A 144,179-nucleotide genomic window follows, 5' to 3' on the forward strand; every position below is an offset into this window, starting at 1 on the left:
GCAAACTCCGCGAGGGTCCCCTAGTTCCTACTGGCTCTACTTCATAAACTGGTATTTCAGGATCTACCCTTCGCTTCACCATATACGGAACCGCCTCCCATCGCCCATCCAACTTTCCAGATGGCCTCTTGGCCCTGACTAACACTCGGTCACCCGGAGTGAACTCACCTCTCTGCACTGGTCTTGAGTTTGGATGCACCACTTGCCTCAGGCGTTCTCCCACAACCCTGTGCACAGCTCTTAACCGATGGTGGTGTTCTTGTACCCATGCGGTAGTATTCCTCGGGGGTGGCCCCATCAGGTCGGGCATGTGGAGATCCTCAATCTCCTGGCCTGCTCTCCCGAACATCAGCATATGTGGAGAGTAACCCGTGGTGTTGTGTACCCTGTTGTTATAAGCCCACATTAGCTCGGGCAAATACTCTGGCCAACGAGCCCTTTGGCTATCCTCCAAAGTTCGCAGCATCTGGATCAAGGTGCGGTTGAACTGTTCGCACGCCCCATTCCCTTGGGGGTGGTATGGGGTCGTGCGGGAACGTTCAATCCCATAGAGCTGATACAACTCGCCCATCAGAGTACCCTGGAAACAAGCCCCTTGATCAGAATGAATTCTCTGTGGACACCCAAACACCTGTATAAAATGTTTACAAACTGCTTTTGCGTCCGATTCTGCCGTTGGATCTCTGGTGGCTATGGCCACCGCATATTTAGTGAAATGGTCTGTCATGACTAAACAGTAGGAATGTCCTGAGGTAGAGTACCCAATTTGCACATAGTCAATCATCAAAATCTCTAGGGGGGCAGATGTACTGATAGTTTGTATAGGAGCCCGTTCCTCGGGACCCTTACTCAGTCCACAGGGCCGACACTTGAGACAGGCCTCAGTCACCATGTCTCCCAAGTCAGGGCAATACACTAATCGCTGGAGCCATTTGTATGTCTTATCGCTCCCTAAATGGGCACCCCTGTCATGGGCCTCCCGGCTGCTGCCGGCCCCAGCAACATGGGAATTACAATCTGTTGTTGGTACTGCAACTCTGACTGTAGGTATATGGTCCTGCACAGGACCCCTGGACAACGCTCAATTTATCCCACTGTCTTAGCAGCCTTTGACCCTCTGGAGTTAAGCTGGCTCGCTCTTCAGGCCGAGGCCATATTTTGCTCTGGACCCACTGCTTCACTTTCTTTAGGTCCGGGCAGCTGTTTTGGACTCTCTCCCAATCTGCTAACGTCTTTCCCAACACCATCGACATTCCCGAAACCACCCCACTTGAATTTGTTATGTTCTGGAAAGTGGGCGCCCTGCCAAGATCCGGGATTTCGATGTCCTCTAGCTCCTCATCACCACTCTGGGTCGGCAATCCTACGGGAACTCGGGAAAGCGCATCCGCGTTGCCATTTTCTCTCCCCGACCGGAACCAGATACGATATTGGTACTTGGAGAGGTGAGCCATCCATCTCTGTTCAAGAGCCCCCAGCTTGGCGTTCTCCAAGTGCACTAACGGGTTATTGTCCGTCATCACAGTCACTTCGGCACCCGTCAGGTACTCCGCAAACTTTTCGGTCATGGCCCACACCAGTGCCAAAAGTTCCAACTTAAAAGAGCTATAGTTGTCGGGATTGCTCTCCGACTCCCTTAAAGACCGGCTGCTATAAAGCCTCTTGTTGCCGTGACCCCCACTCAATGGGGCGATTCTTGGGCCCTCCGGCCAAGCCTCTCAGCAGCTCATTTAGCGGACTAGCCAGGTGAGCAAACTTGGGTATGAACCTTCGGTAATACCCGGCCAACCTCAGAAAAGCCTGCACCTCCCGTAGGATCTTTGGTCGGGGACACTGTTGGACGGCCTCCACCTTACTGGTAGTCGGCTGCACCCCCTCTGGGGTAACCACATGCCCAAGGTACTCTACCTGCTGCTTGAACAGTTGGCACTTTTGGGGCTTGACTTTAAGCCCATGGTCTTGCAGCCGTTCTAGGACCTGTCCCAGCTTCTGAAGATGGTCTTCAAAGGAGGTCCCAAACACTACCACATCGTCCAAGTAGATCAATACCGACTCAAAGCTGAGGTTGCCCAGACAATGCTCCATCAACCGTTGAAATGTCCCCGGGGCATTAGTCAGGCCGCACGGCATCCTGTTAGCCTTCATCCTACCCATGGGACTTTATGAGTTTGTTTTCGCCTTGTCCTTTTCGGCCACGAGCACTTGCCAATACCCGCTGGCCAGGTCGAGAGTTGAAAAGAACTTGGCATGACCTAGAGAGGACAGCAACTCTTCAATGCGCAGAAGAGTGTAGGCATCCCGAATGGTCTGTGCATTTAGCTTTCGGTAGTCTACACAGAACCGAAGACCCCCGTCTTTCTTCCACACTAGGACCACTGGGGCAGCCCAAGGGCTCTGACTCTCCTGTATCACCCGGATTTCCAACATGCTGGCCACCATCTCTTTCACTTCCTGGTAAATCTTGGGTGGGATCTGTCTGTACCGCTCCCTGATTGGCGTGGCATTGCCAGTAGGGATTTCGTGTTTGATACCAGAAGCACACCTGAAGTCCTCATCATGCCTCGAGAATGCCTCCTGGAATTCCCACAGAGTCTCCTCCAGAAGCCTCTGTTGCCCCGGAGTCAGGGCCCGGAGATCCACCCCCATCAGGGCCATAATCACTTGACTGTTCCACTCCGACGTCGGGACCTCTTTTTGCTTGACCTCTACTGCAAAGGTCCAGGCTGACCTTCTATCTGGCTATAGTGTGAAGCCTCTCCGCCGAAGGATGTCCCCCTCAGACACATAAACTTCGGCCAACAGGGTATTTCCAGGAACAGTCAACTCACTGTCCGAAACATTGATGCAGCGTACTGGCACACATCCATCCTTAACAGTGGCAAGAGCCCGAGCTACCAGGGGACGGGCTGACCTTTCCCCTTGGGGGGCGGGCTCGATTAATACCTCCAGCCCATTCAGCTTCCTCCCAGCTCCTACCGGCAGCATCAAGATTTGTTCCCGTCGTAGGGGGATCTTCATCGGGGCCCTCAGTGGTACCTTCATGCGCCCAATAGTCTTATCAGACATGGTGCTCTTTTGCAGACTGTAGCTCCTCACCATATGCTGCAAAACCTTCTGAGTCGGACGATGTGAGGTGGCCCGCTGCCAGTATTTAGGCCCTTCCTTGGCATAAAGATGTTGTTCTAGGTCTCTCAGCATGTTCATTCCCAGCGTTACATCTAACCCTTTCCTCGAGGGGTGATCCACCAGTACGACCCCCTTCCAGCCAATATCCTGCCCAAATAGGCGGACCCGCATCCAGACTATGCCTCATACATCCATCTCCTCGCTATTTGCAGCCGTTAATCTGATGACACTCTCATCTTCCGACTCTATCATGTAGCCAAAGTGTCTCTCAAAGAACTCCAGAGGCATCAGGGTGCACTCCGACCCAGTATCAACTAGGCAGCGTACTTTCTTGCCTTCCATCTCTGCTTCCATAACAGGGCTGTTAGCATACAGATCGCGATCATCGCGTACAGGACTTAGACCTTGATGAACCGCCGCAGTTCGCCCTGTTACTGCGGCGGTCGGGAGTTTAACGGCAGCTCGGGCTCCACCTGCATCGGGCACTCTCTGGCGATATGGCCATACTGTCGGCAGTACCAGCAGAGGGGTCCCCGTGATCTCCGAACACTAGAAGGACCTCTTTTGGTGGGCCCACGCACCTGGCTTATCCTTGATGGAGCCAGGTGGGGTGGTGGGACCATTTTTGGAGCCTGAGGTGACCCCGCTTTCATCTGGGACACTTCTACTCGGAGTTCTCTCAACTCTGTCCGCAGGGCCTGGACTATATCCTTCAAGGACTCCGAGTCTTCCGGACCCGATCAACCTCTGGTCACTCCGGTGCTACTTACTGCTTTCACAGCCACAGGCATGGGCTCCTCTTCCCTCCCTACTGCAGCCAGGTAAACCTGGTAGAACGTCAGTTTAGGCGTTGCCCAGGCTATCTCTTGCATCTTGTCCTGCAAGAACTTATTGGATAACCCTATTATGAACTGGTCGCATAATAGCCGGTCCACCCCCCGGAAGGCTCCCATAGCCTCTGGGGCCCGCTGCTGCACTTCATTCAATATCTCCTGTAGGGCGTTAGAATATTGCATCAAAGTCTCGTCCTCTCATTGTGACCGATTGAAGCACTGGCTTCGCAATTGTGCTACCTTGGTGCGTCCCCCTTGAGCTCCTTCCAGCAGGGACAATATTTTGTCCAAGGTGTCCCTCTCTGACTCGGGCCGCACCATTACAGTCCGTCTTATGTCACCCTCTAAGGCCCCCAATGCTATTTCCGCACACAGCTCAGGGGTCAGGTTGCACATTTTAACCACGCTTCACACCCTTTCGGCCCAGTCCTGCAACGTCATGTTTTTCCCGTTGAGTTTGGGCAGTTGCTGCATTAATGCCCCAACTGACAGGCGCGGGCTGTAATAGCAGTGCTGGGGCACCCTGAGCTGAACTCTGGGCCCGGCGCCACTGGATTAATTTCCAGCGCGTGCCCATCCATAACCGTCGCTGTATCCTGCTGACTACGCCAAGTTGTAAGCCATGTACCGGGGTGGGCTCCCCAGGATACAGTGAAGTCACAGACAAGGAAAACGTCTCTGACACCAGTTCAGGTGCAAACCGAATTTTACTAAAGCACTGTGTCCCATGTGACCACAAACAATAGGTAACCCAGCAAAACTCACATACACTCAGCCAGGTGGCTGAGGCCCTTGTGCTGTACAGCGCTGTACTCCCCAAAGGGCGCTACTATAATAGACTATGCTTTTACGTAACGGGCAGGCCTAAATAAACCGGCCCCTTGTTACCTATTAATACCGCTACTAAGGAACAAAGGAAAGGGAGAGTGATCTGAGTACCGGAGGTGCCGCACAACAGCTTACAAACTTACCCACACTGACTATTCCCCCCAAACCCAATACAATATGGAACATGCATAAAGAACAGCGGCCATATAGCCAGGTGAATGTTCTCCAGAAGGTTCTTACTGACGGCTGGATGTGGCCTGCCAGCTACTATGCCGATCCCGCTGAAGTGTGGCCTGACACGGTCCATAACCCTACCTAATCTAACTACAGGCCAAAACGCAGTCCCAAGTAACTTGGCGCCAAAATTTGGTGTCTTGCGTGCACGTAGACCGGTCTGCTGTATGATCAGCCAAAAACTCTAGACGGATGAGGGGCTCCTCCAGAAAAGTGTGCGGTACCGTAGAGAGCCGTTACTTTCTCAGCGGCTTCCAATATTGTCCACACAATATCCAGTCTCGCTTCGGTTGTTCAGCAACATCCCCGGCAGCAAGTCTTCTCCCATCCAGCGGCCATCTGGTCAAAATCTGAATCTGCTGCAGCTCCGGTCCCTTCAGGATACAAACTTCTTTCCTCTTTCGTAGCTCCACTCAGATGGCTTCCTCGACCAACTGTCCCCTCACAGTGTACGCACGCTTTTTAATTTTCTCTCCTCCCGTGCGCACGCTGTAACCAGGCAACGGGTGCTCCAATCACAGGCTACCATGGTCCTGTCACCTCACAGCTTGACCAAAATCTTTTCTGCAGAACAGCGACCTCTTGTGGACAAATAATAAAACACACAGTAGTGGACTATTTACAGTAACAAGAACAATGTACACATATCGGAGGCTGTCTCACCTTCTCACAACTCCCTCCCCCCACATATGGATTGAAGGTAAAACGTCTTGGTTTGAAGATCACAGAAGAGACCAATAGGACAATAGCAATAATCTCATAAAGCTATGAGCCACATATAAGGATTGTGTTTGGGGATAAACCTCCGCTATCAGGAAGACAGAGTAGAAACATGGCATAATAATAGGGAGACATAAAAAATGTGTTGCCTATGAAATTATTTTTATTACTAGACATGTTTCCCATTGTAGGATGATGTACAGCACAACTTATAACCGCAGCGGTTCCAGGAGCGGCGCTACTGTAAGGAGGAGGTAGGCTTAGCTGACACAGTGCTGATTGGCTATGAAGTCATGGAGCCAGAATGCAGCTTGGGATGTACGGGCATGCGAGGGTTGAGTGGTAATGACAGGCAAACGTCATTACTGAGTGCTCCCGGCCCTATAGCCTAGTTTTAGGTGGCAGAGCAAATTTTCTGCATTACATAGTTGGGTGTGAAAGCAGTATATCATAGGTATATATGTCATCACGTTCCACTGGCACAGCCCCATCCATAATTTGTCTTATCCCACAGCACTGCAATTACCACCTCCCCAGTCCAGTGGTTCATCAGCTCACTCATATACTCCAACAGTACAATTTCCACAATCACAGTTCCATACAGCCAACCTGACAATTCCACCTTCCCATTCAACTCCACAATCCTTCTCTTCTGCTCCTTCTTCTCCTCACTTTCTTCTTTCCTCTGTCAAGACATGACAGTAATATTTTTTTAATCTTTACATGGTTTCCATAGTATTCAATTGAATGCTAAAATGGTGCAGATTTTGTTACAGAATCAGTACTGAAAATATGCCAAATAAATGAAGCCTCAGGAACCTTTCACACAAGACAAAATTGTATGCAGGATGCAGCACAGATGTGGATTTGTCAAAATTAGAGATGAGCGAACGTACTCGTCCGAGCTTGATATTCGTGCGAATATTAGGGTGTTCGGGATGCTCGTTACTCGTAACGAGTACCACGCGGTGTTCCGGTTACTTTCAGTTTCCTCTCTGAGACGTTAGCGCGCTTTTCTGGCCAATTGAAAGACAGGGAAGGCATTACAACTTCCCCCTGTGACGTTCAAGCCCTATACCACCCCCCTGCTGTGAGTGGCTGGGGCGATCAGATGTCACCCGAGTATATAAATCGGCCCCTCCCGCGGCTCGCCACAGATGCCTTGTGACTTAGCTGAGGGAAAGTGCTGCTGCTGGTGCTGCTGTACGGAGAGCGTTAGGAGTCAGTGTAGGCTTCAAGAACCCCAACGGACCTTCTCAGGGCCACATCTACTAGTGTGCAGTACTGTGTTAGCACAGTATATTTTTTTTTTTTTGTCCAAAATTGGATCTGCAGAGCATTGCGGCCTGCAATAGGGACAGAAGTGGGGGTTAGGCAGGGAGAGTGTTAGGAGTTAGTGTAGGCTTCAAGAACCCCAACGGTCCTTTCTAGGGCCACTTCTATCCGTGTGCAGTACTGTCCAGGCTGCTGTTAGCAGTGTTGCATTTTTTTTTTTTTTCTCAAAACCGGCTGTGCAGAGCATTGCACCCGGCATTAATACTACAGGGATAGAATTGTGTAGGCAGGGCCAGAAGACATGTATTATTCATTGAATACACGCAGTGGGGTCTTCCCTAAGCTAAAAAGGAAAAAAATTATATTTGGCCTGCCTGTGTCAGTCCTAAGGTCTCCGTGTACGTGTGTGCTGCGTGTACAACGTACAAAAATCAGATGCAACCAGCTACGCTTTACTGCAGCCTAGCGCCATTGTCTTTCCTGACTGGCAAATACCTGCTCTGCTAGAGTTAATAACTCTGCTACACTATAGTTGTGTGACACTTTTTGAGGGCCACACCACAGATATTAAACTTCTTGTTCATTGAATACACGCAGTGGGGTCTTCCCTAAGCTAAAAAGGAAAAAAATTATATTTGGCCTGCCTGTGTCAGTCCTAAGGTCTCCGTGTACGTGTGTGCTGCGTGGACAACGTACAAAAATCAGACGCAACCAGCTACGGTTGAGTGCAGCCTTGCGCCAATTTCTTTCCTGCCTGGGAAATCAAATCACTGGTAATACAGCATGCTGAGGGGTAGGGGTAGGCCTAGAGGATGTGGACGCGGCCGAGGACGCGGAGGGCCAAGTGAGGGTGTGGGCACAGGCCGAGCCAGTGCGGTGGCCAGGGGTAGAGGCAGGGCCAGACCGAATAATCCACCAACTGTTTCCCAAAGCGCCCCCTCGCGCTATGCCACCCTGCAGAGGTCAAGGTGCTCTACGGTGTGGCAGTTTTTCACAGAGACGCCTGACGACCGACGAACAGTGGTGTGCAACCTTTGTCGCGCCAAGATCAGCTGGGGAGGCACCACCAACAGCATGCGCAGGCATATGATGGCCAAGCACCCCACAAGGTGGGACGATGCCCGTTCACCGCCTCCGGTTTGCACCACTGCCTCTCCCCCTGTGCCCCAACCTGCCACTGAGATCCAACCCCCCTCTGAGGACACAGGCACTACCGTCTCCTGGCCTGCACCCACACCCTCACCACCGCTGTCCTCGGCCCCATCCAGCAATGTCTCTCAGCGCAGCGTCCAGACGTCGCTAGTGCCACAGTTTGAGCGCAAGCGCAACTACGCCGCCATGCACCCGCACGCTCAAGCGTTAAACGTGCACATTGCAAAATTGATCAGCCTAGAGATGCTGCCGTATAGGCTTGTGGAAACGGAGGCTTTCAAAAGCATGATGGCGGTGGCTGCCCCGCGCTACTCGGTTCCCAGTCGCCACTACTTTTCCCGATGTGCCGTCCCAGCCCTGCACGACCACGTCTCCCGCAACATTGTACGCGCCCTCACCAACGCGGTTACTGCCAAGGTCCACTTAACAACGGACACGTGGACAAGCACAGGCGGGCAGGGCCACTATATCTCCCTGACGGTACATTGGGTGAATTTAGTGGAGGCTGGGACAGAGTCAGAGCCTGGGACCGCTCACGTCCTACCCACCCCCAGAATTGCGGGCCACAGCTCGGTGGTGGTATCTGCGGCGGTGTATGCTTCCTCCACTAAAGCACCTTCCTCCTCCTCCTCCTCCAACGCAACCTCTGTCTCGCAATCAAGATGTGTCAGCAGCACGTCGCCAGCAGTCGGTGTCATGCGGCGTGGCAGCACAGCGGTGGGCAAGCGTCAGCAGGCCGTGCTGAAACTACTCAGCTTAGGAGAGAAGAGGCACACGGCCCACGAACTGCTGCAGGGTCTGACAGAGCAGAACGACCACTGGCTTGCGCCGCTGAGCCTCCAACCGGGCATGGTCGTGTGTGACAACGGCCGTAAGCTGGTGGCGGCTCTGCAGCTCGGCAGCCTCACGCACGTGCCATGCCTGGCCCATGTCTTTAATTTGGTGGTTCAGCGCTTTCTGAAAAGCTACCCCCACTTGTCATACCTGCTCGGAAAGGTGCGCCAGCTCTGCGCACATTTCCGCAAATCCCACACGCACGCTGCCACCCTGCGGACACTGCAACATAGGTTTAATCTGCCAGTGCACCGACTGCTGTGCGACGTGCCCACACAGTGGAACTCTACGCTCCACATGTTGGCCAGGCTCTATGAGCAGCGTAGAGCTATAGTGGAATACCAACTCCAACTTGCACGGCGCAGTGGGAGTCAGCCTCCTCAATTATTTACAGAAGAGTGGCCCTGGTTGGCAGCCATCTGCCAGGTCCTTGGAAAATTTGAGGAGTCTACCCAGGTGGTGAGCGGCAATGCTGCAATCATTAGCGTCACCATTCCTCTGCTATGCATCTTGAGAAGTTCCCTGCAAAGCATAAAGGCAGACGCTTTGCGCTCGGAAACAGAGCCGGGGGAAGACAGTATGTCGCTGGATAGTCAGAGCACCCGCCTGTCTATATCTCAGCGCGTTGAGGAGGAGGAGGAGAAGCATGAGGAGGATGAGGAGGAGGGGGAAGAGACAGCTTGGCCCACTGGTGAGGGTACACATGCTGCTGGGCTGTCATCCTTTCAGCGTGTATGGCCTGAGGAGAAGGAAGAGGAGGAGGAGGAAGAGGAGGAGGAGGAGGAGGATCCTGAAAGTGATCTTCCTAGTGAAGACAGCCATGTGTTGCGTACAGGTACCCTGGCACACATGGCTAACTTCATGTTAGGATGCCTTTCTCGTGACCCTCGCGTTACACGCATTCTAGCCACTACGGATTACTGGGTGTACACACTGCTCGACCCACGCTATAAGGAGAACCTTCCCACTCTCATTCCCGAAGAGGAAAGGGGTTCGAGAGTGTTGCTATACCACAGGGCGCTGGTGGACAAACTGATGGTAAACTTCCCATCCGACAGCGCTAGTGGCAGAAGGCGCAGTTCCGAGGGCCAGGTAGCAGGGGAGGCGCAGAGATCAGGCAGCATGTACAGCGCAGGCAGGGGAACATTCTCCAATGCCTTTGCCAGCTTTATGGCTCCCCAGCAAGACTGTGTCACCGCTCCCCAGTCAAGGCTGAGTCGGCGGGAGCACTGTAAAAGGATGGTGAGGGAGTACGTAGCCGATCGCACGACCATCCTTGGTGACGCCTCTGCCCCCTACAACTACTGGGTGTCGAAGCTGGACACGTGGCCTGAACTCGCGCTGTATGCCCTGGAGGTGCTTGCTTGTCCTGCGGCTAGCGTCTTGTCAGAGAGTGTGTTTAGTGTGGCTGGGGGAATCATCACGGATAAGCGTACCCACCTGTCAAACGACAGTGCCGACAGGCTTACACTCATCAAGATGAACAAAGCCTGGATTTCTCCAGACTTCTCTTCTCCACCAGCGGACAGCAGCGATACGTAAGCAATACGTAGGCTGCACCCGCGGATGGAAGCTACGTTCTCTCTCACCATCCAAAACGGGGACATTTCTGCTTCATCAATCTGTGTCTAATATTCCTCCTCCTCCTCCTGCTCCTCCTCCTGAAACCTCACGTAATCACGCTGAACGGGCAATTTTTCTTAGGGCCACAAGGCTCACTCATAATTTTTCTAAACAATTTTTATATGTTTCAATGCTCTTAAAAGCGTTGAAACTTTAACTTGAACCAATTTTTCGTTACACTGGGCTGCCTCCAGGCCTAGTTACCACTTAAGCCACATTAACCAAAGTGATTAATGGGTTTCACCTGCCATCTTGGTTGGGCATGGCCAATTTTTTGGATGTACATTAGTACTGTTGATACAGCAATTTTTGTGGGCCCTCGCCTACAGTGTAATCAAATGAATTTTTAGCCCACCTGCATTACAGCTGACGTTACATCCGCTGTGTTGGGCAATGCAATGGGATATTTTTGTGTATCGCCGGTGGGTTCCAGGGAGCCACCCATGCTGTAGGTGCACACAGAGTTTAACCTACATCTGTCCACTTGTAAAGAACCCCAGTCTGACTGGGGCATGCAGTGTGGGCCGAAGCCCACCTGCATTAAGCACGACATTACTACCTCAGCTGTGTTGGGCAATGCAATGGGATATTTCTATGTACCGCCGGTGGCTTCCTGGCACCCACCCATGCTGTGGGTCCACAGGGAATTATAAATGCATCTGTTTCCACTTGTAAAGAACCCCAGTCTGACTGGGGCATGCAGTGTGGGCCGAAGCCCACCTGTATTAAGCACGACATTACTACCTCAGCTGTGTTGGGCAATGCAATGGGATATTTCTATGTACCGCCGGTGGCTTCTTGGCACCCACCCATGCTGTGGGTCCACAGAGAATTATAAATGCATCTGTTTCCACTTGTAAAGAACCCCAGTCTGACTGGGGCATGCAGTGTGGGCCGAAGCCCACCTGCATTAAGCACGACATTACTACCTCAGCTGTGTTGGGCAATGCAATGGGATATTTTTATGTACCGCCGGTGGGTTCCAGGGAGCCACCCATGCTGTGGGTCCACAGGGACTTCACAATAGGGAGTTGTACCTGCCTGTGTCTATGAATTAAAAACCGCGGTCTGACTGGGGCATGCAGACACCTTGACAGAATGAATAGTGTGTGGCACATAGGTTCCCCATTGCTATGCCCACGTGTGCAGCTCCTGATGGCGGTGGCACAGGATTCTATTTCTCACTGCTTCTGTACAGCATTCTTGGCTATTGCCCTGCCCCTTTTAAAGAGGGTCGCTGCCTAGCCGTGCCAACCCTCTGCAGTGTGTGCCTGCGGTTCCTCGTCATGGCAGACGCACTTCTAAATAGACATGAGGGTGGTGTGGCATGAGGGCAGCTGAAGGCTGCGCAGGGACACTTTGGTGTGCGCTGTGGGGGGGAGGGGGGGGGGTTGGGCAGCATGTAACCCAGGAGAAGTGGCAGTGGAGTGTCATGCAGGCAGTGATTGTGCTTTGTTGGAGGTAGTGTGGTGCTTAGCTAAGGTATGCCATGCTAATGAGGGCTTTTCAGAAGTAAAAGTTTTTGGGAGGGGGGGGGGGCCCACTCTTGCCGCTATTGTGGCTTAATAGTGGGACCTGTGAACTTGAGATGCAGCCCAACATGTAGCCCCTCGCCTGCCCTATCCGTTGCTGTGTCGTTCCCATCACTTTCTTGAATTGCCCAGATTTGCACACAAGGAAACCTTAGCGAGCATCGGCGAAATACAAAAATGCTCGGGTCGCCCATTGACTTCAATGGGGTTCGTTACTCGAAACGAACCCTCGAGCATCGCGAAAAGTTCGTCCCGAGTAACGAGCACCCGAGCATTTTCGTGCTCGCTCATCTCTAGTCAAAATCTTTACATACTCATCCCAACAATTTTTCTCTTTTACCTCCTCTTTAAGGGGCCCTCAAAGCAAACGTAGACTTCTTCTTTCACTTTATCATCTAAATGAATACTGTCCTCTTTTTCCAGCTGAACCACTACCGCCATGCTGGATTGCCTCGCCTCCCTCAACAAAGAAGAACCCAACTCAAGCTGTCCTTCTGAAATGCTGCAAGGTGCTGCAGATACTGGAATTGGGCTTCCTGATACTCCCTTCCCACATTCACAATGTGCAGATAATTCCCTTGCACTCTCTACAAATTCCCACAAACCATCTTTCTCTAAACCCCCTACCTCTATTCCTACGATCCCCAAACAAAACTTGACCTAATTTGCTCCCTATCAAAGAATTGTGAACAAAACCTGGAGTCATACTCCTTAGACTGCACAGGAGCTGTGATCCCACCAGCTGAAGATCCAGAAAAGATTCTCCAATGGCCCTATTCATGATGCCTGATCCTGCTTTAATTTTGCTATCCAGGAAGGCAGAACCTCCCTGCACCCTTCTGGGCGGTTTTATGGAGGAAGCCGATAGCACATCATTGGCCTGCTGTGGAGGATCATCCAAGAGAGGCCAACCGACTGCTGGGAACAGGCCACAACACTACCAAATTTAAAAGTGTGATTCCACACTGTTGACCGCTGCACTCTCATGCCTGGCAGGCTCCCTGAATGAAACACTGCCAGTAGAATTTAATGGGGCTGGCACACAAAAAAAAAGACGTACAAGATACACATTGCTAACTTATGTAGAAAAAAATAAATTGGGGCTGTTTCAGTTATTTTTGAACGTGAAAAACAAGTGACATGAAAAAGGAGAAAACGGACAGAGACCACATATGGATATCAATTTATCCCGTGGGTTGTCAGAACACAATTCATCTCTTCAGATGATGGGATGAAACTGCGTCGGGCGCCTTTACACACCGGAATATTCTGCAAACATTGCTGGCAGTATGAAGCCATTTTCAAATCTGCATCACTATCCACATGTTGAACCTGCGGATTTCTCTGCCCGGTGGAGTATTCCACAGCGTATTGTGTGTGAAAGCACCCTCAAAATCCACGTTACATGCGGACCCTGAATATCATTTTAATATCATTGGAAGAGATGGAATCCATGATGGAAACCGGCAGCATAGATTGGCAAACTGCAGATCTAAAATTTACACCGCAAGTCAATTTACAATGCAGATATTTTTTTCAATAGTGTGCGGAGATTTCCTAAAACCTGATCCATAAGTTTATACTGTAAAATGCTGTTAATTAAACAAAAATATTACAAACCATAAAAACCTAAAATTATAAAAGCATTAAAAATAAACCTGTAAAAGCTGTGGGCCAACACACAGAAGGGGCTCCGTGTCTCCTGCCCTGGGGGGCATCATACAGGAGAATCCTCTGCATTTTGCATTTCAATGTTTTGTAAAAGATGAAGGTAATAGCAACATTTTTAAGGACTTTCATGACAATCCTACATAAAGACGTATGGTAGTATTATTATGTAAGGTGCTAGCGGTGGGTGCATTCACTGAGATGCTCTTCAGTACTTGAAGCATCAGGGTGGGGTGAGGTGCTAAAGGAATACAAGCCTCCTATGCTGTGAGAGTGGAGCCTCCTGTGGTGACCGATCTGGGGGACAATACAGTCTTTACATATGACTGACCCCAATAATATCCCAGAATGACTGTCAACAAGCAGCAATCAGAGACAACAATCCCAGCTGGAGAGCGAACCTCCTCACATTACACTGTATTCATGTATAGCTGTAGGGCATCTGACACATTAGAGACTGAGGTGGAACTGCGGAGAAATAAGTGGTTATTCTCACATTTTGTATCTGTATTTGAATCACATATGGTGCAATTTTTTTAATGTGTTTGTCAGTATTTATCTTCAAACAAAAATAAAATAAATGAAATAAGTCCGGTCTGCAGAACCTACAGAGTCACAATCAGTAAAACACTTCTCAATCTCTTGTAGATACAAAAGTATAATACAATGATGGGATCTGGCGTATTATACATGAGTACCAGAACCTGCAGCGACTCATCACTGTATAATAAGTAGGCGCACCGGGACTTTTCTTCCATTGTAAATATGTATTAAAATTCATGTCTGATCCAATGATTTCCCTACCCCGAGCCATGGGCATTATTAACAAATTCGGACACTACTCGGGCCTGCACATTAATTGGTCAAAATCCGCCCTGATGCCAGTTACGGCGCAGAACCCCCTATGGCCCATGGACTTACTCCGGGACCTACAGCTCTCTAATAATTTTAAATACCTAGAAATCCAGATTACCGACACAACGAGCCAATCTCTGGATTTAAATATATTCCCCTAGTTGACCTCTACAGGTCTAAATTCAAAGTCTGGGATCTCTACCTCTATCGGTCGTAGGCCACATTAATCTAATTAAAATGTTCTACCTAAATGTCTCTACACCCAACAGAACATCTCCGTACCTGTCCCGATGAAGTTCTTCCGAACCATGAATTCTCTCATGACTTCCTTTATATGGGGAAGCTCCTGTCCCAAACTAAAAACTATCCACACTTCAGAGACCTAAAGATAGCGCCGGATCAGCACTCCCAGACCTACTTCTCTACTACGTGGCCAGCCAAGTGCTACACTTAAAATCTTGGTTGAGTGAGGACCCTTTACCTAACTCAGAAGCCCACCTGTCCCACGCCTTGAACATCCCCTGTCTTTGGCCGGTACCGGAGTTCCCTACCTCCGTGAAGGGCAAGACACTGTCCATCCATAGACTCACTATGCGAGTCTGGCACCAGGCTGGAGAGGCGAGCGGGTTCCTTGACGTTGCCGCGGATATGCCTCTATGGAGAAACCCGGGACTACAGGAACTACAGTCACTAGAAGGCCTTGAAATATAGGAACAATATGGGATTACCCGCCTAGGCGATCTGTATAATTCTAACATACTATTATCCTTTGAGCAGCTTCAGAGCCAGTACCAACTACTGCGAAACCACTTTTATAAATATTTGCAGATTCAACACTCTCTCCAGTCACAATTCCCACTGGCGAGCATCACTATATCTCACTATCCATTAATTGGGATACTAAAATCACAAGGCCCCCGGGGACTCATATCAACATTATACTCCCACTTAACAACCTCAAAAGCCGCACGGGAAATTCCCCCAGCCCTGGTTAGATGGAAGTCCCTTATTCCATCATTGACAGAAGAAACATTTCAAGAACTATTGGAATCTCCACTAATTGTTTTGCCCTCAGCAAACAACAAAATGACCCAATTGTATATAGTCCACCAATGCTACCTTACCCCGGCGAGACTGCATAGAATGGGCAGAATCCCATCCACTAGCTGCATCAGATGCACATGCACATATGCCGACTTCTGGCACATGATCTGGGATTGCCCATCGATTAGGTCATATTGGGGAGAGGTTATAGATTTGCTATCTGCGGTGCTGGACGTCCCGATTCCCGTCACCCCGGAAATTTGCCTCTTCGGTATACTAGATGCAGAGCAATGGCAACACTACGATAGAATCTTTTTACAGGTGGTCTTATTCTTAGCTAGAAGGGTTATTGCATTGAGGTGGATGGACCAAGGGGGCCCGACTCTGGCAATGTGGAGGAAAATTACCAACTTAACCATACCCTACAATAATCTAGTATATAACGCACGTAAATGCCCAGAGAAGTTCCAAAATGTGTGGGGCCATTGGTGCGACTCATTACTAACCCAATTCCACCACAGCCGCTCACCTTGGCCATATCCGCACTAAAAAGACACCGCTGAGAACCCGTGACTGCTAGCCAAAATGAAAGGGGACCCGATTCCTGCGCATGGTTACCCACTCAGGACGCCGCACTAAAGAGTGCCCTGATGGCTTTACCTCCTAATATATTCCACTCCTCCAATGGACACATTAACACGCAAGCTACATATATATATGTATATATATATATATATATGTATATAGCTACTCCCATGGCAGATATATGTGTCCCCCACTACACTCTGTGATGTTACTATCCTTTTTTACAAGCCACTACCATTTCGTACCATCTACCCATTCCCTCTCTCTTTCACCCTTATCTACAAATTGTACCTGACAATGTAATCATTGTGGCCTGTAAGGTCAACTGACCCTTAATATTCATGTATAACTCTGTACTGCAAAAGTTTCTATGGTTTTTGACATGTTGTTTACTTGTCAATAAAATGAGTTTTAAAAAAATGTATTAAAAATCTTACAAAAGTTTCTTCTTTTCTTACCGATATCTTTTAATTTAACCTTTTCATTAGAAAACAGATCCTGAGTTGAAGCTGCGAATATCTCCGGCTTTGTTCACGAGAACTACGGCTCTATAGCTAAACCAAGTAGGTGACAAGGATGCATCAAACATCTCATTGACTTATGGGGTATTCCGGTGATTCAAAGAGAAAGTTATATGCTTCATAAGGCGCTAACGTCATTCTGCAGTATAATGTTATCACTTGTTTATAGCTTTAAAGGGGTTGTGCCAAGTTCACATGACAGGGACAGTTTTACGATTAGTGGGGGTCTGATCAATGGGACCACCACTGATTTCAAGAATGGGGGTTCCAAAGGTCCCCATGTGAATGCAGCAGGGGTGATGCAAGCACAATGTGACTTAATTCATTTCAATCAGAGTATAAAAGAAAAATAGGCAGCAGAGTCCAGATCTTCAGGTGCAATAAAGACTTGACAAAGACCATCTATGTAACGGTCGAAACGTCGCTGTATTTCATTATGATGTGATGTTCTGATGGAAATATAAGTCTTTATTGCACCTGAAGATCTGGACTCTGCTGCCTATTTTTCTTTTCTACTCTGTTTGAATCTATGGGATTAGGATTCAATCCCAGTTAGGCGTGCAGGACACTACATGTGGAAGAAACCCCCCCTCCCCCTTATGGGTTATGGTGAGTGCTGCTGAAAATAATTTCCCTTTAATTCATTTCAATGGCAGTGCCAGAAATTGCCAAGCATTTGTTCTCAGCAATTATTGATTTGAATGGAATGGCAGTGCACATGTGCGACCTCTGCTCCACTCATGTGGGAACGTATGGGACCCCTGTTTTCAGGATCATAGGGGTCCCAGGGTCGTGGCCCGAAACGCCTATTTCTGGCCCTCCATAAATGTCATGCATGTCATGTCTTGTGTAGATGCACTGCGCAAAATGTCTAGTCTCTTGTTATGTGTATTGCACAGATGCAGCATATGAGAGGTTAATGTCTGAAAGTCACTGGGATATGTCTGGGAAAGTATCAATTTATGTCCTGACATGTGGTATGTTAGGGCCTATAAATGTGAGTGTCTGAGAGCGGGAAAGGGTCTTTCATCATCTTCAACAGTTAAGAGAGGAGTGGAGTGCCGGCCACATAGGGGTATCTTGAACCCTCATGTGGTGAAGTGCTGGAGAAAGAGGAGAGGTATCTTGAGCCTGCTATTCCAGGTACCACCTCAAAGAAGCAACTGAAGTGGAGAGTCCGCCGTGCAAAGTATCTTCAAGTCCTGAGTGTCTATGGAGTGATCCTACCCCCATCCTCCTCCAGAGTGGTCCCCTTCCAGGAGTAGTACCTTACAGATAGACTGTAGGACCGGTGTCATCCTGTGTCTCCTCCCTGACCTCACAGTGTCTGTTTTTCCTGCACTGGCGTGTGTAAAGTGTAACCTGACAAGGCTTAAGTAAAGGTTTCTAGTTACTGTCCATTCCCAGTGATTAAGGGAATTCAAATTTCAAGCATGTGTGTGAACTCTCTTCATTTATCTGCAAGGTACAAGCTACGGTGAGAAGGAACAGTGGCGTCACGCGTGACAACTCTTCAGTCCACCACATATAAACAGGTAACCGCTGTCCCAGCATTGCCTAGAAGAGGCCTAGCGGTACTAGGGCCGAAGTTGCGTGTGTCCCTCCGTGGAGGAGTCTGGTAGAGCCATCGTGACAAGTGCCGACTCTACACTCCCAGTTCCTCAGCGCAGGTTCTTGTGTCTAGGTGGCTGCTGGGATACTGCACGAGCAGCAGGACAACCAACAATCATAACGGTATCCCCTATCATCGGGATAGAAGATAATGGAATAAGTTGGCACAACCCCTTTAAGAGCCTACTGCAATATTCAATTATCAGGCATGAATTTCGCCAGAGCATTTATTTGCCTGCACAAATGTTTAAAAGCCAACATGTAAACAAGCTCTATTTTACACGAGCCTGAAGATGCTCACTGGTTGTCTGCACATCTCCCCATGTGGACTGGGAGATGTATAGCCGATCAATGGTGGCTCTGTGAGGATGAACAATCATATTATTATTCGTTCCCATAAAGTCGATCATCTATCATGTGTGAATGGCAGTGAATGAGCGCCAATCATCGTGTCAATTTTCAACCCATGTAAATGGGCCCTAAAGGGGTTATGCATCCTCCGTTAGAGGATCCCCTGTTCACATTAGGACATATAGGGGTCACCCTGCTGAAGATCGCCCCCCTACCCCCCATGACTAGTGCGGAGAGGTATCCTGTAACACTCTCTCCATTTTGGATAGACCATGTGCCGCTCTTGTAATTAATGTGAATGGCTGTCCTGAACTACTACATTTCTGCTGCAGTGGAAACATCTCACTGGCTGCGGCCTCCATGACAAGCTATATGCAGGGGAGTCAAGAGTGAGACCCTGGAAAATCAGCTGTTCGCTCCGGGCCCAGAATTATGATAAGGGTTGTGGAAGTTGGCACAACTCCTTCAAGGGTTTGTCAGTGTTCCAGAGATATCTGTTTTCGGTCGCTGTCTGACTCCACTCATGCAGGCTAAAGACAATAAAGGTCAAAATCTGTCATCACTGATGACAAAAATCAGTACTCCATGGCCGGCGTACTCATACAGTACAATGAGGGAACTATATCAATGAGTCATCTACAAGACAATACAATAAATCCCCCAAGCTCAAGTGTCCATAGGGGGGATGGGGTTCAACCTTTTAAGACCCCCTGTATAAGCCACAGTGGAGAGGCCTCTGTAGGACTCAGCTTAAGGCCTCATGTCCATGGGCAGGTTGGATTCCGCATGCGGGAGCCCTCAGCGGAATCCCACCCTGCCCATGGCAGAGTACACTGCATACCTGTGCGGGCAGGCGGCAGCGTCCACGCAGACCTCTCCTCTGCCAGGATATCTGTACTGCGGATGCTCCGCATGGCTCGCCATTAGACATGTGTAGCACAGATAATTTTTTAAAAATATCCTGCTTCCCGCGGGGCCGTGGCCTGCCCGCAGCTGTCACTGTGGGATCACACGACTTTATTGACTTCAATGGAAGAGGTCCGGCCAAAAAGGTACGCAAAACAGATCTGCATGCTTTAACTCCAGTGTGGACGCCCATGTTTCCCTATGGGTGGCTTGATTTGCTGATCATCTGCACGGGTGACCTGCACAGATTCCGCAAATCAGATCCAGCCGTGGACATTGGGCCTAACACCATATGCATTTACTCATTGGACGCCCCTTTAATTATTATGGTATTTAGTAGTTTACAGAATTTTGCTTTAAATGGATATTTAATGCGAAAAACTGGAAATTTAAAAAAAATGAAAAGTCCCTTCTACACTCATAAAATATAAACTCTTAAACCAATGGAATGAAATGTCTTGTTACAGATTGTTAATCTAAGCCCCAAATGATGTATGCGGATGATGACTGCCCATGCAACATGCTTTAGGGTATACACACCTCATATACATACTGTATACATAACAGAAAGATGGATCACACCCAAGGACTGAAACCAAAGTGTAAACTCAATGGTATTGTCTTTATGGATAGAGGTTTTTCTATAACAATAATGATGGGTGGTAGTGGGGGGGGGGGGGGGGGTACCTACAATGGGTTCCTTCTGGTTTGGAGGCATTTACATAACAATGCTGGAGGTGGGGTGATAGGACTTATAAAGGTCCCATTCATTGGGGCCCAGTATCACATCAGATACAGCATTGGGAGCAGTGAAGACCACAGTAGACTCTACCTCTTCACTTTTCATCCTTTGTGAACACAAGAGCGAGACATGTCCTACCAATACCATCCTTTGGATCCAACCTACGTGCCGGCAACTGACCTGCCCAGCATGGAGCGAATGCTGCAGATGGACTCCAACAGGGAAAGTAGTTCAGGGGAAGGGAGAAGTCTTGTGTGTGAGCAAGACCTCATGGATAATTCTAAGAAGATAGAGAAGACCCCTGCGAAGAAAAAGAATTACCAGCGATACGCCAAGCCTCCATATTCCTACCTGGCCATGATTGCCCTGGTTATACAAGATTCTCCAGAAAAGAAACTCAAGCTGTCCCAGGTAAGAGAGCTTAATGTCCTGGAAACACAGGGGACTGATTGGCAAGTAGGAACTGACCAACAGCTGCAGCCATTATCGAGATACAAAGTACTAGAAACTTCTTGTTAAGCCCTTAAGGACGCGGCCTAGATTGGTACTTTAACATGCAATGATGTTTTTGAATTTTCATCTCCACTTTTCAAATGTTTTTAACTTTATTTTTTTTGCCAATATGGCCATATGAGGGATCGCTCTTTGCGTGGCAAGCTGTAGTTTTTATTGGTACAATTTTGGGATACATATGTATAACGTTGCTTTTTGGGGGGCAGGGTGAAAGAACACATCAATTCTGCCATTATATTTTTCACCATGCTGTATAAATAACATGATGATTTTTTTTCTGGTGGTCGGTACGATTACCGCAATACTAGAATTATATATATTTTTAGGTTTTTACATAATAAGAAGCCTTTTTTGGAAAATAATTTGTTTTTGGCGTCCCTGCATTCAAAGACCCAGAACTTCTTTATTTTTGCATAGACAATGCTGTTTAAGGGCTTTTTTTTGTGTGAAGTCAACTACAGATTTTTGGGAGGCAAAATGAACAAGAAAAACAATTAGGCTTTTTTTAAATAGGCATTCGCCTTGCGGGATAAAAAGTGTGTTCAATTTATTGTACAGATGCCTCGATGCCAAACACTTGCTTTTCATTTTTTTAAACCAACAAAGGAAGAAATGCACCTAAGTGTTTATGTGGATTTTTTTTTATGTTCCTGTAGGCGACTTTAACCTGTGATCCTATAATCATCAGATAATACACTGCAGTACTTCTGTACTATTGTGTATTATCTCTATTTATTTACATTAGAAGCCATGGCAATCTTTCGGCCCTTCGCAATTGGATGTTGGAGGGCCAATGACATCATAGAGGAAGGCCCCTTCATTAAATCCATACATGCTGAGATCAATACTAATCCTTCTGATCCACACGGTTGCAGCAGGACCCTGTCTGCCAATTCCCCCTGGCTCCAGCTGTAGATGCGGTTGGCTCAGCTAATAAACCCATGCTATCCATATGCTGTACATGTACGCCATGGGGTGGGAAGGGTTTATACAATCTAGGCTCTTCCTACCCAATGGTAAGCAGGGGGTGGGGGCACAATTTACTAAGAGACTCCAACACTGAATGTTTTTGTTTTTTTTCTAGATTCTTCAGGAGATCAGCAACATATTCCCCTTCTTCAAGGGAGATTACCAGGGATGGAAAGACTCCATCAGACACAACTTGTCTTCTAACGAATGCTTCACAAAGGTAAGGGACCCAATAATGGACTGCGGTGGTAGAATTTACTGGAGTGATATACCTCTTATAAGTGTTGGTAACTTTTCCATATATAGTCGGGAGATTTCTTAACCCCTTAGTGACAAAACCATCACAATTTGTCTTTTTAATAGCATCTTTTTGGTTACATATAATTTGCTATATAACTTTTATTAAATTGTTTTTTATGGGGATTGGGGTAAAAAAAGAAAATCTGCCATTTGTTTTTTGGATTCAATTTTTACTGCGTTCGGTGAGCAAAATAAATAATACAATAACATTTTCTGAGTCGCACGATTCCCGCGATACCAAGTTTATGCAATGTTTATGTTTTACATGTTTATCACTCCATTCAAAGATCCCTAACATGTTTTCCAATGGTGCTGCGAGGGATTTTTTTTTTTGCTGGAGTTGTACTTTCTAATAGTACCATTTGTTGTTCCATTCAACATTTGTTTTTTTGTTAAGTAAGATTGTCAAAATCAGCTATTTTACCATGTTTTTTGTTGTTTTTTTCATGGTGTGCACTCTGCGGTTTAAATATTTTTTTTCTCCTAGTCATTACAATCGCAGCAATACCACGACATATTTTTTTTTAAGGAGGAAAAAAGTTGTGATGTATTTCAATGTATTATTTATTATACATATATATATATAATATATACACACACACACATATATAATTTTGTTTCACTGATTTTTGTCCCACTAGGGATGAAATATCACCATATTTTATCAATTATTTAATATACTACTATACTTCAGTATAGCAGTGCATTAGAATGCCTATTAAGTCAGCCTGTAGCTGTAGCTCATGGGCTATTCTAGCACGTAGACCCGGAGGCTATATCCAAGCCTTTTGGGGCACAAAGCACATCATTGGGACCTCGCAATCACATCATGGGGGTCCGTTGGGTGACAGAGGAGCTCCCTACCTCTCTCCGCCTTTAACATGCCGCGGTCACACTGATTGCAGCATAGATTGAAGCTCCTTAGTGGCCGACGACAAAAAACATATGGGAAGACATTAAGGGGTTAATATCATAAGATGCATTATATTGTGAGACAGAAAAAAATGTGGAAATTGTACAATTTATCAAAAAGGCACATGTAGTATATTCAGTTTGGCAGAACTTACAAGTCAGATTTGACACATTGTTAATTATAATTGGTGTATTTTATGAGTGGCTCTTAACCACACCCCTTTTTGGGGACTACTCCCCAAACTTTCTCTTATCACTTATACACAGGATAGATGATAAAAGTCTGATAACTGGGGCTCACCAATCCTGAGAACAGGGGTCCCGTGTCCCCCACTCCTCCTCATTGCACACCTGCAATCCAGAGCCAACTGAATGGAGTGGCGGTCTCGCATGCGTAGTGACGCTCTATTCATCTTCAATAGGATTGCCAGATATAGCCAAGGGCTTGAACTCGGCTGTTTCTATCAGCCCTATTGAAATGAGTGGAGCGGTGCCATGCATGTGCGACCACCTCTCCATTCGATCTCCACGTCACTGCAGGTGGGGTCCGTAAGCCCACAGTGACACGCAGACGGGGGACACAAAACCCCCACTGATCAGACTTTTATCACTGATCTACAGGATGGGTGATAAAGGTCAAAAAGGCTTTACTAAACCTCCCCCTTACACATAATGTTTATTAGTATGTGATCTGACCTGACTTCATCTCTAGAAATGTTTATTAAACCCACAGCTTACATCTTCACAAAAGAAAACGCTTAGGCTGGGTTCACACTGGGGGGTTTGCCGCTGAAATTCCAACTGGAATTTAGCCGCGGCAAATCCGTCTGTGGCCGCTAATCCCGGGGTTAGCCAACCATGTGGACGAGATTTCTAAGAAATCTCGTCCACATGAGACGGCGAATCCACTGCAGCAAAGCCGGCAGAAGCCAACGTTGTGGCGCGGATTCGCCGGCCGCAGCATGTCCGTTTTTCTTTTCACCCGACTGCGGCAGCGCTCTCCCCAATGGGAGGGACGTCCGCAATGGAAAAGCATGTGGCCAGACCCCTCCAAAGCCCGCGGCTAAGTGTCGCGGGTTTTCAAGAAGCGCTTTCCTGATGGAAATCTTGCGGTTTTTCGCTGCGGCCAAACCACAAGTTTTCCGCCGGTATTCTGGTGTGTGAGAACCCAGCCTTATAGTTACAAACGTGACCCCAGCTAGTAATTCTGATAAACTGCTAATTGGGCTCTTTTTTATTCAAGATTTTAGAATATTTATTGGCATGTTACCTTTTTATATAATAGTCCATAAGCGCACAAAATATACATCCTGCAGCAGCTCCCCCCATACACCCACACTTCCCTTACGGATTTATAGGACCCCTTCCCCTTACACACTGTTATTGCATCTCTTCACCATCACCACGTATCACCCTATTTATACTTCCCCCATAACAATGTATATTCTATGACCTGTAGACATGAGTATGGGGCGGCCATCATTCTTGAGCTGCATTTAACAGCGTTTAGAGCATTTAGAGAGATGCTTTACGGCGGCATCAAGGGCCATTCACACAATAGACAGGAGTTAACCCATTGACTTCCATGGGAGACTGTTCTAGACATGCTCTGTGACCTGTGCAGAGGTTATTTTGCAGGGAGAGTGGACTGATAGTCACCTGTTCACCTATTGTGAATGGTGGATCCTGTGTTATCTACATATAGGTGTTACTGTTCAGTGTAATCCTGCCTGTGATGTTAGGAATTAGTCTGGCATGACTTGTTTGTTACAAATCCGTGCTGGCTTTGGTTAATTACTCCATTCTCATTCAAACACTTGCTGTTTAATAATTTATTCAAAGATCTTTCCCAGTATAGAAGTCAGGCTCAAAGGCCTGTAGTTTCCTGGGTCCACATTCTTCCCTTTTCTGGGACTTCTCCTGTTCACCAGTAATTTTCACAGATTACGGTGAGTGGTTGAAGAATTACATCTGCTGCTTCCTTCAGTATTCTAGGATGTAATTCATCTGAACCTGAAGAATTGAATTTATATAAGTTACTGCAGCTAAGTGTTCCCTCACCATCTCTCTGCTTATAGATAGCCTGCATTCTTTTATTCCCCCAGTAGCATCGGGAAGATCAGCGGATGTTATATTTACTTTTTTGAAAGAAAAAAGATACAAAATATGAATTTAAAGTTCGGCCTACTTAACATCATTCTTAACCGATTCACCATTTTCGTCCTGTAAACATCCTATAGCATCTTTGACTTTTCTTTTGCTTTTGATATACCCCGAAATCCTTTCTTATTGCTTTTGAGTTCTCTTGAAGGCCTCAATTCATTGTTAGCTTTAACTTTTTTGACACTTGCCCTACAGTTTCTGAAGACCCTATTATATTTTTCTTTAGATATTCCCCCCCTCTTTCCATTTGATAAACATTTTTCTTCCTTTTTCGAATGTGAAAGTTTAGTGTTCATCCATCCTGGTCTCTTTAAATGCTTCCCATTCTTCCTTCTTTTAGGAATTGTTAACGATTGTGCTTTGAGAATCTGATTTCACAATATTTCACAACCTACATGGACATTTCTGTCCTTAAGAACATCCAGCCATTGGATTCTTCCTACCCTCGTTCTGAGTTCATTGAAATCTGCCTTTCTGAAATCCAACCTTGAGGTCTGAGTTTTTTCAGGTCTTCCTCCCCTTTTTATGCAAAATTCAAGGATAGTATGATCACTGCCTCCTAAGGTCCCAGCCACCTTTACTTCCTCAACCATTTCCTCCCTGTTGGTAAGAATTAGGTCCAAGATAGCAGATCCACTTGTTTTCTCTTCTACCTTTAAGAAGATGAAGTTGTCAGCAAGAGCGGATAAGAATTTGTTGGGTCCATGACTTTTACCTGAGAGAGATTCCCAACAAATGTCTGGATTGGTAAAATCTCCCATAAACACTATGTTGTGCTTTTTTGAGATTTTGGCCATCTGATACCGACAAAGTTCATCAGTATCATCTGCTTGTCCAGATAACCTATATTAAATGCCCACAATGGTGTCCTTTCTGTTGTTCTCTCCTTGTAATCTTACCCAAACAGTTTCTACAGAACTCCCATGCTCTGAAGCTTGAATCTCCATAGAGATGAATGTTTTCCTAATATACAATTCAATACCTTTTATTAGTTCTGTTTCTTATAAATAAGTTGTATCCTTCAAGCCTTGTATTTCAATCATGTGTATCATTCCATCAAGTTTCTGTGGTGCCTATGACACCACAGAAATTTTCCTTGTTTCCCATGTTCTGGGCATTTGTGTAGAAACATGTTAGTTTGTGATCAGTGTCTCTTGCTCCTCTACTTGCCTTGAGAATTCTTTGTGTTTGTTCTTTCTTTCCACTTTTAATATTAATGTTCTCAGTTGTATTCCTTAGCTGTATATTTTTGCCTGGCCTTACACTTTCCTTCCAAAATTGTTCTATTTTAAAGCTCTCCTGATGAGTGTAGCAAGGCGCCTACCAAATATATGCTTTCCTGCCTTTGTAAGGTGTAATTTGTTTCTAGCAAGAAGTCATATAGGTAATTCAATCTGTGGTCTAGAAATCCAAATTGTGCACACAAAAACCTGCAGGAGCGGGTGAAATACACAGCATAAGTGATCTTCGATCATGTAAATGCGCTTATTCCCAAGTGAACAAACCCTCAAAAATTAGCAATTTCTCAAATTTTAATCCCGATTTTCAAGACCTAGAATATTTTTTGTTTTTCCATCAATACAGCTGTATCAGGACTTCTTTTTGAGGGATGAGTTGTGTTATTAATAATAGTATAACTGAGAATCTGTTACCAACTTTAGCACTATGAGCTAAGCTTATAGGCTGAGAGTAGATGACCCACTGAACCAGTGGAAGTAAGTGATATACTTACCTCCCCCATTGTTCCTCAATGGCTTGAGAAAGGACATTGCAATGGCCGAAAGGTCGCGTGTTTTACTGATGAAATAAAGAAAACCTGTTTTTTACTGCACCTGGACTTTTGCTGCTGTCACTATCTAACATTGGGACGTATTCAAAAGAAGATAGGAGTCCATCTTCTGCCTGTGGCTGTGCAGCTCTTGAGAAAACCTCCCCTTTTTGAAGGGATGTTTTCATTTTGTGCTGTTGGATATATATAACTATTATTCCTCAGCGTGAGGACTGAAAGTCGGGTAAGTAATCCACCGGCTGTAATTTTATAATGGGTGGACTACTTAGCACACCTCTTAATGCATTAACTGTGGCTTTCAATGTTGAAATCGGAGGAACTAAGTGTGTGTGTGTGTGTGGGGGGGGGGGGGGGGGGGGGGTAAGTATAACACTTACATCCCAGGTTTAGCAGGTCACCTACTTTCAGACCCTAAGCTTACAGGGTTAAAAGTGGTTGGGGAAGTCTGTTTAATGAACCATATAATGTACTGAGAAATTTTTCAACATTTTTCAATGGGGTAAAAAAGAAAAAGCTCACAATTCTGCAATTGCTTTTTGGGTTCTTTTTATGATGCTCATAGTGCAGCAAAAACAATGTTAACTTTATTCTGTGGGTCCGTACTAATGGGGCAATACCCAATTGACTATTTTAGTTTTTTTGCCTTTTATGTTCATGTAGGGGACTTGTACCTGCAATCCTATTATCACTCAGATAAGTCACTGTCCAATAGGAGACAGCTCATTAAATAAATTTATGTCAGCAGCACAAGATGCCACCAGGCCACATGTACTAAAGACAGATGTATTCATCTAAGACGGAGATCAACCAGCCTGCAATAAGTGATGTCATCATTAATAAAACTCCTGTAATTCACCTTTGGTGTAAACCAGAATTGTCCAGTAAGCCATCAGCTGAATTATTTTTCATCTTTTTTTCAGGTCCTGAAAGATCCACACAGACCGCAGGCGAAGGGAAACTACTGGACGGTGGATGTCAGTAAGATTCCGGCTGATGTCATGAAGCTTCAGAACACGGCGGTCACCAGACAGAATATCTATCCACAAGACCTGGCCCCCTTTATTGTCCACAGACATCCCTTCCGCTCCACACGGTGCCAATATTCTGATCCACTGGCAGATGCCCCAGCAGCACAACAGGAAGCCGCTGCTGCAGCCAGCTCATCTGCCCTGGACCCCGCAGTGTCTTACCCAATGATCCTATGGAACCTGCCCACATCTTACACGAACTGCGTTGCCCCTAATGTCGTCGCCCCTCCTAGTGTCCATCCTCTTCTGCTTTACCCCAACTTTGCCCAATCTATGTCTCTGGGTAACTACATTCCGCCTCCTTGCCCTAATCCCCCTTACCAAAACCGGAGGGAGGCCAACCCCTCCAGCCTACAACAACTACCCCTCGCCCCAAGGCCTCCACCAGTGTCTGTTAATTTTCCCCCTAACAGATCAGTGTATGATATTCAAGGATACACCCCACAAACTCTGCCCATCCCACCGCCCCAGCCGGTATACAGGCAGCCGCTCACGCACAGTGCTAGCTATTCTGGATAACGGCATGTGAGTTACTAACAGTGGAGGCACAATCTTTGGGTTTGAGAGTTTCTGCCTTCTCCTTTCTTGCGTACATAGTGCTCAAATGAGCGGCATGTACTAGAAAGTGGAAGCGTTAACCAAACTATACAGCCCAGGGATTACGTAACCAACGGGTGCCCCCTGTTACAGCAGAGCTGCAGGGTACCCGCAGACCCTGATCAGCTCTGACAGAGACTATTGTCACTGTAGTGGAATGTTTTTCCCTGTAACTGGAGCTCCTATGGATTCTGCTCCTGTGGATAACCCCAGCTACAGTGGAAAAGTGTGAAATAAAAAATATAGACCATGTGAATGACCCCTGAAGGTCTTATGACATCCTGGAGGACATAAATGGTAAAAAAATATTCACAAAAATAAGTAAATAAAATACAGAATAATAATATATATATATATAAAATAATATTAATCTTTATTTATATAGCGCCAACATATTCCGCAGCACTAAAAAAAAGAAACTGACTCACTGCCGTTTGCTCCATGTAATCCAAAACTATACAAATGGTTATATCGTTAATATATGTCAAAACGTTCAAAACAAAAAGGAGGAACCCATTCCCATACTTTGTTAGCGTAAAAATACTAATGTAGAACATAAAAATAAATCATTTGTTAAGCTTTTTATCCCCCAAAAAACTAAATAAACTAAATAAACTATTTTTGCGTCCCGAAAAAATAAAAATGCTGCAAAAATAATTTTGGTTGCTAAAGAAGAAAAAAAAGGCCAATAAAACCACCACATGGGTAAAACTGTCCGGTCTTTTAGGGGTTAATCTTTGTTGTTTGTGTTAATTTTTTTTTAACTCTCAATAAAGTTTTTTTCTCTGTAAACGACTTGCCCCGGTTCTGTACTTGTGAATGAGCCCCTCAGAGGAGACTTCCAGCAAGGACTGAAGTAACTCTAAGGGCTCGTTCACACGGCGTAAATACGCTGCGCACCATGCAGAGAATAAACCCAGTGATGTCATCGCGGTTATTCACATCTGCTGATTTTCACTAAAATTTTGGTTGCAAGAAAAAAACAGCATGTCCTGATTTGCTGCATAATATGCGCCAAAAGAGCCCATTGTAATCAATGGGACTGCGAAAATACGCAGAAAACCTGAATATTTGTGCTTGGAATCTATGTCAGGCAGGTGACATTGCGGACGGGCTGCGGATACCGCGGGAAAAGAAAAATGTACTGCGCATTTCCGACTGTGAGCCGTGTGGACCATGCGCAGTACAGAAAAAGAAAGATGTCAGGTACGCGCAGACGCCGCTGCCGACAGGGTCGGATTCCGCTCCAGGCTCCCACATGCAGAATCTGACCGGCCCATGGACATGAGGGCTAAGGCCACTCTCACACACGGTAGTACGATTTTGATTGCAGCGCGTTACCGCAATTTTGATCGGCATTTACGAACAGGTCACTGCGTTTGACAGCGTTTTTTACCGCACCCTATCATTCTGTTGGGTAATGAGGTGCGTTAAAAAGAGCGAAAAATGCACCAAAATAAAGACCACAGCGCTCCAAAATCACAGCATTAGAGCACAGGTCTGCGAGGCCCCATTGAAATTAACGTGAGCGTTATTAAAATTAGCGCAGCGTTCAAAATGCCGTGCTAGTCGCGGTAAGAAAGAGAACCTTAAAATAACGTAAAATAAAATTAAAAGTATTCAAGTGCCTCGTTGCGTCCTCTAGGGCAGGGGTGTCAAACTCATTTTCACCGAGGGCCACATCAGGCTTATGGTGACCTTCAAAGAATAGAAGCCATTGATTTCACTGAGTTCATTCACATGATGTATATTGTCACATAGTCTGACCTATTTTGTTGCGTACTACACGCCGCAAAAGGCCATTGAAGTGAATGGGCCGAGCAAATAGATGGTGAATGCGCAGGAAACCGATGTATTCACTGCATATTTGCGCACCATCTCAGTGGGCCCATCTGCATTCTTTTTTGTGTGCCCAAATATGCAGGCATAGGGGATTTTCGATTGAGCAAATATGCAGCGTATTTGTGCGACCGAAATACGATTACGTCCGTGTGAACGAGCCCTAATAGTGACCCCTATAGTGGTTGCAGTAGAAATAGTGTCCCCTATAGTGGTCGCAGTAGTCATAGTGACTCTCATAGTGGCCCAGTAAAAATAGTGACCCCCATAGTGGGCCAATTAGTAATAGCGACCCCCACAGTGGCCAAATTAGTAATAGCAACCCCCATTGGCTCCAGTAGTAATAATGATGCCCACAGTTGCCCCAGTAGTAATAGCGACTCCCACAGTGGCCCCAGTAGTAACAGCGACTCCCACAGTGGCCCCAGTAGTAATAGCGACTCCCACAGTGGCCCCAGTAGTATTAGCAAGCCCCACAGTGCCCCCAGTCGTAACAGGGTACCCCACAGTGGCCCCAGTCATAATAGCGATCCCCACAGTAATAATATTAACCCCCTCAGTAGTAATAACCCCACAGTAATATTATCCCCCTCAGCAATATTAACCCCCCCATAGTAATATTATCCCTATTAGTAATATTAACCCCCCTTAGTAATATTATTATCCCCGTCAGTAATATTAACTCCATAGCAATATTAACCCCCTCAGTAATATAAACCCCATAGTAAAATTAACGCCCTTCAGTAATGTTAACGTTCCAAGTAATATTAACCCCCCTCAGTATTAACCCCCATAGCAACATTAAACCCCCTCAGTAATAATATTATCCCCGTCAGCAATATTAACCCCATAGCAATATTAATCCACAACAGTAATATTTACCCCCTTCAGGAATATTAACCACCCCTCTGGCTTCCTCCCTGAGTCCTCTCCCGCGGAACTGAGGAGCAGGGAACTCAGGGGAGGAGGATCCCGGCTGCACACTGACGTAAGAGCGTGCGCTGGGTTCAGCGCTAACAGCATGATTACCAGCGGAGAGCTGCGGCACCCCAGCTGGTAATTACTACAGTGATGAGCGGCCGTCGGCACGCCGTGGGCCACATAAAAAGAGGCAGCAGGTCGGATTCGGCCCGCAGGCCTTGTGTTTGACACCTGTGCTCTAGGGGATAAGGCCTCCAAACAGAAGATACAAAACATCTTTCATACGTAGTTTGCTGGATTCTCCGTCAGGTATTTTCCCCAGTGGGGTTGGTTGCTTAAGTGAGGCGTCTTTACTGTGATGTACGAAGTGGCAGGAAACACTGCGCTTTGTAAAGCCGTGAGAGATATTCAGGCGATGTTTATTCCCTCTAGTTCCTAATGCATTTGTTGTGCGTCCAACATATTTCAGGCCGCATGGACACTCAAGGAGGTAAATGATGTCGTTGGATCCACAGTTTAGCAGGTCTTTTATGTTATGATTTCTATTCTCCCTTTCAGTAAATATTTCCTTCCTGTTGTATCAAATAATCCGGCAGCATCTACAGTTTTGTCTGCCACATTTGAAGACGCCACGAATGTGCAAAACTCCAGAGGGGTGACGCTGGGCACCTGGCTAACATGAAGAGCTGGGAGGGTTAAGTGCTGACGTGTCATGGTGGCACTTACCAGGCTCTGTTCCCGGAGGCATAACATGCTACCAAGGCCTATGTAGATTGCCAGTCAGGCATCGACACTCCTTTGGCTGGGAGTGCCAATAAAGGGGATGAGGGGGGTTGTAGTTGATATCACTCGTGACGCCACCGTTCCGACACACTGTTATTCTATGCAGTGGAGTAATAAACATGAAGACTTGTGTATAGTACCTCGGGTCCCTTGGAACGGTTAGGACCCGGTATACCGTTTACTTGAATACTTAAACTTGAAAAACAAATAATACGGGTACAATTCACTTTCAGCTGAAACAGCCTACAGCTCAGAGGTAGGGAGGATACACAGTATAAATACGGCCCTACAGTCTATGTTATCTGTATGTCACCGGTCCTGGATTGGGAGCACTGCAGAGGAGGTAGGGGGCACTCCACATACACTCTGGCAAAACACATATTACTCAGGAAGGCTAACCCAATATACACTCGGCACAGCACCGGCACAGCAGATGCATGGGTATCTCAATCAAGTACCTCTGTGCGGTGATCCTAATGCCGGATGACCGCACAGGAAAACCTGTGGTGTGAACGGGTACCTGTTTTCAGAAACTGGGGGTTGCTCTCTCTCTGTTGCTGGGACTCAGTCCTTCACATCCACACTCCAAATGCTACGGGATGTCGTTCCTCCGCTTCCATCTTCACCTACATGGAATCTAAAGGTGCTTCCTTGTGGCTCTGTGTTAGAACTCTCTTGGTCCCAGAACAAGATTGCACTCACAGGCTGAAGATAGAACTCCCTTCCGCTCTCAAACACTCACATTTCTAACCTCACTTGAACCACATGACACAATAGAATAGATACATACAGCGGACGGAGCTATTCAGACGCTGCAGCTGTACAACACACATACAGAAAATGACAAAACAGGCTTGCAAAGTGTGACAGGCACTACAAATATGCCCCATTCTACATGGAGGTACCCCAAGAGTGAGTTGGAATCTTCTGTTTCGGTGGGCAAGAAGGCGCCAGTATATCTTTGAGCATTTTGGCTGGGTATGTTACTGTGGCTGGGTATGTTGTCAGCTTGCAAGATCCCCCAATGTTAGGATATTATTTATCAGCCTTTCCACAACTGAACATAAAATAGTCTCACAAAGCTCCTCAGCCATTTTCCCTTCCTTTGAGGCTACATTAGACATTGTGTATTGGTTGGTCTGTAACCTTCTGCCTGCATATTAACATTTTCCACACCTATTCAGCAATTTCAGCAACCTGATTGGCTGTTTGGTGAATCAGCCAACCCAAACAACCAATCAGGTTGCTGGAATTGTGAATCAGTCAACCCAAACAACCAATTGGGTTGCTGGAATTGCTGAATAGGGCAGAAGTGGTGTGGAAAATGTTAATATGCTCCTCCCCCACCAAATCCCCACACCACCTCTTTTAAATCTACTACGTCAGCGTCCTGGTGACACCTAGTGATGGGAGGACTGAACTGACAGTCAGGCAGGGATTGGTTATTGAAAATTTCGGTTTTTAAAGTTATGTCCTTCTTCTACATAAGAACTGATGTTACTGCGCCCTTCTTCCGCAGTCCCAAATCATTCGCTTGTCAAAAATTTGATTATGAGGCGCTGGGTCACCATGTAGGTGATTACCAGCCATGGCTTCCTAGCTTAGTAATCACTCTCCAGCGCTTCTGGGGGATGCACACACTGACGTCAATGTGCGCACTCATGATCCTCCTCCCTTGACCTCTCCACATTGGTTCCTCAAAAGGACAGGCACACAAACTAATGCCCTCCGCAGCAACAAGCGAAGGAGCTGCGGTGCTTTAAAGAGCAAGAGAAGGTAAGAATATTGGTTTCATGGGTAGCTCTATTACTACTGGGTCAATATTTGAGACACTATCACTATTGAGGCTAATGTGGGGGTCACTATTATTACTGATGCCACTGTGGGGATCACTATTACTAATGCGCACACAGTTGGGGGTCACTATTACTACTCAGCACACAGTGGGGGTCACTATTACTACTGAGGCCGCTGTGGGGGTCACTATTACTACTGAGGCCGCTGTGGGGTCACTATTACTACTGAGGCCGCTGTGGGGGTCACTATTACTACTGAGGCCGCTGTGGGGGTCACTATTACTACTGAGGCCACTGTGGGGGACACTATTACTACTGAAGCCGCTGTGGGGACACTATTACTACTGAGGCTGCTGTGGGGTGTCACTATTACTACTGAGGCCGCTCTGCACATGGCAGCAGGCAGCATACCTCAAGCCGACTTAGGGCATGTTTACATGTGGCAGAAATGCTACAGAATGTCCACAGCATTTCTTCATCCAAAAAAATAGTCAAAATCCGCACCATTGGTGCGAATATAGATTGGAAATCAGCCGCAAATCAGCCTGGTCAGAGGCAGCGCTGGTCAGATGAGAGCCAGAAGCGGGGGAGCGCTGACTGCGGGAGCCCAATGGAGGTGGTGAGGGGGAGCGGCGCATAGTATCAACTGGTAATTTCCAGTTTAAAAAAAGCACCAATAGTATGGATTTTGACTGTGTTTTTGATGCAGAAATGCTGCGTAATTGCATCCCTCTTTTTTTATACAGCCCTGTACTTTTTATAACGACGGAGGTGAAATCATACGGTGTGATCATCTCCGCCCCTGACCACACACCTTTGTCCAGCTTTGATCCTGGTAAAATCTGGTCACCTTAGGATAGGTGATAGACGTCAGATCAGTGAAGGTCTCATGACTGAGAGCCCCGCTGATCTTGAAAACTGGGGTGCAGTGCCCCCTCTTTGTCCTCATTGCAGACTCACTGCGCCCCCTCAATACTGTGGAGACTGAATGGAATGATGGTCTAGCATGCATGAAGCCACTGGAAATAGCTGAGTACAAGCGCTGCACTATCTCTAGCAGTCCCACTGAAGATGAATGGAGCCGCATCGCTCATGCGCAAAATTACAACTTTTTGTGCCAGTAGATAGAAAATTTGGCTAAAAGAGTTTATGATTTCCCCCCTTTAAACATTTCTTACAAATGTTTAAAAAAAACAAATGAAAGAGAGGAGGAAAATAATAATCTTTATTTATATAGCGCCGAAAACATTCCACAGCGCTTACAAAAACAGAGGATACAGAAAGACAAAAGTACAAAAACCACGCTTACATAGCAATCAGTTGATTGAGACAATAGGGGTGAGGGTCCTGCTCCAACAAGCTTACATCCTACAGATAATGGGGTGATACAGAAGGTAAAGGGCTGGAGATGTGCACGGTATGACGAGGTGGAGAGTGAGGGATGCTAGACAATGGTCAGACATTTAGCCGTATAGCGGCTGAATCTGTGTGACTGCAGGGCGTGGTTGATGGCAGCTAGCAGGGATTGCAGTCAGTCGGACAGGGTGCATGTTATCAGGGGGGTACAGAGGGGTTTTGTTTAGGGAATATGGTATAACTCCATGAAGAGGTGCGTTTTTCGAGCATGCCTGACGTTTTGTGAATCAGGAATTGCCCGAATAGTTTTGGGGTAGTGCGTTCCAGAGGACCGATGCTGCTCTAGAGAAGTCTTGGAAGTGCGAATGAGAATTTCGAATTAATGTGCACTCAGTCTGATTTAGTTAAAGCGGAGAGCCCGGGCTGGGTGATGGACTGAGATGAGGGAGGCAATGTAGGGCAGCGCAATGCTTTGGAGGGCTTTGTGGATGAAGGTAATGAGTTTAAATTGAATTGTTTTTAACGGGCAGCCAGTGCAGTGACCGGCACAGGGAAGAGGCGTCCAAGTAGTGGCTGGACAGGAAGATGAGCCTGGCTGCTGCATTCAGGATGGATTGGAGAGGGTAGAGTCTGGTGCAGGGGAGGCCGATCAGCAGCAAGTTGTAATAGTCTACCTCTTTTAATGCACCCCAAGACTTTATCTGCCTTTGCAGCAGCTGACTGGCATTGGTTACTCCAGTTTAGTCTAAAATCCACTAGTACCCCCAGGTCTTTTTCCATATCACTTTTCCCTAGCAGTACCCCATTTAGTGTATATGGGTGACATCCGTTTCTCCTACCCATGTGCATAACCTTACATTTATCAATATTGAACTTCATTTGCCATTTTTCAGCCCAAGCCTCCAGCTTATCTCGGTCCGTTTGTAGCCGCACATTGTCCTCCGTTGCATTAATTATATTGTATAATTTTGTGTCATCTTCAAATATTGATATTTTGCTGTGCAGCCCCTCTATCAGGTCGTTGATAAACATATTGAACAGAATGGGGCCTAATACTGAACCCTGTGGCACCCCACTAGTGACTGTGGCCCAGTCAGAGTATGAGCCATTTATTACCACCCTCTGCTTTCTATCATTGAGCCAATTCTTTACCCAATTACACACGGTTTCACCCAATCCGAGCGGTCTTATTTTGTATATTAGCCTATTATTAGGCACGGTGTCAAATGCTTTAAAGAAGTCCAGATATACAACATCGATAGACTCTCCCAGGTCCAGCTTAGAGCTTACTTCATCGTAGGAGCTGATCAGATTTGTCTGACATGATCGACCCTTAATGAATCTATGCTGGTGAGGAGTTATTCTGTTGTTCTCCTGGAGGTACTCGTCGATGGCGTCTCTCAGAAACCCATTGAAATTTTTTTCTGTTACTGAAGTGAGACTTACCGGCCTGTAGTTACCAGGCTCACTTTTGCTCCCCTTTTTGTAACTTGGAACCACGTTGGTAATGCGCCAATCCAATGGTACAACACCGGTCTTGATAGTGTCTAGAAATATTAGATATAGCGGCCTAGCTATCTCATCACTTAGTTCCCTTAGTATCCTTGGGTGTATTCCATCTGGGCCTGGCGATTTATCGATTTTAATCTTCTTTAATCAGTTCCGCACTTCCTCCTGCGTTAGGTATGAGATATTTTGGAGGGGTTCCTTTTATTCCCCTGCATTTCGTGTGGCATTTCCTTTTCGTTTGTGAATACGCTTCCTGTGCTCGGAGCTCCAATTCTCTTTGTTTGTTTCTCATGCTCTGTGCATTTATGTAGAAACATTGACACAAATGTCTCAGTTAGGCTGCCTTCATCCTAGCGAGAAAATCGTGCGAGATTTGTGCATTGCGAGATACGCAAATATGAACCCCATTCTTTCGAATGTGTTCATTCACATTAGCTATTTTTTCCTGCATGGCAATGGGAGAACTATGCGATCCTCTGCCGTGGCTGTGACAGCCGCAGCGGGGATTCCCTTCAACCCTGCATTAACGCAAGGCTGTTTTCACATAAAAACGCCTCACATCTACAGGGCTTTCACATGGTGGCAAGCGCGATGTTGGGCCGTGAATCATGGCGCAATATCGCCCTTGCCAGTGTGAAGGAGCCTTTACAGCAAATGTGGAGCGATATGCTGCATGATACCATACGGAAACTGTATGCCCACTCGTATCACATCTAGTATCCAAGCTAGAGGCAGCCCAACAGTATACTAGAGCCTCCATGCCTGCAGGTATCACATCTTGTATCAAAGTTAAAGGTGGTACAACAGAGTACTAGAGCCTCCATGCCTGTATCACATCTTGTATTCAAGCTAGAGGTGGTACAACAGGCTAGTAGAGCCTCCATGCCCCTCGTATCACATCTTGTATCCAAGCTAGAGGTGGTACAACAGGCTAGTAGAGCCTCCATGCCCCTCGTATCACATCTTGTATCCAAGCTAGAGGTGGTACAATAGGGTACTAGAGCCTCCATGCCTGTCCATATCACATCTTGTATTCAAGCTAGAGGTGGTACAACAGGCTAGTAGAGCCTCCATGCCCCTCGTATCACATCTTGTATCCAAGCTAGAGGTGGTACAACAGGGTACTAGAGCCTCCATGCCCCCCCCGTATCACATCTTGTATCCAAGCTAAATGCGGTACAACAGGGTACTGGAGCCTCCATGTCCCCCGTATCACATCTTGTATCCAAGCTAAATGCGGTACAACAGGCTAGTAGAGCCTCCATGCCCCTCGTATCACATCTTGTATCCAAGCTAAATGCGGTACAACAGGGTACTGGAGCCTCCATGTCCCCCGTATCACATCTTGTATCCAAGCTACATGCGGTACAACAGGGTACTAGAGCCTCCATGCCCCCCCATATAACATCTTGTATCCAAGCTAAATGCGGTACAACAGGGTACTGGAGCCTCCCTACAAGGGGTCAGCTCTCCACAATAAATGATGCTTTTGCTCTGATATTGTATTCACTTACTTATATCAATGTTACAATCACACAGAGAAAGTTTCATTCCATCCGACAACTTCTAGGGGACGGATAGTTTTTTGCCAATGTGCGTACAAAAAGGACCCAGTCCACTTAGCTCACCGGATCTCTTCTAGTCCTCTGCTGCTCTTTGCATTTCTCCATGTGTGAGGGGATATCGTCCATAGTAATGACACATCCTATGACTAATGGGCAAGAGCTGCATATAGATAAAAGTCTGCACAACCAACAAATAAATTACATGTGAAGGTGGGCAATGCTCCATGGCTGCAAGAAATACAGTAACAAGCAAGTGCTTCAGCGCCCGACACACTTAATATATGCAAACACATGCATAATGGGTTTTTGTACTAACCACATAAAAATGCAAGGTTATTAATGAGCAATTTGATCAAATCCATGTATGCCCATCTGCCACATCACGGCGAACCTTAATGCAAGGGTACCTAGCTCTATAGATGCCTCGATTTAGGCTAAAAAGCTTTCACATAAATGGGAAAGCTGGGTACCTGGCTTATATACTATCACTGAACCACCAGGGACAGATGGGAAAATGGAGTGCATGCATGGCAGGAGTGTAGGCAGCCACTCCAATACAAATGCATTGATCAAATCGTGCCCCTTGGATTTTTATGCAGTTAGTACAACGAACCATTATGCATTTGTTTGTAGATATTTAGTGTGTATGAGAGCTGAAGAACGTTTGGTAATAGGCAAGCGCTGACCGAACAATGGGACAAAGGGATGGGTGTAACAAGCTGTGAAGGGGTATTCCCAATTGGAACTTTTATGGCATATCAATGGAGTATGCCATAGAAGTCTAATTGGTGTGGGCCCCGCCTATGGAACTCACATTTATCTTGAGTAAGGATGAGCGAGTATACTCGCTAAGGCATTACTCGTTCGAGTAATGTGCCTTAGCCGAGTATCTCCCCGCTCGTCCATTAAGATTCGAGGACCGCCGCGGCTGACAGGTGAGTCGCGGCGGGGAGCAGGGGAGAGCGGGCGGGAGAGAGGGAGAGAGAGATCTCCCCTTCGTTTCTCCTCGCTCTCCCCCGCAGCTCCCCGCCCCACGGCGGCCCCCGAATCTTTAAGGACGAGCAGGGAGATACTCGGGTAAGGCACTACTCGCTCGAGTAGTGCCTTAGCGAGTATACTCGCTCATCCCTAATATTGAGTTTAGGCCCACACTACTCCCAACCCAAGTTAAAGGGGTTGTCCCGCTGCGAATTCAAAAATTATTTTTTTGTACATGCCCCCACATTGTTCCCCGTTTAAAACAATCCCTGTGTTAGTTTAAAAAAAAAAAAACGCTTACCTGCATCCCCGTTCGGGCAGCTTCTTCTTTTCTTATTTTAAAGATGGCCGCCGGTCCTTTCCCAAGGATGCACTGCGGTTTTCTCCCATGGTGCACCGCGGGTCTTCTCCCATGGTGCACCGTGGATTTTCTTCTCCTGTTCTGCGTTCCACTGCCGATACAGCCACCTCCTTGGCTGATCGGCAACACGTGATGGAGGCGGAGCTACGATGACGCAGAGAAGAGGGAGGAGCCAGCACGCAGCTCGTGAGCCTGGAGGGAGACAAAAAAAATATCCTGCGGTGCGCAAGCGCGACTGTTCGTGCGACTAAGAAGCAGCTTTAATCGGCGCCATGGAGACGGGGACGCCAGCAACGGAGGAGGTAAGTGTATAACTTCTGTATGGCCAATATTTAATGCACGATGTATATTACAAAGTGCATTAGTATGGCCATACAGAAAGTGCTTAACCCCACTTGCTGCCGCGAGACAACCCCTTTAATTAGGTGGTTGGGAATTACAGAAACAGCTGAGCAGGCAGCACTTCACTGTTTTTGAAACTACCATAGAACTCAATGGGATTTACAGAAACATTGTAACACAGCAAGATACTCCGATTCTGCGGCTCCTGCGCTATAGAAACAGCGCGACTTGCTACATTATTTACGCAACTCGGGTTGACTTCTATGGGAGTTATAAAAACAGCATAGCATAGCCAACTTGGCTGTTTCTATAAATCCAGACCAACCGTGGCCTTTTATATCCTGCTTGCTAGCGGATTCACTGCATGGCGCAGCCTACTCCATTGTTTCCATAAATCCGTATCATACCTGGGTTTTGACGCATCATTTGCTATAGGATTCACCCCTGTTTGGGCTTTAAAGACTATGTCCAACTTAGCAACCAACAGTTTTTCTTTAATCATTTCTCCAAACCATCAAATATCTTTTTTTAAAATTTCCTGCAGATCTGTGTGTCTCTATGGCAACAGACTACAACAAATCCTGTGTAGTCTGAGACTACTTCCACACCATGTCTGCAGCGTAGGTTAACTGTACATGCCGGCAAAGTTTGTTTTTTTTTGTCTGACATCAAAATCAAAAGTATATAAAATTATACATTTTTTCCATTTATATAGAAGTCAATAGAAAGAACGCGAGAACAAAATCAGTGATTCTCAGTTTTAATAATAAATCTCTACCATATGTTATCACATACAGCACTGAGCTCGGATCTTATCACAGATGGAATGTGGTTGTATCCCTTGCGGTAGGCAGATGATCCCCAGTCCTGTTCTAATCGTTCATACATCGGTCAGTCGTGAATCTCGGTGGGTCGGGCTCATGTAACGATTTACACAGTCTCCTGAGCCATGCGGTAATCATAGACACTTCCCCTCTCTGCAAAGCTGTGGCTTTGACTCTTTATAGGCATTGGTGTCTTATCACTCACATTGTGATCGCCATATCCTCCACCACCTGGAGTGTGAAGGGTAAATATGTCCTGGGGAGGAAAAGGAGAATTACTCATGGGTTTTGTTCACCATAATCAAAGCAATGTCCCAGGTGTGGTGAGGACAAAAGAACACATTTGGTGGAGCTGTTGCTACCGTGTTTCCCCTGAAAATAAGACCTACCCCAATAATAAGCCCCACTCGGATTTTCAAAGTTGGATGGGGGGCTTGAAATAAAAGCCCTCCCCTCAGAATAAGCCCCAGCTACGCTACATGAGGGGGAAAAAAAAGAAATGCTCAACTAGCAGGTGCCATCTGGGTCCCTCCCACTGGTCTCTGGAAGTTTCCGTGCAGTCCTCAGCGCCAACTGAGCATCATTTGCTAGTAACGGTTTTGTAGATTGCTCTGAATGATTCTTGAACGCTGCGGCTCAACCAATCAGACCTGCCACTCGATGAACCAATCACCGCATCGAATGGCTGTGATTGGTTCATTGAGCGCTTCAATCTGAGCAATTGCTTGCTAGAGTTGGGTTTTCAAAAATTTGCATAAGACAGGGTCTTATTTTCGGGGAAACGCGGGATCTCTCTAAGGTCTACAATAGGGCCAGAGAGTCAATATAGGACATGAGGGGTCTTGCCTTGTTCAACCTTGAGTCACATCAATGCAAAGCCACCAAATTTACCAATTCCAGACCAGAGGCATTCTGTGAAACTCCTAGGTCTCAATACAGATTCTGTGACATGGACCCCACCACCCATGTGCTATTTATACTACTGGTGTCTTCTTCTTGGACAAAGGGGCATTTAAACCCCATGAAGCACCAGGGGCCGGGGTGTGACTTCTACAGAAGAGGACTGAAGGCAGCTCATAAAATCTGGGCAATAGTGCAATGTAAATTCATACAGATTAGCCCGTTACTCTCTTACCCCAGGTTCTAATGATACTGATGTCTTTCCTCCCAGGTTAATGGTTTTCCCTTCAGTTCGATGCAAGAGGTTGAGCCCAGGAGCACCAGGAGAGCCATCTAGAATTAATGTGACAAATATTATAAGACAGATAAAAGGTACCGTAGTTGAAGGACTATTCCCATCTTAAAGGGTTACAGCAGGATCACAAGTTACCCTCTATCCACAGGAGAAGGGATAACTTACTGATCAGTAAGGGTCTTCCCGCTGAGACCCTCACCGATCGTCTTTGGATAGGGGATAACTTGTGATCCTGGTACAACCCTTCTAAGCATTTATGGCATTCCCACAAGAACCACCTATTAGGGGAACAAGTGCCCAGAGACCTTTTGTTCACCAATTCTCATTATTTTTCATTAAAGTCTATCAGAGCTAATGACCCCGTACACATTAGTGTTTAATTGTTTGAAACCGCAAATGGGGCCGGATGACACTCTGATGTAAATGGCGTTGGCTCAACTTTATGCGGAAAAAAATATGTCGGCACAAAAGCAGATCGGGACATAGAATTTTAATACTTGATCCTTTTATCCCATGGGAGATAAGCCGGCACCAGAGCTGTTTGGCTGTGACTTGCCTCTTTAAACATATAAGCATTCAGCTGACCAGAACATCCATGTGCATGAGGGAGCTGGGGACACAGTCTTCGGATGAACGATCATTTGGCCAACAGCTGTTGAAGATGTATGGAGGCCTTTAAGAAACGAGCTGAGCATTGGAGCATGGAGTATGAGCTGGGTAGTTCCTGTTCTCCAAATAGATTGGTGAGGATTCCCGAGATGGGACCTGGACATATCAGGTATGTAGGGTATATCATGCATATATGACATAAAGGCTTAAGATGGGTAAATACTAGAGATAAGCGAGCGTACTCGGAAAAGCACTACTCGCTCGAGTAATTTGTTTTATCCGAGTATCGCTGTGCTCGTCCCTGAAGATTCGGGTGCCGGCACGGAGCGGGGAGCTGCAGGGGAGAGCGGGGAGGAACGGAGGGGAGATCTTTCTCTCCCTCTCTCCCGCCCGCTCTCCCCTGCTCCCCGCTGCGACTCACCTGTCAGCCGCAGCGGCACCCGAATCTTCAGACCCGAGCACAGCGATACTCGGATAAAGCAAATTATTCGAGCGAGTAGTGCTTTTCCGAGTACGCTCGCTCATCTCTATTAAATACCCCTTTAACCCCTTCATGCCACAGGACATAAGTTGACATCCTGGGCACATGATACTAAACGAACCAGGTCACACACTTACTTCTGAGCTCGAGCCATCCCAAAGAATGAGTCGCACCATCCCACAGGCGCTGTGACTGATAGCCAGTCTCCTAGTGAAACAGCAGGAATAGGTGAGAACACCAATCCTCCCTGTTAACCACTCATATACCACGTTCAATGTAGATCGCGGCATGTAAAGGGTTCATAGAGGGAGCACACACCCACTGTGATGTCATCGGCCCTCCGCTATGTAACCACGAAGGGCTGATGGGTTGTCATGGCAATTGGATGCTTGACAATAGCATCTGGGCCTAGTGCAATGCATTAACATAGCTTTTCTGGTTCAAGTCTACTCTAGGGTCATAAAATAAAAATAGTAAAGAAAAAAAAAATACCTTAAAAAGTAACAAGAAAGCCCATTTTTTGTGAACTTTCCCCTCTTTGTATAAACAGAAAATCCCACATATTTGATATCATCGTATCTGTAACATCCTGTGCAATAAATTGAACACACTATTTATGCTGCACGGAAAAAATTGTAAAAGAAAAAAAAGTTAGTTTGTTAAATTTGCCTCTCCCAAAAAAATGCAATAAGAGTAATAAAAAAAAGGTATGTACCCCAATTTTATTGTACCTATAAAAACTACAGCTCATCAAGCAAAACACAAGCCTTGACAGAGCTCAGTTTGTGGAAAAATAAAAAATTGCGGGACTTTGAATGAAAAAAAAAACTTTTCCAAAAAAGAAACAAAAAAGGGGGGAGGCTTTTATAGTGCGAAAGTGGAAAAACCTAAAGTTTTTGTATTGTCGTTAATTGTACCAACTAGCAGAAAACATTTATCATGTCACTTATGTGGTATGATTAACGCTTAAAAAAATATATATATACACAATTGCAGTATTGAGGTGTTTTTTCTCCCTGGCCTCCAAAAAGAATTAAAAAATCTTGCAATACATTATATGTACCCAAAAGTAGCACCAATAAAAATTACAGCTTGCCGTGCAAAAAACAAGCCCTCATACGGCCGTGTCAACAGGAAGGTTTTGGCTTTTGAAAAATAGAGATGAAAAATCCCATAAAAATCATCATGCACTTAGGACCAAGATAGGCCAGTCACCAAGGGGTTAAGGTAATAGGGCAGGATGAAAAGGATCCTCCATAAGGTCACCTCGGATGCCGTATGGTTGGAACACCCTTCGTTCTGTGAGAACTGACAAAATGACAGGTTCTCTGAACAGCAGCTCCCGAATGACTCCATCTCCTCCACAAAACCTGCCCCGACCGCCGGAGCCCGGGCGTAACTGGAAGCGCTTCAGGACTACCGGGTACCTAGAGAAAGAGACATGAGGTCAAAGAGCTTGTAGGGGAAACATCGGGCACCAAGGTTTCAGTTATGTTCCAACTGCCTTGTGATGCATCCTCATGGGGATATGGAGTAAACTATTAAGAGTCTAAAGCAGTGTTTCCCAAACTCCAGTCCTCAGGAACCCCAACTGGTCATGTTTTCAGGATCTCCTATAGTAAGAACACTTATGGCAATGTCTGAGGCACCGACAATAATTACATCATCTAAGCAATACTGAGGAAATCCTAAAAACATGACCTGTGGGGGTCCCTGAGGACTGGAGTTTGGGAAACACTGGTCTAAAGGGATTGTCCTTTTCTAAATGTGTCTGTGGGGTGGAGCTTCTAGATGTGTTCACTGAAGGCTTCCACCAATCACTATCACCGTTACTCACCAGTGACTACACAGTCACATACCAGGCCAGTCAGTTGTGAAGATGTAGAAGGAGCTGCTAAATTATGTAAATTAGAAGTGGTGGAACATCAGATGAAATTCATGAGGTGCCATTGTGATTAACCCTTTAACCCCTTAACGACTGCCCCATCGGGAAACTACGTCCTCAGAAAGTGGGCCTTAATCCTAGAGGACGTAGTTTTATGCATCCTCTTTGGATTGATGCCCACTGGCCTGAGGACGTGACAGCTCCATGCTGTCGGTGCCCGCAGGTAGCCGACAGCATGGAGCTGTCATCCCAGGATGCGGGCAGTCCCCCCCGGCATTGCGATCGGCGCTAGCCAATGGCTAGCGCCGATCGCAAAAAAGTAAAGAAAACTGTCAAAAAAGTTAGTTCTTCAGCTGCCCTGCTGGATCGGCTCCACCAGGGCAGCTGAAATTACTTACCCGGCTTGTCGGCAGTGTCCCACGGAGATCTCGTCCTCCCGGACCCGCCGGCGGCCTTCTGCGCATGCGCGCCAGGCGATGACGTCACGCGCATGCGCAGAAGCCCGGGAGCCCCCGGCAAATTTAAAATCTCCTGGCTCCTGAAGGTAGCCGGGAGCCAGGAGGTGTTACCGGGGACCGCTGTGAGCGGTCCCCGGGCCCGCGATCGCCGCTATCGATTAGATAGCGGCGATCGCGAAAAAGTTGAAAAAGTAAAAAAAACGTAAGGTTTCACCTCCCCTCATGGATCTGATCCATGAGGGGAGGTGAAAATACTCACCCCCGGTCCTCTGCGATGTCCCGATGTCCCGGGACCTGAAATCCCGATCTGCGCATGCGCGCCCGATGATTGACATCGGGCGCGTGCACAGAGGGGCTCGAGCCCCGGGAAATTCAAAATCCCTCTGCTTTTGGCTGCCATGTGTAGCCAAGAGCAGAGGGATGTCACTGGGGACATGATCACTGTCATCCAATGGATGACAGTGATCATGTAAAGTAAAAAAAAAGTGCAAAAAGTTAAAAAATAAAAATAAAAAAGGGGTAAAAAGTAAAAAAAAAAAGTGCAAAAAGTTAAATAAAAAAAGTTTTAAAAAGTTGAAAAAACTTGCGTTTCATCTCCCCCCACGGATCATATCCGTGAGGGAGGATGAAATGACGTACCTAAGGCCCGCGGATTTATCCGCGGACCTTACCCCAGCTTCTGCGCACGCGCCCGTCGCCAATATGGCAGGTGCATGCGCAAAAGCCGTGGTAATTTAAAATCTCCCTGCTCCTGGCTACAAAACTTAGCCGAGAGCCTGGAGATTTCACGGGGGGCCGCGGTGAGTGGTTCCTGATCACGTGTTCGCCGTTATCCAATGGATAATGGTGATCACGTAAAAGTAAAAAAAAGGTGAAGGTTCATCTCCCCTCACTGATGCGATCGGTGAGAGGAGATGAAACTTTTTGCCGGAGGCCTCCGTATTTGCGCCCCGACACAATCTTCTTCCGTGAACTTTCCCGGATTCTGCGCATGCGACCGCCGGCAAAACATCGGACACATGCGCAGGAGTCGGGGAGCCCAGGAAATTTAAAATCTCCTTGCTCCCAGCGACCAACGGTCACCGAGAGCCTGGAGCAGTGACGGGTAGCCTCGTTGAGCGGTCCCCGGTCACGTGAAAAAAAGGTAGCGATCTACCTTAGGCCGGTCTCACATGACCGGATAGGAATTACGGATTCCGCATGCTTCTGATCCGCGGTAATACACAGATCAATCGCATTGGATTACCCAATTCCACTCACAGTGGGTCGGAATTGCGTAATCCACTCGCAGAAAAGAGAACGCAGCAGGTTCTATTTTACCGCGGATATCCACAACATAGAGGCCATTGTGCTCCATGGTCACGGATATACCCGCTGCCCATACGCAACTACCTTGTATACGGGCTGCAGATACCCGCGTCATCGCTAAGCGACGGTGCGGAAAATACAAACAAAAAAATATATATATACTGCGTATGACCGCCTGTGTGAGTAGGCAGTTATGCGCAGTACATTACGCGGCCGTACGCAGGGTCACAGCCGGGCTCACAGCTGGGATCCTCTGCGGGCCTCCGCAAGCAGATTCCACCTACAGCCATGTGAGCCCGGCGTTATTCAGACCGCTACCTGTAATACGCAATTTACAAGAAGCCCCGGGAACGCTCACCTTCCTGCAGTTCCAGGAGCAGCTTGTTGAGCGCCTTCTGTGTGAGACCGCCGCATCTCATTAAGCTTACGGAGACTCACGAAACGCTACTTTTTACACCCCATACCCGCTACTGAGGTCACAAAATACCCCTAAAAAGCATGAGAGGAGGGAGGATACCGGGTTTTATTGCCCCATGTACCCATCCCAACCAGCCTCCGTAATTACCCTTGTCTTTGGAAATATTACACAGTTCACATTATTACTTTTATCTAACATTTGGGTAACGCCGAAAAGGGCGGAGCGGTAGGGGTGTGTGTGTGTGTGTGGGGGGGGATATTTTTTTAAGGTGTCAATTTTTATTCCGTACAAGTGGGCAATGGGGCCTGGAATGTATTCAGTTGTGCCCTGCAATCCAACGGGTGTTCCCTCCATTATAGGCCTTGCCATGTTTCCTGTAAGTAGATTAGGGCCACAATGGGTATGTTTCTGAACACGGGACAAACGGGGGTATCCATTTTGGGGTGAAAGTCTTCATTCCTATGTACACTGTACAAAAAAACCTGTTTTTAAATTGACAAAATTGCCAGAAAAATGAAAATCGTAATTTTTTCCTTCCGCTTTGCTTAGATTTATTCAAATACTGTGGGGTCAAAATACGCAATACACCCCTAGATGAATTCATTAAGGGGTCTAGTTTTTAAAATGGGGTCATTTGTGGGGAGGTTTTATCGTTTTGGACGCTCAATGGCTCTATAAGTGGGCAATGGGGCCTGGAATTTATACCGTTGTACCCTGAAATCCAACGGGTGCTCCATCCATTATAGGCCTAGCCATGTGTCCTTTAAGTAGATTAGGGTTACAAGGGGTATGGTTCTGAACACGGGACAAACGGGGGTATCCATTTTGGGGTGAAAGTCTTCATTCCTATGTGTGCTGTACAAAAAAAACTGTTTTTAAATTGATACAACTGCCGAAATAATGAAAATTGTAATTTTTCTCCTACTGCTTTGCTTAGATTTATTCAAAAATTGTAGTGTAAAAATACACAGTACACCCCTAGATAAATTCGTTAGGGGGTCTAGTTTTCAAAATGGGGTCATTTGTGGGGGCTCTCTGTCGTTTTGGCCGCTCAAAGGCTCTACAAGTAGGCAATGGGGCCTAAATCACCTTCATGCTAAATTTCTGTTCTGAAAGCCACCGATTACTCCTTTCATTTTGGGCCCCGTTGTGCATCCAGAGAAAATATTAGGGCCACAATAGGTATGTTTCTGAACACGGGACAAACTGGGGTATCTATTTTGGGGTGCAAGTCTTCATTCATGTGTGTGCTGTACAAAAAAAGCTGTTTTTAAAATGACAGAATTGACAAAAAAACGAAAATCACAATTTTTTCCTTTTGCTTTTGCTTGAATTCATTCAAAAACTGTGGGGTCAAAATGGGCAGTACACCCCTAGATAAATTCGTTAAGGGGTCTAGTTTTCAAAATGGGGTCACTGGTGGGGGTTCTCTTTGGTTTTGGCCGCTCAAGAGCTCTACAAAAGTGCTATGGGGCCTAAAACGCCTTCAAGCAAAATTTATGTTCTGAAAGACACCGACTACTCCTTTCATTTTGGGTCCCGTTGTGCATCCAGACATAAGATTAGGGCCACAATGGGTATGTTTCTGAACACGGGAGAAACGGGGGTATCCATTTTGGTGTGTAAATCCTCATTTTCATGGGCTCTATAGGAAAAAAATATGTCTTTAAAATGACATATTTGCAAAAATATGAAATTTTATTTTTTCTCCTCTAAATTGAATTAATTCCTGAAAAAAACTGGTGGGGTCAAAATACTCATGACACCCCTCAGTGAATACATTAAGGGGTGTAGTTTTTAAAATGGGGTCATTTGAGGGGGTATCTATTATTCTGACACTTATGAGCCTTTGCAAACTTGGTTTGGTGCAGGAAAGCAAAGTGTTCCTCAAAATGCTGAAAAGTAATGTTAAATTTGTATGTCCTCTAAATGGTTAAAAAAAACACAAAAGTTTTTCAAGTGTGCATTCAGAATAAAGTAAACAGATGGAAATATATATCTTATCAAAAATTTGTACAGTATGTTTGGACATATTTGAGCTATTACGGTTGAAAATGTGAAAAAATGACAATTTTTTCAAAATTTTTCCAATATTGGTACTTTTAATAAATATACACAAATTATATCGGTCTCTTTTTACAACCTAAATGAAGTACAACATGTGGCGAAAAAACAATGTCAGAATCACTTGGATATGTAAAGCCTTTATGGAGTTATGCTACGTTGAACGACGCATGTCAGATTTCCAAAATTTGGCTCCGTCACTAAGGCGCAAACAGGCTTCGTCACTAAGGGGTTAAGGTTGATCAATGGAAGTTATGACTTTTATTACACTAATTGCCCTGAGCACAGGACCACTACACCACTGACAGCGGGCCAGAGGTTCAGCTAATTGACAGGGACCCCAAGTGGCAGACCCCTTCCCCTCTAATGATCAACTATTGATGACCTTATTGTGAGTATAGGTCATTGATAGTAAATACCCAAGATACCCTTGCGAAGTGTTAAGGCAGCAGAATGCAGACCTAAGTGCACACTCATAACCTGAGGGTTTCAGGTTCAATCGCCGCATGGGTCAGGTAGCCGGCTCAAGGTTGACTCAGTCTTCCATCTTTCTGAGGTCGGTAAAATGATTACTCAGCTTGGTGATGGGGTAATAAACAAAATTACCTGAAAGCGCTGTGGAATAAATTGGTGCTATACAAATAACAAGTCCTTCCCCACCCTTTAAACCCTGTGCTCCCGATTTCCACACATCCTCCATTTCCTCATTATTCCCATATCAGTACGGTATAATTTGTATTTCGGTCTCTGGAACCTTCTTTTTGGTCTGTCCTACACTCCCGTGTTATTCCACATACCGCTTCTCCAGAATCTCCGGGTCCGTAATGCGGGTGTTGGTCATGTGACTATGAATGCCACTTCTCCCATCCCAGTGTGGACCAGCCCCGGCACCACCAGCCACCGTCTCATAGTAGCCGACATTCTGGTTACCAAATGTGATGTTGTTCATACAACCCTGGAGAGAATTAAAAACCATGACAATGATGTCACCGAAAAGACATGCCGACAATGATGTCACCGTATAGACGTGCCGACAATGATGTCACCATATAGATGTGCCGACAATGATGTCACCGTATAGACATGCCGACAATGATGTCACCGTATAGACATGCCGACAATGATGTCACCATATAGATGTGCCGACAATGATGTCACCGTATAGACAAACTTATAGCGGTCATCCTTGGTATCAGTTCATATTGAGCAGATTAGATTTGTCAACAGTCACCCCTCCCCCACCTTGCGTTAAGTTGAGTTGAGTGGCTGCTCATTAGTCGGCACATGAACACTTCTGCTCCACTATATTGCAGTCTGGCTTGCTGTATGCTACCGGGGTATATGGCGATTAAGCCCTCCCAGCAGTACATATCTTGTATCTGGCTTCCTTTCTGTGAGTTGTCTTTGCGCATTTTTCTCACTTTTTTTGTGTATTTTTGCTACCAAAAACTGCTTACATTCACGTTTTTCAGCCGCACCGGCATGCTTTTATGTGCGCAAATACACTGCACATTCAAAAAAAGAATACAGACAGGCCCGTTTTAATGGTGTAGAAATACGCAGGTTTCCTGTGTATTTGCGCTTGCCCATTAACTTCAGTGGCCCATTGTGGTGCGTAATACACACTAAAATAGGTCACGCCTCCTATTTCTCACGGAATCGCACATTGCATGACAAAATACGCTCATATGAACAAACCCGTTGGGTTCCACTCACTGTATATTATGCTGCACAAATACGCCCGTGTGAACAAGCCCTTACTATACACGTACAACCGTGCCTCTGAAGGCAGCTGTAAGGCTGATGTGGCCCTCGATGAAAAGGAGTCTGACCCCCTCGTGTGAACGTACCCTTAGAGTCCTCACACGACTCAATGGGCTGCGGTGCCGGATCTTCATACACTGTGACACCTAACAGTTGATGCGTCATCAGAAGTCTCACCTGAGAAGCTGCACAAACTTGAAAGGCCTTAAAGATGACATCAACAATCCTCTGTGATGTCAGCACATTGCCTCCCACAACCGCCGCATCAGAAGAGGGGTCCAGAATAGATCCTTTAGGGATGATGACCCGGATGGGCACCAGGCAGCCCTGAAAAAATAAACAAAAGGCAAAACATAAAAGGGGTTTAATAGAACTAGAAAAATAATGTTACTTTACTGCACAAACAGTGCCACACCTAGCCACAGGTTGTATGTAGTACTACAGCTCAGTTACATTTACTTCATGAAGCATAGTTGCAATACCAGAGATAGCCTATGGACCAGTGTGTCGCTGTTTCTCGAAGAAAGCAGCCATGTTTTCCTAATTTAGTACAACCTCTTTAATAATCAGAATAAGTTACTGTTACATGTGGAGAGATTTGCCAACAGACCTGATTAAGGGGAATATCTTGGCCCACCATACAGCGAAGACAGTAAATGAGGGCAGAGAGGGTGATGGCTCGAGGGGCATTACAATTCCCATAGACTTCAAATCCGGAGTCCGTAAAATCAAACACAGCGCTGCCCTGCGACACAATGGAGAGCGGTTCATATTGTCATCCGTACAATTTCCGACTTCTTACAAAAATTCCAAAACATCTGCACCCTACAGGTGCACACAGGAATTACAATTTATTATTACATAGGTGATTTCTGGAGACCGACAGACTTGAGCGCAGCCTGAATTGTACAATAGCGTTCAGATGTGTTAAAAGCAGATTCAGTACATTAAAAAATTGGAAATCTGTTCAAAAAAGGAGTTAAAAAAAATTATAACCATTTTTATACCTTTTTCTCATCCCTGAACCTGCGATCTTCTAATCTCCCAGATAATACACTGCAGTACAGAAGCACTGCAGTGTATTATCTCTTAACTTTCACATTACAAGCCATGGCAGACCCCGAGTCCACTGTATATATCACATCCCACTTTCTGTTAACTTCAATCCTAGCAGTTAAAATCAACTTACAGCATGAAAGGGGTAATCTCTAGAGATGAGCGAGCGTACTCGCTAAGGCAAGCTACTCGAGTGAGTAGTGCCTTATGCGAGTACCTGCCCGCTTGTCTCTAAAGATTCGGGTGTCGACAGGGGAGAGCGGTGAGTTGCAAGAGTGACCGGGGGGGGGGGGGGGGGGGGAGCGAGTGAGAGAGAGGTCTCCCTCCCATTCCTCCCCGCTCTCCTCCGCCGGCACCCGAATTCTTTTGGGACGAGCGGGCAGGTACTCGCATAAGGCACTATTCGCTCGAGTAGTTTGCTTTAGCGAGTACGCTCGCTCATCTCTAGTTATCTCCTATCCTGGCTGTTGTAGTGTGACCCTTGCTGTCAGTCACAATGCGGGCTCAGCTCCTGAGAATATGCCATCTAGATGCCATAAACATACAGCATTTCACACTACTTGCTTCCCTCCCATGACATACATGAACGTCATGGGTCAGGAAAGATTGAAGCCCTATCATCAGAATAGATCATCAATAGCTAATCAGCTGGGATCTGCTACTTGAGACCCCCCTTGCCAATCAGCTGATCACCAGAGCCTCTGTTCTAATGTACAGAGCAGTTTTGCTGCTGGTAGCAGACAGCTCTTTGCGTTGTGCAGTGGCCTGGAGTGGTACTGCAGGCTGAGTCCTATTCAATTTAAATGGGAATAAAAAAAACAAAAAAAAACAAAACACTAAAACGCTGTATTTTTTTCTTTGTTTAAATTATTAGAAATATATCAAATTGAACAAATATTACGGAGGCTCTCTTAGTAAAAAAAAAAATAATTATTAAACAGCTAAAATAGAAAAGAAGACATACCCTGTGCCTCCCCTGCCTTCAGATCTATTCCATTTTATCAGCCTGAAGAAGAACCCGAGAGGTTCTAAAGCTCGCTGTAACATCATGTATTTGTGTTAGCCATTAAAAGGTATATCTACAAGATCACGTGGTTTCTCTTGCTGGGAACAATCACATTTTCCCCCTGCCTCACTGACATTAGATCAGTATTAATAGTGAATACTACACAAGGAAATGTAAATGAGACCCATAGTGACAAAAGTATTAACAAAAAAAAGCAAATTACAGCACATTAGAGTCTGTATTACCTCTTCCTTGTTGATCTTCACCTTAAGCTTGATAGGAGTCCCGTCATCCATATAATCCACGGACTCCACCTCCAGTGCGCCAGTCTGTAGATCCCACCGCTCAGCAAAGTCCCGCAACATGTCTCTCACCGCCACCTCCGCATTAGCCTGCGTGGAAAGACACACAACAAGGGGGACGATTTATAATACTCTGGATACCAGAATCATGATGCCAAACTTCAAATTTTCTGGCTTTTAGGCTACATATCCTTTTCAAAAACTGAACATGGAATAAATTTTATAGTAGTTATATTCTTGTACATAGCAGGCAGTATTATAGTAGTTATATTCTTGTACATAGGAGGCAGTATTATAGTAGTTATATTCTTGTACATAGAGGGCAGTATTATAGTAGTTATATTCTTGTACATAGGAGGCAGTATTATAGTAGTTATATTCTTGTACATAGGTGGCAGTATTATAGTAGTTATATTCTTGTACATAGAGGGCAGTATTATAGTAGTTATATTCTTGTACATAGGAGGCAGTATTATAGTAGTTATATTCTTGTACATAGAGGGCAGTATTATAGTAGTTATATTCTTGTACATAGAGGGCAGTATTATAGTAGTTATATTCTTGTACATAGGAGGCAGTATTATAGTAGTTATATTCTTGTACATAGGAGGCAGTATTATAGTAGTTATATTCTTGTACATAGGGGGCAGTATTATAGTAGTTATATTCTTGTACATAGAGGGCAGTATTATAGTAGTTATATTCTTGTACATAGAGGGCAGTATTATAGTAGTTATATTCTTGTACATAGAGGGCAGTATTATAGTAGTTATATTCTTGTACATAGGAGGCAGTATTATAGTAGTTATATTCTTGTACATAGGGGGCAGTATTATAGTAGTTATATTCTTGTACATAGAGGGCAGTATTATAGTAGTTATATTCTTGTACATAGAGGGCAGTATTATAGTAGTTATATTCTTGTACATAGGAGGCAGTATTATAGTAGTTAAATTCTTGTACATAGGGGCAGTATTATAGTAGTTATATTCTTGTACATAGAGGGCAGTATTATAGTAGTTATATTCTTGTACATAGAGGGCAGTATTATAGTAGTTATATTCTTGTACATAGGAGGCAGTATTATAGTAGTTATATTCTTGTACATAGGGGGCAGTATTATAGTAGTTATATTCTTGTACATAGAGGGCAGTATTATAGTAGTTATATTCTTGTACATAGAGGGCAGTATTATAGTAGTTATATTCTTGTACATAGGAGGCAGTATTATAGTAGTTAAATTCTTGTACATAGGGGGCAGTATTATAGTAGTTATATTCTTGTACATAGAGGGCAGTATTATAGTAGTTATATTCTTGTACATAGAGGGCAGTATTATAGTAGTTATATTCTTGTACATAGGAGGCAGTATTATAGTAGTTATATTCTTGTACATAGGGAGCAGTATTATAGTAGTTATATTCTTGTACACAGGATCAGTATTATAGTAGTTATATTCTTGTACCTAGGGGGCAGTATTATAGTAGTTATATTCTTGTACATAAGAGCAGTATTATAGTAGTTATATTCTTGTACATAGGGACAGTATTATAGTAGTTATATTCTTGTACATAGGAGCAGTATTATAGTAGTTATATTCTTGTACATAGGAGCAGTATTATAGTAGTTATATTCTTGTACATAGGAGCAGTATTATAGTAGTTATATTCTTGTACATAGGAGCAGTATTATAGTAGTTATATTCTTGTACCTAGGGGGCAGTATTATAGTAGTTATATTCTTGTACATAGGAGGCAGTATTATAGTAGTTATATTCTTGTACATAGGAGCAGTATTATAGTAGTTATATTCTTGTACATAGGAGCAGTATTATAGTAGTTATATTCTTGTACATAGGGGGCAGTATTATAGTAGTTATATTGTTATACATAGGGGGCAGTATTATAGTAGTTATATTCTTGTACATAGGGGGCAGTATTATAGTAGTTATATTCTTGTACATAGGAGGCAGTATTATAGTAGTTGTATTCTTGTACATAGGGGCAGTATTATAGTAGTTATATTCTTGTACATAAGAGCAGTATTATAGTAGTTATATTCTTGTAAATAGGGGCAGTATTATAGTAGTTATATTCTTGTACATAGGGGCAGTATTATAGTAGTTATATTCTTGTACATAAGAGCAGTATTATAGTAGTTATATTCTTGTACATAGAGGGTAGTATTATAGTAGTTATATTCTAGTACATAGGAGGCAGTATTATAGTAGTTATATGCTTGTACATAGGGGGCAGTATTATATTAGTTATATTCTTGTACATAGGAGCAGTATTATAGTAGTTATATTCTTGTACATAGGGGGCAGTATTATAGTAGTTATATTCTTGTACATAGGGGGCAGTATTATAGTAGTTATATTCTAGTACAAAGGATCAGTATTATAGTAGTTATATTCTTGTACCTAGGGGGCAGTATTATAGTAGTTATATTCTTGTACATAAGAGCAGTATTATAGTAGTTATATTCTTGTACATAGGAGGCAGTATTATAGTAGTTATATTATTGTACATAGGGGCAGTATAGTAGTTATTATTTTGTACATAGGAGGCAGTATTATAGTAGTTATATTCTTGTACATAGGAGGCAGTATTATAGTAGTTATATTCTTGTACATAGGAGGCAGTATTATAGTAGTTATATTCTTGTACATAGGAGGCAGTAGTATAGTAGTTATATTCTTGTACATAGGGGGCAGTATTATAGTAGTTATATACTTGTACATAGGAGGCACTATTATAGTAGTTATATTCTTGTACATAGGAGGCAGTATTATAGTTGTTATATTCTTGTACATAGGGGGCAGTGTTATAGTAGTTATATTCTTGTACATAGGGGCAGTATTATAGTAGTTATATTCTTGTACATAGGAGGCAGTATTATAGTAGTTATATTCTTGTACATAGGGGCAGTATTATAGTAGGGTCATTCCATGCCAAGTGGACCAGTGGTCCCCACTCGGCCATCTCCGATTTTGCTGAAAATTTATAAGGATGTACATGTATGTTTGAAACGAGGTTCTGTAAAGTTCTAGGGCCAGATATCAAATACCTGGGACACTGTTGCCCTTTCACTGGAGGTCCCAATGAGCGCGCGGCTTCAGCTACGAGGATTTTGCAAACTTAAGCCATACTTTGGTTAAATATATCTCAAAACCAAAAACCATTGGTAATTTGTGCTTTGACCAGTACACCAAACAGCTATATGGCTTTGCACTGCTGCAATATCACGGTCAAAGCATATGTATTTGTGAAGATATTCACACCCACATATGATGAAAAATGTTAAATGATCAAATCTGACCTATTTTTAAGGTCAAATATCTAAAAAAGGGTACCCCTCAAATCTATTTATTTTGATATCAGTCGAAAGAGCAAATTTTTCTCTACAAGGATCATCATTTTATTTTTTGGAGTCTTTCAGTTTAAGAAAAGAAAAATGCCACTGAACATGGCGTTTTTAAACATACGCAATGAATGATAAATGCACTATTCAAACCCTTGCGTTGGTCCATGGTGGTTATACCACTACCAATTCCCTAAGAATTGGTATTATAATCCTATTAAGAATTGTAATAATGCCAAATCTGAAATTTCAGTCGACGACCATGATGCATTAATAAATTTCATGCATCCTCATGGACCAGCTAGCTTCTTTCACTGGCCTGTGAGAAATGATACCTGCTGGATTCCTGAGCAGTCAATCATTGCAATACTGCCAGCACCAGCTGCAACAGCAATGGGACGACAATACAGCTTCTTGGAGCCAATTATGTTGCAAATTCAGCAACAGTTCCAGACCACTTAGACTGAACATTATGGCTTGGGAACCAACAAAAGAGACCCAATATTAGGCTTGGGATCCTAGGCTAAGACACCCACCCTCAGGCTTCGGAACCTGTGATAAAGAGACCGCCCGTGGCTGGCCTTGCACGGCTATCGGGCGTGGCCCCTAGGCGATGGGGCTGCCAATTCTCAAAAGATTTGGCATTATTACAATTCTTAATAGGATTATAATACCAATTCTTAGGGAATTGGTAGTGGTATAACCACCATGGACCAACGCAAGGGTTTGAATAGTGCATTTATCATTCATTGCGTATGTTTAAAAACGCCATGTTCAGTGGCATTTTTCTTTTCTTAAACTGAAAGACTCCAAAAAATAAAATGATGATCCTTGTAGAGAAAAATTTGCTCTTTCGACTGATATCAAAATAAATAGATTTGAGGGGTACCCTTTTTTAGATATTTGACCTTAAAAATAGGTCAGATTTGATCATTTAACATTTTTCATCATATGTGGGTGTGAATATCTTCACAAATACATATGCTTTGACCGTGATATTGCAGCAGTGCAAAGCCATGTAGCTGTTTGGTGTACAGAGCAAAGCACCGGTTACAAGTCGTTTTTGGTCTTGAGCTATACTTGGCCAAAGTTTGGTGTAAATGTCATGCGGCGTGATTTTCAAGCTACTTTGACACAAAATTGTGGCCGATATATTCTTTTGTGATAGCCGGTACTAATTTTTTTGTGTTCACCAGCAAAAGTTGAGCTAGTATGTCCAATTTCAGCATCATAGCCAGTATATTTCTATAATGCCTATGTGCCAAAGTTTGCAAAATCCTTGTAGCTGAAGCCGCGAGCTCAGTGGGACCTCCAGTGTAAAGGCGACAGTGCCACAGGTATTTAAGATCTGGAGCTAAAACTTCACAGAACCTCGTTTCAAACATATACATATATCTGAGTAAATTTTCAGCAAAATCGGAGACGGTCGAGTGGGGACGATTTTGAAAATTGGTCCAATTGATGTGGAATGACCCAGTAGTTATATTCTTGTACATAGGAGCAGTATTATAGTAGTTATATTCTTGTACTTAGGGGGCAGTATTATAGTAGTTATATTCTTGTACTTAGGGGGCAGTATTATAGTAGTTATATTCTTGTACATAAGAGGCAGTATTGTAGTGGTTATATTTTTGTACATATGGGGCAGTATTATAGTAGATATATTCGTGTACATAGGGGGCGGTATTGTAATAGTTATATTCTTGTAAATAGGGGGCAGTATTAAAGTAATTATATTTTTGTACACGTAAGACTTCGGTACTGACCTGGATATGTGCCATGTATGCCTGCACCACCTCCAGCCCATAGATGTCAATTAACTCATTTACCAATTGGATGCCCTTTTGATTGGCGGCCACCTGTGCTCGCAAGTCTGATAAATTGTCATGAAGATTACGGGTCCCACTGCTGCCAGGTATTAGTCCTGGAGCCATCAGAGCTTCAGTGACCGCTGTCAGAACACATTAGTGTAAGAAAGAGGAAATGCTTTAAATGGTACTAAATTAATATGGAATAACTGACAAATAAACCCTAAACAAACATCACCATTAATAACTAACTGATCTTTAGAAAATATAGCTATACTACTTCCATTACTGATGCGATACATCCAGTATTCTACTCCAGTACTGCACTCACTATTCTGCTGGTGGAGTCACTGTATACATACATTTTTTATCCTGTACTGATCCTACATTACATCCTATATTATACTCCAGAGCTACACTCACTATTCTGCTGGTGGAGTCACTGTATACATACATTTTTTATCCTGTACTGATCCTACATTACATCCTATATTATACTCCAGAGCTACACTCACTATTCTGCTGGTGGAGTCACTGTGTACATACATTACTGATCCTGTACTGATCCTGAGTTACATCCTGTATTATACTCCAGAGCTGCACTCACTATTCTGCTGGTGGAGTCACTGTGTACATACATTACTGATCCTGTACTGATCCTGAGTTACATCATGTATTATACCTTAGAGCTGCACTCACTATTCTGCTTGTGGAGTCACTGTGTACATACATTACTTATCCTGAGTTACATCCTGTATTATACCTTAGAGCTGCACTCACTATTCTGCTGGTGGAGTCACTGTGTACATACATTACTTATCCTGTACTGGTCCTGAGTTACATCCTGTATTATACTCCAGAGCTGCACTCACTATTCTGCTGATGGAGTCACTGTGTACATACATTACTTATTCTGTACTGGTCCTGAGTTACATCCTGTATTATACTCCAGAGCTGCACTCACTATTCTGCTGATGGAGTCACTGTGTACATACATTACTTATCGTGTACTGATGCCGAGTTACATCCTGTATTATACCTTAGAGCTGCACTCACTATTCTGCTGGTGGAGTCACTGTGTACATACATTACTTATCCTGTACTGATCCTGAGTTACATCCTGCATTATACTCCAGAGCTGCACTCACTATTCTGCTGATGGAGTCACTGTGTACATACATTACTTATCGTGTACTGATGCCGAGTTACATCCTGTATTATACCTTAGAGCTGCACTCACTATTCTGCTGGTGGAGTCACTGTGAACATGCATTACTTATCCTGTACTGATCCTGAGTTACATCCTGTATTATACTCCAGAGCTGCACTCACTATTCTACTGGTGGAGTCACTGTGTACATACATTACTTATCCTGTACTGATCCTGAGTTACATCCTGTATTATACCTTAGAGCTGCACTCACTATTCTGCTGGTGGAGTCACTGTGTACATACATTACTTATCCTGTACTGGTCCTGAGTTACATCCTGTATTATACTCCAGAGCTGCACTCACTATTCTGCTGGTGGAGTCACTGTGTACATACATTACTTATCCTGTACTGATCCTGAGTTACAGCATCTTTAATATTCCAGAGTACCTGACATGATATTTCCCACCATTCTCCGCTTGTTTAGTTCTGCATGGAGCCTGCTGCTCAGTATTATTAGCGCTCAGTAAAGCTGTTGGCGATGTGTCTGTCCAAATGCTTATTGACTGCTTCTAATATCAACCAGCAGAATAGAGAGTTTAGCTCTGGAGTATAATACAGATTGTAAGGCAGTGAGCGTATATGTGAAAGAAGTCATGAAAATAGCTGACATATAGATATAAAAGAGTATTTCTAGCAGCATGGGTGGAATACATGCTCTCCATCCTGGACAAGAGTTTCCGGACTGCGCCAGCTGCAGGAGGGGAACAAACTGCGGCTGGGAGCGCGGCAGGATGGTGGTGCCATACAGCTACAAGTGTGAGGCCTTGATGCTAAGCTTGAATCATAAAGGTACAGTAGGTTTTGCACACTTTCTAGCCGGCAAGTATTTCACATTTTCTCACCTTCTTCTTGGAATGTTCCTTCCTTCACAAGTTTGAAAGAGGTAAATACTGCTCCCTCTTCTTTCAAGGACTTGGAATGTGGTGGCATGGAGCCGGGGGTGACGCCTCCAATGTCCGCATGGTGCCCCCGGGATGCCACAAAGAAAACAGGGCGTGGAGCCTCTACCCGGAACACCTGCAGGACAGAGAGTTACAAGAATACAAATACAACCGCAATAAGGGTACACATAATGTCCTGCATGAGGGCTTATTCAGATGGGCATACGGTTGGGTTTGCACGCCCAGCCGATATACACTGCCCCACTCTGCAAGGGGAGGAGGCGGGACAGGAGCAGTGCACTGAGCTCCCTCCTGCTCTCCACTGTGTGCAATGGGAGGAGCGGAGCCAAGTCCCGCCCTCTCCCATTTTAAACAGTGGTGAGGGGCGGGAGCTCAGTGCACTGCTCCTGTCTCGCCTCCTCCCCTTGCAGAGTGGGGCAGCGTATGTCGGCCGGGCGTGAAAACCCAACCGATATACGCCTGTCTGAATAGGCACTAACTTTTATTAATTCTTTTTTAGGGTAATTGGGGGAAAAAAAGAAATTCTGTCATTTATTTTTTGGATTTCATTTTTAAGGCGTTCAGTCTCCAAAATAAATAATGTGCTGGTATTATACTCCGGGTCAGCAGAATTCCGGCGATACCAAGTTTACACTTTTTTTTTTACATCGTTTTGCTATTTTTGTATAGAAAAACAGTTGTTTTTTTTTTAAAGATCTGCTTTTGTGTCGCCGCATTCCAAGAGCCAGAGAATTTTTATTTTTCCATCGACGAAGCTCTAAGAGGGTTATAAACGTGTGAATGGACTTTGTCCTATTACTGGAGCAGCTGCTCCACGAAGGTCCCCTCATCACTGAACAGCACTGTCGCAGTGTTCAGTGATGATGGGACTCCCCGTGGGCTTGAAACAATTCCCTGCCACAGCTGTGGCAGAGGACCCGATGCTATCCAATTGCTTTCAATGGGGCTGGCGCTGCTGCCGCCCCATTGAAAGCAATAGGATTAAGGCAACCCCGTAGCGATAATTTTCGGGGGTAAGCTTGAAATATAAGCCCTACCACAAAAATCATCCCTAGCTAACTGTCTGACTTTTCTCCCTGGCCCCAGCCTTCTTCTGTATTCTGGTGGCCGGGATTGAAAATTCCCCGCCTTCCGAAAGCGCTGCCTCTGAGTGGCTGAGCACTATGGCCAATCAGAGGAGCGATGATACCTGGAGGGGGAAGAGAAGAGAGCGATGATACCTGGAGGGGGAAGAGAAGGGAGCGAAGATACCTGGAGGGGGAAGAGAAGAGAGCGATGATACCTGGAGGGGGAAGAGAAGGGAGCGAAGATACCTGGAGGGGGAAAAGAAGGGAGCGATGATACCTGGACGGGGAAGAGAAGGGAGCGATGATACCTGAAGGGAAAGAGAAGGGAGCGATAATACCTGGACGGGGAAGAGAAGGGAGCGATGATACCTGGGGTCTAGTATATAAACTCTTTTGTTGCCCAGGTTTCATATATTTTCTTACAGCAGCTGTGCGGTGAGAGGAATAGCGGCACACCTTTTTTCCCCAGGACACCATCTATCCTGCGGCTGGCCCTGCATGGACAATACCATATAACACATATACTATAGATTATGTGGAGATGTACCGGGGTGATAACGGTGAGATCTGGCAGGTGACTGCCCCCCGCACTTGGGTGGTTGCTCAGAATTACATCACCTTCTTTCAGATCATCTTGCAGGTTTTTAATCTAAAACCAAAACAAAAAAGTAGATAATGAATTAGACAAACTGTACAAACCTCTGGAATCGTCACACGCAGGGCGGTCTAAGAGAGGGTGGAGTGAAGACAAAAACAACTGTTCAGAGATGCAGAGCCTTATTTCCCATCCACGGCTGTAGGGGTGTTCTATCCGGATACCTTATAATGGCATCATTTTAGGGGGGCAGTAAGTGACCCATTGCTTTTGAGGATTGTTCATGCCGCCCCTCCTGCAGTATACAGGGCACTAGAACCTTACAGTAATACCAAATACACTTTGTATAGAGTTTTTATGTTGTGTGTTGTACTACTTTAGCTCTCTCGCTTCGTGTGTGAGGGATTATTCTTTTTCTCGGTACCATTTTGGGCACAAACTGCTTATTGATTAACCCCTTAAGGGCCGCCCCTTTTTTTTTCAGTGGTACTATTTAATAATGTACCTTATAATGTACTGAAAAATGTTTAAAATTTCTAAGTGGAGTGAAATGGAAAAAAAATGCAATTTCGTCATTTTTTTTGGGGGGGGGGGGGGGGGGTCAGATCTTGTTTTTACAGCATACACACCGCAGCAAAACCGACATGATAACTGTGTTCTATGGGTCGGTACGATTAAGATAACACATTTATGTAGGGGTTTTTTTTTGCTGTTCTACTTTTAAAATATAAAATATATTTAGAATAAAATAAAAAAGAATTTGCCGCCATCTCTGACAGACAGCTTTTTAAAATTTTTCTGTCAACATAGCTGTGTGAGGGCTGGATTTTTGAGAGATGCCCTGTAGTACATACCACTTTCTGATGGCTTTTTTACATTTTTTCTTGGAGACAGGATGACCAAAAAAAGGGCAATTCTGGTGTTCTTTGTCTTTTCTGACGGGGTTCACCGTGCAGGATAAATAATTTGCTACTTTGATAAATTGGACTTTTATGGATGCAGTGATACCAATTTTGTTTCTTAATTATAAATATGGGAAAAGTTTTTTGTTTTTTTTTTTAACTTTTCTTTTACTTTTCTAATTATAGAAGTTTATTTACTCATTTTACATATGCTTGATCGCTCCTTCAGTGTGATGTTATACCGTAGTATTAAATTATAATCTAATAGGCATTCTCCCAAGCCACGTGACAGGCATTCTACCAAGACATGGCAGCCTTGGGTGCCTTTGGAAGGCCCCACGTTACCATGGCAACCGAACACCACCTTGCGATCGCATCATGGGGGCCTGTTCAGAGCGAGGATCATCAGGGTTCCAAGCACTGGACGGGGAGCCACGGAAGGGGGTGCAACTTTTTTTTAAATCTCACATCATTTCGCGTTGGTAGGATTTTTTATTTGAGCCCTGAAAAACCCCTTTAAGGTATGAAGAAAAAGTATCGACCTGGTTGTTCGGGGTTTGTACGGAGGGGGATTGAGAGTGGAATCCCGCTCCATATAATCCAGGTGCCGGCTGTTTCTTACAGATGACACCCGCTAGCAACAGCTGTGAATGCTGATCATGGCTGGTAAGCCTTTGAATGCCGCTGTCAGAACTTTGTACACGTGACGACTCAGCCGATCACAGGCTTCAGCAGACACATTCAGCAGTTCATGGCGGAATCACCGCTGCAGTCTGAAAGGTGACGTGGACAAGGAAGGCACGTGGCTGCAGGCGGCTTCTTCCAGGAATGTCCCTCCAGCGCTGTATGTGGAGCCCCTGACGGATGACTTTTTTCTTTATTTTACACCATTCCATGGCATCTTATGAAGGGTAAAAACTGAAAATTCTGTAATTTTCAAAATTTCTTTTTCTTGTAGGATAAATAATGTGTTCATTATTTGATGGATCATTAACCCCATAAAGGATGCAAAAACTTTTTAGGATTTTCATTTCCATTTTTCATAGTTTTTTTTTTTCGTCATCATGGCCATATGAGGTTTGCCCTTTGCACGGTGATCTGTACTTTTTATTGGTACCAATTTGGAGGACATATAATGTATTGCATAACTTATTCCGTTCTTTTGGAGGGCTTTGCCATTTTTTTTTTCATTTTTACAGTGTTCACTATGAGGTGTAAATGACAACCTTTTTTATGCAGGTCAGTATGAAAATACCAAAATTATTTTTTATGGGGGGGCTTTTCAACTTATACACCATTAAAAAAAGTTCTTTTTTTTTAATAATTAGTTTTTTGGTATCGCTGCATCCAAAGACCCAGAGCATTTTTATTTTTCCATAGACTGAGCTGTCAGGGCTTGTTTGTTGCACAGCAAGCCATTTTGGGGTATATATGGCTTTTTAAAATCCCTTTTATTGCATTTTTGGGGGATGACATGAACAGTAGTAAAAAGTGTGTTCAATGATTTGTGCAGTTGTTACAGATGCAGCAATACCAAATGTTTTTTTTTTAAATTTTAATATAAAGGGAAAAGTGCACAAAAAAGTTTGAATATTTTTTTTTAACTTGAATTTTTTTTTTTTTTTAATGTCCCTTTATGGGACTTGAACCTGCAATCTTATGATTGCTCAAATAATATACTGCAATACTTCTGTACTGCAGTGTATTGTGTATTCCTTGCCAGTATTTGCTATGGCAGACCCAGGGGCCATTGTTAGGCTGAGATCTGATGATATTCTAGAAGTTAACTTCTGTTAACTCTGTACATGCTTTCATTAACATTGATGATTGCAAGAATCAGTGTGGTCTCTCTCAGTTACAGCCAGTAACCGCTGAAACCGCAGGTGCAACTCCTGACCCTGCACCAACTACATGTTGCAAACGCATGGCATTTCATGGTAACCCCTAAAGCCTGGGACCCTTTAATCACTTCTATAATACACTACAATTCTGTATTGCAAATGTAAACCCCATTAGAGAATTCCGAGTTAACAGAGGGGGCTCCTTATTTTCTTAGCCACAGTAGAGAGCGGTTATAAAGTGAGTCTCTCTCTCGCTCTGGACGACTGTTCTGTCCTATATAACACAGATAACCCATTGATATGAATGATACTCTACAGTACTTCTATTTGTCCTGTGAAGGAGCTGCAGAGAAATCAAACACTTACTGTAAGGTTTCCCCATAGATTACAACTGATTAATTGGGAAAGGGGGGAGGGGGTCGCAGCAGGGGGACACATTTTAATCAATTTATCATCAAGAGACCCTTCAAAACAAGTAAAGAATATTTGAAGTGAAGAACCTATTCAGAGAGTAAATCACCACCCTAAAGCCTTATTCTGGACATAGTATAAGACGACTCAGCTTCCAGAAGAAGACAACTACATTTGGAAGAGTTTAAAGAGAAGGATGACAATGGCCAACAAGTTGAATGGAGATGATGACATGTCATTAGTGAGGACCTAAACTGAAGTAGCTCTACATATATGGTCTCCAGAAGATAACATCCACCATGGCCTCACCTGAAATTGGACAGTTTCCTGCATGGCTCCCAAGTGCACTGGAATATGGGGGGCATTGGACACCAGACCCCCATCAGGACCAAAGAGAGCACAGGAGAAGTCCAGACGTTCCTTGATGTTGGTGGAGATGGCCGTTCTTTGAAGAATACGACCCATTTGTTCTGTACAGGAGAAGGAGGAGGAGAGGTGTCAATAGCTTTAGGAAGAATGCAGGTATCATAATCACATAAGAGAATGTAAGAATCTGACCGGCAATGCTCATGAAGCGGTGGGAAAAGATGGACAACTGGATGGTGTCAAGCTCAGGCCCAATGGACTTCTGTTTTCCACTCCCCACGGAGATTTGGATGTCGCCATACTCTGTGATAGAGGCTGTGCAGTCTGGCTCCACCAGCACAGTGCTGAAGATACAAATATATGTTTAAGACTATGGACAACTTGGTGGTCACATTTTTTTTTCACTTAAATGTATGTATTTTGGGCTAATAAGCATTCTGCAGTAGCGTTTGATTACACCGTTTGTCCTCTGCAGCTTGTACTTATCACTGTATATAGTTGCTGCAGTCTAAGTCTCTAAGGAGATCCAGAAGTAAAACTGGGAGTGACGCTTAGTTTTCAGTCCTTTTCTTTCCTCTCCGGCACATTCTTATAAGCTAATTTATGGCCACAACTAAGGATAAACTTTCTTGCGGTCATACATCAACTGCTGAGAAGATAAAGCAGAGGGGAACCAAGCTGTCAATCCAGCCCCAGGTCTCTTATTGAGTCTGCAGTGTCTAGATACAGTGATATGTAGAAACTGCAGAAGAGAAACACTGCAAAATGTTTAATTAAACTCTACTGCAAAAATGACCGTCATCCCAAATACCTGCATTTTAGTGACAATATCAACATTTTGTTTATTAATTAAAACCAGATAGAGGAACATATCACATTTTTCTAATCAGTTTTAATTTTCTGTTGTCTTTACATGACTATAAGGGCGGCTATCTTGCCTGAGATGCATTTAACAGCAGCTTAATGGGCCATTCGCACAATGGTCAGGAGGGGATCCATTAACTTGTATGGGAAGCTCTTCTAGAGATGCTCTGTGACTTGTACTGAGATTACTAGCTAGGAAGGATAGCTAACACTAGGGAAGAGAGAGAGAGAGTATTCAAAAAGCTTGAACAGTGAGCGACGACTAACAGAATGGTATTTAACAAGGAGAAATGCAGAGTCCTACATCCAGGCAAGAAAAATGAAAAAGCACATACAGAATGGGAGGAATTGGGCTAAGCAGCAGCACATGTGAAAAAGACTTGGGTATACTAATAGATCATAGACTGAACATGTGTCAACAATGTGATGCAGCAGCCAAAAAGGCAAACACAATTCTGGGATGTATTAAGAGAAGCATAGAGTCTAGATCACGTGAGGTCATTATCCCCCTCTACTCTTCCTTAGTCAGACCTTATCTGGAATACTGCGTCCAGTTCTGGGCACCCCACTTTAAAAAAAGATATCGACCAACTGGAGCGAGTTCAGAGAAGAGTTACCAAGATGGTGAGCGGTCTGCAAATCATGTCCTATGAGGAGCGGTTAAAGGATCTGGGAATGTTTAGCTTGCAGAAGAGAAGGCTGAGAGGAGGCCTAATAGCTGTCTACAAATATCTGAAGGGCTGTCACAGTGCAGAAAGATCAGCCTTATTCTCATCTGCACAAGGAAAGACTAGAAGCAATGGGATGAAACTGAAAGGGAGGAGACACAGATTAAATATTAGACAGTGAGGGGATCAATGAGTGGAACAGGTTACCAAAGAAGGTGGTGAGTTCTCCTTCAATGGAAGTGTTCAAACAGAGGCTGGACAAATATCTGTCTGCGATAATTTACTGATCCTGCACTGAGCAGGGGGTTGGATCCGATGACCCTTCCAACAACTCCACCATTCTATGATTCAGTGCAAACTCAGACTAGATGGTCTAAAAGCGCGCCAGTTTATCACAGTGGCCCAGCTGGATGATAAATCTGGTGCATCTTTTGCTAGTCTAGTCGTCTGAGTTTATTCCACCTATTAGCTGGTTTAGTTTGCACTTGTTTTTGGACCAAAAATTTGGGGCATGTTGTTACCCTTAGGCCATGACCCTCCCACAAAGCCACACCCTCTTTACAGAAACCACTAAAAAAGTATGTAAAAGGGTCTAAAACACATTGCCTTGCATGATGTGCACCACATTTACAGTTTTCTGGTTCATTATCTTAAAATGCACCAGATTCATCACAGTGACTCATGCTGGATGATAAATCTGGCGCATCTGTAGATCCTTCTGTCTAACTTTATACCACCTATCAGTTGTGCCAGTTTTTGTACCAATATTTTGCCTGAAGTCACAGGGATGCCCATTAGGCTATTTTTGTATTCTCCATACTCTGTTATAAGCAATGGGAAGAACAGCACAATCGATTATACAGTATATACTCATCACTGCTGAATTCTGGACCGCCCGCACCTGTTCTTATCGATGATGATGGCCGGGCCATTGATGCTGTGGTCACAAGACAAGTCCCCCAAGAGGTACACGTTGGTGTCCATGAAGCCTTCTTCAAAGTAGCATTTAGTGACCTTCAAGGGAGAGGAGATTAAAAAGTCAAATGTGATCTATGAGCTGTTGCAGTGGCATATTGGGGTTGAGAGGTTCTGTAGGTGTGGCATGTGTCCATCTGTAAGTCTACGGGGCGAGCGAGGCAAGAGTCTAGTAACGTGAGTGCGGTGTAAGCATGGCGTATGTGCAGCACGTATGCAGAGGTCGAATCGGGAAGGAGTCCAGCAGGTAGGGCGTGTTTGTAGCATGCGTCCAGTGGGCAATATTTGCGGCGGAACCATTAGTGGTGCCCATCATCCTCTGTAGCAATATACCATACATTGCATTGGCACAGAAGGGGGGGGGGGGGCATCTGGATGCACAAACAAGTACACGCACCTGTGGTATTCACTTACAGTCTCCACGCGAGCCGGACGTCCACCGGGCCTAATACAAGCCTCAAACCGGATGCCAGTGCTGCCCGTTCCTCGTACGCGAAGGTCATCCACTACAATATTCCGGGATGGGATAGTAAATCCAAACTCCTTCATATACCTGGTGAGAGTCACACTCAGCATCAAGACACCTCTGAATTAGATACATCACTTGGGGGTAAACTGATACTTTAATTAGTTCTGTACTACTCGCCCCTTCGTTCTTCAGGGCGTACAGTTACATCCTGGGCGGGGTTTGTATGGAGCGGGATGGGGAGCTATACCTGCTCCATACATGGCGGTTCTGTAACAATGCATGCTCCACTGCCGTCACCACCGGCACAGCGCTGATGTTTAACACATGAGACTAAGTACAGCTTTGGATGTGACTGGAGGATATTCTCTTGCTACGGAGAAGTACAAGACCAATAAAGTACCTCCAATAGAAATTTGTCAATTCCATATAGAGCAGAGAAGCTGTGAGTTTAATAAATGTGCTTCCAGATGTTACCTGGCAGTGAAGGCCTCCTTGAAGTCCCCCACACGGCAAGAGTTGGGGTTCCCTGGGTATCCCCTTGCAGAACACATTAACGCGCAGTCCGTTCGCTCATAACGGAGATGTAGGAAGGGCTCCGTGTCGATCTGAGACCTGTATAAAATAATACAAATATTCATTTCTGGGGTCTCGTTGCCCTCCTGTTACCGGTTCCAACTTTTATAGGTCCTACATAGGACTGGCTTGTTCTAATACAAGATTAGTCTACAGAGCCAACAATCTAAAGCGCCATTGTTCTTCTCTTCTGCCTCTATGTCTGGATGGAGCGCTGTCAGGAATAGATCAAACAATAACTAGTGTTGTGATGGCCCAGATTATAGCAGAATCAGAATAGTGACACGAGCTGCTTCACTGCTCTGGATCACCAAGGTTACAGACACTAACCCCTCCATTGACCTAGAATAGACCACCACAGTGACCTTAAACTGATCAGCTGCTCTAAACCACTAGGGAAGAAAGCACTTAAGCATTTCCACTAACCTAGACCAGCAAGGTTAGTGACATCACCTCCTCCAGACCACCAGGAATGTAGGCACTAATCTCTCCACCAGTTTACACCATGAGGAGTGTTGAAGCTGACTCCTCCATTGCCCTAGACCACCTGGAAAGTGAGCATTAACAACTGAACTACTAAACATGCACTTTCTGCTCTACTCACCTAGACTACCAGTGATAATGAAATTAAGTCTTCCATTACCCTAGACCACCTGAGAAGTAGGGATTAGCAATAGAACTACTCAAGGCCACCAGGGAAGCCGACACTTTTCTGAACACTAATCTAGACAATCATCGACAATTAAATTAATTCCTCTATTGCCCTAGACCAATAGGGAAGACCGCATTAAATAGACTGTCCCATCAAAGCATATGGAGGTAATAGAGAGGGATCCGTGCTCACTACTTCCCCTTTTATAATCAAGATTGGAGGTCTTGCCGATTAAATGTATTGAAGTCACATGAAATGTCGCCATGAATAGCACATGACTATGTGACCGCGGCCGCCATGTCAAAATCAGCTGCAGTGGCTCCAATGAGGTATAAGACAACCCTGGAAATCCAATGAAGTCTGAAATACTTTTATTTCTCTCATGAAAACTTGGATGCATCTAATGTTTAAAAAATAAACAAGCTGCAACAAACACCACATTCTGTACCACGGCAGATTTATCGTATGGCGCCAATCTCCTACCGGTGAAATCCTTGCCGCTGAAGGGCTTCGATGCACTGCATCTCCAAGGATGCTATTCTCTCCTCCAGGTGCGGGAAGGAATCCTTACTGTACACCATAGAACATGGCTCCTGAGCCTCGTGTACCACATCCGCCAGCGCCATCCCGAACGCGGAGAGGACCCCGCCATATCTAGGGGCAAACAATGTGTACAGCTCACTGCTAAATAACACACAGATCCTAGAGCAGGACGGATGAAGGAAACTTACTTGTGGATGAACACAGTCCTCATACCAAGAGAACGAGCAATAGCACAGGCATGCTGTCCGCCTGCACCCCCAAAACATGCCAACACGTGACGAGACGTGTCGTGACCTTTAGCCTGCAGACACAGAGAAGCATAGATATTATAAAGCCCCCAAAATGTTATCAAACACAAGATACCCAGCAGAACCCCATTATATAACGGGTGGAGTCACTCTGTACATACATTCTATTACTTACATAATGTAAATGGTGACTCCACCAGCAGAATAGCGAGTGCAGCTCTGAAGTATAATAAAGGATGTAGCTCAGGATCAGTACACGATAAGTAATGTATGTACACAGTGACTCCACCAGCAGAATAGTGAGTGCAGCTCTGGGGTATAATACAAGATGTAACTCAAGATCAGTACAGGATAAATAATGTATGTACACAGTGACCCCACCAGCAGAATAGTGAGTGCAGCTCTGGAGGATAATACAGGATGTAACTCAGGATCAGTACAGGATAAGTAATGTATGTACACAGTGACTCCACCAGCAGAATAGTGAGTGCAGCTCTGGAGCATAAGACAGGATGTAACTCAGGAGCAGTACAGGATAAGTAATGTATGTACACAGTGACTCCACCAGCAGAATAGTGAGTGCAGCTCTGGAGTATAATACAGGATGTAACTCAGGATCAGTACAGGATAAGTAATGTATGTACACAGTGACTCCACCAGCAGAATAGTGAGTGCAGCTCTGGAGTATAATACAGGATGTAACTCAGGATCTGTGCAGGATAAGTAATGTATGTACACAGTGACCCCATCAGCAGAATAGTGAGTGCAGCTCTGGGGTATAATACAGGATGTAATGTATTTATGAAATGTCTCTGCTGTTTCTTATATTCAATCAAACAAACTCATTTTCATAATGTAAAAAGATGAGTTGATCAAGTTGAGTATTACTTTCCTGTCGGTCATCACCTGAGTGAGTGATCTGATTGGACGACACATGGCTTCATTGGCCACTCGGATGAAACCCATAGCCACTCCCTCAACACTGAGTGAAGCTCCGCCCCCTGGTCGACCTTGCTGGAATTGGTTAATTTCCAAAGTGAGTTCCTTAAACATGCGTATTGTGTCTTCCTTTGAGAGAGGCTGGTCCTCAGACGGACCAAAGATGCGAGGAAAGTAATCTGGAAGGAGACGTCCTAGACAGAGATTGGCGTCCGTCACAGTCAGTGGTCCCCCTAGAGGAGAATGAATGTGTTAATCTAATCGTTCAGGAGGGGGAAGTGCAAGGTCTCGAGTGGTCCCAATTCTGGAAGAAAGTAGCCATGTTTTCCTCATCCTGTACAACGCCTTTAGGTTGTTTCATATGCAGCCTGTCTGTTAACACCATATTAATGCACATTACCTTTCCGGTAACAGGTGGGTCCAGGGTGGGCTCCTGCAGACTCCGGTCCAACTACAAACAATCCTGACCTGCAAAGACAGATTTTTTATTGTAATGATTTGTACATTACGGAAGGGATATTTGCAAAACAAGTTTTTGCAAAGCGCGCCAATTTACAAAAAAAAAAAAAAAAAAGAAGCTTGCTGCTACTTGGCTGCACTTTATCTCAGCAGCAACCACTATATACAGACATGGGACCCTTTTACACGGGATGGCCTGACGGGAGCAGGTGCCTGTAGGTCATCTGAGTGATAATCACTCATGTACTTTTACACAGGAATGATCATCGCTCAGTAAATGGAGGTGGAGCCGACTGCGGGTCGTTCCAGCCGCCCGCCTCCATTCACAATGAACAGGCAGTTGTGCATAAGTGAACAGCTCCCAGAAACAGGATGACGAACCAGAAACAAATGAATTCTCGTTGGTCGCTCAGTCGGAGCAGCATGTACACCGAGCGATAATCGTGTCGATTGCCGCTAGATGCAGGAGTCAGAACGATTTATGGGTTGTATAAAAGGTCCTTACTGATAGTATCGGTCATCAGTCAAGTACAACCATCCCCAGCCACCTACCTAAAGAAAAGCATGGAGCCCCCGCCAGCCGCCACCGTGTTCACATCCAGCTGTGGGGCTTGAATACTGATTCCAGCTGTGGTGGCTTCAAACACGTGTTCATACTCCCCTGCGTAGCGGCTGACATCTGTGGAGGTCCCTGTCCGAGAGAGAGAAGAAGCGGCACGGTCATGTACTAATCTATATACCCATTCTCTGTGTGCCCTATTAGAGCACATTAACATCATAAGGACCCGTCGCCATCTCCACTCTTTACAACCATGTGGGGTCCCCAGGCTGCATTAGATGGACACTATTAACATAAATCAGTATTAGTCCAGCACCAAAAATCCCAAAACCTAAACTTTATACAAAAAAGTGGACTTGTCATCATACCTTATATCATTCATTTCCACCAGTCAGCCATAAATATAAAAAAACCATGCTCAATACTGTATAGGTCCATTTCTCCCCCACCCAGCCCAAAAGACCTCTGGAGGTGTCCCGTGGTATCTGGAAGCAGATCCTGGAAGTTTCTCGGTGTGACCTCCATAGATCAAACTTGTTTTCACTGCACATCACACAGATGCTCAATCGGGTTAAGATTTAGGAATTTGGGGGCTGAATCAGTTTCTGCAGTGCGGCCAGGTGCATTACCCTGTATAGCCACTAGGGAATTCTGCTGCTGTAAAGGTGGGACTTGTCTGTACAATGTTAGGCAAGTGGTACATGTCACATCCACACAATGTCAATGTACCCAAGTACCTAAATCATTGCTCATCCCACTGCCTCTACCGGCTTGTCTTCTTCCCATAATGCATCCTGGTGCCATCTCTTTCGTAGGTAAGTGATGCAACTGGCCATCCACCTAGGCCACCTTCTGTGAGATCTGACTAGATGTGCATCCTTCACCCCCCACACATGAATGGGCTTTGGCGCCCATCCCCCTGTTGCTAGTTCACCTTCCTTGGAGCACTTCTGGTAAGTAGTAACCCAGTGATTCCCAACAGGAGGGTCGTGGCTCTCAGGCTTGGAATAAATCAGCCGCCATTGAGACTTCCTCTCTTCTCCAGCTCACCACTGATAGTAGATCAGGACGGGTGGAAGTTTCGCCCATGGCTGGCTTTGGTCCAGTAGAAGCAGAAGATGCCTGCTGTCCTCCAATGACAGTGGAGGACAGCTGCGGGAAGCACCGCCTACAAGACTCAGTCCTTACACAGAGCGGTGAGAGAGGCCGTGTGTTCCTATTCCTTGGACCGACCCCAGTAAGTGGCCATGACAGATGTTGTGTTTGGAGGTAACTAATTGTCTTTTGTTAAAAGAAATCAATTACCTCCGGTTTTGGAAATGAGACCACTTGTTGTTGGGAAGGGGTGGGGTGAAAAGGGGCAGGGAGGCTGCATTTTGGGAAAGGAAGGGGGTGGGGGTCAGTGAAGTTGCACATTGTTGTTTGGGAAGGGGGGAGAGGCAATGACACTACACATTATTTGGGCATCTGCAATTGACACTATGGGGAAATCTGAGGATGTGGCCCTTTATGGGTACCTAAGACAGCCAGGCACTATGGGAGCATACGGAAGATGATGTCGTTGTCTGTGGCAGCACTGTGGAGTATCGGAGGCCTTGAGGCCAGGGTCCTTCAAAGGCATCATGACACGCCATTACTACAGAAGCCACTAAGGGGTGCACTATTTACTACTAGGGTCACTGAGAGGGTGACATCACAGGGGGCACTATTGCAGCATCAGAGAAGTGGGCCATGGCCTAAAAGACAGTGGGGTAGAGTTTGAGCCTCGTCACTGTGGCTCCACAGTCTCCCACCCGGAGAGTAACCGGTGACACATCCCAGGGCTGAGGGAAGGTTAATAAACAGGAATGCACTTGGGGATTATCCGAGTCCTTTTAGTTACTCGTGACGCCACCGTTTCGTCTGCAGCGGGGAATTCCTAGATGGTGGAGGGTACCACACTCTCTTCTAATCTCTACCAGTCCACACTCACGGTCAGGTTCACACTGCCGAACTCTTGGGGGTAGTAGTCCCTGACAGTCAGTAGGCCATTCTCTCTGTCTCTGCCATTCTGCACCACACAGGTTGAAGATACCTGTGTGGATTCCCTGAAGACCTCTCCGCTGAAGGTCCAGAACAGAACATTCTAACAGACTCTCTCTCCCATATGTATAGTATGGTCACGTAACAGACAAAAAGATACATAACCCAGAAAGACAACTCCCATACCAGACAGTTAACCCATTCCGTGCTGCAGCTAAGCAATGCACACCATTCTTGCGAAACAGATGACACTGACAAGACAAATGCATGCATACAGTTATGGAGGGGCCCTGTTGTACTGGGCCACTACACTATCACTATAAGGACCACTGGAATAATGGAGGTAAAAATTATATGTTGTGATAAGGTACACACTTAGCCACGCCCCCTGACCACACCCACTTTTTTAGTAGGGGCCTCCTGCGGTAAAATTTTTTCCCTGTGGGTCTCCCAAGGCTGAAGAGTTTGGGAACCCTTGTACTATCCACTAAATACCGGTAGCACCCAACAAGACTGTCTGCTGTGGAGATGCTCTGACCCAGGTATGGTGACATCACAATTTGGCCTTTGATGTGATTGTTCTCAGTAAGAGAAACTAAGTGATCTTGTAGATATAATACCTTTTAATGGCTAACAAATGGCCCTTGTGACAGTCGATCAGATCCTCCCTCTTGTCCATTTTTCCTGCTTCCAATGTATCAACTTAAAGAACTAACATGTCACTTACTGCCTGATATATCCCACCCATGACAGGTACCATTGTCACCAGATAGGTGAAGTGAATAACTATCAGTGGTTTTAATGTAACAGCCAATTTCTATACTGTTCCGGACTTACACCCTGTATTATACTCCAGAGCTGCACTCACTATTCTGCTGGTGGAGTCACTGTGTACATACATTACTTATCCTGTACTGATCCTTAGTTACATCCTGTATTATATTTCAGAGCTGTATTCACTATCCTGCTGCAAATTATTGGAGATAGTCAATGACATTGTGAACATACACCAACTCCAACAGATGACCAGAGTTCCTGCAAGTTCATGGGGGACTAGATTGTCCTACATTAGATGACTATACAGAAACTAGTGTAAAGACTTTGCAGAATGCAAATTACAAGACTGTGTTCAGTGCAGACCCTGAACAAGCAGGGTCCATGGAAAAATGTAGATTACTGTACGTGTAAAGTGTAGAATCATGTTGAGGGGTAAACTTTTTTGATCCCCCATATAACACCCCCTCATCTTCTATCTCACCTCCCATATCGAAGCCAATAACAGGCTGAGGATTTTCGGGTTGATAGGTGGTGATGGCGTAACCTACCACTCCCCCTGCTGGTCCAGAAAGGATGGCACGAGATCCGCTAAAGCTGTGCATTGGAGTCAGTCCTCCATCTGAGCGCATAAAGAGAACCTGAAGGTCCTGCAAAAAAGTGATACCACATGTGATTCCAACATCACCCTCAACCAAGGAACAACATTGTACAGTCCAACAAAAAGGTGTTCCATGTCTCACCTTGAGTTGGTTTTGAAAGCCTTTGCGAAACCCATCCAGATACCTCTGTATACATGGGGTAAGATAGGCATCAGCACAGGCTGTGTACCCCCTTGGTACCATTCGGATCATTGGCATTACCTCCGAAGAGAGAGATACATGGGTAAAACCCAATGAACGTGCCAGTTCTCCTATCTGATGTTCATGTGATGACCACCTGGGGGGTGATATAAAGCAACAAAGAATGGGAACTGACATGGAGATCACAGAAAAGCATTACACTATAGCATATAACTATATATCCCACTCACGTATAGGAGTGCATGAGGACCACCGCCAGACTGCGGATACCCCTCGACAAGACATCTTGCAGCAGGATCCTCAGTTTCTCCAAGTCAATTGGCTCCCAGACTTCTAGAGTATCACCAGTGGAGCCTGAGAATAGCAGAACACAAACTAAGGCCTCTGATTTACTTGCGTCCGATTTGCGCCCAACAGCCTTGAACACCACATAGACACCTATCCATATGTTGTCCAATACACGGACTGCCCGGACATTGACTTGCATCTGCATGTCCTAATTCTCAACCACGATGCGAACAAGAATAAGACATGCAATGAGTTTTTTCATGATGACCATTGTTCCACGTTAAAAAATTCAGCAGTAGGCGTAGCCCCTTAGGCTATAATGGGTGCATGTGCGGACTGTGAATTAACTCAGACAGCACACGGGCCCAAATACGCTAGCGTGCCAGAGGGCTAAGATGTATCACCTCACGCTATGAAGTACCCACAATGAACAGACAGTCGCTGTAACTTATATTCTGCAGATTTGAGGCTTGCCCTCACCTTTGAAAGTCTTCCGAGAAGGATCTTTAGGAAGCTGACAGCCCTGCTGGTGCAGAACGACTCTTTCTTCCACCTCTATCACCTCTTCATACAGAACCTCCGGCATCCGAATTTCCTAGTATACAAAAGCAGAAATAGAGTTTAAGCAGTAGAATTTCTGTAACCCCTCACACACCAAGGCCAAGCTTCAATTGCTACTTCAGCACCCCTACAGCTATAGCCCATGGTGTATATAATATGGAGGCTTACTAGGTCAAAGATTTTGGGCCGGGCCTGGTTTCCAATATGCAGCAAATCCCTGAAGCCTTTAGTAATGAGTAGAGCAATTCTTTCTCCTTTTCTTTCCAGAAGAGCGTTGGTCGCCACCGTTGTCCCCATCCGTATCCATTCTATCTGTTTTGTGTCCAGAGGATGGTCCCGGGGGTAAGAACAACCAGTCTCCTAAGAGAGAAATAAAGAATCCGAATATGCAATGACCAAAGATGGATCTCCATGAACTGAATCGCTCTTTTGTACCTCATACCTCTTCTAGGATCCGCCGAATGCCCTCAGTGGGAGCATCCCTGTAGTTTGCGGGGTCCTCAGACAACAATTTCATCACACGAACGTTTCCTCCAGGGCATCTTGCAAAAACATCAGTGAAGGTACCGCCACGATCTATGGCAAACTGGAACTTCTGAAGATTGGCCATTATCTGTCAGGCAACTGTAGAGAAAGTGTAATGTGTTAACCACAACAGTAATGGAGTTGTCATTTATTTAAAAAAATGCTTCTATGTCTGGATATTACTCTTATATACTGGTTATGGCGCCCCCTGCTGTCTTTTTGACTCTCACGATGTACATATAATGTGTCCAGGGGTGGAAGAAAAACATACTCATCTTCTTGTACATGGGTGACTAAATTATAAGTCTAGTAGACAGTCACTCAAAGACTGACAGCCATTCTTGTGTCAGCATACATAGGACCACCCACTGGACTCCTAACCCCATGCTGTTCTTGTGACTCTCTTAACTCCTTAATGACGCGGCCCCTTTTTCTTTTTCGATTTTCGTTTTTTCCTCCCCCCTTTAAAAAAATCTTAACTCCTTTATTTATCCATCGACGTCGCTGTATGAGGGCTTGTTTTTTGGGGGACAAGTTGTATTTTTCAATGGTGCTATTTAAAGTACCATATAATGTACTGAAAAACTTTTAAAAAATTCTAAGTGGAGAAAAAATGAAAAAAAAACAAACAACATTTCACCATCTTTCGGTGCATCTTGTTTCTACGGCGCACAAACGGCAACAAAAGCAACATGATAACTTTATTCTATGCGTTAGTGCGATTACTACGATACCAAACTTATATAGGTTTTATTTTTACTATACTATTTTTTTTTTTTTCAATTATTTTCTGCGGTCATTTTGTGCGCGCAATAACTTTTTTATTTTTTCGTCGACGTAGTTGAGCAAGGGCTCATTTTTTTGCGTGATGTCCTGTAGTTTCGGATAGTACCAATTTGGAATACGTACGACTTTTTGATCGCTTTTTATTGCGTTTTTTCTGGGAGACAGGGTAACTAAAAACAATGCATTTCTGGCGTTATTTTTTTTCTTGGACGACGTTCACCGTGCGGGGTAAATAATGTGCTACTTTGATAGATCGGACTTTTACGAATGCGGCGATACCAAATATATATTTTAATTTTATGATTTAGATTTTTTTAATGATAGATATGGCAAAAGGGGGGTGATTTAAACTGTTATAACTTTTTTTTTTTACAATTAAAAAAAAGTTATTGTTTTTTTTTTTAACTTTACTTTAAAGTCCCCCTGGGGGACTACAAGCAGCGATGCTTTGATCACTCCTGCAGTATGGTATCATACTGCATTTTGACAGGCAGCCTATCAAGCCACCCCACGGGGATGGCTTGATAGGCAGTCTGCTAAGTCAGCCCTGGGGCCTTTCTAAAGGCCCCCGGCTGCCATGACACCTGCATGGCTCCCCCGATCTCACCGTGGGGGGCCATGCGGGACCCCTGAACATCGTTCGGGGGATTTAAATGTCCCTGCCAGAATTGACAGCGGCATTTAAATGGTTAATAGCAGCGATTGTCCGATAGTGGCTATTGCCCGCGGGTGTCAGCTGTACTAAACAGCTGACGCTCGCGCTGTATGCAGAGAGGTCGTTCCGCAACCTCTCTGCATACATACCCCGCCGCTCCATGACGTACCTATACGTCATGGAGTGGGAAGGGGTTAATGTCCATCTTAAGTGTCCACCGGGTGGTCCTACATGCTCAGTACCTGGATCCTCTTGTACATTGGTGGCTGAGTTATGAGTCTAGTGGACAGTCACTCAATAATTGACAGCCATTCTTAGGTTAGCATACTTAGTCCCACCTATTGGACTCCTTATCCCAGAATGAGTCTCCCTCTTTTAGGACTCTCTCAGAAAGTCCAACTAATGTGTCCAGGGATGATTTTTATCGATTGCGCCAATCTCGGTATACTGATACACAAGAAAACCCCACATGGTCAGCAGTGAAATCCTGGCTGCGGCTAGTCTAGTACTGATGACCGGGCCTCGTTGGAAGTCGCGGGGATAATTTCCATACAGGAGAGCGCCAACTGTGAGAGCGCTGGAGCTCTAAAAAAGGGTCCAATCAGTGTAGAAGATCTGATTAGTCCAAGACAACCCCAGCAGTCATGGCTCTTACAGAGGGACAGCAGGGAAACTAAGGACATGGTGAGAGTAAAGTAGTGAGGGATATCCCATAGAACAGCAGAGTGGATGTCTATTGGATTATGGGGAAGTTATGATGGGGCTGCTATTACATGTAGCGTTTCTCCGCTGCAAGATACAGGCAAAGCCACACTGATTGTGTCCGGCAAGTCGACTCAACAATTCAAACATTACTACTAGTCCAGGTATCAACCGCACTTGGCGAGACGCTGCGGTGTACTGGCACCCCAAGGCAAAGTCTACATCTAAATCCGAAAAAAACTGACGCGGCAGGAATCTTCTTAATCGGTAATCCATTTATTTCAGCTCTTGGACTTGAAAGAAATGAAGAGAAGATTTAATGGTTCAATGAAGACAGAAATATAAAGTCCAAACCAAGACAACAAACCCGAGGAGGTCCAAAGCCGTGTGAAGCTTATCCGTGAAGGTCACGCTGTATGGATACACGGCAATGTCATTATTAAGGCCATGTTCACACGGGGCGGAGCGCTGCCGAATCTCCTGTGAACAATCTGTGGCGATTTGAACTTCAAGGTAAAGGAATACATTCTAGAAGTTTTTCATCATCTACACAAAGCGGAAAATATCTGCTGCGCAATCTTGCTTGTGGAACGGATTTTAATCTTAATCTTATGGAGAAGCAGCGTAGAAGCGTCTTTCTCCGCACGTTTCCACAGCAGAAATGAACATAGAGGAAATATAAAAAGCCAAATCCCCAAGTGTTTCCGCGAGGGTTGGCTGCATTGTGGATTATAGTGTGAATCCGCATGTAAATTCACATTGTTCCTCCAATGATGCAGTTGAGTAAAGTAGACGGATGGAAATCAAAAAAATCCCACAAAAATCGGCCCCGAAAAAATGCAACATTACCGAGAAATGCCATGAAATCAGCAACTTTGTGTCTTGCGGATTTCAGGATGGTTTATTAAAACTCCTGCGGAGACTTTGCAGCAGATGCGTCCCGTGTGAACATTGGCTGAAGGGGTGGGATCACAGAGGGGGATGCAATGGTGTAAAATAAAGATAAAAAAACAAACAAAATTATACTCAACTCTTAAATGGCCCCAAATAATCCTCGTTTGGATAAAAGCAACTGCAGCGGCTGTGTGCCGTGTCCATACAGACTAACTAAGTGGTCACATGAACGACCACTGCAGGTATTTCTAGGACCAGGTGAGACTTTTGAAATGTGATCATACCTTGTATCTACATATTACATTGTTATATGCCCCCTTTTTAATTTTTTGTCACATTTTGGAAAACCCCTTTAACTCTCCCCCTGCCCAGGACATATCTGTTACGGTACACCGTTGTAGTCGCCATCTTGGCTCACCTGCTCCTGTTATCGTGGTTGGTTGCATCTACAATTGTCTCCTTCATATGGTAGACGCCGCGTTCTTCCCAGTCTGTAGCCGCCGCCTTTACGACGCATGTATCCGTCCCCCATACTTAAAAGGCCAGTCTATGTCTTGCTAATCTTTCTCCAAGCTATTCCCACACAGTCCTTACTGCCTTCACATGGGTGACAAACAAAAAAACGCTGGAGATGTGTGCGTTACGAGACACACAAATATGAACCTCTTTGGATAGGGTCATACACATGAGCGATGTTTTTCGGCAATGCTATACGGGAAATGCATTGCGGCATGTTCCATCTTCCTGCATGCTCTCGTATCACTCATTGATGGGGCCGGTGATAGCATCGTACCATGTGCAAAGTGCACAGGAGCGAGGTCTCCCAATGACAGCCGCGCTGGAGGTTCACTGCATCCCCGAAGTGATGCGATGCCGTTTTGTCATGAAAACGCCTCGTATCCATGGAGATTCTACATGGACGGCGAGCATGTTATGGGGGCAGGATTTAAAGCCCTAGATCATGCTCGCCCGTGTGAGTTAGCCTAAGGCTCCTCCACGCAAGCGATATAATATATCGCAGCAATGTTATTCTAGTCATTCTAGTGCTACATGCTGGAGGAAACAACCTGAGGCGAGTCAAGCTGGGTGAGCCAATTTTCCTGATAAAAGAAGACATTTCTTGATACACCAGGTTCTCCTAATTTACTGCTCTTTGCACCCAGTTTCATGTCCATAAGTTCTGATTTTCAGGTGGTCTTCTGCATTTTTTTGTTCTGCTTGTAATCCACTATCAGGGTGGAGCAAAGTAGAAAGCTTTCTGCCAGTACTTCACTGTCATGACTTTCTTACCTTTACGTCCCATGCTGCATTGCACTGCCTCTGGTCTAATCAGCAGGGAGGCAGTATCTGAATGCCTGCCCCTCTGCTCTCAGAACGATTCAGGTATTCTGGCCAAATGGTTAGTAAACCCACCATAATATATGTGCACACACAGGCACACACATAATGGAACAGCAGAACAGACATACTGTGGAGATTGTTATCACAGTGTCTGCAGATCTGTTAGCCTGCAGTTTCAGCGCATGGGATCCGCCCGTGGAGATAGCCCCTCCCTTTGTTGCTATGGAAATGTCCCTGTATCTTTCGGTACAGAGCTTCTGTAGTAACATCGACAGAGAGAGCATTGCAGAGAAGCTGGAAGGGAGACCCCTAGTGGCAGCCACTTCAAATGTGATTTACAGTGAGAGAGCCACAACATTTTTAATGGAAGTATATTACAGAAATGATGAGACCAACACAAGCTAGTAAATGAACTGTAGTGGGCTGAAAAATTAGTGCCCCTTTAAAAAGGTACAAATCATCCCTGCAGTGTTGGGTTGTGCCCATTATACACAAGCAGAGGAGTAATTAGGATGCAAACAAAAGTTTCTGTCCTCACTCTTCAGCAACCTGGAAAAAGCCCAGAGCAGCCTGTTGGCGCCCCCTAGCTTAACGCCCAGGACAGCTCATCCACTGCTACCCCCACCATACTCTAGGACTCCTACCGGCCCCTTCATTATCATCCTCTCTTCCGGTTATCAGTGTCATGAATGTGTTTATCTACCATCAATATCATTCTTGGCAGCAGTGATGTATGATGTGAAGTTCAGCGACCTGCAATCTCCTGCCCTCCGAGGTGTCAAGTAGAAGCTGCCAGCTGTTTGTATGAGATAACCACTATCAGCCACAGACGCCAATCACCGCCAGACACAGGACGTAGTCAGACTGGGACTCAAAGGCTGCAATCAGACGCATTGTATCAGTAAGACAGCCAGCAGCAGTGCCCCCTTATGCCCTTTTACACTACATGATTCTCCTTTCCTCGAACGAACAAGCTAGTGACGTCATCACCACCTTGTTCACACTTGTGCAGCCTGTTTAGACAGACAGATCTTCACTGAGAATCGTGGACTTTTAGATCAGTGTCTCACATTCCTATGTGAACCGAGTTTAAAATGCAACGAGAAGCCAACAATGATTTTCATGCCAGCTGAAAGCGAACGGCGAATGAGAAGCGAATGATCCTCGTTGGTCATTCAGACGTTCGTTCGCGTTTCAAATGAACGATTATTGTTCACTTTCGTTCTTTAGAACAAGACAGCAGCATATCGACACCAAGACCAAGCTCAGTGCATAAATGCAGAACCCGGCTCAACACATATGTACTGAGCTTGGTTCTGGTTCTGTATTTAAATACAGTACCAAAGTTAAGTGATTGTGTTATGTGGGCACTGATGGGCGCATCAGAACTTCAATCGAGGAGAGAGACACAGGAAGCGGATGATTCATGTAGAACCACAAGATGGCACCACATAGAGGCAGAAGGTCAGTTGGCCAAGTGGACCTAAGGAGCGTAAAATCACCTACATCTGACTGCTGCCCCCCTCCCCTACAACCTGGAGGTCTGTGCCCTGGTCGACTGCACCTGCCTGCTGTCTGTTTTTTTTCCTGTCTCCACTGATTGGAACAGGTGAGTTTTGTCTGAAAATAGTGCATGCGGTGTGATGCAACTTTTACAATAGGAAGTCCTACTGCTTCCCCTAAAATAAGCCCTAGCTGCATAACCCCTCCTCCCCCAAAAAACAAACAAACAAAAACCAACACACCACCTAAGGGCTCATGTCCAAGGGCTCATGTCCGCGCTGCGGATTTTAACTCTTCTCCCGCGCGTGGATCCGCATCCCATAGGGATGCATTGACCACCCGCGGGTAGATAAATACCCACGGATGGTCAATAAAAGTGATTTTAAAAAATGGAGCATGAAAAAATCTGGACCATGCTCCATTTTCGTGCGGGTCTCCCGCGGGGACGGCTCCCGTGGGCTTCTATTGAAGCCTATGGAGGCCGTCCGGATCCGCGGGAGACCTAAAATAGGAATTTAAAAGAATTTACCCATCCGGAGCAGATCGGGAAGGTCTTCTCTTCCTCACGGCCGGATCTTTCTTGCTTCGGCTCGGCGGATGTGCCCGATGCATGCGCGCGGCCCGTCGGCGACGTGACGGCGACGTGACGCCGGCGTGACGAGTTCATCCGCCGGCCGAAAAAGAAGATCCGGCCGTGAGGAAGAGAAGACCTTCCCGGTCTGCTCCGGATGGGTAAATTCTTTTAAATTCCTATTTTCAGCGCCCATGTCCGCAGGGCAGGAGGGACCCGCTGCAGATTCTCCATGTCGAATCCGTAGCGGGCCTGATTTTCCCCGTGGACATGAGGCCTAACAGCCGCTGTTCACTCCGCCACGTCTTCTCTGCAGCAGGGAATTTGAACCTCCAATCCAGGAAACAATTACAGAAGACTTCAAGCAAGTCTGCCGGAGCTTCAGGGGAAGATAAGCTGGCAGATAGCAGCACCTGAAAGGTCATGTATTCTATTTTTGTTTATGTAGCTAGTGTTTATTTTCGGGGTAGGGTTAATATTTCAAACCCCCTCCTAAAAATCGTTGCGCGACTTTGTAACGACACAGTGAGAAAACGCAGCAATATCGCACAGACCACCGAAGCAATATTGCTGCAATTTTCTCTTGGCAATATCGCATCGCCCGTGTAAAAGAGGCCTTGTGCGCGTAAAATAAACCCATTGACCGGGCAGCAGTGACCACATTTGTGCCAACGCTCGTGTGCAGGAGCTGACAACTTTATCTTTCAAAAGGTCGAAGAGAAAACAAGGGGATCTGCTATCTTGGACCTAATTCGTACCAACAGGGAGGAAATGGTTGAGGGAGTAAGGGTGGCTGGGACCTTAGGAGGCATTGATCATGCTAGCCTTGAATTCTGGATAAAAAGGGGAGGAAGACCTGAGAAAACTCAGACCTCAAGGTTGGATTTCAGAAAGGCAGATTTCAATGAACTCAGAAAGAGGGAAGGAAGAATCCAATGGCTGAATGTTCTTAAGGACTAGAGATGAGCGAGCCTACTCGGCCACGCCCCTTTTTCGCCCGAGCGCCGCGATTTTCGAGTACTTCCGTACTCGGGTGAAAAGATTCGGGGGGCGCTGTGGGTTAGTGGGGGATTGCAGCCGGGAGGAGAGGGAGAGAGAGAGAGGACTCCCCCCTGTTCCCCGCTGCTACCCCCCACTCCGCCACGCCTCCCCTCGCCCCCCGAATCTTTTCACCCGAGTAAGGAAGTACTCGAAAATCGCGGTGCTCGATCGAGTAATTACTCGAAACGAGTATACTCGCTTATCTCTATTAAGGACATAAATGTCCAAGAAGGTTGGGAAATATTGTGAAATAAGATTCTCAAAGCACAATCGTTAACAATCCCCAAAAGAAGGAAGAATGGGAAGCATTTAAAGAGACCAGGATGGATGAACACAGAACTTGTACACATGTTAAAAATAAGAAAAATATGTTTATCAAATGGAAAGTGGGGGGGATATCTAAAGAAGAATATAATGCGGTCTGCAGAAACTGTAGGGCAAGTGTCAGAAAGGCTAAAGCTGATAATGAATTAAGGCTTGCAACAGAGGCCAAAAGCAATAAAAAAGGATTTGGGGGGTTTGTAAAAAGCAAAAGAAAAGTCAAAGATGCTATTGGATGCTTACAAGATAAGCATGGTGAATTGGTTAAGAATGATGTTGAGAAGTCCAAACTTTTAAATTCCTATTTTGTATCTGCTTTCCCTCAGGAGAAGAGAAGGAGAACAGGAGAAATCCCAAAAGATTGGAAAAGGGCGAATGTTGTCCCCATCTTCAAAAAAGGGAAGAAGGTGGATTCAGGAGAGGAGGAGTCAGGCCTGTGAGCCTGACTTCTGTACCTGGAAAGATATTTGAACAAATTATTAAACAGCATGTATGCAGGTACTTGGATAAAAATGGAGTAATTAACCACAGCCAGCATAGGATAGTGACAAACAAGTCATGCCAGACTAATCTAATTTCCTTTTATGACAGAATCACCAACTGGGTTGATCAGGGAAATGCGGAGGATATAGTATATTTTGACTTTAGTAAAGCATTTGACAAAGTATCTCATACTATACTTATTGAAAAAAAGACCAAATATGGGATTGACAAGGCAACTGTTAGGGCGCCCACCCACTGGCGTTTTTTTTACCTGCGTTTTGCGTTTTTCCTGCACAGGCATAGAGATAACATGTGTTCCTGTCCACTGGCGTTTTTTTTGTGTTGCGTTTGCGTTTTTAACATAGGAACTGTCAGTTGCATATGTGTCCTTATTTTTCTCCTAAGGCACCCATGAATGTCAATGGAAATTAACGGAAAAGCCGCGAAAAACGCGCGGAAAAATCGCGGGAAACGCGGCGAAAACGCTGCGTTTTTTTCCCGCGGAAAACGCAAACGCCAGTGGGTGGGCGCCCTTAGGTGGAATCACAACTGGCTGAGTGATCATACTCAAAGAGTGGTCATAAATGGCTGCACATCCAAGTGGAAGAATGTATCAAGTGGGGACCACAAGGCTCTGTCCTAGGACCAGTGTTGGGAAACTGATCAAGTTTGCTGATGACACAAAGCTAGGAGGGATAGCTAACACTAGGGAAGACAGGAAGAGTATTCAAAAAGATCGAGAGGAATTTGAACATTGGGAAGCGACTAACAGAATGGTATTTAACAAGGAGAAATGCAAACTCCTACATCTGGGCAAAAAAAAAAATGAATAAGGCACATACAGAATGGGAGGAATTGAGCTAAGCAGCAGCACATCTAAAAAAGACTTGGGTATACTAATAGATCATAGACTGAACATGAGTCAACAATGTGATGCAGCAGCCAAAAAGGCAAACACAATTCTGGGATGTATTAAGGGAGCATAGAGTCTAGATCACGTGAGGACATCCCCCTCTACTCTTCCTTAGTCAGACCTCATCTGGAATACTGTGTCCAGTTCTGGGCACCCCAATTTAAAAAAGACAGATGCAAACTGGAACAAGATCAGAGAACAGTTACCAACATGGTGAGCGGTCTGCAAACTATGTCCTATGAGGAATGGTTAAAGTATCTGGGAATGTTTAGCTTGCAGAAGAGAAGGCTGAGAGGAGACTTAATAGCGGTCTACAAATATCTGAAGGGCTGTCACAGTGCAGAGGGATCAGCCCAATTCTCATCTGTACAAGGAAAGACTAGAAGCAATGGGATGAAACTGAAAGAGGAGACACAGATTAGATATTAGACAGCGAGGGGGATCAATGAGTGGAACAGGTTACCACGGGAGGTGGTAAGTTCTCTTTCAATGGAAGTGTTCAAACAAATGCTCGACATATACCAGTCTGGGATGATTTAGTGATCCTGCACTGAGCGGGGGGTTGGCCCCGATGACCCTGGAGGTCCCTTCCAACTCTACCATTCTATGATTCTAGCCTTTAGGCCTCCCTCACACATACGTTGCAGTAAGCGGTGCACCCGTAGGATACCTTCATAAGTAGCATAATCACTGCAGGATTTCTGCAGTAAATATGCTGGAAATCCACAGTTAACAAATCCACACCTCAATGGCACAGATTAGGCCGCGGCTTTTGTTGTAGATCTGCTGCTGCGGATTTTAACCTCTATATTTCAATGGTTAAACCTGCTGTATAAATAGGCGCGGCGTGGATTTAGAATCCGCAACGCTTAAAAAAAACGATGGAATTAATTGCAGAAACTTTCTGCTTTGTGTGCAGCAGATTTTAGAAACCTCCTCCATGAGGCTCGTACTGTAAATGCTGTAAAATTTCCGCAGCATCGACGCTGGGTGTGAGGTCGGCCTAAAGATTCACAGTTTTGTGAATCTGTGAATTGTAGGTTTTGGCGTTTGTTTGGATTTCGATACTGGTGGATGAAAGACGAATTCTTAGGGCCGTTTTTCACGGGACGACTAGTTGGGTGCAGATGCCCGACAGGTTGTCCCAGCAAGGATCAGTCCGGTGCTTTTACACAAGAATGATCTTTGTGCAGTAAATGGCGTCAGGGCGGGTCAGTCATCATTAAAGCCTGCCCGCCTCTGTTTACAATGAAACGGCAGTTGTTCATAGACGATACTGCCTGTTCACACAGGACCATCTGTCGTTTGGTGTTCTGCTTGCATAAACTGAACAAACGAGAAGCGAACAAATTCTCATTCATTGATTGGTTGGAGGGCCTTAGATTATCCTCCACTGGGACGGAAATGCAGCTCCTTCACAGGATAGAGGGGAAACAACGTTTTGCCTTTGAGCAATTTTTGATACTTTTTTGCGTTAGATATTTTTGTGTAAAATTTAGGGAAAAGTCCTTTTTTGCAAGAACTAATAAGAAACTGCTGCATAATTGCACATGTAGCTCAACTCTAGAGAAAAAAAAAATTACATCCAAGTGACCAATAAAAACAAGAAGTTTTGGCCGTCACATGATCATTTGTCAGATGCGGTTTATGGGAGCATATGGTGAAGGTCGATCAATCTCTTACCTCTATCTGACTCTACATCTGCATAACTTCCAACTCCCCTACCTGCTGCTCCAGGACTGGGCGCCGCTTCTCCAAGGCCGGCTGCTAAAATTCTTCTTGCTGCCGGCCAAATCAACTGTGGATAATCCAAGAATCCCTGCAGTAATAATACACAGCAGTGAGGAGGAGAGCTGACCTGGGGGACAGACGCCCCCTGCAAGCCAGGAATCTACTTGTCCAAGATGAAACTGCGGATCTATAGATCCAGATGGAAATCCCCACAGTGCACACACGTGTCTATGGATATACACAGCCCTGCAGATCCCTCACCTCTTCTGTCTCCTGGATGGAATGTCTTGTAGCTGCTTCCACCACCTGAGGGGTTAACATCATTCCTGCCTGTAGCATTATTCACACGCCTCCTAATCGGCCAATGAAAAACAGAGGGGTGGAGAGCAGCCGCCTGTGATTGGTGGGAGAGGATACAATCCCTCCCTGCAGACCAGGCAGTGAGATATATATGGTGCAGCCTCCTGCCAGCAGGATATAATGAGCTCGGATCTTTCACATAGTAGCAGGAAGGGAAAAGTTTAAGCTGACTTATTTTTAATAATGAAGCTTGAAAAGTGGGAACTTCTAATGTTTGTAAACAAAGACATATTTGATGGATTGCTGTGAAGTGCCTGGAGGTCAGAACCAATGGTACAAACATCCAGTTTGTATTGCCTTTTGGGTAGATGCTACAGGGCCCAAACCCTGTATAATAATAGTGATTCACGCCCTGATATCGCCCTTCTTAGGGCTCATTCCCGCAGCCGTATGCGCAAAGCACACATTGTACTGCTGTGAATGGCAGCGTATGTCATGGATGCTGCGCTGTCCTGTGATATGTTAATTTTTATTTTGCACTGTCTAACATATTGGATGTACAGCGTTTATTACACACCCGTAGAGAACAATATGTCTCTATCGCACATAATATGCGGTAACATCAAACCTGCCGAGTTGTTTTTTGCGCGTGTATTCCATGAATACACACAGGTATGAACGGATCAATGAAAACCAGTGTACTCATTGACTTCATTCACCATGTAATACACGGTGAAGATACATTAGTGTGAGCGAGCCTTTATTGGCGCTGGATGTTTTCTCCCACAATGTGTGTGCTATATGAGGGCTATTTGCACATTTCCGTCCAGCCGTTTTGTCCCGGGAGAAGCAAAACAGAAAGAAATGCCTTGAGACTGAAGAGCTTCCATTTCAATCCGTCTCTCCATTTCCCATCTCCGTGTCGTTTTTAAAAAATCTGGAACACGCGCGGACAGCTCAAAAAACGGATCCGGTTATTTTGCATTGTGGTTAATGGGAGAGTGAACGATCCGCTTTCAGCCATTTTTCCTCTCCGTTCTTGTATGGTTTTATTTCTGTGCCTGGACAGAGAGGCGCGAAAATAATGAGAGGGAGGGGAAGATAGACAAGCCAAGCAGCGCAAAAAAATGGTTTTGGCTGCGTCCCGCGTCCCCAACAGTCTGTCCACGTGGGACGAAATGCTGCAGAATATTTCTGCATGTAAGCCGACCTGCGGTGTGATCCTCAGCAGATGCAGCCGTCCTCATCGGGTCTTGTTCGCACAGGCAGATGAGATTGTCATCAGTGTAAAAATCACCACCGCATTCTGTTTTTTCCATGAGCCCATTGACTTTAACCCCTTAGTGACACGGCCTATTTTGGGCTTAAGAACATGATGATTTCTGGGGATATTTATCTCCACTTATCAAAAGCCATGACTTCTTTATTTTCCCATTGACCCGGCCGTAAGACGACTTGTCTTCTGCACTTTTCACTGGTACCATTTTTGGAGGACAGGGAGTAAAAAAATAAAACGCCTCTATTCTGCCACTGCTTTACAGTGTGAATCCTGCAGCTTGGGCCTCTTTCAGACGGGCCGATCTGCGCACGCAAAATACAGACTATTGATTTCAATGGGTTCATTTTCATAAACGCTTTTTGCGCGCACAGATTTTGCATGTGCAAAAAAAGTAGGGCCGGCTCTGTTTTCCTACGTTTTGTGCGGTGAAACTGCCATAGAAGTCTATGGAAGGGCCAAATTACGCAAGAGGAAGGGTATGCCACTGCGCAGAACGCAGGAAGAGAAGGCAGCTGGACCTCATTAGGTCTTAATAGTAAGGCTGGGACATCGAAAACCAATATATCGTAATATCGATCTATGGCTAATGCTCTGGCGATACTTTTCATGGATATTGTTCTGTCCGGTATATCGGTAACATCGATAGTTAAGGCGATATAATATCGATTTTTGTAAAGAAGCAGCGTGTCTTGTGGTCCGGTGACCAGATCTTCTTTCTTTACATTCCGCTCTTTCCTTTGTGTTGTACAGGATGTAGTTTTGCTTGCGGCACTAATGAACTTATAAACAAGTTCTAGAAACTTCTGTAAAGTGTCAGGTGACTCTTTGTCACCAATCAGGTTTGCTCCAGGCAAAACGACTCTCAGAAAAGTGGGGTCTTCGGCCCTCCTTCACATGTGTTTGTGCATTGTGTTAGATGTGGGCTCTGAACGCTTGCGTCTAATGCGATGGCTGTGGGCAATGCTTTCTAAATGAGAGCATCTCCACATGCAGATGGAGGACTGCGCTGAACCCATGAAGATCGCATCCAGAAAAGGAGACGCGACATGTCAGTGCCCATAGAAAAGATAGGAGACCCATCTAACGCAATTACAATTGTGTTAGGGGCACTGCGTTGGCGTTACCAGGCCCTGCATTGTTTACAAGTTGCCATGGAGACCGTTGGTCCCTCAGCGGCAACTTGAAAAAATGCCGGACACGCAGCCCTACAAACACACAGAGATCACGCTCACATCCCGTCAGCTCCAGCGTCCATCCTCTGGCCTCCTTGTAGCTGGCAGGACCTTGTATCAGTGTGTTTACCTCCAATCATCTTTCTGCACTCCGGGTCATGTGAAGGGAGAGCAGGCAGCAAATTAATATTTCTTGTCTCATTAGACAACGATTATTGGGGCCAATGATAAAAGACTGCTTTTCATAGACCTCATTATAATTCTATGTTTCATCTGTAATTGTTTATTCTCATTTGTACTTTAATATATTTTCCTGTTATTAAGGGTGCATTCCCACGAACTTATATCGGCTCGGTTTTCACGCCGAGCCGATATACGTTGCCCTCGTGTGCAGGGGGGGGGGGGGGGAGCAGGAACTGAGCTCCCGCCCCCTCTCTGCACTATTTGCAATGGGAAGAGGTGGGTGGGGCTAATTCTCGGAACTTAGCCCCGCCCGGGCCCGCCTCTCCCCATTGCAAATAGTGCAGAGGGGCGGAGAGGAGGCAGAGAGGGGGCGGGGGCGGGAGCTCAGTTCCTGCTCCTGGCTCTTCCATCCTCTCCCCCCCCCCCTGCAGATGAGGATGACGTATATCGGCTCGGCGTGAAAACCGAGCCGATATATGTTCGTCTGAATGCAGCCTAATAGTTAGAAGTTTATAAGAAATTCAACCGTTTAAAGTTTTAAAAGAAAACTATAATTTTTTTGTTGATTGTTGCTTTATTAACCCAACACTGTTTTATTTTTATATACCATTAAAAAAGGTGATATATGGAAATATCGATAGTTTTCCACCGATACTTTACAATAATCGATAGTTTGTTCAGCGATAGTCGATACTATCGACTATCGATATTTTTGTATCAATGTCCCAACCCTACTTAATAGGCAATCAATTGCAGGGAGAAGCGTCCCTGCATGCGCAAAAAGTACAGTAATAAGCGCTGACAAGTGCACAACACGCTGATTACGCGCCCTTCAAACATCGTTCATGCCCAAATATACTGCTCTGCAGCGAGCTTATTTGCGCTAAGGCTCGTCTGAAAGCGCCCTAAAATGACTTGATACGTTTTTTCATTGAGCCAATTACAATACCAAAGATCATTTTTTTAGGTTTTTCCACTTCTGTACAATAAAATCCATTTTTTGAATTACTTTTCCTTGCATCGTTGCATTTAAAGTCCCGTGACTTTATTTTCCGTGGGCGGAGCTCTGTGAGGGCTTGTTTTTTGTGTGACTAGCTGTAGTTTTTATTGGTACAAATGGCCTTTTTGATTACTTTGATCGTGGTTTTTTTGAAAAGCAAAAGTTAAGCACTTTGGGTCAATTTTTTTGTTTTAGTGTTTGCCATGCAGGATAAATAGTGTGCTCAGTACAGGTCAGTACAGACGTGGTGATACTAAAAGGGTTTTTTTCTTAAAAAAAAGTGGAAAACACATATTTTTTATGTTGCTGTAGGGGCTTGAACCCAAGATCATATGATATATTGCAATGGATTATTGTTATTCTGAGTGATCATATGCCATGGCAGGCCCGGAGATCAGGAAATGGCGACCCATCGGCCCTCTGTGTAACCTTTACATATCGAGGCATATAAGGGGGTTAACAGCAGGGGGATCAGTCTTCTCGGTCACAGCCGACTTCCCTAAGTACCCGCCGCCCAGAACATTAACCCCATAATGCTATATAACTTATGTTTAAGTAGATTTCACTGGGGAAGCATAGTCCAAATTGTTTATGAAACCTCTTCACTGTTTGAACTCTAAAATGACTTAACTAGAGATGAGCAAACCTACTCGGCCACGCCCCTTTTTCACTCGAGCACCGCGATTTTCGAGTACTTCCGTACTTGGGTGAAAAGATTCGGGGGGCGCCGTGGGTAAGTGGGGGAGAGAGAGAGCTCCCCCCTGTTCCCCGCTGATACCCCCGCTCTGCCACACCTCCCCCCGCCCCCCGAATCTTTTCACCCGAGTACAGAAGCACTCGAAAATCGGGGTGCTCAATCGAGTAATTACTCGAAACGAGTATATTCGCTCATCTTTACTTTTAACCCCTTCCCGCTCCAGGATGTACATTATGTCCTGGAGCGTCGGGGTATGTATGCAGAGAGGTCACGGGGCGACCTCTCTGCATACAGCGCGGGCGTCAGCTGTTCATCAGTACAGCTGACACCCATGGGCAATAGCTGCGATCAGCCGTTCGGACAATCGCAGCTATTAAGCCTTTAAAATGCCACTGTCAATTCTGACAGCGGCATTTACAGCCCCCAAACGCTATTCGGGGGTCCCGTACGGCCCCCCCCGCGCTGTGATCGGGGGAGTCGTGCAGGTGTCATGGCTGCCGGGGGCCTTCTGAAAGGCCCCAGGGCTGCCTTGAGAGACTGCCTATCAAGCCATCCCCGTGGGGGGGCTTGATAGGCTGCCTGTCAGAATACAGTATGACGTAATGCTATAGCAGTACACCATACTGCAGGAGCGATCAAAGTATCGCATATTTTAGTTACCCAGGGGGACTTAAAAGTAAAGTGAAAAAACGAGCAATAAAGTTTTTTTAATTGTAAAAAAAAAAAAAAGTAAAAAAAGTTTAAATCACCCCCCTTTTTGCCATATCTATAATTAAAAAGACTAAATAATAAAATAAAAATATATATTTGGTATCACTGTGTCCGTAAAAGTCCGATTTATCAGAATGGTCTGCCACCCTGTATCCACTATGTGAGGGAGTATACGCCAAGCATCCACCCCCCTCATTATCAGGAGGCAGTGTGAGTGGGTGTTTTTTATCGGTGCCCTCACAGGTGTTATTGGCTCCTCCATTTGGTAGTCAGCTACCTGCATGGTGAGAGGAGGATGCATCTATATGCACTCCTCACTCAATAAGTAACGGCCAGTTTCTGTGATTGTTTTTAATTCTTGATTTCCCCTTCTGTGATGCGATCTATCAAAGTAGCGCATTATTTTTCCTGCACGGTGAACGTCGTCCGAAAAAAAAAATAAAGAATGCCAGAAATGCACTTTCAGTCACCCTGTCTCCCAGAAAAAACGCAATCAAAAGCGATCAAAAAGTCTTATGTATTCCAGATTAGTACTAATGGAAACTACAGGACATTATGCAAAAAATGAGCCCTTACACAACTACGTCGACAGATAAAGTTATTGAAAATGAGCCCTCGCTCAACTACGTCGACAGATAAAGTTATTGAGCGCACAAGATTACGGCAGAAAATAATTGAAAAAAATTAAATGTCTATGAAAAAAAAAATAGTATAGTAAAAACAAACTATATAAGTTTGGTATCGTACCGACCCATAGAATACAGTTATCATGTCGCTTTTGTTGCAGTTTGTGCGCCGTAGAAACAAGACGCACTGAAAAATGGCGGAATGTAGTTTTTTTTTCCATTTTACTCCACTACATTAAATATTATGGGGTTGAGATCAGGGTCTTGTATATAACCCTATATGGTTTTTCTGGGACAATATGGAACATATGTCAGTCTACAGAATATATATAAATTTTACTCTGTAGTACCTATTTAAATCTGTGTCCTTTTACGTATGACACACTTTGGGGACATTGATTGCGTTGTTCTACATTTTCAAATATAGGTTTCTTCTCCCACATTGTTACATATATGGGTTGTGTCTGCAGACACTTAGTAACTGTGTAATCATGTGGATATATTACATATATATGTCCCTCCATGTTATGCACCAATATACATATGTGTTTTCCCTTTTTCGCTGCTTCTTTATATTGATATGGCTCAATCTTGGGGCACTTCCGGTTTTTCTTGCCCTTAGTGGCATAGTACTGGCATGACATACTTCCGGTTGGAGTTCCAGTCATATACAGTGGAACCACATCCTTTATATATATATATGGGTTGTGTCTGCAGACATTTAATAACTGTATAGTTATGTGGATATGTTACATATATATGTCCCTTTATGTTACACACCAAAATATATATATATCATGTGTTTTCTCTTTTTTGCTGTTTTCTATATTGATATGGCTTAATCTTGGGGCACTTCCGGTTTTTCTTGCCCTTAGTGGCATAGTACTGGCATGACATACTTCTGGTTGGAGTTCCAGTTATGCGCAGTGCTTCGGTAAGTTAAGTGATGGCCGGCACATGCGCTGCTCAAAACGCTATGATACTTCCGCCCATAGTTGATGTGGACACATGACGCACTTCCGGTTATGCGTGATTGAGCAGTATGAACGCCGCGAGGTCTGTGAGAGCCGTGATGGGCGCGCACCACCTTGGATACAGGTGAGTTACCTTACACAGTGATTTTATGGGGATGTATTTTACTATATATGGGGCACTACACTGCTGTTATATGAGCTTGACAAAGACAGCCCCATGGCTGTCGAATCGTCGCTCTGCTATTGTTCATGCTGGGCACTTCTCTATGAATAAATAATGGAAATTAAGTGATCTATCTTCTTCAATCATTTCCTGGAAGCCTGTGCTGTTATCCATAGAAGCCGTTCATCTTCTATTTCCTTGAGATCTTTGTGTGTCCAGGATCCGGGTGGCGTGCACGGCGAGTGTAATAGGTTCCTCCACACTTTGAAGCGGCCCGGCCGCTCGCTCTTCCGCTGCGGCCGGCGCTCCCATAGAGGAGAGCGCGGCGGCAGCGGAAAGAAAGAATAAACAGACATGCTGCATATTCTAAAGGTTCCTGCCTGACTTACCGCAGCGTATTGGCCACATGGCTGGCTAATTCCAAGATTAGCGGCCGCAGGCGGATTTGCCGTGGCAAAATTCTGCGCGGAATTTTCACGGCAAATCCGCCCTGTGTGAACCCAGCCTAAAGAAAGTGAAACAATTTGGCATTTGTTGTGCAGGTAGGAGGCGAGGGAGGCCACCGAGGAAAACTCAACTGAAAATGAAATTGAATTTCGGGGGACATGAACCTGGTGAGCCGTATGTGGTTATCTGCGGAGGGTCTAAATGTGGATTCTGCTACCATTGGGGTGTGGTCTACCCGACTTCAGGTCTCCTCCACCCAATTCTCCACTGGTTTGTCCCCTTATCTGCCATCGTGATTAGTTATTGCTGGGGGTTCCGGTAGCCTCCACGCCCCCGTACGCCTTCAGTGGAACTATATAAACACTCCCAAATTGTTGGAGTAATGCAATGCAGGTATTTTGTATAAACTATCAAACACAAATATTAACAGACATTAACATCAGAATAGGGCAGGGGGGGGGGGAGAAGTTAAAGGGGTTGTCTCACGAAAGCAAGTGGGTCTATGCACTTCTGTATGGCCATATTAATGCACTTTGTAATGTACATCGTGCATTAAATATGAGCCATACAGAAGTTACTCACTTACCTGCTCCGTTGCTAGCGTCCTCGTCTCCATGGTTCCGTCTAACTTCGGTGTCTTCTTGCTTTTTTAGACGCGCTTGCGCAGATGGATCTTCTCCCTTCGGCTGGTCTTGGAAGCATCGGCGTTTTGGCTCCGCCCCCTTGTACGCGTCATCGCGTAGCTCCGCCCCCGTCACGTGCCGATTCCAGCCAATCAGGAGGCTGGAAGCGGCACACGTCATGGGGCGGAGCTACGCGATGACGCGTACAAGGGGACGGAGCCAAAACACCGATGCTTCCAAGACCAGCCGAAGGGAGAAGATCCATCTGCGCAAGCGCGTCTAAAAAAGCAAGAAGACACTGAAGTTAGACGGAACCATGGCAACGGGGACGCTAGCAACGGAGCAGGTAAGTGAATAACTTCTGTATGGCTCATATTTAATGCACGATGTATATTACAAAGTGCATTAATATGGCCATACAGAAGTGCATAGACCCACTTGCTTTCGTGAGACAACCCCTTTAAACCTAGGAGGGGAGCTAGGAAAAGAGGGAAGAGAGAGAAGTGAAAAGAGAAATGGTAGGGGAAGATAAATAGGGGGGGGGATGCGGGAGAAGGGAGAGGAGTGGGGAGGGTGGGAAAGAGTGTGGTCTTCCTCCACCTTCTTACATCATTTGCATGTATGCGCGACTTGAAGTCAAGCTTATTGACAGTAGATGCCTGACGGTAGATGCTCGTTTCCGCCTCAGGTCCCCCAGTATATTTGCATTCATAATGAACCGTCGACCAGCCATGTGCGGAAGGATGGTGATCCCTTAAGGTCTATCCAGACGGTCCAGGTGTCACCTGTGGCCACTCGTGGTGCATCGGGCTCTAAGTCTGAAATCCTGAGTTCTTCTATATGTTTGATATATTCCATAGCCTCTACCCATATCGATCTCCAGATCTCTCCTATTTGTCTCCAGTGCTGTGAGATGATTAGGCGCATAGCCATGATGAAGTGTCTTAAGAGACCTTTTTGATTCGCAATATAGTGCCTGGCAGCATGGAGAGGGCGGCAATCTCAGGGGACAAGACAAGGGAAGACCTGCACATTTTATTATATAGCCCGGCGATGTCCCCCCAGAGCGAAGCGATTAGCGGGCATGACCACCATATGTGTAACATGGAACCCACCTCCAGACCTCCTCCGGTACGTCAGGGAAGATTCTATGGAGTCTCTCCGGGGTCCTGTACCACTGTGAGATAATCTTGTAGTTAAGTTCTTGGGCCTTAGTTGATATAGACATCTTGTGGGAAAGCTTATATGCTTTGCTCCAGAGCTCTTCGGAGAACTGCCTCCCAATCGCTTCCTCCCACCTTGTCTCCCACAGCAGGCTCGACTCCCTCTGCCTACCGTCGAGTAACAATCCATACAGCAGAGACATCACATGGGTCGGGAGGATGGGGGCCGTACAAATTTCCACAAATGAGGTTAGGTTCGAGTTTAGCTGCCTGGACTCCTCAAGCGAGCTCAAGTAATTCCTGATTTGTAAATATTGCATCCACGCACCTGGTTTAAGTCTATGGTTTCCAGCGATATCGTTCAGTGGGCGCATACCTCCTGACCCCCACACCCCTCGGGTTAGTGGTTTAGGATTGTCCGGAAGAATGGACAGTGTCTTTACTGTTAGTGTGGCCGGGATTTGGGGGTTTCCTGTGAGTGGTGTCAGGGGTTCGGGTACATTTGCTATCTTACTGTTTCTAGTAACTCGCCTCCACGCTCTTATTAGATGCAGCGCCAAGGGGAACACCCCCTGCCCTTTCCAATCTATTTTCCCTGGGATCCAAAAGGCTCCTTCTAGGTTCATGTTATTTTGATCTAACTCCAGGGCCACCCATGCTTTTTTATCTGGGTGGTGGAATATGTCTAATATACATTTCCCTATTGCTGCATTATGATATAGTTCGAGGTCCAGTAGGCTCACTCCCCCGGATGACCTAGAGCGAGTTAGGATCTTGTAGCTAATTCTAGGTTTAAGGTCCTTCCATACATATTTTGCTAACGCCTTTTGTAGTATGGTGAAGAAACTCCTGGGAATATCATATGGTGCAGTCTGGAAGACATACAAAATCCTGGGCAATATATTCATTTTAAGGGAGTTGATCCTCCCAAACCATGATAAGTGCAATTTAGACCAGCCTTCTAGTTCTGTCTCGAATAATGATAGTAACGGTCTATAGTTTAGATTAAAGATGTCTTGTGGATCAGCTGATATATATATATGCCCAGGTATTTTATTGCGTCACTCCTCCACGTATATGGAAGTGACCCGCTCATCTGGGTAGCCTCTGGGATTGACAAAGATACGTTTAGGATTTCTGATTTTGGGGGATTGATTTTAAAGTTGCTGAGGTTCCCATATCTGGCAAGTTCCATTTTAATCTCAGGGATCGAGGTACTAGGGCTTGTGACGTACAGTAGTAAGTCATCTGCGAAGATGGATAGTTTGTGCTCCCTGCCTCCCCCCGTCATCCCCTTAATATCTGGGTTCCTCATCAGAGCTTCCGCCAAGAGCTTCATCGCAAGTATGTATAAGAGAGGGGAAAGGGGACAGCCTTGCCTGATGCCATTCCGAATCTGGAGAGGTGCCGACAAGAGGCCGTTGACCCTGATTCATGCAGAGGGGGTGCTATAGAGAGACATTATCCAGGAAAGGACCCTTGAGCCTAGACCCCCCCCCCCCCCCAGTACCGACTCCAGAAAGGTCCATTTCACCCTATCAAAGGCCTTTTCTGCGTCTATCGTGGGAAGGAACAAAGGGGTACCGGAATTCTGAGCTTTGTTGATTAGGGAGATAGTTTTGATAGTATTGTCACTGGCTTCTCTACCAGGCACAAACCCGACTTGATCTGTATGTATAAGGGACGGGATGAGGGGGTTTAATCTGTTTGCCAAGGTTTTTGAAAAAAATTTTAGGTCGCTATTTATGAGAGAGCTGGGTCTATATAGCTTTTGCACGAGCGAGGGTCCTTCCCTGGTTTCAAGATTGCCACAATGTTAGCCTGCAGGGCCTGGGGGGGAATGGGCACCCCCGAGATACTGCATTGAATGCGGCCAACATCATTTCTGCCAACTAGTCCCCAAAGGGTTTATAGAATCTAGGTGTAAAGCCGTCAGGGCCAGGGCTTTTCCCTAATTTCAGATCTCGTATGACCTAGGATAATTCCTCAGGAGAGAGGTCCACCTCGAGAGATTCCGCCTCGGCTTGAGGTATGGTTGTGTGTATGTTTTGTTGTAAGCACTGAGCAATTTCTCCTTTTGAGGGGGCCCTTTCGAGTCTTCGGAACAGGGGATGTTGTAAAGATTGGAATAATAGGCCCTGAAAGCTTCCAAGATCTCGCTTGGCGCGTGGACCTCGTTCCCGGAGGAAGCCGAGATAGACATGACATTCGTCTGGGGGGTTCGGGGGCGTAAGGCCCTTGCAAGCCACCTCCCTCTCTTGTTGCCATACTCGTAATAGCCCGCCCTGAATCTATCCCTGATGTATAAGGTATTCTCGTCCAGTATGGCTAGAATTTTATGTCTAATGTCTATTATTTCTGTTAATAATATCTCTGACTTATGAGCCTTGTTGGCCGTCTCGCGTGTCTCTAGTTCCAGGAACAGCTGTTTGAGGTTGTTTGATCTTTCTTTTTTAAGTCTAGTTTTTAAATACGCCTCTCAAGGTACATTTTAAGGCCTCCCACTTAATTGGTGCTGGGGTCGTGTCGGTTGTATGAGCCTCTAGAAAGACCTCTATTGTCCTTGTTATGTCAGCCAGGCATGAGGGGTCTTTAAGAAGGTTGTCATTGAGTTTCCATTTAAAACTTCTGTAATCCTGTCTTGTGGGTTTAAGTTCTCCTAGTATAGGGCGTGATCTGACCATAAGAAATGTCCTATGGAACATTTGGGGGACCCATCTAGGAGCTTATGTGATACGAAGATGTAGTCAATTCTGCTGTATGTATTATATACCCGCGAGTGACAGCTGAAATCCTTGTCGGCCAGATGGAGGGATCTCCACAGGTCAACAAGGTGTAAACTCACCAGCATCTTCCTAAGTCTGCGGATAGCCGAGTGGGAGATCGAGGAACGCCCAGAGGAGGTGTCCAGGAGTGGATCCATGGGGATGTTGAAGTCGCCGCCGGCCACGATCATCGAATTCTCAGCAAATTCTGACAATCTCCGAAGAGCTCTGGAGCCGAAGGAAACCTGTCCCTGATTAGGAAAATAAAAGTTAGTGAGGGTGTATATGTTGTTTAACAGTTTTAGTTTTAAGAATATATATCTCCCCTCATCTTCTTTTTCTATTTCCAGAGCTTGAGGTTTTAATGATCTATGGAATGCTATGGAGACCCCTCCCACTTTACGGTCTGGGTGAGGGGCATGGTACCAATATGGGTAGTATCGGTTGTGGCAGCTCGGGGTATTTGTGGTTGGGAAATGAGTTTCCTGGAAGAAAATTATCATCACTCTCTTCTTATGGAAACTTTATAGGATTTGGTTTCTCTTACCAGGACTGTTTAGGCCTCTAGCGTTGTAGGAACTCACTGCTAATGACGCCATCTCGTGTAGTCGGGGGGGACATCGCCGGTGCCCACGGGTGGGTGACCCCTGGGTGTGGTGGAGGAAGACCGTGGGTGGTTAAAAGGTGGTGGTGGGGGGGGGGGGGAGAGAAAGAATAAGTGGGGGGGGGGAAAGTTAGACAAAACAACTGCAACATGTTGAGGCGAGGTCTTAGGCCAAGAAGGCCTTGCCCCCTGTGTTAATTCAAAGAGCAAGTAAGGCTACGGAAGTAGAGTAGTTTGAGTGCAGCAACTCGTGCTGCTGGCCTAGGTTGGGGGGGTCTGTACCAGGACATGGCCTACAGCGCCCCCAAACCCCGGTTTCTAGATCTGAACCCGTCAAAGGGTTTTGTTTCAATAAGGCATCCACGGACCACAGCGGTGATAATTCCGCCATTAGCAAATAGGCAGATGGTGTGAGAGGAAAGAACCTCTGGAAGAGGGAGACCCTTTCTCCTCTGGTCAATGTTTCCCTGAGGGGCCAACCAGTTGCCAGGCTTCTCTTGGAGGCAGCGGGTCCGGAGCCCCGACTTTTGGCCAGTCAGGTAATGCAATCAGAGGAAGTTCAAACTTGGCTAGGAACCTCGGAAGGTCCCCGAGGCCCCTGAAGATGGCGGTGTTACCTTCTCTTCCCGCTGTATGGGATGTTTTTCTCCTTAAGAGCGGTCAGCACTGGTCTCAGAGCTCTTCGTAATTGAAGTGTCCTTTTTGACAAGTCCTGGAGTACCAGAAGAGAGCTGTCTTTGTAGGTTAGCGGGCCAGTCTCCCTGATTTTTCGCAAGAGTTCCTCTTTTTCTTTGTAGAAATAAATCCTACATTAGACGTCCCGCGGTCTGGCCGGGTCTGTGCTTTTAGGGCCTAAGGCTCTGTGGATCCTGTCTATCTCAACAGGGTTGTCTTCTTGTCTGTTGAGTTTATCGCCGAAGCTTTTGATTGCCCACTGTTCCAAGCGGGCCGGTTCCACTTCCTCGCTTAGGCCGCGGATACTGATGTTATTCCTTCTGTTATGATTTTCCATATCGTCCAGATGAGTTAATATGCTAGCAATCTGCGAGGGGTGATCTAGCAGAATGCTATGATGTTCAGTGAGCTGCGACTGGAGTTCGGTATGTGCTTCTTCTGTGTCAGCGACTCTGTGGCCGATATGCTTTATTTCAGTTTGTAATGCTTCTATAGCTTGCATTTGTGAGCTTGTTGCTTTTGTCAGTAAGGCGTCTATTTCACTTCTAGTGGGAATGCTTTTAAGGTGGGCTTTCCAATCCCATGTATCAATGTCCTCCTCATCGTCCTCTTCTGCACCTGATGATGAGGTAGGGCTTGCATAATCATGAGAATTGTGTCCCCTCACGGGTTTTGTTGCGGTAGAGCTAGAGGTGTCTCTGGGGCTCCCATGTGAGATAGCTCTTGGGCCGTCACTGGGCTGGGGTTCGTGCGAGGTCTCCTCTCCGCGACGTACTCGTGGTGGGGATCGGGAGTGAGCCTCATCGTCTAAGTCCTGCATATCTTGTGGTGCTCATTCTTTCCCCTCCCCCATCTTTAGGCCCGTGCACTTGCCTCCCCGCTCTGTGTCGGCGCTTGTTGACTGCCGGAGAGCCCCCTGGAGCCTGGTTGACATCCCCGTCCCATTATCGGCCAAACTGCGGGCTGTTTTCTGCCCTGGGAGGGGTCTGGGGAGTTAGCTTTTGTGCTCCTAGCTGGAAGCTTTTTCTTTAAGATGGCGCCGGTAGCGGTTGACGGAGTCTGCTTTGGTTGTCTTCTCGCCGGTTTGGGCTGCCTTTGTGGTTGTGGAGCTGAATAGCTCCAGTCTCTGGGGTCTGCCAGGCTGCTGTGGGTGTCCTGGGGTGAGCTGAGCTGCCGAGCAGTCGTCCCAGTAGCTCCGGCGCCGAGTGGAGATGAGGCTCCTCCCCCTTTCCAGAGTGGCGGTGCCATCTGAGGCGCCTCCGGAGCTGCGGGCCGCCGCGGAATGTGGTCTATAAAGGCGTCCAGGGGCCCTGAATCATCTCCTGCGAGTGCCCCCGATCTCCAGGCTTCTTCAGACGCCCCATTTGAGGTGAGTGGTGTCCGTGGGTGTCCGTTAAAGTGGTGTTTGGCTGGGGTTTAGCTGGAGCCTTCAGCCTGTGCTTCCTATCTCCTGATATCCTAGGCCACGCCCCAGTGTTGCTCTTTTGGTGCTGCTGATTGACTATAATTCTCTATATAACATTATGGACACAACACAGCATGCACATTTGGATGGAGATGGTGGTTTTGAAACCCCCGATGTGGGAGTATCGGGGTGGCCCAGCACGTTCACATATACTTCTGCAGAGCCGGATAGCATTCTCTGCAGGACAACCACTGACGTAGCATTTCTGGATACTCCGGATATGCGATCTTTACAACGGAAACATGAACAGGCTCTGAAACGTCATATCTCACTACAATTGCATGCTGCAACTCTGAAAAGTTATTATGCGGCCAAACGCATTCCGAGGGGGTTAAGACCCCATGTACGCCCCACTTTAATGGCGGACAATAAGGAATTTTGTGCAAAATTTGTGGCGATATCGAATAAGTATACGTTCGACCTGATTCTGCTGAATCTAGAATTCCTACATAAGGAAATTATTTCTGCAGCTGAAACAGCTAAAAGGTTTGAACGAGAATTATCAGATGCATTGGGCGAACAGGAATGGTCTAGGAAGCAACAGACCGCATAGGGAAGGGGCTAGTGACTGGGGGGCGAGAGGGTATAGCAAGGGTTAATTGAAGAAGCGACCGGGGGAGGGGTTTTGAGTAGAGGAAGCAGAGAAAGGAAGGGAAGGAGTCGGCAGTCCACGAGGAGAAGAAGGGAGAAGACACATGGACCGAAGCTCAGAAAAACCCTGGATTTAAAACTGCAAGTCTCAAGATTCAAGACCTAACACCCTGCGGATCAGAAGACTAGTGACCCTGCAGTCCCAAGACGGAAGACCCTGCAGTCCCAGAACAGAAGACCCTGCAGTCCCAGAACAGAAGACCCTGCAGTCCCAGAACAGAAGACCCTGCAGTCCCAGAACAGAAGACCCTGCAGTCCCAGAACAGAAGACCCTGCAGTCCCAGAACAGAAGACCCTGCAGTCCCAGAACAGAAGACCCTGCAGTCCCAGAACAGAAGACCCTGCAGTCCCAGAACAGAAGACCCTGCAGTCCCAGAACAGAAGACCCTGCAGTCCCAGAACAGAAGACCCTGCAGTCCCAGAACAGAAGACCCTGCAGTCCCAGAACAGAAGACCCTGCAGTCCCAGAACAGAAGACCCTGCAGTCCCAGAACAGAAGACCCTGCAGTCCCAGAACAGAAGACCCTGCAGTCCCAGAACAGAAGACCCGGCAAGCCCCAAGATAGCAGACCCGGCAAGTCCCAAGACAGAAGACACTGCAAGTATCAAAGACCGAAGACCCAAGACAGAGGACACGGCAAGTTCGGCATGGAGCAACTGATGCAACAAATAAAGGACGCGGTGGCCAGCCAAGGACCGCAATGGCTGCTGCAGATGGCCGCCGAAGTGAGCGCCGCATCATCAGGAGAAGCCGGGGCCGAAAGAAACCTCCCGGAGCCGGTTCCTGCCCTGGAGCCCCGCGGAAGACCCATTAGAAGACGGCTCCCCCCTGCCAGGCTGAGCCCAAGTCCAGCCGCGAAGAAGGGGGGAAGAGGAGGGAGCCCGGCAAGCAAAAAAGTCGGCGGGAGCGGTTTGGCGCGGTCGCAGCGCAAGGGACGGAGGCGCAGTCGGGGCGCACGTGGGAGCGGCGCCGAAGCGCCGCAAGCAAGCGAGTCGGGACTTACTGGGATGCCGGCGATCGGTGGTGGTAAGTCCAGCGCGGGAGGGGGGTTCCCCGCGGCTGTCCGACAGGCGGCAGTGGGACAGCTGATGCAGCCCTTGAGCAGCGCTAGTGGAGGACGGAGGGATACGCGACCGGGATGTAGTCCCGGCGGAGAGGCACTATTTTTCTGCAGGAGCAGCGGGGGCTACGGGAGCGAGTCCCCTTACAGCCCGGACCGGAGGAGGTGTGGAAGTAGCGCGGGAAGTAGCAGCAGCAGCGTGGAGCAGGCCGCTCGCGGGCTTTCTCCCATAGCACAGCGGGATGCAGCATCCCAGGCAGCGGCGGCTGCCAGCAGGCGTCATATGGCACATGCAGCAGGAAGAGCATATAGAGGGTCTTATGGGGGGGGCCATGCGAGGGAAAATGCCTATCGCCCTACTGTACCTCGCATGGATGCTAGGGAGGAAGAGGCAGAGCTGGGAGCATACGTCAGGGGGGAGCGAGCGTTATCGGGGCACGGTGCAGCAGGCGGGAGAAGGGCGGGAAGAGATGCACAATCTAGCTCTTCGGCGCCATCTTCAGGCGATGAATGCGCCAGCTGCGGTAGAACCCCTCACGCGGGGCAGCGCAAGCGTACAGAAGCGGGTATGCACAGCAGCGGGCGTAGCAGCCAAGTGGTAGAGGCTTGGGCTCCGCGGTCCACCTTTCATGTGTTCCCGGCTTCTTCCGCAGATAGTAGGCGAGCCGGCCGTAGCGGCAGGCAAGGCGAAGCGATTGCAGCCTGCGGGGCTTCAGACGCACGGAGCCCAGAAAACCGTGGTGTCGCCCACAACAGGGCTCAGGTACAACACGCGGCTCAGAGTCCGATGGTTCACGGGATGAGACCACCCGCCCCCGTTTATCCCCTGGCCAGGCCGGAGGATGACAGAGCGGGTGAGTCAGCATGTGGTAAAGTCTGGGGCACTGCATCGCCCGGTGGTAATGATTTTATGGTAGCGCTAAAGGCGCTGGTGAAACAGTTTGATAAAAAAGGACTACCAGTGTCCTATGCTCATCCGGGGAGCCGAGGCTCGCCCGAGGTTGGTTTGTTGGCTCACGCACCCGGGTCTGCGCCTGCGGAGGCGAGCGGGACAAGCGAAGAGCTTGGTAAAGATGGTTTGAGGTTTGCGGATTCGCTATTTTGTGGCGTGGCCGCGCTGGGTATGGGCCTCGCGGAAGAAGTGTTGGAAAAGATAAGGAACGGTTGTTACGTGGATATCTGGTCGCTACTGTCTGTGGAGCATGTCGCGGTTGATAAGGAACGTTTTTCGGAACGGAGTGGTGAAAAAAACCTAAAATCGCGAAAACATTCAGCAATTGGTTACAAGCTATCCTGACTCTAGCGCATGTTGTTTGTCAGCAGTATCCGCAGAAAGGTCCGGAGCTACTGGTATACATCAATACCATACACAGCGCCTACAAGCTGCACGGAGGTTCGGCTTGGTGGCGTTACGATGAGGATTTTCGTAGACGAATTTCCGGGGTGAAGAATGTCAGTTGGGCTACGATGGCGACTGACGCCTGGATCCAGTTAATCCTGGCTCAGAAACCTCCCAAAACGTTTTTTCCAGGAACCACCACAGGAGCCAGCTCAGGACAGCAGGCTCCTGTGGTGCACAAGCCTTCAGGTTCCTGTTGGGCCTTCAATGAAGGCCACTGCCGGTTCCTTGCCTCATGCAAATTTCGGCATGAGTGTTCCTTTTGCGGAGGAGCGCATGCAGCTGTGCGCTGCTTTAGACGCCAGAAGACGTCGACTGTTCCAGGCGTGCCCGCGGCTGGGAGCAACCCCAGTGAGCGTCCGGTACCTGGATTGGTGGTTCGCCAGGTACCACAGGAAGCAGGAGGCAAGTCTGCTTAAAGCGGGTTTTACCTCTGGTTTTGTCATTCCCCACGTCCCGGTTTCGGCCCTTACGCTTAGTCGCAACTTAAAATCGGCCGGCGACAACAAGATTTTGGTGATGGATAAACTGCTAAAAGAAGTAGAATTGGGTCGCATGGCGGGTCCTTTCAGGGAGCCGCCGTTCGAGAATTTGCGGGTTTCTCCATTGGGTTTGGTCCCGAAAAGGGAATCTGGCAAGTTCCGGCTTATCCATCACCTGTCTTTCCCAACCGGCGATTCGGTCAACGACGGGATCTCGAAAGAACAGACTGCGGTGTCATATACGTCTTTCGACTGGGCGGTAGACCTGGTACGGCAGGCGGGTCCCGGAGCTCTGCTGGCAAAGGCGGATATTGAATCAGCCTTTCGGCTGCTTCCGGTGCACCCCGATTGTTTTCATCTGCTGGGTTGCCGTGTCGACGGGTTGTATTTTGTGGACATGTACCTGCCTATGGGCTGCTCTATCTCGTGCTACTATTTTGAGGTCTTTAGTTCCTTTCTGGAATGGATGTTGAGATTCGAGACGGGCATCTCATCGGCATTGCATTATTTAGACGATTTTCTGTTTGTCGGGCCGTCGGGGTCAGAAATATGCGGCTTTCTACTCTCGTCATTTCAGGCCCTGATGGAGAAGGCGGGGGTCCCGCTGTCGCGGGAAAAAACGGTCGGTCCTTCGTCGTGCCTCACCTTCTTGGGCATAGAGATAGACTAGCGAAATGCTCTTTCAGCTGCCGGAGGATAAAGTGGTTAGATTGCGGCAAGCGGTGGAGACGGTTGGCAGTTCGCGTAAAGCTACACTGTATCAGTTTCAAGTTTTGACGGGTTTGCTGAACTTCGCTTGTCGGGTCATTCCCATGGGCCGCCCGTTTGCTAGGCGTCTATCGCTGGCAACGACGGGGGTTAGAGAGAAACATCATTTCGTCAGAGTGACAAAAGGTATCCGGGCGGACCTACACGTGTGGCAGATTTTTCTCCAGACTTTCAACAGTCAGGTGATTTGCCAAGCGACGGAAGTGGCGAACGAGAAGTTGTCCCTTTTTTCAGATGCGTCGGGCGCTTGGGGTTTCGGAGTCATACTGGAGAACAGTTGGTGTAATGCTCCATGGCCGGCGGAGTGGGTGTCCAGACGGTGGGTGAAGAACATTGCGCTACTGGAAATTTTCCCCTTGATGGTGGCCATGGAGATATGGGGAGCGAGATTGGAAAACAGAAACATCTGTTTTTGGTCTGATAATCAGACGGTGGTCAGAGCTGTGAACAAGCAGTCTTCTTCATCTTTATTGGTCTTGGCGGTGCTTCGCCATTTGGTTTTAAGATGTTTGCAGTTTAACGTGAAATTGAAGGCAAGACACGTGCCAGGTATCCTTAATAGAACTGCTGACGCTCTCTCGTTTCCAGATGGAGAGCTTCAGGGAGCTGCACCCGACGGCGGACGTCGAGGGGGTACGTTGCCCGGCTTTCTTGTGGGAGATAGTAGAAGAGAGCTCCTAATGCTGATTCGCAACTCAGTGGCGGAATCAACATGGAAGCGGTATAATAATATTTGGAGAACATGGATAGCGGCAGCAGGGGGCCAATTGCTCGACGGAGAGCAGGCCAGAGTAGTGACGCTAGATATGTTAGCGGACCTGCGAAAACGGGGCGCGTCGGCGGACGCGGCGCGGAAGCATCTGACGGCTATAGCCTTTTTGCTCAAACTCCATGGCGCACGCGATGTAACCAAAGATTTCGTCTTTGGGCAGATAGTCGAGGGCTGGAAGAAGGAGAAGTCGTCTAGAGACGGCAGGCGGCCTATAACCTTTGAATTATTGGGAGCAATGCTGGAAGCGTTGGGCTTGGTCTGCAGTAACGACCAGGAGGTGGCGTTGTTTCGGGCAGCTTTTTCGCTGGCTTTTTTCGCGGCGCTGCGGCTGGGGGAGCTAGTATCCCCCAGCAGGACGAGACAGGGCGGGCTGCTTTTTGCGGACGTCTTCTTCGGTGAACAGGACGTGAAAATCTGCATCAGAAAGTCCAAAACGGACGTCTATGGCGCAGGCGAGTGGCTGCGTATAGCAGCTATAGGATCCGGATGGTGCCCAGTAGCCCTGCTTAGAGACTTTATGAAAACGCACAGAGGATCGGGTCCTCTGTTAGCGCATGCGTCAGGCTCTCCGTTAACGAAATTTCAGTTCGGGGCAGTCATGCGCGCATGCCTGGCTAAGCTAGGCTTCAAGCCAAGCGATTTCGGCACGCATTCTTTTAGAATTGGCGTAGCGACGTTAGCTTTTGCTTGCGGCCTAAAAGGGGAAGAGGTGAAGAGGGTGGGTCGGTGGAGGTCGGAGGCCTACAGGTCTTATGTCCGACCGGATCTGAGGGTACTGTAATAACTCCTGAGTAAATAATTTTGGTTTGGTGCGTTTGGTGCTTTCTTTGTTTTTCCTTTACAGAATCAGGCTGGACAGTTTGGTTGGTCGGCCATTCCTATATATATTGGGCCGAGAAAAGAGCGCGGGCAAGGCCCGTGGGTGCGAACCTGGGAGTACAAGAAGCACAAGTGTGATGGCACGGGGTTAGGGGTTTACAATGGGCCAGGCTGCTCCACGAAATCCTGTGTATCAGCAGATGGTCTCCGGAGAAGGTGATTTTAGTTATTCATGCCGGAGGGAATGATTGGAGGAGGATAATGGAGGATAATGAAGGATAATGAAGGAGGATATGGTTCGTTTTAAGAAGTTTTTTAAAAATGTTATACTAGTTTGGTCAGATATCGTTGCGAGAAGATTTTGGAAAGAAGCGAGGGACGCGGAAGCCATTGAGAGGGTGAGGAGAAGCATTAATTTTAAAATGTCGAAATTTGTTAGGTCGTTAGGTGGGGTAGCAGTGAGGCACTGGGAGTTGGAGAGGAGGGAGCCGGGGATGATGAGGTGCGACGGGGTGCACCTCAGTGATATCGGAATGGACACATTCCTTTCAGGACTTCAGGATGGGGTGGAGGCAGCTCTGTCGCTGGCATGTGGGGGGGCGGAGTGCAGCGTAAAGTTACGCTGCATCCTTCGTGGCGGTAGTTGAACTTTCCATGCCAGCTGGGGGAAGGAAGGCGTTTACAGGCCGTTCAGGGGCCTTCTCACGCCTGGTTACTATTCCTGGACTTTAACATGTTTACAAGAACGTTTTAGGCATGGGAAGATATAGGAGAGAAATTTAATAATGTTCGGTTTATAAAATTTAATAAAGCTGTGGCCTTCCCACAAAATTAATGCCAGCAAGCTATGTTGTGTCTTTATTATTATTATTATTGGTATTATTATGGTTATTATTATGGTTCGGAGCAAGTTAAGGTAAGGGGTAGTCCCCCCAGTCCCAATACAAAGCTAAGTGTGATTCCATTGTTAAGAGATACAAAGAGGACATGGAACTTAAGAAGAGAAAGTGGCAACGCGATCTAGATGATTACAAAATAGGGGCTGTTTATAACTGACAGGTTATAAAGAACCCAATGCGACCACGGTTTGATAATTCTACATTCATGAAACGAGAACAGTAGGGCTCTAGAAGGATGTGTAACCCTAGGCGAAGGGGTTTCGATTCAGGAACCACATATACCTCGGATTCTGCCGACGATTCCGGGGCATCCACTTCGATGGATACCCGATCTAACCATTCTTTTTTAGGGACACGCCCTCCGACTGCGGCCAACATACATCGTCCCCGAGAGGACAAAGGCGACGGGGCGGCCAGAAGCATAATCGGTCAGGAAAAAGGCGGTCAACGGATGACGACTCGAGCAAGAGCGCAACAGAGGAACATTCGTTGATAATTAATATCTCTTCTAAGGTATTGACGATGGAACAGTCTAACTTGTTCTCCAAAGGACTATCATTTTGTCCAATGCCTGATTTGAGTTGGTTTCAGGTGGACTTGGACTGCAAAAGACTTTTCCGTAATGTGCGTCTTAAAACGTATTTTTCCACAGTACAACAGCCTATTAGTGATGGTTTCACATCGAGGGAGGTTGGACTGCGCAACAGAAGTACTTTTGTCCGTCTTACTGTTGACCACAGTGTGGATGCCTTTGAAAGTATGATTCAGAAGGACATTGCGCAACTTCGAGTATCATAAATACAGACCACATAGTAATAACTTAACTAAGAGCGAGTGGTCTACTTTGAAGGCGATAAGTATAGATGACTCTATTGTCATCCGCCCGGCGGACAAAGGGGGTGCCCTGGTGATTATGGAGACCCCCAAGTATATGTCTGAAGGGATGCGCCAACTTAACGATACTGATACCTACGAGGTTCGACTTTCAACTGATCCAACTTTCTCGTTCCAGATGACGCCCTCTTGGATGGCGTCGTCGACAGGAAACTGTACGATTTCCTCTTGGTCAAACACCCCATTACACCGGTGTTATTCTTCCAAAAGGTACACGAGTGCCTCGTGGACCCGCCAGGACGTCCCATTGTATCGGGTCGAGGATCACTATTTAACAATTCCTCAAGGTTTCTTGATGCTATCCTCCGCAAACATGTATGTACCGCTAAATCATACATACGGGACACATCGGACTTCTTGTCTAAAATAAAGGATGTTCATGTTACCCCTAATGCAATTCTGGGCACATTCGACATCGTCTCGTTATACACCAATATCGAGCACGAACTAGGTACAGAGGCGGTGAAAAACGTTCTTATGCAAACAGATATGTCTAAGGGCTCCTTCCCACGAACGGATTTTCACTGCGGTGCACGCAGCGTTTATACTCTGCTGGCATCCGCAGTTCTAAAATTCCATTCATTTGTATACAGCAATGTACACCAGCGTATTTTAACCGCGTATTTCCGCGCCGGGTAATAAAACGCGACATGTTCTATTTCATGTCGGATCCGGTGCAGGAGATGGCAATAGATTTCAATGGATGCGTTTTTAAACGCATTCCACACGCAGCGCACAGCGTATGAGGACGGATTGTGGGCGTTCTATTTATTTTGCTGCCAGGACAACCAGGAAGTGGGAGTGGAGGAAGCACAGGGCGGCTTCTTGCTGCTGCAGACAAGGACAAAGAACAAAGCAGAGATGGCTGACATGGGCAGGCTAGTGGTCCTTATGGAAGATTACCCGGCCATCTGGGATACAAACTGCGAAGAATACAGCAACAGGATGTTGAGAGATCGCCAGTGGGCAGAGCTGGCGGTCCAAATTCATGGTGAGGTATGGAATTCTGCTGACGAAGCCAAGAAGACTAGTCTATGTGTGTATATTTGATTCACAACTTTGGTTTGTATAGAAAATAATTTCCAAATTGTGAATTGGTTTTTTTTTGTTTTTTTTTACAGTGGATGACATATAAAAAAAAAATGGCGTAGTGCCAGGGACCAATTTAAAAAGGAGTACCAAAATGTCCCGCGGAGCGGAAGTTCAGGGAAGAGAAAAAGGAAATATATACACTATGATAAGCTGCTTTACATCAGCCGGACTATGGGAACACGTCCGTAAGTAACAATTTTTGCCTTTTTTTTTTTTCAGAAGTTGTACATTTCTTTTTCTATGTGATTATACTGTATATTTTGGATCCGGTAACAGCTCTGCTATTCCAAAGACATGGGTGCAGCAGTGCTGACTGTGTCATGGCTTCGGAATAGCAGAGCTGTGTTTGCTTGGGGTTTTCCCTCCATAAAAAAGTTTGATCGGGCTTGTTGATAAATCTTTACTATTGCCTAAAATCTAGAGGCTTATCAGTTATGTCTATCCCTAACAACTAGCATAGAATCCAACCGGGGGCAAGGGTAGACAGTATACGTTGGGGGTTAAATGAGAGTCTAACATAAGATGAGCTTGGTAGGGCCATGTAACATATGTTCAGGGGTGTGCTGGAGAAACAAGGCAGGAGACGGCTGGGAAAGAAAAAAAATGGTCCAAAGTTAAATAACTGACAGTGTCTTTTCTTGGGACTAGCAGATACGTACTCACAATGGTCTACTGACATTTTTTTTTTCCTTTTGTTCCTTGCCTTTTATCTCCACCCCCAAAGATAATATGTTAAATAGCACTACTCAGCTTTTCTTATCTGGCCCTCTGTTATCCACCCACACAGACTGTCTCCAGGCTGTATTCTCTCTTGGGTCAGTGAGATAGACTTACCTGATAAGCGTAGCAAGGGTAGAACTGGTTTTTTATGGATATTGTTTGTGTCTCACACAGTGTCTCTGACAATTTGGAGGAACTAAGTGATGCGGACGATTTAACGGAAGCTGTACGTTCCCCACAAGCGCCCACAGACAATGAGCCTATTGCATCCACAAGTGCAGCAGCTGTAACAGTGCGGCGAACAGCGGTCACTGCAACGCCAGCTCCACCAAAGCGTCGCATTGCAACTTCTCAACAGGAAGCTACAACCCTGACTATACAACTGCAGCGGGAGGTCCTGGAATCTCTTCAACAGCTGCAGGCAGCCAGAGATAGCTGCGATGGTTTTGGGATGCTGGTCGCGTCTCATATGAGAGAGATCCCTGCAGATCAGTGGCAGGAAACACAGGGGTTCATTTTATACCTCATGCAGATGGCGACGCCACCAAATTCCCCCGCACAACTGCACGCTATAATAGATCAGCATAGACATGCGCAAATACAGCGTGCTGCCCACACCACTACACATGCCAAGTACAGTCTTGCAGCCTCATCTCCAGGGCCACTATATACAGAGTAGCCCCTACATGGAGGCTATTAATACGATGTACATTCAGCAAGCAACAGGGTACTCCCAACCGGCCACACAATCGACGCAGGCTTCCAGTTTTAGAACGCCACCAATGTCTGCACCCGATGTGGCCCCCAGGGATCCAAGCAATACCTCTCATGGCAATGTCGGATTGCATGATCGTCGTTATGAAAATCTTTAATAACTTTTAACTGATTTTTTACAGTTTTATGACCTTAACATTTTTTATTGGTTAAACATATATTAAACATATATAGTTATTTTGCTAAAAAAGCTTTTATTATGTTGTTCTGTTAATAAATTTTACATGTTATAACTCCATATTCTGTCTTTTTCTCACTGTACTCACACACCTTAAATTATCATAATAGATGACCGAGTATACTCGGTAAAGGCAATTGCCCGAGCGATCATTGCCTTTAGCGAGTACCTGCCCGCTGAAGATGAAACGTTCGGGTGCCGGCGGCGGGCAGGGAGCTGCAGGGGGGGGAACGGAACGGAGGGGAGATCTCTCTCTCCCTCTCTCCCCCCCGCTCCCTCCTGCTGACAGCCGCTACTCACCGCTCCCCCGCGCCGGCACCCAAACGTTTCATCTCGAGCGGGCAGGTACTCGCTAAAGGCAATGCTCGCTCGAGCAATTGCCTTTACCGAGTATACTCGCTCATCTCTAATTATCATTACACGCACTTGTCTTCTCCAGCAGCCTCAACCCGTTTCCAGAAACTCTTTCTGAATTGGTTACGAGAAGAGGGTGTTGCAGAACAGTAGCGGAAGATGGGTCAAATCCTCCCGCGCGCTTAGCTCTTCCCATTCCATACTCCCTCTTGGATTATAGGAAGGGTAGCGGAACAGGGAGTGATAACCGCTGCGCAAGTCCTGAAATGTGACCACTAGGGCTGAGCGAGTACCTGCCCGCTCGAGACAAAAGGTTCGTGTGCCGGCGGCGGCGGGCGGGGAGCTGCGAGGGACAGCGGGGAGGAATGGAGGGGAGATCTCTCTCTCCCTCGCTCCCCCATGCTGACTGCCGCTACTGACCGCTCTCCCGCGCCGGCACACGAACCTTTTGTCTCGAGAAGGCAGGTACTCGCTATGGGCAATGCTCGCCCGAGCAATTGCCCTTAGCGAGTATACTCGCTCATCTCTAGTGACCACCATCGTTCTCCAACACACCCAAAAAAACTGCAATAATATTAGTATGTGTCGTTCAGATTTTTGAACTTTGCTAATGAGGTATTAGTTTATAAGGCTGCCATACGTTGCTCACACAAATGCAAATCAGCAAAGTACGGCCGCATTATATAAGCCCGCAGCCCGCGTTAAGGGTCCTCATCTCCTGTGAGTCCCTAACTAAGAAAATTAAAAATAAACTACGTAACTAAAAAAAATTTGGCAGCCGGGGAAAAAAAATCAAAACACGGTTTGGAATGACCTGCCATACAGGCTTCAGGAATAGATTCCCGCTGCCACGGAACTTCTCCCTCGGGTATCATGAAGTAATCCGCGAAGCGGTCTCTAAGCATTAGTCCTGAAGCTGCAGGCCTATTCGCTTGGCTCCGATCAACACCTAGAACTGGTAAGGTTGTGGGCATTTGATCTTCCTCAAGCGTCCAACCCGCATCATTGATCCGGCAAAAATTGTGCAGAACCACAGCGGCTTTAACTACCGAGCACGCGCTTTCAGGTTCCAGCTGAATGGTGCCCAGGAAAACTCGCCATTTACTGGTGAGAATTCCGAAAGCACATTCGACGAAACGCCGAGCGCGTGTGAGTCAGTAATTAAAGACTCTCCGTCTGATGTCCAACCCTCTTCGGGGGTATGGCCAAAGCACATGGGTTGACAAGCCAAAAGCCTCATCCGCGACAATTACGAATGGTGCTGGTGGACCTGAAGAACCAGGTAGCAGCCGTGGCTCTGGCAGGGCCAGCTGGTTGGCAAAAAGCCGCTTGCCCATTCTGGAAGACTTGAAGACTCATGAGTCTGCAGAGCTTCCATAGGCCCCGATATCAACCATTACAAATCGGTAGTCGCTGTCGGCTAGTGCCAACAGGACCACCGAAAAAAAATGCTTGTAATTAAAATATCGGGACCCTGAGCATGGTGGCTTCTTGACACGGATGTGCTTACCATCCAGGGCCCCAACGCAGTTTGGGAACTGCGACGCAAGTTCAAAATGTGCAGCGATGTCGAGCCAGTCTTGCGTGGAGGGAGGCGACATCACGATGCGGCGTAGTCTTATCCACATATGTTCACAGGTCAAATGGACAATTTTACTAATGGTACTATATCCTAACTGGAACTCAAATTGCAGTGATGCAAAAGAGTTTCCGGTCGCAAGGAATCTGAAACAACAAAATTGGAAAAATACTGTGTGAGAACTCATAGTATTAAGGGACAAGAGGATAATACAATATGGTATAATTTAAAATGGTATACTGCAACAAAAAAAAAGACAGAGACGCGAAACATCGAAAAAAAAGAAATAGCAACACAGAACGCCTCTCCCAGAAAAGGGGAAAAAAAAGTGAAAAAGAAAATAGAAGGAAGGCAACCGCATTTGAATGAGATTGCACGCGAAAAACAACCAAAAAATTTATACTTCGCAAAACATAGTCAATAACAAAAGTTTCCTTACCGCAGGGTGACCAGGAGACGCTCCTCAGGTGAGATACAGCGTCGCATGTTAGTATTCCGGTAGGTAATTCCTGGGCGCAATATCTCAAGCAACTTATCAAAGGTTGCTACTGACATGCGGGTAAAAGCCAGGAACTTCTCCGGATGTGAACGTAAATCGTTGTAAAGGGTTCCGAACTGCCCTTTTTGTTGCCGCAGTTCTAAAATGGGGTGCACCCAGAAGCGACGTTTTTTTGGTGGGGCTCCTCCTCCTCAACTGCCGTTTGGCTTGCGAAAAAAGTTGCATGGAGCAGCCAGGACCACAACGCTGCCTCGTAAGGAAACATTCTATAGAGACTGCTTCTAGTATGTCCAGTGTCAGAGGGACAAAGACACTGAATACTGGACGCTGGGTATATATCTATGCAGGGCTGGACAACCTGCCAGGGTGTGGTTAGTGTTGCGTTTTTTTCCGCACGTTTTTTCCCGCGACACAACTGCGGAAATACGCGACGTACCGCTGCCAACCGCTGGTAATATTGTTTACTATCGCAGTGCTCCCGCTGCGGATTTCCGATCCGTTCGTGGGAAGGAGGCCTAACAGATGCCTACATTTTGTTATGTCCCTCCTTGACGAGGTTCTATTGAACAATTACGGTGGGTCTTACCGACAGAAAATGGCAACGGCCATGGAGAAATTTTCAAAGAGAAAAAGGTTTCTTTCCGCGCTCCTGCTGCAGATCTTCTTGTTTAGAACGAAACAAACTGTCGTGCAGACACAGTCTTCTTTTGTAATATTAAATTTATTCCACAACCAAAGAAAAGAAAAAATTGCATGCAAGAAAACGACTTGCAGCGGTGATTGTACAACGCGTTTCGGCGTTCTTAAACGCCTTTTTAAAGTATAACTATAGATTAAAACTACATCTTTTAAATAGCATGTCTTACCTTATGGAGGCGGGAGTTGCAGGTGCTCGGCGCGCGTCTCCGTTTCGTGTCGCTCGGGCGCAATATCTGGGCGTCATACCTGTGTAGCGGAGGAGGTGTTCCAGCGCAAATGTGCGCTGGTTCCAAACGCAAACTCCGTAGTGTAGACTTCATGGTGTAAGGGAAAGGAGCGCTAATTACGTAACTCCCCTGCTAGCGCTTTGCTGAAGCGAACTCCAGACTCGGCGTCTTAACTCTGTAATAAAGGAGGTGTTGCAGCTCCCGGTCTAGCGCTTTACTGAAGCAAGCTCCGACCTCCAGAGGCATCATGCAGTGTTGATTTCTGCAAGTTATCAATATAAATTAAATAGTATTATAAACTTACTATTAAAAACTTAGGTGGCTATAAACTTCATAATGGGATTCTAATACTCAAGTTCTCAAAATAAATACATGCATGTAGAATGTTATACATAATGTGCAGATAAATGGAAAATACACCTAAAATAGACCCAATATAGACACAGAAATTAGTCATAGGGACATCTATAAAATAATAATATGTTCACTATTTGTAATAAATACTAAAAACTACATATTTAATAAATAATATTTTAAAAATGATATCAAAATTTCTCTAAAACCTCATTAAGACCAAACGGAGTTAAAGTGTTCATTCTAAAAATCCAAACCATCTCTTGTGTTCTTAATTTTGCAAAAGAGAGAGTGTGAATTTGTTCCAATGGAGTGATTCTCATGTCTTTTGGATTTTTATTGTTTTTCTCCGAAAAATGGCGTGAAACACTATGTTTAGAATGACCTGTTGTTATGTTACACCTATGTTGGCTAACCCTTATATTTAAAGTATTCGGGGTGCGTCCTATATATTGCAGTCTGCATGGACATTCTATCAAGTATATGATGAATTTAGAACAATTTAAAAATTGGTTTATTTTGATATTTCTTTGTTCTTTCGGGCAATAGACTGATTTTCTTCCCTGTGTGATGTTACTGCAACACTTCCTTTTTTTCCTTCCACAACAGTATACTCCTGTCGCTAAAGGTTTATTAACCTTTTCCAATCCACTGTCTGACGTCTGAAGACATTATGATTTAAGGCTGTACAGCTCCGATGTTGGAAGACGCCCGTCGGGGTTCTCTTACTGTATATTGCCAGCCTCTCTGCTGTTGGAGCCTATCCAACGTGTCACCTCATGCAGTACTGGCTTTAGCCAGCAGATAGCGTCGTTGCATAATGGCAGAAAAAGAGTAAGCCCCCTAGGAAAACCAGGATACAAATTGGATTGGAAAGGGTTAATGACTTCCTTGTTTAGTTTTTTATGAGGATTAGATGGGGCTAATACATTCTGTATGGTTTTATTTCTACGATAAATTACCTTCGGTTTCTCTTGTATTTCTTCGTTTAAAATAGGGTCTTTCAATAAAATATTCCAATTATCTCTCATTATTTTTTTCAATCATAGTGGATTGAGAGTTCTATTTTGTTATAAATAAAACGTTTTTCTCAGAATCTCTCTTTTTGTTCTCCATCTCTTTTTTAGGGGGACTTTTGACTGAATAAGTAGGATCGTTGAGCGCTTTTGTATAAGCAGCTTCAATTAAATTGGTCGGATAACCTTTTTGTTTGAAACGTTCTTTTAAGACGTGATTGGGAGGAATACTTATTGATGAACAATTTCTGCGGATTCTTTTGAATTGTCCGTAAGGAATGTTTAACTTCCATTCCTTCTTATGGCAGCTAGAGAATTTGAGAAAGCTGTTACAATCAGTTTTTTTGAAATGGGTACAAGTTTCTATGTGACCCTTCTCTGAAGATATTACGAGGTCAAGAAATATTACCTCCGTTTTACTCAAATTATGTTCAAATTTCAGATTAAAGGGATTATTATTTATCACTAAAACAAATTTTTTAAGATCTTCCATTTCACCTTCCCAATGGAGACAAACGTAGCCCCGCCGTACGCCAATCTGTGCGTGGCAAATGTCGAGTCGTCGTCATTATATACCTCCCCACACTGGACCTCGGTCCAGATGTGGTGGAGGTACATAGACAACATTTTTTTCATCTGGACAAATACCGTCGACACACTAAAACTTTTCCAACAGGAACCTAATAGTATTCATAGGAAACTCAAATTTACTTTAACGCATTCGGGTGAACAAATTCAATTTCTGGATGTCCAGATTTTTGGGAACTAGTCAGGGGCTTTCTACTGATCTGTTTAAAAAACCTACAGATCGTAATAACGTACTACTCTACGAAAGTTGTCACCCTCCTAAAATGATCCGATCACTCCCGTGGAGTCAGCTTCTTAGGGTCCAGCGAATAGTGGACGAACAATTTATAGACGAACGTTTGTCCTAAATGTGTCATAGGTTTATAGAAAGGGGATACCTTAGCGGCCTTTTGACATCTAAACCTTGGAACGAAGAACAACTGATAAGAATACCTTTTGTCAGTACATATAGTCCCATCAGTGGTGCAATATCTCAGATTGTACGCAAACATTGGTCTTTACTAGGTGGATGTCATCCTGATATCCCCGAATTTAGATTTCCCCCTTTAATGGCCTATAGAAGGGGGCCAAATTTTCGTGATAAACTGGTCCACACTAACCATCAGCATCTGTTAGAGGCAAGGTGGGTAATTGCCCTTGCTTATCCTGCGCTAGCTGCAATAATTTAGTGAGGGGTGCTTCCTTCACTCACCCACATACGGGGGAATTATACAAAATCAAACATCAGTTCACCTGCCTATCTGATTATGTAATCTATGTAATTACCTGCCCATGCGGCTACATGTATGTAGGGGAGACCACTAATATGGTCAAAGACCGAATTAGCAAGCATAAAAGCACGGTTAGAACCAAAAAATTGGATGTTCTGGTAGCAAAACATTTTTGCGATGCCGGACTTACGATTTCACAACTTCGCTATAGGATCATTAATTGTGTACCATCTAATATCAGAGGTGGGGACAGAGAAAAGAAATTGAAATTCTTAGAACTCAAATGGATATTTGAGCTAGACACTTTACAACCAAAAGGTTTAAATCTCGAATATCATGCTCTCCCTTATCTGTGAATAGCTTGTATTGTTTCCTGCATTTAATCCCATCCTGTGTCCTCTTTTTTCTATATGTTTTTAACAGCTTTTTCTTTCTTGTTTTAGATATCCTCGGGGTTGCGCTCCCAACACGGCTTCCCGCTCTTATACCTCATGCGCCATATTCCTGGCCTTGGCCACTGAAAGTCTTTCGATTTCCCCCCCCCCCCTTCCTTTTTCCCCCCTTATTTGGAGAGGATGTTTTATTAAATAAATCTTGTACTTTTGATGCATTGATTTGGCTTTGGTAAATTGATTTTTTCATGCACTAACATATATACTATGGGGTTGAGATCAGGGTCTTGTATATAACCCTATATGCTTTTTCTGGGACAATAGGGAACATATGTCAGTCTACAGAAATATATATATATCAATTTTACTCTGTAGTACCTATTTATATCTGTGTCCTTTTAGGTATGACACACTTTGGGGACATTGTGTTGTTCTACATTTTCAAATATAGCTTTCTTTCCCCACATTGTTACATATATGGGTTGTGTCTGCAGACACTTAGTAACTGTGTAATCATGTGGATATATTACATATATATGTCCCTCCATGTTATGCACCAATATACATGTGTTTTCCCTTTTTCGCTGCTTCTTTATATTGATATGGCTCAATCTTGGGGCACTTTTTTGCACTTGGGGCACAGTTTTTCTTGCCCTTAGTGGCATAGTACTGGCATGACATACTTCCGGTTGGAGTTCCAGTCATATACAGTGGAACCACATCCTTTATATATATATATATATATATATATATATATATATATATATATATATGGGTTGTGTCTGCAGACATTTAATAACTGTATAATTATGTGGATATATTACATATATATGTCCCTTTATGTTACCCACCAATATATATATCATGTGTTTTCTCTTTTTTGCTGTTTTCTATATTGATATGGCTTAATCTTGGGGCAATTCCGGTTTTGTGGCATAGTACTGGCATGACATACTTCCGGTTGGAGTTCCAGTCATGCGCAGTGCTTCGGTAAGTTAAGTGATGGCCGGCACGCATATTTGTAGTTTACGCTTCGGTTATTCCTGCTGCCGATTCCAGCCAATGAGGTGGCTGGAATCGGCACCACGTGACTTCCCATCGTGCACGAGCAGTACAGTTCAGCAGCCGTGCACGATGAGAGCTGTGCCTGCGCCTCACGTGACCGATGACGTCACCTAGCCTTGAATTTGGCCGCGGATTCCGTAGGCAGTATTTAGTCTGGTGAAGATGCTTGAAGCTCAGGATTGGATGCCTTCCACAACCTGACTTTTGCCACCTCTAACAGAAGAATTTCGCTATTCGCTTCGCGGTCTCACATCACTTGGGGAGGTAAGCTATTTTAATTTGCATTTATGCATTTTCGCTTCCATCTGCTGCAGACACCTTCGACTTTGAATACGAGACCGACGTCTTGCAATTGCTGTTGGTTGGACTGCAATGTGTCCCGCCTTTTTGGCTCGTTTGAACAAGGGGGCACCCCCCCCCCCCCGTGTGTAAAAAAAATCAGCACTGCTGAGACAGTTTTCAATTTAAAATAACGCTTATGAAATGCAGCAGCAGCTCTGTGAAAGTCTGTGTTGCGGTATCTCTTTGCTTTGCATAGCAAATCAGTATTTACAGCATTCAGCTGTCTGCAGCATTCTTGGGACTCCTCATCTAAGTTGTCCTTAGTGAACTGAAGGCTGGTGGGGAGAGTACAAGCACTTGGACCTTCAATTGGATCCTCTTCCACGTGTTGGTCTAATTTTTTGGGACTGTTGAATTGGAATGATCCAAACCAACCGTCTGGAACATTTTTGTGACCACGTGCAACCCAGAGGAGCATTTTTTTGGTCTCTTCGTCTGATGGAAGACAGTTATGACCTACAATCTTTTCATGATAAGTGACGGCGTGCTGGTGCTTACATGGCGCACCATTGCTGCCAATGCTGCAGTCACACAGCCCTAACTGTAAATCAACAGTATAACAGACATCAGTTGTGGACTTAGCTGTATAAAAATGACTTTCAACTGCTTTTCGGACTATGAGATCCTTACACTCGTTGTCAGATATTTTATAGCGTGACTGTAAGAATTGTTCTGATCTTCCACTTATTATATGAATGATTTTCCTTTCATAGTACATTGCGACGTCACACACGAGGAACTGCAGCAGCTGAACAACGCTGAATGCTCTTTGACGTAAAAGAACTTTATCTTTCAGCACACGAATGGCTTCGGTAATGTTGTTCGTGTTGTTGCCACGACAGGGCAGGTCTTTTCGGAAGCATAATGCCCAATGCTCACGATGGCGGCACAGATTTTCTATATACAATTTCAGATCAGGGGAAAGCTCAGAGGTTATCAAATTCTGAAACAATTTTTCAAATTCCTCAGGTGAACCGCTGTACAGAAGTTGTCTGATTTTACAAAATATCTCCTGTCTTAAAATGCCATGCTTTGAGTCAAGTAACCAACGCCACACGGCTTGCAAAATATGGAAGATGCATAAACGTACGGTTGCGCTGGGAAATATATTTTTTTAAAGCATTCTGCTCAGCCTTGGAATCATCAGTTAGGAAAACAACTGGGCCAAGTTTTCCTCATCCACCAAAGGCAGTCAGTTAGAAGTAACTGGTAATCTTTTAGAGCTTGAATAAGCACTTCCTCGAACTCAGAGCTTGTTAACAACACTCCGAGGGGCAGGCCACCCACACAGCTGTCAGTCATGATTAAGAAGATTCTGCAATTGTATCGGTCTGCATTCCCGGACGAGTCCATGAAGCAAATACTCCCAGAACTCTTCAGTGTGTGAACCCTTTCCATGATAGGTGTGCACATAGCAATGCAGAAGTTGTCTGATAAAGTGCTGCAAGTAATCTTAATACCTTCTCTTTTTAACACTTCTACTCTTGAAACAATGGACTCCAAAATCTTTTCTTTGGTAAAATCACCATACTCTTCTTTAAATTGCTTGGTATACAAATATTGAACCCACCCTAATGAGGGACAGTGAGCAGCATCACATGCAACCCGATAGTAGTCTTCATCGTACTGCTCCACCAGGTCCCGTTTATGTAGTTCGAGAGCGTGTGATGGGCCATGACCAGCTTTGAACAACTCAATAAATTTTCCGCGTATTTCTGACCCAACATCTCTGAACGTGAGGCTCTCAGCTGATAGAACCCTGTGGTTGTGAACACCGGAAATTTTCACCACAGTGGGGTATTCTGGCATAAACTTATCAGCTGACCTGTAAAGAAGAAGAAGAAAAATAATTTATAATTAACCCGGCCATTTGCTTAATTCCAGGGGGGGGGGGGCGTAGCTATTGGCTAATAGTTTTCTAAAGATCTATACGCGAAATACTGTACCCGCTTTTGTTTACCACAACTTTAATAGTTACAGTCATCTTGTTAGGACAATCTGTATGTTTGCCCGAAGGTTTTTTAACGTTGTGATAACTGGGCATTGTGTTATGTTGGCACCTGTAAATTCTCTAGAAAAAGAAGAAAAGCAATTACTGTTTCCAAACCTACATAAAGCATTCAAATATTCCAATGTTTGCTGTATTTTCTGGGCAACTACACTAATTTTTTACACACCACTATCTTCTCCAAAGTCGGCTATTGTCGGAGATTTGGCAGCGGCAAATCAGCACTGCGGGACTTCACAATGCACGTCGACAGCCAGCCTAAGAAATGTCTCAGTGCTATGAACAGTGTCATACAGCCATCCTATTGCTTCTACCAATTGACTTATCTTATGACCAAATTATGCATTGAAACATATTTAATGTATTTATGTTTGTAAGAGCCACTCCTAACTGAACCCCCCCCCCAAAAAAAATTAGAAAACCAGTTTTTAAAAATAATACCCTAGTACCAGTTTACAGGTGGGGCCCCCTTGGCACTGTGGAGGGGAGAGCCACGGCAGTATGGAAATGGTGCCCGACCTGCATGCTCCTACTGACACAACATACACACATTACAGATAGACATAACATGCCAACATTCCATTACATGACATACCTACATAGAACATACATGAAACACTGATTATAAGCATCTGGCAAAATGCCTGGTTGATCCATCAATCGGACCTGGCCTCTGTGCGGTCCTTATTTCAACAGGGCCATGAATTCCCCTGTAGAGCGGCAGTACCAGCCCCGTTGCTATATGGGCCTCATGAAAACCAGGTTTGATTGACAGATGAAAGTGGTCCCCGGTTGTTTATAATCTGTGTTTGATGTATGTTCTTATGTATGTGATGTAATGGAATATCTGTATGTAATGTCTGCGTGTGTCAGTAGGAAGGTGTGTCACGGTCAGGCAGGCACACTTTACATGATGCTGCTGCCCGACCCGTGACACAGTGGAGTAGTCAGGATAACCAGGCAAAGACGGCACAATCTTCCTGACTAACGTGTATAAGACGCGGCAAGATTTTTGGGAGTAACATTGTTGTTAAACAGTGTCTTATGCACTGTGAAATACAGTAACCCACATACAGCAGCAAATGAATTCAAAAATTAAGTAAAAGAAGCAAGTTGTCATTCCATTATGTATCATCTCTCACCCCGCCAACAAAAATAAGCCCAAGAGACAGTTAGAGGCCTGGTAGAATTATAATATTTGTTGGGTTCTATGTCAGCATCCACATCCAGAAGAGGGGAAAAGACGACAACGTTTGCGTGACCTCATTTTTAATTTGTATTTTGCACTTGAATTACATTTTATGAATTGTAACCAGATCGGCTGCACACGGCGCCTATACACCTAGCCTCTGCACGCGGCGCCTCTACATCTAGCCTCTGCACGCGGCGCCTACACACATAGCCTCTGCACGCGGCGCCTACACACATAGCCTCTGCACGCGGCGCCTACACACATAGCCTCTGCACGCGGCGCCTACACACATAGCCTCTGCACGCGGCGCCTATACATATAGCCTCTGCACGCGGCGCCTCTACATCTAGCCTCTGCACGCGGCGCCTACACACATAGCCTCTGCACGCGGCGCCTACACACATAGCCTCTGCACGCGGCGCCTACACACATAGCCTCTGCACGCGGCGCCTACACACATAGCCTCTGCACGCGGCGCCTATACATATAGCCTCTGCACGCGGCGCCTATACACATAGCCTCTGCACGCGGCGCCTACACACATAGCCTCTGCACGCGGCGCCTACACACATAGCCTCTGCACGCGGCGCCTATACACATAGCCTCTGCACGCGGCGCCTATACACGTAGCCTCTGCGCGCGGCGCCTATACACATAGCCTCTGCACGCGGCGCCTATACACATAGCCTCTGCACGCGGCGCCTATACACATAGCCTCTGCACGCGGCGCCTATACATATAGCCTTTGCACACGGCGATCGTCAACGTCCCACTTACCTTCAATAACACTTTTTCGCCCGTGCAAATTAGTCCTCGTAAGACTCTGTACGTTAGGTCATTTCAATGTTCATATTCTTCCTTCCATTGCTGAAATTCCTCTTGTGTTTTGCAACGTAATCTCAAATGAACTGAACTACTACTTTGGGAGACCACAATCCCGCAGTTTGTAGGAAAAATGACCTCTTTCTGTTCTGTAGCTTCCATGTTGCTTTAACTCTCCGTGTGCCGGTCTCAAAAGGCGCAGTGAGTGACAGGAGCGAGATCCCAAGCGAGAGCTGCAGAAGTGGAGAAAGCAACTTTACAATCACGTAATATGTTTGATGTAGAGATCCCAACACGCAGCAGGCATGTAGATCCCAACACGCAGCAGGCATGTAGATCCCAACACGCAGCACGCATGTAGATCCCAACACGCAGCACGCATGTAGATCCCAACACGCATGTAGATCCCAACACGCAGCACGCATGTAGAGATACCAACACGCAGCATGCATGTAGAGATCCCAACACGCAGCACGCATGCAAAGAGCAATAGCAGGGAAAGACGCAAGCCAGTGACTGAGAACTTCAGTGTGAACAAGGAAAGGAGCAACTGGATGAGCTTCCTCTCCAGCCGCTGTCCGCAGGGCAAAGCAACAACAGAACACAATTATACTGCATGAACACTGAACCAAACGCCAAGGCCTAGTGCCCACAGCCGTGACTGGCTCATCAAGCTGAATACAACAGTGGGTTCCATCACGGCGTCCACCCTGAGACCCCCGTACGCACCACCGGATCCGCTCCCCAACTTCCTGGAGCAGCTCGCAAGCATAGTGCAGCGCATGAGGCACCGGCAGCGTCATGTGACGGGGGCGGAAGATAGCGTGACGGACGGCTTCCATTGACCGCAAGGGAAGCCGTCTGCACGTACGCCCGCGCCAAATATAACATGCTGCGGGTAAGTAAGGGTGAATTCACAGGGCACAATTCCACGGTGGAATTCTGCACCGTGAGCATTGCGCTATTACGTTCAATAGAACCTAATAGCTGGGGGGCGACGCCGCGGATTGCCGCCGCGTCATACGCAGCAGTAATTCGACCGTCGTAATTAGGCCTAATAGGCTCCACACACACAGGCACAACCTCGTGCTAATAACACAACACACACGCCAACAGGCTACACACACACACTCTGACACCCCCATGGGAATAGACACGCCACACACAACGACAAGCTGACAGGTATTACACACGCGTTAATATGCATTCCACGCGTGTACACACTGTAATATGGACCCTGCGTGTTATGCTGCGTACGCTCAAACATATGCGAGAACATGCATGCTAATTTCCACAGTAATGTACAAAGACACATATGTGCCATATTCACACAGCACACATACTGCGTAAAGAGGACCACGCACTTGCACACCACATGCACAGGCTACACATGCTTCAACGTACTGAATACACACAAGCACATGCTAGTACACCACACATACACAGAGAACGACACGCTTACATGCTCTGGCTACACCACACAGCCTACACACTCAAGAATGTACTACATACACACGAGCATACCACATGTACTCTATAAAAACAACAGCACAACACATACACGCTAACTACATACACCCATGACCACATGCTAGCACACCAGCACGCAGGAACCGAACACATATACCAATGCATTATATGCACCACCTGCACTGCATACACAGATATCCAGACACTAATATGCGTCAAATAACACACCACATGCTAATATGTACCGTATTCATACAACACAGAATAGGTATTGCATAAACATGAGCGCATGCTAGCAAACAGCACAAAAATATGAAAAACATGCACACATGCTAGCAAACGGAAAAATCATGAGCATACATGTGCACATGCAGGCAGAAAGATGCAAATAAGCAAAAATGAGCAAGTGGCACAATCATTGCATGTTTATGTGTGCATGTATGCCAAAATTAGCACTTCAGACAATCATGACAAATCATGCAGACACGCATGCGAAACCATGCAAAAATTCCAAAAGTAGCACTTGCTAGAATCATGAGCCTACATGCACAAACGCATGTGCAACATGCAAGTATGGCAATATGAAACATGGCCGTGAAAAAAAGGCAAATATGCGCAATTGCATGGAAAAATATGCAAATATGAACACATACACGCGGGAAAAAGCTAATGAGCACATGCACGTGGAAATATGCGCAAAATAGGCACATATGAGCAAATGCAAGCGAAAACCAGCAAATATGCGCCAAAAATGCACATATGGGCAGATGGCAGGTAAACTGAGCCGATGCACGGGAAAAGGTGCGCAAATGCAAGCGAAAACAAGCGCATGAGTGCAAAATAGGCACATATGAACAGATGCAAGGGAAAATGGACAAATGCAGGCGAAAACCGGGAAATATGTGCCAAAAATGCACATATGGGCAGATGCAAGCGAAACGGCGCAAATGCAAGCCAAAAAAGGCAAATAAGTGCAAACATTTGTGCATATCACCAGATGCAAGCGAAACAGCACAAATGCAAGCGAGAAAGGGCAAATATGCAGAAATCAGCAGATGGAAGCGAAAATGCGTAAATGCAAATGAAAATAGGAAAATATGTGCAAATAATGCACATATGATGAGCAGATGCACGCGATGGAAAATGTGTCACATGCAGTAGCTTACCTCCCCGAGTGATGTGAGACAGCGAAGCGAATAGCGAAATTCTTCTGTTGGAGGTGGCAAAAGTCAGGTTGTAGAAGGCGACCAAAAAGTCAGGTTGTAGAAGGCGACCAAAAAGTCAGGTTGTAGAAGGCGACCAAAAAGTCAGGTTGTAGAAGGCGTCCAAAAAGTCAGGTTGTAGAAGGCGTCCAAAAAGTCAGGTTGTAGAAGGCGTCCAAAAAGTCAGGTTGTAGAAGGCGTCCAAAAAGTCAGGTTGTAGAAGGCGTCCAAAAAGTCAGGTTGTAGAAGGCGTCCAAAAAGTCAGGTTGTAGAAGGCGTCCAAAAAGTCAGGTTGTAGAAGGCGTCCAAAAAGTCAGGTTGTAGAAGGCGTCCAAAAAGTCAGGTTGTAGAAGGCGTCCAAAAAGTCAGGTTGTAGAAGGCGTCCAAGCATGAGCTTTAAGGATCTTCCCCGGACTAAAATACTGCCTACGGAATCCGCGGCCAAAATCAAGGCTCGGTGACGTCACAGCGCGCGGGCACAGCTCTCATCGTGCACGGCTGCTGAACTGTATTCTGCGTGCAGGATGGGGAGTCACGTGGTGCCGATTCCAGCCGCCACCTCATTGGCTGGAATCGGCAGCACGAATAACCTAAGCGTAAACTGCTAATATGCCCACAGAATGGGAGAGGGAGGAGGAGCCTACTGTCTCAGCACCATCTTATAATCAAACACAAGAGCTGGGTGAAGTGTATGTGGATTCCCCTAGCAATAGCCCTGAGAAGAGGAAACAAAGAATAGAGGAACAGAACTCTGACCCTATCATACAAATTAATAAAACAACTCAAGACAATACAGATCCCATCCTTGATATAGAATGCACTAATAAAACCGCATCAGAATTCTTCATAAGAGAGAGGGTGCTAGCTCTCAGAGGCTCTCTAAAAAGCGACTTAAGAGAAATTAATACAAGAGTCAGCGCAGCAATAACAAACCTAGGTGATAGGGTGGATCATCTAGAGAACAAAACGGGCGAAATTACAAGTTCTCATAATGAATTGATAGATGCACACTATAAATTAGAAGAGGAAGTAGAAGCGCTCAAACATAAAATGGCGGATATAGAAGATCGCAACAGGCGCAATAATATAAAACTGAGAGGGATCCCAGAATCAATAAGACCGGACGAACTTAATAAATTCGCCCAAGGCCTAATCAAAACCCTCATCCCCAACTCCAAACCTCAGGAACAAATTATCGATCGCATCCATAGGCTCCCTAAGCCTAAAAATATTCCAGACAACGTTCCAAGAGATGTCATTGCGAAAGTACATTTTTACCACATCAAGGATGAACTAATGAGACTCTCGAGGGCACAAAAAGATCTTCCTCAGCCATACAAAGATATTAAACTTTATTCAGATTTCTCGCAGCTGACCATGCTAGCAAGAAGGATATTCTCGCCGACAACGGCTATACTAAGAGAACACAAAATTCTCTATAGATGGGGATTTCCCACAAAGCTTATCATAAACAAAGATGGCAAAACCCACATTATCTCTAAACAAGAAGATTCCTACCATCTCCTAAGAAAATGGGATCTCCCAGTCCCACAGGAAGCTGCCCCTTCCCCTGTAGCTAGAGACTGGACCCAGAAACAGGACTGAAGAAACAACAAACGCACATCCCCACATCGTTAGCAGACGAACTGTGTCAATCTCCTAAACTACTTACAAACCCTCAAGACAAGTTAAAGGGTGACATCCTTTAAAGGCTGAACTTTAAACCCCCGAAATTATGGCCTTCAACAAAGGGGTCGCGGCTGCCACGGCACCCCGAAAAGGCTTGTTTTTGTTAAAATTAAAAAATATGAATACCCAGAGTTTGAATAGCACTGGATTTGTTTTAAACCCATTCGTTCTACTTTCCCCCTCTCAAAATAGGATCCTACTTCAAAACATCACCTTCCAATCTTCAGAACTCCACCCAGACGCCCAACTTCTACTGGAGCAGAATACCAACGACATCTCCATATTAGCTTTCTCCTCAAAAGAAAAATGGAGTTAACTTTATTATCCCTAAATGCTAGAGGTCTTAATGCCCCACATAAAAGATCATCCATGTGGAAAGAAGCTACCAAAGCAGACATAATTTGCATCCAAGAGACGCACTTCGCCCGTGACAAAGCACCAAAAATAACGCACCCTAGTTACCCTAAGATTTTCCAAGCTTTCTTTGAACCAGTCCGAGCGTGCACCACATAGAAGAATTGAGATGGATCTGAATCCTGAACGTAATGTGAGAGATATATCCACCTTTTTTTTATACGACAGCGGACGTGGAAAGAATTTTGGCTCCATCAACTACGAACTGTGTCTTTCTGGGTTCCCCAACCATTGATATGCTTCAGAAAAAATGGGAAGGTGAATTAAAACGAGCAGTATCATTGGAGTTGCACCTATTGACTTTGGTGGAATATTGCAAAGTGGGTAGGATACCCAGAGGGTTACGGACACACATTAAACCCACCCTGCTACCAGGGAATGTTCCCTTTTGCAACAAATTCGAGGCGATTTGCAATAAATTTGCTCTAGACATCATGTTGCTGAACATCGAATTTCTGCGAGAAGAGGTAACAGCCTGTAATGAAAGGGCTACGACGACCGAAAGGCAACTCAGAGAATCTGTCCCTTCTCAAGATTGGGATATGCGTTACAAGAAAAAAGATGACCTCTTGAAAAAATTTAAAGAGGATTTGGAACTCACAAAGAGAAAGAAGTGGTTCCGAGATTTGGAGGACTATAATCAGAACCAGGTTTACAGCTGGCATGGTTCAAGGATTGTGAATTCACATCCGATGGGAGATAGGAGGCGGAGGCAAAGGAGAAGATTTCGTCCACGTAATGATTTCGGCTTTTCATCAATGGGTTCCAGTTCTGCCGAGGACCTGAATGATGATGGTCAGAGGGAGGAGCCTTTTTTGGCGACTGGTGGGCCACCTCGGAGGAAGAGGAAGGAAAATCCAAATTCAGGAGGAGACGGGGTGGACGTAAAAACCGCAGGTCGCGGAAGAATGGCAGCCGGCATGTGGACCAGGTCGAATGGACGGCCTCCGCAGATGGAGGAGAGGGGTGTGAGGACCCCCAGGAGAACTTAGTTGTAAACATCTCATCGAGAGAACTTTCGGATGTCGAGAATAAGGTACTCAGTAAAGGTTTAACGTTTTGTCCAACGAATCGGGTTGACTGGTTCCAGACTGATCTAGATTTGAAAAGGTTTTTCAGGACTCTGCGTTTGAAAGTACATTTTTCTGATATTCAAGGTGGTGCGGCGGTTGCTGTGCAGTCCAACACCCGTGAGAGTTTTTCTCTCGGTGGTGTTAGACTGCGCAGCAAGAGCCGTTTTCAGCCACCTACTAATAATCATGCTGTGGAAACATATGTTAACTTGGTAGAAGATGATATACAGAAATTAAGGTCTAGGAGTCTTGTTAGGAGGAGGAAGTATGATAGTAACATCTCTAGAAGGGAGAGGGAAGCTGTTAGATCTTTATCTGAGGATAAAAAAATTACTATACGGTCAGCTGATCAAGGGGGCGCAATAGTGATTCTCGATACAGAGTTCTATACACAGGAATTAATGAGTCAATTAGCTGATACACAGGTGTATGAGAAACTCGATAAGAACCCCACTGTTGTTTTTCAGAAGGATCTAAGGATTATGTTGAATGAGGCCCTTACAAATGGCATTATTGATCAGCCATTAGCAGATTTTTTGGAGGTGAAACATCCAAGGGTCCCAATAATATATACCCTCCCTAAAATTCCTAAGGACCTCCAACATCCTCCGCCCCATAGTGTCGGGGTGCGACTCAATCTTTTCGAATATCTCTAAATTCCTAGACAGAATTTTATGTCAGTTTGCCTTCAACGCAGAGTCCTACATTAGAGATACAAGCCATTTTCTTGAGAAATTGAAGACTATTGAGGTATCTGATACAATGGTTCTTGCAACGTTCGATGTGGTAGCGTTGTATACGTCCATTGAACATCGAAAAGGAATCAGTGCTGTGAGACGCTACCTCGAGCGATCTGATATCACTAGTGGATGTGTGGCCTTTACCCTGTCGCTGCTGGAGTATATCCTCACCAATAACTATTTTGTTTTTGGTGGGGTATACTACCGGCAGCGGCAGGGTACTGTAATGGGGTCACACGCAGCCCCCAGTTACGCTAATATTTATATGAGAGCTTTCGAGGAAGATTTCATATGTACCTCGCCATTTTGGACATCTATAAAAGTGTGGTGGCGCTTTATAGATGACGTTTTTGTAATCTGGGAGGGCTCCGTGGATGACTTATTACAATTTCAGAGTTCTATAAATGCAGTGTATACTGAATTAAAGTTTACTTTAAACACACTCGTTAAGGGACATCCAATTTTTGGATGTACGTGTGTTGAAGACTCAGGACGCGTTGATAACTGACTTGTATATCAAGCCCACAGATCGGAATAACATCCTCCGCTATGAGAGTTTTCACACGAGACCTATGCTAACATCCCTTCCTTGGAGTCAGGTTTTAAGGGCAAAACGTATAACAAATGATGCATCTTTTGAGAATCGATTGGAACAGATGTGTTGCAAGTTTAGATCTAGAGTCTACCCGATGCCTATACTGGACAACGTTAAAAGAAAAATTAGAGATGTAGATAGAGAACAACTTCTTGTGCCTAAAGTAAAAATAGAGAGCAAGCGGGTTCCTTTTGTGATGACTTATAGTGACATGAGTCACAAAATTGCATCGGTTGTAAAGAAACATTGGCCCATAATACAGAGAGGCTGTAGAGATATACGGGAGTTTGAGACAAAGCCTATGTTAGCGTACAGACGGGGAAAGAATTTGAAAGATAGTCTGGTTAACACTGTGACTGATGTGGGTAGAGTTGATAGACAGGGATTGTTGGCACCAGTACGTGGTGGCAATTTCCCGTGCCTATCCTGTGTGTGCTGCAACAACATGGTGAAAGGGGATACCTTTAGGCACCCCTTAACAGGTCGTGCTTTTTCAATTAAAGGAAGATATACATGCAATAGCAGTTATGTGATCTATTTGTTGACTTGTCCCTGCGGTGTCGGTTACGTGGGAGGGACTATACAGGAGGTTAAAAAACGAATTATACAACATAAAAGTAATATACGTACAAAACAAAGGGATTTACCAGTCTCTAGACATTTCATGGAATGCCGACACGCGGTTAATCAACTCCGTTTTAGGGTGATTGACAGTGTCCCTGAATTGAGTAGGGGAGGGGACAGATCCTTGTTGTTGAAACGCAAGGAATTGATGTGGATCCACACACGTTGGATACTATGCACCCGAAAGGGTTAAATCTGGAATACTGTTATTTACCGCATATTTGAGCCATTATTATTTTTTAACACGTTTGTTTTTTTCTTGTACTACTGTCAACATTGATCCCTGTTTTATACTTTTTTTCCTTTGTTTCAGCCTGCTGGATGTCCGGTCCCCGAACGCAGAGTTTTTTCTACGTATGCACGATCGAATTAATTCCCACGCTGTCTTTTATTGATCATTTCATGTTGATTGCTCGGGAATATTGGTAGTAGTCTGTTCTTGGATATAAATATTGGCACAATAAAGACTTATAATATTGATTTGTCTTGGTCATATATTTGTTGTGGGTGGCTGTCAGTCAGTATAGATTAAAGAGCCATGTATATGGTTAAACTGGGAGTATTTTCTGCATGGAACATGAGAGATCAATGGTTTTGGTTTCTCAATGTCTGGATAGAGTAATAGATCTTTTCATGAGTGAGACACTCACAACATATATGTAAAAAATCTTTTTGAGACATGTATGTGTTCATGATACCTTACTTTTTTATGGCATATAAATAGAGCCATGCCAATATCTCTCTCATGCCGATGTAATAGAAGTAGTTACTTACTGGCTGATTGCCAGGGTGATTGGATGCGGTGCACCACGGGGCGACATGCTTCTATGACGGGGCCGGGTGTTGCTATGGATACCAGAAGGTTTACTCGTAGTAACTTACTTCTTAAACATGTGATGGGCCGGGATCGAGCGTGATTACGTCACAGATGGGCGGGGCGCGCATAGATCATATGACGCTGCGCGTTAGGTTAGAGCCGGGGGTTCTATCATGTTATGCCAGGCTCTTAGCACACCGTTGTGATAGATAGGCGGGGCGCGCTTTGATGACGCAGCGCCACACGGAGTGATGACATTGCGGCATTGGCCGCTACTGTTACTATGGAGGCGCCGGATCATGATGTGGCGCGGTGCATTTTGATGACGTTGCGGCACCTGTCCTGGTTACCGGAGCTCTACTATTGGCTGAATGGGACTGAAGTGCACTACGTGGGAGACTCTGCGGTAAGGTGACCGGAACCAGCAGCTGATTGACATGTATTGATTGCATAATGGGAGTGGTAATTAGGGATTGATTGCATTGGTTGACATGTTTATATTTTTAGTATATAAGGTGGTGGGATAGAGGTCAGATGCATGCTTGATAAAGACCAGCAATGGTCGAAACGTCGCTGCCTGTACCGTTTGCTTTTATGGATTTGGAGTAAAAGAACATCTTTTTACATCATCTCCTTGTCTGCTGCGGATCTTCTTCACTTATCAAGATTTTCCAAGCTAACGGCAAGAAAAAGAAAGCAGGAGTTATGATGGCTATCAAAGACTTAGTCGACTTTCTTCTGATTGATCAAATAATAGACACTGAAGGAAGATTTATTATCCTAGTATGCAAGATCGAAGGCATCCTAACCACACTTGTAAACCTATACGCTCCCAATTCGAAACAAATCAGCTTCCTAAATAAAATTAGGAGAAAGATAAAAAAAAGTTAAACAGGGTAACCTTCTCATCTGTGGAGACTTCTATTTAATAATAGATGACTCTATGGACTCTAGCTCCTCCGGCAGAGGAAGAAACATGAACCTATCCACCTGGATCCACGGTGCAGACGTATTTGATGTATTCAGATGCTTAAATGCTAACTCTGTCGAGAAGAGTAGAACGTGTATTCTTTAAAGATCCTTTTCCAGAATCGACATGTTCCTGGTGGACTTCCCTCTCTTAAACAGAGCATATGAGGCAAAAATAGGTACAACCACATGGTCGGACCACGCTCCCATTACCCTAAAGCTAAAACTAGGTCCCAAGACTCCACCATGTGGAAGTTGGAGAAACAACACTTTTCTAATAAAAGAACCAAATTATCAAAGGAAAATAGCAGATGCTATAATAGAATATTTCAAGATTAATGACTCCCCAGGGACATGTCGATTTAACCCCTTGAGTGGCACGCCCGGAAAAGTTCCGTGACGAGCTCCACTGCTCATAACAACATAGCCCGGAAGATTTCCGTGCTATGTATCACTATGGGAGCTGTAGAGCACAATGCCACAAGCTGTGACAGTGTGCTCTGCCTGCACAGACCCACAGAGAACAAAGCAAGGGCTTTGAAAAACCAGCAGAAGATATTGCCGACATGTCGGCAATGTCCTTGCTTTGTTTACAGGTTGCCATAGAGACCATCGGCTTGTCAGAAGCAAGCCGATGGTCTCTGTGGCAGGGAGAGCTTGGTGCTTGGCTGTGAGAGGACAGCTAGGTACTAGCTCTTACAGCAGAGATCAGAGAAAACCTCCGATCTCTGCTGTGTTAACCCTTTACATGCTGCAGTCTATGTGACTGCAGCATGTAAAGGGCTGTCACCATCAGACCCCTGGAATGTGATCAGGGGTCCTGATGGGTCCCTGTGGAAGTCCCCTAAAGGGACAAAAAAAAAAAAAAATTTTTTAAAAATGTAAAAAAAAAAAAGTAAAAAAATTATTAAAAAAATAAAACAAACACTTGTCTCCCTTTACTTTGTAAAAAATCAAAAATACAATCACACATGTGGTATCCGTGTGCGTCGTAATGACCGAGAGAAGGAAGTTAATACATTATTTAACCCCTTAATGACATGGCCCCTTTTTTCTTTTTTCCCCATTTCTTTTTTTCCTCCCCCCTGTTTAAAAAATCACAACTTGTCCCACAAAAAACAAGCCCTCATATGGCCATGTCAATGGAAAAATGAAAAAGTTATGGCTCTTGAGACGCAACTGCAAAACTAGTTGAAATTCAATGATTAGACCATTTTAAAAAACCTGCCCTGGTGGGCACGACAGGGTGGTAGGAAACCTGCCACTCAAGGGGTTAATCTATGGAATGCGCATAAAGCTGTGATCCGAGGGATAATGGTACAACAAGGCTCAATATATATAAAAAATAAAGATCGACTCTTAAAAGAAACCATCTCACGCTTAGCAGACATAGAAAAAGATATACAGAACAAGCCATCAGATATATTACACAAAACACTCATGGAACTAAGATTAAAAGTATGCAACATATTAATAGAGGACCACGTAAAAAACCTAAAAGCATCATTCTACATAAGCAACAACAAATTCACCCCAATGATGGCAAACTGAGTAAAACAAAAAAGAGGCAAAGCAAAAATTCCTTTCATAATCGACCCGAGATCTCAAAAGAGAATATCTAACCCAACCGAGATAGCAGAAACTTTTAGAGATTTTTACGAGGCCTTGTACAACTTAAACAAAGACCCCTCAACTCCTCAGCCTATTGCAGAAGAAATCAATAAAATCTTATCTAAAATCCAATTGCCTAAATTAAACAAATCCCAACTAGACAAACTAAACAACGTTAAGTTATCAACAAATCCAAAAGGGATAAAGCACCAGGCCCAGATGGTTTCACCAACGAATATTTTAAGACCTTCAAGACTTAGTTAGCTCCGCAATTAACAAACGTATTTAATCAGGCCATAACAACAGGTTACCTCCCCACTGAAATGTTACAGGCAAACATTGTCACAATACCCAAACCAGATAAAGATATATCCCTCCCCAGCTAACTTCAGACCGATATCTTTATTAAATAATGATACCAAATATTATGCAAAAATTTTAGCCCTCCGACTAATAGAGATAATACCTGATATCATCCATAGTGACCAAACAGGTTTTGTTAAAGGGAGACAAACATCCGATGCCACCCGAAGACTAATGGTAGCCCTGGCGGAATTGGAGATCACCGGAACGCCTTCTCTGCTCCTAACTCTGGATGCGGAGAAGGCGTTCGACAAGATCCATTGGCGATAAGCCTTTTCAGTCTTAAGAGAGATGGGATTCGAGGGAGCAATCCTGGGAGCAATACAGGCACTCTACAGCTCCCCATCTACTAGGGTCTTAATCAATGGAGCTATTTCTAGCCCCTTTAACATCACCAAAGGGACCAGACAGGGCTGCCCTTTGTCCCCCACCCTGTTCATCCTGACTATGGAGCCCTTGGCGGAAGCCATGCGTCTACATGCAGAGATCAAAGGAGTACCCATGTCATTCAGACAACATAAAATTGGCCTGTTTGCGGACCTCTACCATAAAATCCCTTAGAGCGGCATCAGAACTCCTCTCCAGCTTTAGTAAGATATCATTCTACAAAATGAATCCATCCAAATCAAAAATATTACCCCTAAACATCCCAACTATCCTCCAGGCCCAAATTAAAAGAGAATTCCCATATGCTTGGGAACCACAGGGGATCCAACACTTGTGAATAAATATCACCCCTTCCCCCAAAAACACATTCACCAACATGAACTCTTTAACAGAGGAAATAGAAAATATCTTAAAAACCTACAACAAAGTCGAGTTCTCTTGGTTAGGTAGAATTGTTATATATAAGATGATGATCCTCCCAAAAATACTTTACAGATTTCGCAATGTGGCAATTGTATGCTCCACCAGGACAATAAGAAAACTCCAAAAACAAATGATGTTATTTATTTGGGGTAATAAAAAGCCAAGAGTCGCCTCCTCAATATTGTGCAGCCCAAGACGATACGGAGGATTGGGAGTCCCAAATCTAGAGGCATACTTTAAAGCTAACATAATAAAACAAACAAGAGCATGGTGCCTCCCACAACCTGGGATTAGCTGGCCCAAAATGGAACAAAACAGTCTGGGGAAAAAAATCACTAACCAACCTACTCCTAGCATCTAGTATAAACTCAAAAATAGTATTACCAATAAACTCCACAATTAAGGCTGCAATAACTGTTTGGAAACAATTATTACAAATAGCAACCCTACACCAACCTAGAAGGATCATTCCCCTCCCCATTGAGATCCTAGAGTTTTGGATTAACAACCTAAACATGCAGACTTGGAAAATAGGTGGTATAAAACTTCTCTCAGATCTAGCAACACGTAAAGAATTAAAAACCTTCAAATATCAAGCATCTGGCCTTGTATCCCAGCTTTGCAACTCTCATTACCATCGTATCTATATAAATTCCTTTTTGACCCCTCGAATTACAAAATAGATCTAAAAAACCTTTACGAGATCTTCTGCGGAGAGAGCAACCTAGATGACAGCTCAAATAAAAAAGCGCACCTTTTAAACTGGGAGAGAGAGTTGGGAAGATCATTCCCTTTGGAACATTGGAACAAGGCCCATGGATGGGCAATCAAAGCCTCTTCCTGCGCGTCTCTGATAGAAACTCACAGCAAAGTAGTTACAAGGTGGTACAGATCTCCGGTTAGGCTCTCGGATTTCTTCCCAGATCAATCTGATAAATGCTGGAGGAAGAGGCACCCTATTACCATATTCTGTAGCTGCCCCCACATACAATCCACCTGAAAAAAATTTTTCTCCCTTCTTGAAAAAATTGCAAAACAAAAAATTCCCTTTTCGCCAGAGCTTGCGATATTCTTATTGGACCTCCATAAAATCTCACCAACCCACAGAAGATGGGTCGCTCACGGTCTCCTTTCCATGAAACTCTTGATTTGGAAAAGCTAGGAATTGGAGAAAAAACCATATTCCCACAATAGAGGATATAATCTCAACTCCTCAATGTCCATTCTCTGTCGTTTCTATATGCGAATATTTTTTCGCACAAACTAACACAGTACTCAGAATCCTGGGGTCCCTGGCTAAATAGTCTATCAATATCTAATACCAACCCATAATCCATTGAAAAGATGGAGACCAGACATATACAGCTATACCGAACACCACACTGTAAACCTAACAGGCGTCAATAAAAAACGATTGGATGAATTGTTTTGGATCCTATTAACCCCTAACAACCCTTTTTCCCCTCCCCATCTCTTCCTTCCCCCACTAACCTACTGAAAGTTACCACAACCATACGAGCCCCCCCCCCTTATCCCCCCACCCCCACTCTTGTTATTTCTCTACAACTGGTTTGCTATGTTTAAAATATCTCGAAAGACTTCGATGTTAACGACTCTGAACACATTTCATGGTTTTCAATTTTGGTATAATTATATATGTTCGATTATCATTATCAATACTCCTGACAATTGTCATTGTATAACCTGTAACTGTTCCAGCAAACTTAATAAAAAATTATTGAACATTAAAATAAAGTTCTGTCTAGCATTTGTAAAAAGTATTTATCATTTCTCGTCCGTATCATTGGGGGACCCAGCCAGACCATTGGATATAGCCACTGCCACTAGGAGGCGACATTAAGCACAAGTGTTAGCTCCTCCCCCCCAGGCTATATCCCCCCTGCAGGCACTCAGCTAATTAGTTTTTAGCTTAGTGTCTGCAAGGAGGCAGACATGTTTTAGTTAGGTCCAGTCGGGGCTTTTCCCTGGCTTACCTGTCCTCCCGGGGAAGACGCCGGCAGGTGGTGTACTCGTCACACTGCGACGTCTTACCCAGAGAAGAAAAGGTGGTACGACCCTGCCTCTGTGCATTGGCGTCGTGGCCCGCCAGCTATAGGGTTCCCCCCTCTGGAGTAGCGCCCCTCTTGACGGCGAGCGCTGGGGGAGAATACTGCTGGAGTGCAGACGGGGAGGAAGGAGCATACCCAGGACATGGAGGACCCCTCAAACATCTCCCCCTATGGTCTGCAGGTCGGCTGTCAGGTAAGCTGTCAGGAGAGTCAAGATGGCCGAGCGGTGAATTGCCTTCTCTTCCCCTCCCCTCCCCCTCCCTTCTTTCAATCTAGGGAGCAGCGGTGCCCTGGCAGGTCAGCTGTAAGAGACCCCCTAAAATGGCCCTTCTGAAGCACATCAGAGGGGAATGTCGGGAGACTGCAGCGGGGCTTACCAAAGGTGTTGGCAACGGCAAGAGGCCGGGCGCAGACCAGGACACGGCAGAAGAGGGCTGCTGGATGCTGCAGCACGTGCGGTGCGGCTGGAAGCAGGCAGGATGCCAGTAGCTGCGGGCGGCTGGTGTAGAGAGAAGCCGGCGCCCCGGGGGGCGGGGGACACTTTCCAGGTTGCACAGGCACTTCCGGTGATGCGGCCGGGCTTTCGGGACAGACCACGCCCACCCTGGCCGCATGGGACATGGAAGGAGGCGGCCAGCAGGGAAGATGGCCACTCATAGTGCCTGTGCAGCAGTACCCTCTCTGAGGAACTGCTGTGGCTGAGCTGCTTAAACCCCAGCGTTTTTTTACAAGCGAACCCAGCGCTATTGACCAGTGAGCCTTCAGCTTTCCCAGCTTCAGGCTTTCGGCAGCATTTTCAGCGTCAGTCAGCCCCAGTCCTCAGTGACAGAGAGCGGCGCCAACCTTCATCAGTGCCAGCTCCAGCGGCGTCAGTTTCCAGCATCAATATCCGCAGAGAAACTTGTGGTGTGCCGCCAGGACCCAAAAGCTTCAGCTGGGACAGGACAGCCGCGGGACAGGGTAAGCCCTGCTGAGGCAGCCCTCCCCTGTCTGTGTCTCCCCCCTGCAGGTACTCGCTTACAGCAGTACAAGGTTACCCCACCCCCCACCCCTTTGCGGTTACCCATTGGGTGTGCGGATTGCGCCATGTCTGACCCCAGACCAGAGGGTTCCAGTCAGGCTGTGGGGAGGGCCAAAGTTTATGTATGCGCAACGCAAAGTTCCCATGCGGCCAGGTGGAATCCCGCTAGGCAAATTATATTTCGGAACGGTCAGCTCCAGGGACCCCGGTGCCCCCCCCCCCCCCCCAACCGAGCCTGACTGGGCTAGGCCCCTTGCCGGCAGTTTCAGGACTAGCCAGCTCGTCAGCCCTGATACTGCGCTATTTAGAGTCGCAGTTTGAAGCATCCTCCCTGGAGCATTCACGGGGAAGTTCACATAAAAACGGAGATCCTGCAGCCCTGAGGAAATTTCCCAGAGGTCTTGTCGCTTCAAGAAGTCGTCCAGGTCCGCTAGGTCTCACCGCTCTAAGGAGTCGTTTCACGTCCCTCATGGTTCCAGGGGATCCTCCCGGACGTATCATAGGTCCAGGAAATTCTCCCGGAAGTCGCGGTATACAGCAAGGTCGGTTTGGTCTCATCTGGACCCCTCACAGGCCTCATGCTCCTCAGCATCCCAGGCTGTATCCCAAACGCAGCCCCCGTATGTTCTCTCGGGGGGGAAGTAGCGGACCAGAGGAGGAGGAAAGGTCAGCTGCGTTGCCTCTATCAGACCTAGATGGGGAACAGGTGTCCAGGCTGCCACTTTAATGGATAGCCTGGTGGTAGCAGTTAAGGACACACTACAGGTAGCCGAAACTCCAGTAAAAGTGCCACCAGCTACCGTATCATTTGAACGGCAGAAACGCTCTTGCCAAGTGTGTAATTTCCATCAGGATTTTGAAGCGTATCCATACCCAGATGGCCTCGACAAAGGGTGGTCAGTACCCCGATGGTGGACCCACCAGTGTCACGTTTATCAAAAAAAAAAAAAAAGGACGGCATTGCCCTCCGCAGAGGTTGCGGTCCTAACCGACTCGCAGGACAGAAAACTAGATGCCATGGCAAAAACAACTTTGCAGGCAGCAGGCACTGCCTTACGGCCCGCCTTCGCTTCTGCCTGGTTGAGCAAGGCATCTGTGGCATGGGCAAAGCAACTGCGCAAAAATATTTTGACAGGCGCCCCACCCAGCGAGCTATTTGACGTGACGGAAAATATCAGTCAAGAAGAAAATTTGCCTGCACAGCAAATTCGGACGCAGCGAAGTTGTAGCCCGCGCATCGGCAGCTTCCGTGGCTACACGGAAGACACTATGGCTGAAGGGATCGTCAGTGGATGCATCCTCCAAAGGGGTTCCAACGAAACTGCCCTTCAAAGGCAATAGACTTTTTGGCCCCAAACTAGACGACCTGATTAAGGAGAAGCTTTTTGCTTTTTTCGGCGATTTTCGTCCCGACCCTCAACAGGGCAGTGGACTCAGTCAAGAAGGGCGCCAGCTGAGCAGAGGAAGGGTACATCCGTTAAAGCCAGGCTAGCCTGGCGACCTCGCTCAAAGACACCAAGTGGACAGACTCTTCCGGTTTCAGGATGTGTGGTTGACCCACATGGCCGACGCCTGGGTACAGGAGGGCAGCTTGCGAGGGCATGCTATGGAGTTCGCAACCTTGCCAGGATCAACTCCTCAGATCCAGGGTACCAAAGGACCCAGGGAAAGCAGCACAGCTGCACTAAACAATAGAACCGCTACTGGCACAAGGGGTAGTGGTGCCGGTGCTATCTGGTCAGCACGGAAGGGGTTTTTATTCAAATCCCATCGTAGTCACCAAGAAAGATGGCAGGGTCAGGCCGGTCCTTGACCTATGACAACTAAACCATTACGTCAGAGCAAAACATTTCAGAAGGGAATCCCTCAGGCCAGTGATAGCTTCTATGGAACTGGGGGGAATTTTCCTGTCATCGGTGCATATCAGGGATGCATACCTGCATATTCCAATTCGCAAATCTTGCCAGCAATTCCTACGTTTCGAGGTCCAGGGGAGCCATTACCAATTTATAGCGTTACCATTCGGACTCTCGACATACCCAAGGGTCTTCACTGAGGTTCTGGCAGTGGTAATGGCACTACTCCATTCAAGAAGGGTGATGGCCCCCGCTTACCTGGACGATATACTGGTGAAGGCCCCAGAGGAAGGCAATTTGGAAAGTCTGCGCATCAAGCTTCAGACACTAGAAGAATTTGGTTGGAGCATCAACCACGAGAAATCTTGCCTAGTACCGACTCAGCAGTTGGAGCTTCTGGGGATGGTGTTTGACAACAAGAAACACCAGATTCGCCTACCGCAAGCAAAGGCGGTAACACTGGTCAGCAGGGTGCGTCTCCTGCTCCGGGATAGACGGACAGCCATCAGGCATTTCATGAGGGTATTGGACCTGATGGTGGCCTCCTTTGAGGCTATACTATTCACGCAGTTTTCATTCCAGGGAGTTTTAACGTTTTCATCCTGTCACGTTGGAACAAGTCACAGTGGACGCTAGATCAACAGGTTGCCATAACACCACGCATCCAGATACTCTGAGATGGTGGATGAATTACAGGAGAATCCAGAGGGGTCGGTCACTACGTCCAGGGCAGTGAAGGATACTGACCACGGACGCCAGTCGTTGCGGCTGCGGCGGAACTCTGGAGGGA

At 45.7% G+C, this 144,179-nt stretch overlaps 2 protein-coding genes and 1 long non-coding RNA gene across 4 annotated transcripts; 2 read left to right on the plus strand and 1 right to left on the minus strand.

Moving 5' to 3' along the window:
* The first annotated feature begins 20,569 nt into the window (after positions 1–20,569).
* LOC136578740 (forkhead activin signal transducer 3-like) lies at positions 20,570–28,633 on the plus strand. The gene is made up of 3 exons (XM_066578909.1): positions 20,570–20,851; positions 22,038–22,142; positions 28,007–28,633. The coding sequence occupies exons 1-3, from the start codon at positions 20,570–20,572 to the stop codon at positions 28,631–28,633; spliced, it is 1,014 nt and encodes a 337-aa protein (XP_066435006.1).
* A 12,272-nt stretch (positions 28,634–40,905) lies between these two features.
* On the minus strand, positions 40,906–89,143 carry OPLAH (5-oxoprolinase, ATP-hydrolysing). Of its 2 annotated transcripts, XM_066578721.1 has the most exons (28): positions 89,125–89,143; positions 88,858–88,951; positions 77,840–78,021; positions 77,566–77,757; positions 77,317–77,431; positions 76,779–76,902; positions 76,489–76,684; positions 76,230–76,395; positions 72,943–73,081; positions 72,332–72,399; positions 71,899–72,164; positions 70,933–71,045; positions 70,685–70,855; positions 69,451–69,588; positions 68,922–69,060; positions 68,434–68,546; positions 66,193–66,344; positions 65,944–66,104; positions 62,433–62,534; positions 60,759–60,933; positions 58,661–58,845; positions 53,475–53,621; positions 51,778–51,912; positions 51,345–51,494; positions 50,201–50,358; positions 44,537–44,697; positions 42,121–42,218; positions 40,906–41,241 (listed from the first exon to the last, which is right to left on the minus strand). In XM_066578721.1, exons 3-28 carry the CDS (start codon positions 78,005–78,007, stop codon positions 41,092–41,094), a joined length of 3,882 nt encoding a protein of 1,293 aa, XP_066434818.1. In that variant the 5' UTR covers positions 78,008–78,021; positions 88,858–88,951; positions 89,125–89,143; the 3' UTR covers positions 40,906–41,091. The 2 variants fall into 2 exon arrangements, with proteins under 2 accessions (XP_066434818.1, XP_066434819.1); XM_066578722.1 differs by lacking the exon at positions 89,125–89,143 and having other exon boundaries at positions 88,816–89,114.
* Positions 89,144–112,180: 23,037 nt separating this feature from the next.
* Positions 112,181–114,279, plus strand: LOC136578881 (uncharacterized). The gene is made up of 3 exons (XR_010786674.1): positions 112,181–112,491; positions 112,577–112,732; positions 113,442–114,279. It is a non-coding gene; the product is annotated as an uncharacterized lncRNA (long non-coding RNA).
* The last annotated feature ends 29,900 nt before the right edge of the window (positions 114,280–144,179 follow it).

Source organism: Eleutherodactylus coqui, chromosome 9, assembly GCF_035609145.1.
Source record: "Eleutherodactylus coqui strain aEleCoq1 chromosome 9, aEleCoq1.hap1, whole genome shotgun sequence".
Lineage (NCBI taxonomy): Eukaryota > Metazoa > Chordata > Amphibia > Anura > Eleutherodactylidae > Eleutherodactylus > Eleutherodactylus coqui.

What these genes read in the sequence shown, in the direction of transcription:
- LOC136578740 (XM_066578909.1), top strand. Translation starts at nt 20,570, where the DNA reads ATGTCCTACCAATACCATCCTTTGGATCCAACCTACGTGCCGGCAACT. An exon ending in AGAAACTCAAGCTGTCCCAG is followed by an intron (nt 20,852 to 22,037) that starts GTAAGAGAGCTT and finishes TTTTTTTTCTAG; the next exon opens with ATTCTTCAGGAGATCAGCAA. An exon ending in CTAACGAATGCTTCACAAAG is followed by an intron (nt 22,143 to 28,006) that starts GTAAGGGACCCA and finishes TCTTTTTTTCAG; the next exon opens with GTCCTGAAAGATCCACACAG.
- OPLAH (XM_066578721.1), bottom strand. Translation starts at nt 78,007, where the DNA reads ATGGCCAATCTTCAGAAGTTCCAGTTTGCCATAGATCGTGGCGGTACC. An exon ending in GGCTCCATGCTTTTCTTTAG is followed by an intron (nt 72,400 to 72,942) that starts GTAGGTGGCTGG and finishes CTGTCTTTGCAG; the next exon opens with GTCAGGATTGTTTGTAGTTG. An exon ending in CAGTATCATTAGAACCTGGG is followed by an intron (nt 41,242 to 42,120) that starts GTAAGAGAGTAA and finishes TTTCCTCCCCAG; the next exon opens with GACATATTTACCCTTCACAC.